General features: G+C 32.8%; 2 protein-coding genes across 2 annotated transcripts; one reads left to right on the top strand and one right to left on the bottom strand.

Moving 5' to 3' along the window:
- Positions 1 to 45,881: 45,881 nt before the first annotated feature.
- LOC127733339 (zonadhesin-like) lies at positions 45,882 to 52,468 on the bottom strand. The gene is made up of 4 exons (XM_052242708.1): positions 52,435 to 52,468; positions 50,753 to 51,115; positions 50,401 to 50,695; positions 45,882 to 46,176 (listed from the first exon to the last, which is right to left on the bottom strand). The coding sequence occupies exons 1-4, from the start codon at positions 52,466 to 52,468 to the stop codon at positions 45,882 to 45,884; spliced, it is 987 nt and encodes a 328-aa protein (XP_052098668.1).
- A 1,165-nt stretch (positions 52,469 to 53,633) lies between these two features.
- LOC127733790 (collagen alpha-1(I) chain-like) lies at positions 53,634 to 92,507 on the top strand. Its single transcript, XM_052243109.1, has 13 exons — positions 53,634 to 54,189; positions 78,440 to 78,497; positions 78,977 to 79,081; positions 82,746 to 82,826; positions 84,628 to 84,708; positions 85,012 to 85,188; positions 86,876 to 86,947; positions 87,400 to 87,426; positions 88,237 to 88,326; positions 89,095 to 89,163; positions 89,420 to 89,449; positions 89,933 to 90,018; positions 91,774 to 92,507. Exons 1-13 carry the CDS (start codon positions 53,959 to 53,961, stop codon positions 91,792 to 91,794), a joined length of 1,128 nt encoding a protein of 375 aa, XP_052099069.1. The 5' UTR covers positions 53,634 to 53,958; the 3' UTR covers positions 91,795 to 92,507.
- The last annotated feature ends 51,672 nt before the right edge of the window (positions 92,508 to 144,179 follow it).

The raw sequence follows: 144,179 nt of genomic DNA, 5'->3' as shown, positions 1-144,179 counted from the left end.
ATAGTATGAAGTCCAAAGGTAGAGAGAATGGGTGTGGGTAGATGATTTAAGGTATATGAGATGAAAGCATTCATTGAAATGTGGATTAGTGAGTGACAGAACATCATTAATATATCTGAAAGTGATATTAAAGAACTTTGAAATGTTCTTTTTTATATCTTTGATAATGCTCTGTATGACTTCTGCTTCCTGTTTACAAGTCGGCTAGTAGTGGTGCACAACTAGTACACACAAAGCCTGTGCAACCGTAACCCCCAATTGTGTTCAAGTGCTTAAATAAAGCTGTTATTAAGAAATATTATCTTAAGTGATTAAAACCATAATTAAACTGAAGGTCTTTCAAGTAATATTTCAAATTGACGAGCTTTTTCATCAAATTAATGTATCCTACTGTACAGACTTAGGTACTAATAGTCAACCTCTTCAAACAAAAAAACAAAAAACCTCTCATATTTGACGCTTTCTATTGATAAAAATATAAATATCAAAATGCCGTTTGACAGCGAAGAGGTTAGAAGCATAATAAACGTTTTTTAATGACTACCAATATCTAAATCAAAGTCTGATAGATTTTGATAATATTGTACAACGATACTAGTGAAGTACCTATTCCACCCCTTTCATCAGTTGTTGAAAATTATTTGAGCAAGAATCCCAGAAATTAATACCAGTCTTTTAAAAGAGAAAAGTTGTTAAATTATATAAGAATTGGTAAAAAAAAAAAAAAAAAAAATGAATTTATTACACGGAAAACATGAACGAAGATGATAGTACGAAATATTTATGTGTCTGTATAAAGAACAGATAAGCGTTTAAGGTCACTTTGTCAACGTATATATGTTCTTCCTTATAGAGTTCCTCTGGATCCTTTGTTATAAATGGTGCTTTAATATCTGTTTCAGTTAGAACAAATATTCTATACATTTATTCTGTTAGGAACGAATACTGCAATATTTCTTCTAGTGGAAATAATATTTCATAATATTTCTTCCATTTGAAATTGATATTATAAAGGACATTTGTTGTCCAAGGGAATTTTTTTGTGAGATTTTCTGCGTAAATTAATATCAAAATAGATATAATATTGTGATAAATGTGTTATACTGTATATTGGTTTAATGGTGCCCTCGGGTATAAGTATGAATTGCCATAAAAAGTTATAACAAAATATACAATTTATCCGAAGCTGTTTGGTCAACTTTACTGCCGAAAAGAATTTATTTTGAAAAATTATTTAATGAATATAACGAGGAGGGTATATTAAATTGTGATTAAAATATCATGTAAAACTCGATGTCCACGCCTGGTAAGGAAAATAAAAAAATCAGTATAACAAAGCAAGTCGATATTAACGTAGACGGTCATCAAGAGGTAAGGCCTCTTAAGTTCACAGTAGGGTCATTTTTAAGTCGAAAGGCAAAAAATAAAGAAAAGTGACAAAATAAAATGCGAAAAAAAGTATGAATTTCAAAGTATGTGCAACAGAACTTGCTAAAGACAAATGAGTGTTGGCCCAAAGTCTAGATAATGGAGGAGGAGAGTCATTCAGATGTATGGTTGCTCATTTATATATATATATATATATATATATGATATATGTTGGTAGAGAGAATGGGTGTGGGTAGATGATTTAAGGTATATGAGATGTAAGCACTCATTGAAATGTGGATTAGTGAGTGATAGAACATCATTAATATATCTGAAAGTGATATTAAAGAACTTTGAATGTTCTTTTTTATGTCTTTGAGAATGCTATGTGTGAATTCTGCTTCCTGTTTACAAGTTGGCCAGTAGTGATGCACAACTAGTACACACAAAGCCTGTGCAACCGTAACCCCCAATTGTGTCTAAGTGATTAAATAAAGTTGTTATTAAGAAATATTATCTTAAGTGATTAAAACCATAATTAAACTGAAGGTCTTTCAAGTAATATTTCAAATTGACGAGCTTTTTCATCAAATTAATGTATCCTACTGTACAGACTTAGGTACTAATAGTCAACCTCTTCAAACAAAAAACAAAAATCTCTCATATTTGACGCTTTCTATTGATAAAAATATAAATATCAAAATGCCGTTTGACAGCGAAGAGGTTAGAAGCATAATAAACGTTTTTTAATGACTACCAATATCTAAATCAAAGTCTGATAGATTTTGATAATATTGTACAACGATACTAGTGAAGTACCTATTTCATCAGTTGTTGAAAATTAATTGAGCAAGAATCCCAGAAATTAATACCAGTCTTTTAAAAGAGAAAAGTTGTTAAATTATATAAGAATTGGTAAACAAACAAAAAACAAAAAATGAATTTATTGCACGGAAAACATGAACGAAGATGATAGTACAAAATATTTATGTGTCTGTATAAAGAACAGATAAGCGCTTAAGGTCACTTTGTCAACGTATATATGTTCTTCCTTATAGAGTTCCTCTGGATCCTTTGTTATAAATGGTGCTTTAATATCAGTTTCAGTTAGAACAAATATTCCATACATTTATTCTGTTAGGAACGAACACTGCAATATTTCTTCTAGTGGAAATAATATTTCATAATATTTCTTCCATTTGAAATTGATATTATAAAGGACATTTGTTGTCCAAGGGAATTTTTTTGTGAGATTTTCTGCGTTAATTAATATCAAAACAGATATAATATTGTGATAAATGTGTTATACTGGATATTGGTTTAATGGTGCCCTCGGGTATAAGTATGAATTGCCATAAAAAGTTATAACAAAATATACAATTTATCCGAAGCTGTTTGGTCAACTTTACTGCCGAAAAGAATTTATTTTGAAAATTATTTAATGAATATAACGAGGAGGGTATATTAAATTGTGATTAAAATATCATGTAAAACTCGATGTCCACGCCTGGTAAGGAAAATAAAAAAATCAGTATAACAAAGCAAGTCGATATTAACGTAGGCGGTTATCAAGAGGTAAGGCCTCTTTAGTTCACAGTAGGGTCATTTTTAAGTCGAAAGGCAAAAAATAATGAAAAGTGACGAAATAACATGCGATAAAAAGTATGAATTTCAAAGTATGTGCAACAGAACTTGCTAAAGACAAATGAGTGTTGGCCCAAAGTCTAGATAATGGAGGAGGAGAGTCATTCAGATGTATGGTTGCTCATTTATATATATATATATATATATGATATATGTTGGTAGAGAGAATGGGTGTGGGTAGATGATTAAAGGTATATGAGATGTTAGCACTCATTGAAATGTGGATAAGTGAGTGACAGAACATCATTAATATATCTGAAAGTGATATTAAAGAACTTTGAAATGTTCTTTTTTATGTTTTTGAGAATGCTATGTGTGAATTCTGCTTCCTGTTTACAAGTTGGCCAGTAGTGGTGCACAACTAGAACACACAAAGCCTGTGCAACCGTAACCCCCAATTGTGTCTAAGTGATTAAATAAAGTTGTTATTAAGAAATATTATCTTAAGTGATTAAAACCATAATTAAACTAAAGGTCTTTCAAGTAATAATTTAAATTGACGAACTTTTTCATGAAATTAATGTATCCTACTGTACACACTTAGGTACTAATAGTCAACCTCTTCAAACATAAAAACCTCTCATATTTGACGCTTTCTATTGATAAAAATATAAATATCAAAATGCTGTTTGACAGCGAAGAGGTGAGGAGCATAATAAACGTTTTTTAAGGACTACCAATATCTAAATCAAAATCTGATAGATTTTGATAATATTGTACAACGATACTAGTGAAGTACCTATTGCACTCCTTTCATCAGTTGTGGAAAATTATTATTTATTCTATTAGGAACGAATACTGCAATATTTCTTCTAGTGGAAATAATATTTCATAATATTTCTTCCATTTGAAATTGATATTATAAAGGACATTTGTTGTCCAAGGGAATTTTTTTGTGAGATTTTCTGCGTTAATTAATATCAAAATAGATATAATATTGTGATAAATGTGTTATACTGGATATTGGTTTAATGCTGCCCTCGGGTATAAGTATGAATTGCCATAAAAAGTTATAACAAAATATACAATTTATCCGAAGCTGTTTGGTCAACTTTACTGCCGAAAAGAATTTATTTTGAAAATTATTTAATGAATATAACGAGGAGGGTATATTAAATTGTGATTAAAATATCATGTAAAACTCGATGTCCACGCCTGGTAAGGAAAATAAAAAAATCAGTATAACAAAGCAAGTCGATATTAACGTAGACGGTCATCAAGAGGTAAGGCCTCTTTAGTTCACAGTAGGGTCATTTTTAAGTCGAAAGGCAAAAAATAAAGAAAAGAGACGAAATAAAATGCGATAAAAAGTACGAGTTTCAAAGTATGTGCAACAGAACTTGCTAAAGACAAATGAGTGTTGGCCCAAAGTCTAGATAATGGAGGAGGAGAGTCATTCAGATGTATGGTTGCTCATTTATATATGTATATATATATATATTGGTCTTTTGGAAATTGTTGTTTGTGCTGTATTTAGACCCCTCTACCAAGAAATTTGTTTTACATGCACACGTATAAAAATTGCGATTTTTATCCAACGCAATCATAGGTTTGAACGTTGTTTTCAATTTAGACTTTTATATATTTTTTCGTTTGGGCTTGTATTATATTTTCCTTCGGGTTTATATGATCCGTTCATCCTATTTCGACTCTTTAAAATGCAAGAGTCTATCCTAAATTGAGGTAAATTATATGGCCTTCCAAATACCGTTTCGATTCCTAACATCACTGAAGAGACATTAATTGTCGAAATCCGGATATGGTGTACAAATTTTTGCACCTCATGTTTGCGGTATACCATCTTTTCCGCAAGTTTATTGTTTTCTGTTTGGTAATAATTTAATAATAAGATCTGTTTTGTTACATCTTGTGATCCGTTTATTTGGCAATCGCCAATGGCAGTCAGCAGGGTTTAAGAACATCAGTTGTTCGACCTGCTAGTCAAATGCGTTTTGTTAAAATATACTTTTTCACTCATTTGGTCTTTTTGGAAATTGTTGTCTGTGCTGTATTTAGACCCCTCTACCAAGACATTTGTTTTACATGCACACGTATAAAAATTGCGGTTTTTATCCAACGCAATCATAGGTTTGAACGTTGTTTTCAATTTAGACTTTTATATATATATATATATATATATATATGATATATGTTAGCGCAAATAAATTGTGTTATTTTTAGCAAATCTGATCGAGTCAAATTTGTGAATTTATTGGGGCAAACGTAGAACGATAATTTTGTTTTCTTTAATTGCGCTTTTGATATATTTTTATAAACAAAAAGCTATATGATTAGCGAAAAAGAATGATAGCCAAATCTCATCGTTTGCTCCCTTCGGTACCATAAACATTTATTGTCGCTTTTTTATTTTGTTATATATGTTTTAAAGTGCTTTGTGCCTTCTTACTATTTTCTTCATAATACAAATGTAGTAATTATTTTATATCATCCTTTAATTTTTGAACTTTTTCCCTCAACCAAAGTCATTTCATTTAAAATCTAGTCGAATGCTACTGTTCTTACACAATTCAGGCCCTCTATGTATTCCCCCCTCGTTTTTATAGATAGTCCATCTAATAATAACTTGTCCAAATGAATAATGTTTCACAAATTGGACACAGAAATCTCATATGTTACAAAAAGAAAATTTAATTAAGAGACTTCATGTGTGCACAGATATTGAATTATCACGTGCAAATCAGTTATTTAAAAATCTATGATGAATATGAAGACAAATGGAACAAATTATGTTGCAACAAGATAGTTAATACTTGGAATATTGATCGTCTTCAATGTTCTTGTTTGAAAAATAAACTACTAGTAATTTGATTCAGCGCCAATGTTATAGAATTGTTAGCATAATCTGATCTCCTGGCTGATAGTTCCACTGCATAAGAGGTTTTAACTAGCGCAATGAACAAATCTGTCCTTACAGTCCTGCCCGATGTATTTTTGTTTTCCGAAGGAAAATAAATACTTTTAAATGCTAAAAATCGTTTTTTACAATTTGGATTTAGAACTCCAAAATACTAAAACATCAAGCAAAATATACATTATTTTTTTATCTGTAAAACATGACAAGAAATCGCATAAACGTGTCCTTCATCTTAACAAGTGCCCTCTATCCTCAAATTCTTTTTGAAACACATAATGACCGATACAAAAATAACCTACTGAATTTATAAGGCAAATGGCAAACTAGTTAATATTTGATTAAAACACATAGGGTATTATGATGATTGTTGTCGAATAGCAACTTCTGATATGGCCTTGGTTTTAGATAGAAGACAAATAACAATTTCCCAATTGATTTTACAGAGGTCAAATTTTTTTTTAAAACTCATAGCGATACTTAATGACAAATAACATACTTTATCAAGCATCAATCATTTTACAACGGAAGCATCAGGCACGATGTCATTCCACGAGAATTTTAAAAACAGAGTGCAAGTTGATAATTGAATATTAAGGTTCAGTGAACATAATGGAAAGCAAATATGACTACTATACATGTTGGTTTCATATACCTGATCGAAAAGTCATTATTGTGTTGCCTGACAGTGTCCAGCTGGTACGGATCACTTCTGTCGTCGCCCGAAAGATTCCCTGAAATAACACATTGAAAACGGCATCACAGAATTTAATCAACTTTTACACATTCTTTTACAGGAAATGGTCATGTACACCTGGTATTTTATTTTTTGCTGGAGTGATTTTTTGGGTTTTCATATTTCAAAACAATGACAGCCTTTTCTACTTATCTTAGTTTCTTAATCAGCAACTCCTTGAAAATGGCTTGATCGAATTCAACCAAACCTGCACAGATCCTTCTGAAGGACATAAGATGAACACCTGCTATATCAATTTATGATCTGTGAGTTTTGTAGTTTATTCCATACCAAAAACATAGACTCTCCCATATCTGCTTATTTTTTTCGAAGACAATAAGCTCAACCTATTTAATATAAACAACATACAAGAAAATTAATTTATAAATGTGCCCCAAAAAGCTAAATATAAAAAAGATTATATAATGATTTAATCATGTTTCAAAGTGTTAATTAGCAAATCAAAATTAAAGGCATATGATCCTTTAAATTTTAGAAAAAAGATGAACATATTGTTTAAAATGAAAATCTCTTATGTTATCTAAATCTATAGGAAATTCAATGCTATAGAATTATTGTCTTTCCGTACTGTATTTTGACGACAGGCTTTCGTGATCATGACCCCTCTCATTAGAAATTCTTCAATCAAGTGCGAAGGGAAAAACCATGTTGGAAGAAAATTAAAGTTGTTAGTAAAACGTGAAAGGAAGGCACAATAAACCGATTCTGAAAGAAAGTTTAAATGCACCATATCATTCATGATCTGTAAAGACAAACTGTTAAGACAAAATTCAATCCGCAAATAGGAACGTGTGGTAAATAATAATAATAATAAAAACATCACCAACAACAACAACAAAGAAACATCGCTCTATTATCAAAATAAACTCATACATATTATACACGTGCTTACCTTTCTGTGTTTATTATTTATCAGAGTCACGATCGATTATACCTGATCATAAATGAATTTGTATTAAATGATAAAAACGTGAAAGGAATACTTAGTTTAGAAAATATGCATATATTGGTTCAAAATTTTCTTGAACATTAAAATCACCAAAAACTCGTTTCATATAAGTAATCTATAATAATCCAAACTTTTACGTTCTCCCTATTTTGTTTCAAAGTGATTATTGATAACAGACAGCAGCATAGCGTCAAATAATTCGGTAAATTAAACATTAAATTGTTGCTAAAATGTGTTGCCATGTATAGATATGGTATTATGTAATGTGTGCTCGACTTTGGTGCTAAGTTGAACTGATATAATTAAAATAATGTGTAGTGTAGGAGATTTAAAAATTGTATTTTTAATGGCAAAGTGGACATTTTATCTCACCTGCTTTCCCTGGACAGGAGTTAAGATGCAACACAGTGACTACTGGTCTACTAAGGGAATCATGACAGGTTACTTGAAATGCATTATATTGATGTGTTAAAAAAAATTGTAGAAACCACAAAGAGCTTTCCATTAAATAATTTAGACTAGTAACTATGCGTGGTATGTTAGCTGCAGTCATTATCCAAAATATTCAACAGACAATAATTTGGAGTATCAAAATAATAGTAATAATAATGCTAATAATGAATTAATAATCAAACATTATATGAATAACACATAGCTGAGAAGGTGATAGAGCAGATTGTTACCCCGAGAAACAATTGTCAACTGAGGCGAATCCTAGGTTGATAATGGTTTTCAAAGGGTAAAAATCTGCTCTCACCCTCACAGCTATGTGCTATTTAATTTATTAAACTGAATGTTCTGTTATTTTTATCTAGAAAAATATTGCAATATCATGATATACTTTCATAATTACTAACTGACATTGATATTTCTGTAAGATAATAGAAATATAAATATTGTCTCATGTAAACATCTACCCGACATTTTTTTTAAAAATTGATACATATTACATATGAAATTGGGAAAATACCACAAGAAAACAGAAATAATTTTCAACAATTCTATAACAGAGAAAATATAAAGGTCACATACATTTTGTGTATATGAAACAGTTTTAACTGTGTCAGAATAAAATTCAACATAGAATGAAATTTAACTGTTTAGTTGGTAAAATACAATTCAATTTTATAAATCACTTGTGAATGTTGAAATTGACACTGTTAGTAATATTCTGACATAAATCAATTGTGTGAGTGTTTCAACATGGCTGGACATTCTGCATGGACAGCTGAAAATTTGAAGATACAGCTAGTAGAGGTGAATTTTCCTTGTCTAACTCATCAGATACACAAACATTTTGCGGCGCAACCGGGTTGATATCCATACGAATTTCTTCAAAAGTGTTTTCTAATGAAAATAAAAGCTTATATTTCAGCTGAACTGAGCCCAAATAATGGCTGTGCTTCAGATCTAGTCTCAGTTTTATTGTGATCACCTTTAAGCTGAAGTTCATGATCATTTTTGTCACTTTGGAGTATATTGTTTAAGCTATCCGACATCTCGCGTTGCTTATTTTCACTTAGTCTTTAGAATAACTTCGAATAGAGGCTTCACTCTTATGTCCACTAGCTCGCATAATGTGCCTAGCTTCTATGCCTGCTTAATCCATTGCAGTTATTGATGTTGCACGGAGAGATTGGTTTGTGTACCTCTTAGAAAGTTTTGCTTTCTCAGAAATTTCAGGCATCATTCCAGCTAAAGTGTTTTTCCTTACAGAGGCTTATCAGTACCATGTTGTGTCACTAATATCATACGAAAACTTTGTCCGCTGCCATAACTCGTCGAGCAGGGTGAAGTTTTTCAAGATACAATTTGAATGAAAACACAGGACGCAGATGATAACCCACTCTGGCGTAAATTCTTGCTCCACCGGTATCATCAGGGGTAGGTTCATCGCGATGATTTTTATCAAACTCGTCTAGTTGTTGATACACATACTCTCGTGCACCAGAATCTGTTTTAATAGCAAGTGCTTTTTGTCATAGATCTCACGTTTTTTATTTAATGAATGGCTATTATTTATTTTGAATTTATTGAACCATAAAATTAATTTTAAGCGGATTATGTAAAATGTGAAGAGTCAAAAACTAATTTTATGGTTCAATAAATTCAAAATAAATAATAGCCATTCATTATAAATAGATTTCTATCAAAAATAAGGCTCAAAGATCTTTTTATATTATTTATATTAACAATAACAACGTACACAAATGTTGGCGTATGAATAAACAACGTCAGAGTGGGCGTGTCGCCATAAAAATTGACAACATTGAAAATAAAGGTAATACTTTTAACCAATCAGAAGACAGTAAATACACCACATTTATTTATTTCTACATACATTAAACATTCAGTCAAACCATACCTTTTTCTGTAAACCAAAAGGTGTGATTGTATAAATCACATCTTTTGAACCGGCGAATTGAACATCATTTGAAATGCCTATAGAACAATGTTCTTTCAAATAGTTGGATATGCCGTATCTATAATTTATGATGGTAGACTTTTTCAAGTGATTTCCGTCAGCTTCCCACAATGAAGCAAAAACAGTTTCAGGTTTTCATTTAAGTTTTTTTTGCAAAAGTTTCCAAATTCATGCATTGTCTTGGACGAGAAAACCACGAACACTCTTTACACTGCGTGCTATACATTGTTTTTGTTGACTTTCAGTCTTTTAACTCGAGTAAATCATATATATCATCCTCTGAAACATTAGGAAACATGTCGCCTGTTTTGTTTTTTTTGGCTAAAATCGGTGTAATTTAGGAACTTATGGAGATTTGCTTTACTTCGTTACTTTCAAGCGCACATATGATTGCTATAAAATTTGGTTCCTTATTGAAGAAACCAGTTGAGTCTCTGCACGAGAGGGTGACAAAACATTATCTACCGCTGAGCCATTGGATAGAGTAAATTGTCTCCCTCGTATTAACCAATCAAAATCTGGCATTTTGACGTAAAGTATAATAATATATTTTATTCTATGGAAAGCTAATTTATGACAAATTACCAAATTCTTATTACACATGGTCCAAAAGACGTTATAAATATATGAATGAAAAATGTAATAACAAAAATACCGAACTCCAAGGTAAATTCAAAAAGTAGGAAGTCCATGAAAACTGACAAAATCATATGTTAGACTGTATAAACCAACGGAACGAATGATGAAAGAAGATAAAGGGTATAAATTAATGAGACCGCAACCCAAGAACACAAATAAACAAATGCACTAACCATAGTAGTTACACCGTATGTTTTAAACTTGAATTAACTTCTATAAATACTTAAACGACTATCAAAAGTTTAGAGACGACGTCAGATAGTCAGCCATTACGCTTGATTTCAATCATTATCTTTTCGTCAAAGTATTTCTATAACGCGGCTTCAAAAGTGTGATAAATGATAAAATTAATATATTTATATAGGTAGGGTTGCATGGTGAGCCTAGAGTACAGAGATGTCAAGCGGGCACAATGAACTAGTCAGTTCAAGGATGCAAGAAATCAGGTTGTCTATAAAACGGACAAATGACGTCAAAATCAGCGTATAGTAAAAGAATGTTTCTGGTAATGGAAATGATATGAATTAAACATATTAAACGAGGAGAACAAAACTATCCTCATGGTCTCTTTAGTATGATTGAATTAAGTCGTGGTCTTTATTAATCCCTACCGTGTATTGTGTACATAAAATTAGTATATATTTATTGTACTTCCTATACGAAGGCCGAAACTGATAAAATCACTATTGATCATACGACGAAACTTTGATCTGAGTTATCTAATAGTCTTAGACAAGACCAATCAACCCAAGGTTGCGGTTTTTAATTGTAACAATATTAATTTAATAAAAAAGCACTCCTGCATGTCTAAGTCAGATGTTCAAAGATGAAATTGTTTTGAATATTGATCTGACTACCATGATTCCGAGATAGGCCCTCCAAGGGTTTGGATTGCATGCTTTGTGTCGAATTACACCGTAACGATAAAAAAGTACAAAGTAACACAAATATGAAACATGAAGCTTAATGGCTTTATCGGGACAGAACTTGCGCCATCATATTTATTTCCAATAATTTTATTGCTTACAGAAATTTATAAAAAAATCATATTATCTGTAGGTTTATACTATGTGATAAGGTTTACGCAATTCTTTTTACCAGTAAATTTAGAAAATCGGATCTGACTGTCACTTATTGGCCTCTTGGGTGTATTATCAATTTGACATAGTCGGAACGCTTGTCTTACTTCGTACTTTATATAGTAATATTTATTATGTACAGTCTTAACATATCATGAAACTAATATATAATTCTTTTTGTGAAAATTGTTACATTTATATTATCAAACGTACATAACTTTCTAAAGTATTCAGGCTTTTCATAACGTTTAAGGAATATTTCTTTATAGATGAAGTAACTGTAGTTCTTTTCCCCTGGAAATTTTATTTTTCAATTAAAAAATTTTTTTTTTATTAATAAAAAAATAAGAAGATGTGATATGATTGCCAATGAGACAAATATCCACCAGAGCTTAAATGAGGTAGATGAAAGCAATTATAGGTCACTATACCGGTTCAACAATGAGAAAATACCATACTGTATAGCAAAATATTAAAGCTATAAAAGACACCAAAATGACAAATATAAAACTGTTGAAACGAGTATACATGTAGTTACCAATTGCTTGATTTATGTACAAAACAATAAACAAAAACAAATATGAAAGACAGTGACCAACGACAACCACTTAATTATAGGCTCCTTGGATCAGGCACATACAGAATGCGGCGCGGTAAAAAATGAAAACAACGAGTTATAAATTTCGTGCGTCCGAAGCGCTTTTCTGGATTTACCTTCAGCAGAAACGCTCACAGTCGTATATTTGAAATCCAAGGATGTATAAGAACCGGAACAGTTGAAGAGCTATATGACAAAAAAGGACCTAAAAATAGCCAAATCCATATAAGGTCAACTTTGCCTGAGGGAGTTGAAACCTTAGTTTCTTTAAAATTTCAAAATTTATAAACGTACAATTTTAGAAAGGTTTGTTATGAATCATTTCAGTACCGAAGTTCTGACTACTGAGCTGATGATACCCTCGGGGACTGATAGTCCACCAGCAGAGGCATCGACCCAGTGCTGTATTAGCGAGCGCTCAACCCTCCTTAGCCATGGACAGTGGTGTAAAACATGACATCATGACAACAAAGTATAAAAATCAGTTGAAAAGGGCTTGACCAATCAAATCGACACGAAGCACTAAAAAAAATAAACACAAAGTACCTAAGAGTACTCACAGTTACTGAAAGCTACTTCAAAGCCAATAATAACTAATAACAAAATCATGTATACCGACAACATATAAACAAAAGGAGATATGGGAAATACGTCAATGAGACAGCCAACCATCAAACAAATGACATCTACAGGACAACCTACCGACTTCAATACAAGTCGTATATACAATATGTCAAGGTCTACATCGTCCCGAGTCTATAGATATAAATCTACAGGACAACCTACCGACTTCAATACAAGTTGTATATACAATATGTCAAGGTCTACATTGTCCCGAGTCTATAGAGATAAATCTACAGGACAACCTACCGACTTCAATACAAATTGTAAAAAGTTTATACAAATTCAATACAAGTTGTATATACAATATGTCAAAGTCTACATCGTCCCGAGTCTATAGAGACAAATCTACAGGACAACCTACCGACTTCAATACAAATTGTAAAAAGTTTATACAAATTAAATACAAGTTGTATATACAATATGCTAAGGTCTACATCGTCCCGAGTCTATAGAGATAAATCTACAGGACAACCTACCGACTTCAATACAAGTTGTATATACAATATGTCAAGGTCTACATCGTCCCGAGTCTATAGAGATAAATCTACAGGACAACCTACCGACTTCAATACAAGTTGTATATACAATATGTCAAGGTCTACATCGTCCCGAGTCTATAGAGATAAATCTAGAGGACAACCTACCGACTTCAATACAAGTTGTATATACAATATGTCAAAGTCTACATCGTCCCGAGTCTATAGAGATAAATCTACAGGACAACCTACCGACTTCAATACAAGTCGTATATACAATATGTCAAGGTCTACATTGTCCCGAGTCTATAGAGATAAATCTACAGGACAACCTACCGACTTCAATACAAATTGTAAAAAGTTTATACAAATTCAATACAAGTTGTATATACAATATGTCAAAGTCTACATCGTCCCGAGTCGATAGAGATAAATCTACAGGACAACCTACCGACTTCAATACAAGTTGTATATACAATATGCTAAGGTCTACATCGTCTCGAGTCTAAAGAGATAAATCTACAGGACAACCTACCGACTTCAATACAAGTTGTATATACAATATGTCAAGGTCTACATCGTCCCGAGTCTATAGAGATAAATCTACAGGACAACCTACCGACTTCAATACAAGTTGTATATACAATATGTCAAAGTCTACATCGTCCCGAGTCTATAGAGATAAATCTACAGGACAACCTACCGACTTCAATACAAGTTGTATATACAATATGCTAAGGTCTACATCGTCCCGAGTCTATAGAGATAAATCTACAGGACAACCTACCGACTTCAATACAAGTTGTATATACAATATGCTAAGGTCTACATCGTCTCGAGTCTTTAGAGATAAATCTACAGGACAACCTACCGACTTCAATACAAGTTGTATATACAATATGCAAAGGTCTACATCGTCCCGAGTCTTTAGAGATAAGAATAAATTAAACAGAAACTAGTAATGATCTACGATCAACACCAAATTATCTGTATAATAAAAGGAAAGAAGAAAACACCTAAGATATAACAGTCGACAATCTCTGACGAGGTTCAATATTTGGAAGACTTGACATAACAATATGTGAAGGATTTTTTTAAAATTCATTTTATATCTCAACTCTCCTTCTTTAAATCTCGATTAGTAGACAAACAATTATTAAAAATTAGTACAGCCAGGACAAATTATATATCTCGTATATAATGGTATAATAGATAAATAATTAAAAACAAATGATGATATTGAAATTCTTTTCCCCGTGAATAATCATATTCATCTTAGATTTTTTTTTTTATAATATTTGATAATATTTACGCATCTGAATATATCCTTGCAACACACATACATGATAATTTTATATTTAAAGGAGTGATTCTATTTTTCTTGACAAATTTCCACCCAAAAGTGCTGAACCTGTTGAAATGTAGGCCCTAACGTCTAGCTTAGATCTAATATCTATGGTGTCTTGCTATACTATTTCACCACAAGTCATATTACTCAACTATCTAGAATAACATTTTCCTTTCATATGAGGCAGTTCAAATTGATCCTTTAATCCTTGAGATTCATGGTATGCTTTTATCATATTGCACTACTGCTAACCTACTAGGTTATTTTAACAAAAAATATTGGGTTATACATACATATTTGTTTAATAACATCTTAAATGATCTCTAACTTAACGTTCACAATATAAGCAAAGCGTCGTTTCAACGGAGAGTTTAGTTCATTTTTTTAATACTTTTTGAGTTTTTCAAATTTTGTAATACCTATAAATCAATGGTTTATATTTGAACTGCATTTTATCCCCATAATGTGCCGCCGACCAACGGATTAAGCTGTGTAGTTTCGGTCCTTGTTATACGCCCTTCGACGACTGACGTATTTTATGGTTTATCAACCCTGAAAAACATTTTGGACATCAGCCGCAACTATGTCATCCTTTGACTGAAACGAAATGACCCATTCATGAGGGTGATAATCCAAAACAAAGGTACCAGAAATATCGTAACTAGTCATAACTCAGAAATTCGTAGTCGGAGAGACATAAAGTCTCCACCAACCTGTGAACTTGATAGTGTCAAGGTCATTATTACCCTTCCCCATGAAATTGCTATGTTAATATACTTGAAATTGAACGAGAAATAGAAAAGGGAAATAGCGAAAACTGTTTGGAACATCAAGCCGCAACTTCGTTATATTTTGACGGAAAAGGTACGACCAAGATTATCCCCGTCTAAGGTTCCAGAAATGACGTAAGTAGCAATACTTCTGAAGCGATTAGTCTTTGGGACCTTGTATCGTCATCATTGGATTCATTAACATGTGAATTCAAAAAAGGTCAAAATCATAGGTCAAAGTCACATATTTCAAACTGGACATACACTTTTCCTCAGATAAGTACTTATTAACCATATACTTTGAAATTGTAGAGGACATATGCGATTAATTTTATCCAATATTCGACCAAACAGTAATTTTTTGGTTTATTTATCACTTTCGGTGGACAAAGTGCATAGGAACCCTATATTTTGGGATTCAGTGGGGGCATACGATATCACATGGTGCATTTTTTTTTTTCAACCAAACAGGATACTTCGTATCTTCTTTTTTTTTAAGTACATAGAAAACAAATATGTTTTGAGATCAGGAAGGTATAATATATGCTTTTACAAAACACTAGAGAGGCCTCATATTTTTGATCTGAACAAATTAATTCCTTAACACGTTTGTTTCGCGGCATATCAGTTAGAATGTATACAGTATCATTTATTATTTTGTTAGGCTTTTGGAAATATTGATCAAAGAAAATAAGATTAAAAGAGTGTAAAAAACCTAGACAAGTATTGCGATGTAGCACAACAACACATAGATGTTATGCGTTTGTTTAGAAATATACAATAAAAACTACTCATATATCATATTAAATATCAGGGAAAAAAAGCAATACACAGTAGTAGAACTGCTTGATAAGGTCAACAAATTTGTCATTTTGGCTTGTAATTCTTAATTTCAATGCAGTTTTGAAAAATGACAACAAAGTTATTTGGCAAAATTCGAAATGTCACATCTTACCCTACAACATATCTCAAATCCCCATATATTACAATGCACTGGGAAAGTATATCGACTCCCCTTAAATGTTTCATCGCACGTTAAATATAAACTACTATTAAATAATTGCTGTCGTCTCTACGATAGCTTAACTAAATATTAGGTGAGTAATATCATAGATGTGATGCTTTTGTATTGACTAATAATATAACACGTGTTAGAACATAAACAAAATTTACCGACATGTAAAAACGTTGTCTGCAAAACCTTCTGAGCGTGTTAATATATTATAATGAAGAGTACGTACAGCTTTTCATTTTAACCTGTATGTTTTCAGTTTATACAATGTAATGTAAGAAGTATTATTGACTTTTTTTGCCAGGAAAGAGTTTAAATAAAGCTATCTTCTAATGGCACGAAGTTAACCTACCCCTTTTAGAAAAATTGATGATGCTCTTCGCTTCTAATGATAATGTTTTCTTATTACATTGGTAATTTTACTTCATTCAAGTTGAAAATTGTTATGTGTAATTATGTTTGATATCTTTCGAAATTAAATTCTATCAAGAATTATCAAATGGATAATAGTTATAATGTTGATTCATAATAAATACAATTAAACCAATATCCGAAAAATCGTATTCAATCTAGAAAAAACAGTTTATTTATTCTTTTTAAGCTCAAATTTAATAAGATATAGACAAATATCGGCAAGGCATTTTTTTCTTAAAGACACTTGGTCATTGATTAAAACTTTCCATTTGAACCACTGTGCAACTAATTGTTAAATTACTTCAAAATTTGTTAATTCATGAACTCTTGTATGAGATTGTCTTTTCTTCGTGTAATTTCTCAGATAGTTAGTGACAGAAAGGCATGGTCAGGCTAATAAACTGCATTAACGTGGAAATTGTTCCATTACTGACAATGTCATTGCTGCATGATACAAGTGGACTTCTCTCATTCCTGTCCAAACGTATTTAGTAAAATAATAATTGTCTTGTCTCTAAATTACAGAGTACGTTTGCTTCAAAGAAAAAACTTAGGAAGAGAACATTTGCCTGTTATATTGATTTCTGAAGTCAGTGGTGACTTATTTTTATTTTCAGTAATATAAAAGTAATTACTTTATTTTGAAATGGGGGAAAATTTAAAGACATACACCATGTATAAATCTAAATAACTTGACAACGTTTCCTTGATAATATTCAAAATTGTCTGCGTTAAGCAATGGTGTTTTCAAGCTGATTCATTTTAAGGACAAACTAATTTTAACTTTTACTGTTTTATTTTCAATATTTACTAGAAGAGGCTACAGAAACCGATCATAAACAGTATGGCATGTACTCTTTTAAGATAAAGAGATCTTTACAATTTTGCCCTTTAGAGTTGTTCTATTATTACGATTCTTGCTATTAACTTAATATGTAGCCCATCGGATAAATGGGCTCTAAAATGTAAAGGTGCACTGCGGTATATATGATCTTATACTTAAATACTTATAAAAGAGATACCAAAGGAACATTCAAACCAATAAACGAAATCCCCTATAACATTTCTTAGATTTTTGGTATTGAGATTGAACAATGTAAGCGACCTTTACAAAACAATATGACAAGCAATCTGCTTGATTGGAAGTTATTACTAACTAATAAAAATAAATGTTGAAAAAATATTAATCCTAATGCCTTTTCGTGAATAACAAAAAATATGGTTGCCAAATTTGTAATTGTTCCTTTCAGATATTTATGAAATAGTCTTGCTGTCTTGACTTATGATTTGTAGAGACTATGCAATCATGTATTAATTTGAGAAAAAAAAATGAAATTTTAAATTTCGTCTACCTGAGTTATCATTTCTATGAAACCAGCTATTGAAAATGGTCTGTTTCTTTTTTATCGATTTACGAGATTTTAACATCGGTAAAATACGTTCACCTTAATTTGTGGAATATGGATTGTAGTTATACATCATTGGCTTTCAAATTTTGGGGTTTGAGCGTTCCAGATGAAAGTAAACCCAGAAGATACCTTCCGACGTACCAATATTATATAGTGTTATTTTCATTTGGTGTCTTCTCTCCGTAGAACTGACAAACAATGTTTGGTATCCTATCAGTACTGCAGTATTATATTTAGTCAACTGTTAACCTTGAAGGGAAAACGTATAATTAAGACATATGTTATCGCCATAAATAACGCTTGGCTCGATAACCTTTTGTCCAATTATGGACGAACTATATTTATGTATGACTAGTTCACTTCTGCATGCTTTATGAAAATGATCTTTGATTTACACTTTGACGTCCTTCAAATGTGATTAGACAACAAACTACGGTAACTATATAATATCGACTCATTTTGTGTATCTATATCGTACAAAAATCGGATGGATACCAACCTCATGAGGTAAAGATTTTCTTTGGAAATACAAAGTGACCAAGAAAAAAAAACTAAAATAAAATCAGATTGACGATTATAATTTGTGGAATCTATTACAACAGAAGCCTGTTTTCTTTATTAGTGCAGACATAACAATAAACTATATAGTGATTGCAACGCTCTGTGTACGTTATATAACCCTTGCATCAACCCCTTGAAGGACCCGTAGGTGACATTTTGCAAAGCCAATTTCTGCCAATATCTAAAATGCCGACTTTTCCAGTTGCCATCCACATTTCCAATTCTTCATCCCAAACGAATTATGCCTACATAACCTTTCAGTTGTATCAATTGTTAAATTGTTCTTGTCTTAAGCATGCGTGAAATTTTTAAAGTTAATTAAGGAAGTAAGTCAAACTTTATTATTCCTCATATCGAATATTGACAAACATTTGAACATAAGCTCTGGTGAGCTTTTCGACGAATATAAAAAACATATACAATAACAAATAAAATAAAGCACGCACCATGCATATATATTATACATATTCAATATAAAGTTAAATCCAAACTATCCTTCTGTCTGTCGATACTTTTATTTTGGCATTGCTTAAGTCATGTCATCTTTGACTGTCCATGGCGTTAAAACACTAAATCCCTAGGATGTGTTTTAGTTGATTTTAGTCTCTGATGCATGATTTTTTACTATTAATTGTTTTTGGTTTTAACTAGCTTTCAGTAACTGCGAGTACTTTCAAATCGTACTTTCGTGTTAATTTGACCTGTTACACAATTTGTAATGATGGAGAGTGTCTCATTGGCACTCATACCACATCTTCTTATTTCTATGTAAATATTAAACAGCACAACTTCTAATATTAAAAGTATTTATGAGGACTACACTTAAACAGACTATAAAGAAAATAATAATTTATAAAACAAACTAGAATCTGGTAAGTAAATGATATAAAGAAAAACTATCTTAAATTTATTGTAATTACTAAAAAGTAAAAGTAAAATTGCAATGAAAGGTATTTATGAAAATAAAATGCAAACAGAACGAAATCAGTCAGAACTACCCCCGGACTGAAAAAGTCTTTTTAAATGTGTAAGCTGTTTAAGTCCCAAAGTGGTATGATAAACTATTCAATTAATGGTATTTTATAGGATTCTATTGTATCTTATTAAAAATATTTAATGTGTTTGATATAAAGCAAAGGAGTAGGCCCGGTAAGACCCCTTTTTGGCCCCAAAATATAGCATTTTTACAAATTTGTTAAAAATACAAACTTTTAGCTATTTATTGGAAAGTAGAATACTTTTGCTACATAAATATGGGCGGATTTTTGACAACACAATGGACGTGCATCCGGTACTGGCATCATTATTTCATGCAAAATAACTGAAATCTTGGCAATTGTAGGATTTGTGCTAATTTTTAGACGATTTTAGTCTAAAATGGAAGTGGCAGCACTTGTGTTCAGTCTTAATATTTATATATATGTTGTATTTGGTGATAAAACATAAAATATATAAAGGTTGAGACTGAACACGAATGAAACCACTTACATTTTAGATAAAAAAAAACATCTGAAAAATGACATTTTATGGCACATTTGATAGTTTTTTTTATAATTAAGGTTTAATTTGAGCGTCTTTAATGACCAAACCAGTTAAAATCTTTTACATTAACTAATTGAATCGACTAAAGAAGACAATCAAGTGTTTAAAAAATGTTAAAATTTTTCATCTAACGTACTTCAAATTTTAGGCTAAAATTAGCCCTTACCGGACCTCTTCCTTTTAAAAACGTAAAGAAGCCAAACTATTAAAAATTTTGAAAGTCTCAAGTACCATTGTCCTGATGCGTCTCACTTGTAGAGTTTGAACCTTTGCGTTCTCAAGAAGATGATAACTAGTCGTCATAAACGAATCTTAATGCTCGTTTTTGTATTTTGTCTAGAGTTTGATATTTTTTTCTTTATAAAAATGCCATGCCAAAGGACAAACACTAAAATTACTCAAAATGAAGGTATGGAAAATTGTAAGTCAGTTTAATCTATCAGTCCCCGAGGGTATCATCAGCTCAGTAGTCAGTACTTCGGTACTGACATGATTTATAACAAACTTTTCTAAAATTGTCCGTTTATAAATTTTGAAATTATAAAGAAACTAGGGTTTCAACTCCCTCAGGCAAAGTTGACCTTAGATGGATTTGGCTATTTGTTTTAGGTATTTTTGTCATATAGCTCAACTGTTTCGGTACTTATACATCCCTCGGATATCAAATGTTTGGCTTTAAGCGTTCCTGATGAAGGTAAATCCAGAAAAGCGCTTCGGACGCATGAAATTATTAAACGTGTTGTTTTCAATTTTTTAATCTTGTTAAATAACCGATGATGGCCTCTCCATTTGATTCCCTAGTCAACGCTCGAAAGTTAATGGCGGTTGGGTCCCTGGAAATTTTGGTATTCGGCCCATCCAGAAGAAAGTGAATATCAAATACGTAAGCACACTCCTCATTTATACAAGTGGTTCACTTGACTCCAACCGTTTCGCTCTTTTATTCGGGATAGGAGGTTCATTCCCTATTGTTCTTTTCCGTACTTCTATTCTTCTATCGGACTCTATAGGCCTACACGTTTCTGTCTTTTGTTCCACTTCGTTGGTTTCCCGATCTGAATTAATATATGCCTCCACGCTCTATTCCTCCCTCATGGCAAACACTCGAGAAATCAGCCAGTACGTTTAAGAGTATTCAAGTGATTATTAAAAGTGGTCCATGTTTGATCTAAATTCCAAACCTAAGCACATACTAAGTATATGTTTGCAGTTATTCATTCAGCATGTACTGGCATAACAGAACCTGGTACCTCCAATGAATAAGAACACAAGGTAACACCATCGGGAGAAGAGTATACTTTTCTGGTTTATTCCATCCGAGTGCATTCCTTCCAGTCGGATCCGTGCTTTTAACAGGATCTCGTGCCTTCTTGGTATCAGTCTAGCAATGTTGTTATTTGCCCTACTCACCAGCTCTGTTATTGAACTCCGTCAAGGCTCGGGATCGATATAGGTTATTCTGATGACTCTCGTCTGCAAATAGTCTTTCACACGATGAAAATTCGTCCGCACACACACACACTTCCGCCGGTTCTGCCCTAGTCTATCCTCGTCATGTCTTATAGTACGAGTAATCTACCAAGTAACATTAAACTTTCTGCTGAACGGAATATCCGATGTTATGGTGGAAAGAATACCATCGCCGCTAGAATCTATATCTCTTCGAAACAGGGGCTTCGGTGGCTGAGTGGTAAAAGTGTAACTACTGTACCTCGAGCTTGTCAACACTGAGGTTTTGAGTTCAAGTCCCCCACATGACAGGTGCGTTGGACCACAATCTTTATTGACTAGGAATGTTAGTTTTTCTATCAAAGGTCGTTGGTTCTCTCAGGGCACTCTGGCTCCCTCAACCAATCAAAACGGATGTAAAAAAATAGCTAACAAGACTGAATGTGACGTTAGACACTTATCAACCAACCAATCAATAACGTCGATAAAGTGTAAAGCCATACAAACTGTCATTAAACGAGATGTCCAATTTTGTTTCTGCTATGATTAAAAGGTCTATACTATTCTATCAGTAAATATTTCCTCAATTTACTCAAATTTATAAAGTCTCCTGTGTGTAGTTTTCGTACATTGCTCAACTTAATAAAAAGTAAAACAACAAAAATACCGAACTCCAAGGAAAATTCAAAACGAAAAGTCCCTTAACAATTGGCAAAATCAAAAGCTCAAACACATCAAACGAATGGGAAACAACTGTCATATTCCTGACTTGGTACAGGCATTTCCTTATGTAGAAAATGGTGGATTAAACCTTGTTTTAAAGCTAGCTAAACCTCTCACTTGTATGACAGTCTCATAAAATTCCATTATATTGACAACAATGTGTGAACAAAATAAACAGACATAATAGGTAAAAATGTCAAAAATAGGGGTACAGCATTCAACATTGTGTTATAATCTCAATCAGTTTAAACAAACAAATATGTCAACAAAGAAAAACAAAATGGCATATTTATTTATAATGGCGTACGTTTGACTTTTCAAGACTAGAATCAAGAAGTAAATTGTGGTAAGGTACATGATCTACAGTACCAACTATCTAATGTTTGCGACAATCTGTTGCATTCTACTACGGGTAAGTCAATACATTTGATATGAAACCATTGTAAACATTCATCACATAATATTTAAAATATGCATCTCTGATTTTTTTTTAGCTTTGCCCCAAACGCCACATGAAAAGGTTTAAAAAATGTGTCCACTCAATATTAAAATCGTAAACATAAGATAAGATTAAATATGCGTTACTTGTCTTTTTGATTTTTTAAGATTTGTATGGCCAAACGTGTATAGAATTACTAGCCACTGGCGTATTTTTCTGAACTGCAGATTGTCAAGTTATAAGTCGGTTAGCAATTTAGTGACCGATCCATTTTCTCTAGAATTGTAATCCATGTAATAAACAACGTTGGATCCTTTCTAGTTGGTTTATGTTCTTTGTATTGTTGGAATCCCATACTATTGCTCCATATTCCAATGTGAATCTTACTGATGCAATGTAAGCAGTTTTCTTGTAGTCTTTTGGGAAGAATTGTAAATTACAAAATTACAACAAAATACGGCACCAAATTAGTCGGGAGCCTTTTCACAATCCTTGTTTTTAGTTTTATTAATGTTTTTTTAACAGGTGATATAAAACTAAACTAACAGAATCTTCCTTGAAACCAAGTTAGTTATGAAACATTTATAGTCGACTCTGGAAAACAAGTAAATCTAGATGATTCCGATATGGATTCAATGTACCCTCGATACAATCTTAAAAAAACAATGGGGTTGAGGTTTTGTTCCCAGTTGTTGAGGTTTTGTATAAATACTAACAATTTGTTTTGTAAAAAGGAATATTAATCTTACACGTTTTGACGACTTTGAAATTACCAATATAGTAACCACATCAGTCAAGAGCAATTCAAAACTTGAAACAACACAATCTAAAACTGAAAAAAAGAACTTCTTCGTTAAGACCGTGATTCATTGGAAGCAGATGGAAGACGATATAATGTGCGCAAAGTCGGCCGAGAGCTTCAAAACAGCTCTCATACACCGTCAATAGGTGATTTCTTTCCCATCAAGTAAAAGCCATAATTGGTATCTTCGACGTAACGATACAGATGCAGAACTGGGTGCTAAGCAAAAAAAAAAAACAATTTATCAGCCAATCACAATGATAATCAGAATTGTGATATTAAAATTGCGAATTGCTGTTCCTCATAAACGTGTTGAAGTATTTAAGAGCATGTATCTGTTCAATCCCAATAAGATAAAAAAAAAAGATGCCCTGGATAAGACATCGCTATTATACGCTCGGATTGACAATGGTGTGAACTTTACCATTCAAGTAAAGAAAATTGACAATATGAAACTTAAATCATTATTTAATTAAGAAAAGGATCTAGTTTGGATGAACAATAATTATTCATTGGAATGCCGACATTTTTGTTGAAGTACAGAATTAAACCAATGTGTTTTCGAACTACTTGTCCAGAATTTTGAGTAGCTTTGCAATGGACTGCACGTATTGTACATGCTAGCAGTTTCTTTTTCGTAAAGGACTTTGTCTTTGGGCAACTTTTATAACAATATTACTTGATAAACACATTTTAATCTGGTGCGCATGTTGACAGATTGAGGAATAGCAGTGTTGTATATATAACGTCTAGTAATAAATTGTTCATGCATATACATATAAAAAAGAAAAGGGAAATAACCTATTAGCTAATAAATTAAATATGTAGGATACGATAAGCGGTCCGACAGAATTCGAAGCCGACAAATTTTGAATATTACACGAGGGCATTGAAAAAAGGTATCGTATGGACCGTTTTAATTGTTGCAAGAGTACTTTAGCAAGAATTAAACGTGGCACTCTCAAAACATACGGCGTTGGATTCAACGTTTCCATTTCTCAACGTTTTGTTGATAATTGATCAATTCGACGGCCACAGCAGTCAGAAGAGCTAGAAGTCAGAATAGTTTTACTGTCGTTAACAACTGACAAGTTTGCATACAATATGCAGAGCTCTACATCGCCGCGAGCCTATTATATTTTATGCTTGCTACATATGCAACTTGAATTATTTTACAAAAACAAAATCCATCAACTTTAGATCATCAAAACTACATTTACTTGTATACTTAATACATGCAGTTAGAATTGGATAAATAGTTCGGTGTGGCTTTTTTCAGTAGCATATATTGTTTTCATATTATCAGTAAATAGTTTATGTATTGATCAAGAAACATTTTGAACAGCTATTAAAGATATACCTAATGTGTGATTACTGTTACTACGTCATGTAGCGCCTAATTAAGCGTATATGTTCTTTGATTATCCTCTCCATTAATAGCAAATTTAATGTATAAAAACATTAATTTTACACTGGCTCACCTTAATCACACTAGTTATTTATATGAATTAATAACTTTCGCATACAGTCTGCAATTCGCTCCCAATAATTTATAGATGGGTATTGATATTTTAAGTATAAAATATGATATTACTTTTACTAATTAACAATAAAATATGTACAGTTCGCAAAGTTTGAAAACGTATATATAAGAATGTTTAAACTAAACAGTAAATTGATCAATATAATCTTCAAGAATAACTTTTTTTAAAAAAGCACAGATAACTTATGCATCTTTTAGATATATAATGTGTAAAGTCAAATTTGGAAGATGTATTAAAGTCATCAAATAAACAAGAATAGAAAATGATGTACTACTGGCACTACACAAAAACCTAACGCGGAATATATCATAAAAAGTTCCCATCGTAAGGAACATGTGCATCAAGTTTCAAGTTGACGTAACAACAACTTAATAGTAAACTACATCAAACAAAAACTTTAACCTGATACGGGACTGAGACACAGACTAGAAAACATACTAGTTTCCATTCTCTCGAAGGCCGTGCATAAACAAACAACTTTAATTAGAAACACCAAAACCGTCGACGATAGGATTTTGAAGATACTTTCCTAAGATGATTTCAATTTATCTATTTCATACTTGTAACAACTAACTCATTATTTGCTGAAATTTGTACTATTTTATATCAAATAAAATTTTTATAACTTTGTACTTTTGAAAAGTATTTTGCATTTCTAGTGTAAAAATTATTTTAAATTATGACATCTCCAATCTTGGATTGTCGTCATGGAGAATCGCCAATTCTCCATGACGAAAAATAAAGCTGAAAATGTTGTGATACCTATTCTTGCATGTTGTATTTTCTTAAAATACTTATTTGAGCTTTTTCAAGTACTACATTATAGTTCAATAAAACATCAGTCTGACATCCGAATAGGGACTGGAAATATTACAAAAAGGTATATTCCATGGTTAAATTCAGGTGTTATGTTACCAGTATTTGAACCGTTTACCATATAAGGGGGTAGGGAAATCAAAGGGGCTGCGGAAAACCAAACTTTATTTTAAATCTCAACACTGTGATAACAATAAGCCTTCCCCAATAGATGAATCGAAAAGTCCCACAATACAGCTTTCCGATCATATAATATCCATTATTAACTCCTGAAACACCTTCAATATTCATCTCTTCAAGCTTTACATGGAATGTGACTGTCTTTTTACATCCCACATAGTAAAACAAAACAACGGAAGTCTATTTAACATGCTGTCTTACTGCTTCATCACGTTTGTCATAAATTCAAGTTGGAATGAAAAGATTTTATCAGCATTTATGAAAGTTTTAATATTGTAATATTAGAAATCATTTGCTGCATAACCATGTTAATGTACTTCTTTTCCAATTTGCTGCATCCAAAGGGTTTATGGTTCTTTACCTTGTAAGTCTAGATATGATTGCCACATCACGTCTTATCAATTGGAATTGGTGCCAAGAAGATAACATCCGCATTTCCTTTGAAGTAATGATTATGGTCTCACAGTTCTATTGTCATTCACATAATTGTTAAGCCTCACGTTAGTGAACCCTTGCATCATCTTTCTTATGGTCCGTAGGTGACCTGTTGCGAGGTAAATCTGTCCCTATTTAACATACCCTCATTTTGCAGTGACAGTTCTTATTTCCTGCTCTTTATCCCAATCGTCCTAATCTGCAGAACCCTCCTATAGTTAAATAAAATTGGGAATGGAAATGGGGAATATGTCAAAGAGACAGCAACCCGACCAAAGAGCAGACAACAGCCGAAGGCCACCAATGGTTCTAGTTTATTTGTTCTCGTCCTTCTTTTCCGTGCATTTTTTGCCACTAGACATAATTTAAGCATCAACCAATCAATACTAGGTACCAGTTTGTATTGGAAGATAACAAAAACTAATACTTGCGAAAGGAACACCCTCTGCTTGTGGTTCTCATATTGAATATAGAAGGCAAAGGAGTAGAAAATAGCTGTATATTGATTTTTATTTAATCTAAAACTTGCTGAACGGTTATTCTATTATTATTAGATTTGTATACCTGATCAACGGGATGCATAAAGATAAAATATGCAACAATCGTAATTTCAAACATACCTGCTAATATACATGTAAATAAAACTACTTAGTAAACTGCAGAGCACTTTTGGATTTTCGATAGGGAGATTTAGCAACAATGATTATACAAATTTGTATCACATTAAATTGTTTTGTTTGTTTATAAATATTATATTTATGATGAAGTCATATGTTTAAAACCTTACAGAAACATGCAAATAATCGCCAGAGATTAAGGCTTGCTTAGGAGAAAGAACCAAGCTGAGTCAAAACAACCTGTCCATGAATATGAAGTACATGATGATATTGATAGAAGGTGTGCTGCTGCACAAACAACCTAAACAACCTGTCCATGAATATGAAGTACATGATGATATTAATAGAAGGTGTGCTGCTGCACAAACAACCTAAACAAAACAGTCAATACTACGATTATAATTAACTAATATCTAAAAGTGAATTCAGTAAACAACGATGAATTATGGACTGAAACCTTAACAAAATTAACCAAAATAAAAACTGCTTCTAAAGCACTCTATATTATCACAAGGCTTGTATCGTATCACAAAATCACATTAAGACTTAGACCGAGATCGATTGGTTTCTTTGGTTGCAATTCATGGAAAAATATACCACATGATTAAGTATTATCTTGTAACACCTCTCCGTAAACCGAATGAAGACTATTGGGTTTGAGAAACTGGAAACTGCGACACCCAATGGTTGCAATGACAACATTGATGGTAAAGGTATTCTAACTAGTCCTTCCTGTAGCTCGGTATATTTTGATCATTTTTTCAACTCTGCTCCTCAACATAGACACCACCATGGTCATCGGCAATAAACATTACCTACTCATTGTCGGTGTTCATTCTCATGTCGTCTGATTGTTGGTTAATTCAGTATTGGCAGTAACATAACTTTATACAAGATTTTATAGAAGCAGGATATACAACTAAAGTCATGTGCTTAAATTACTTTATTTCCAACAGTTTAGACAACAGAACTGAGCTGGTGCCAAAAATAAAGAAGCTATGCGTGATAATATGAAGTATGAAGATTCCATTCTATCTAACAGTCATTGCTGGTATATAACTAGTTGAACTGAACATCTTGATATAATAAAATACAAAACTATACGTAGTGTCTTTGTATTTGCGATGTTATTGGTATTATAAGAATATCAGAGATATAATAACTCATGTCTTATAACTAATTCAGACTTAAGGATACAAGGAAAACTTTAACAGATTGCAAAATATTTCTAATTATTTGAATTGTATAACGCAATGATTTATCTGGTCTTGACATGTATAAGTGTGTTTCATCAGCTTTAGTAAGGAAACAGATACATAATAAATACCTCGAAATAACTACTTAAATAGTACCACTGAAATGAAGACGATGAGATAACATTTGTCATTGTATGATTTGCAATCTCATTACATGTAAGAGATTGTCATATCAGACAGTAGTTTTAAAGGAAGAGTGTTTTTTTCATCATACAATGTGAACTTAAAGAATGTTGACGAGGTCTTTTATCTTTGTTTTGTAACTTTATTTATCGGTTAATTCCATGTAAAGCTTGAGGTGATGAAATTAGGTGTTTCAGGAGTTGATAAACTGAGTTTTGATGCCAATCGTTATGTATCCTTTATATGGCAAGAATATTCCTCCAGCACATTCAGTTTCTAGGATGTATTCAAAGTCTAAAATGGTATAGACTGACAGATATTTGTTGTAGTATGACTCGCTTAAAGTTAAAGATGTCGATCACGTTTCTAGTAAAGTTGGTATTTCCTTCCAATGGCATGTAAGATAATCTCTGACACTGTTGGTTGGAGTGGCATGTAAGATAATCTCTGACACTGTTGGTTGGAGTGGCATGTAAGATAATCTCTGACACTGTTGGTTGAGCCTATCTGTAGATGTCCTTGTTGGCCGCAACGAAACAATATACCTCCTTATCTTCACTTCTTGTTGCTGCATATTGTGGATGTGGTGATGGTTCTGTTGACACTGTTGATAAGTGTATTGTGGATGTGGTGATGGCTTCTGTTGACACTGCTGATAAGTATATTGTGAATGTGGTGATGGCTTCTGTTGACACTGTTGATAAGTGTATTGTGGATGTGGTGATGGTTCTGTTGACACTGCTGATAAGTGTATTGTGGATGTGGTGATGGTTCTGTTGACACTGCTGATAAGTGTATTGTGGATGTGGTGATGGCTTCTGTTGACACTGTTGATAAGTGTATTGTGGATGTGGTGATGGCTTCTGTTGACACTGTTGATAAGTGTATTGTGGATGTGGTGATGGCTTCTGTTGAAACTGTTGATAAGTGTATTGTGGATGTGGTGATGGTTCTGGTGACACTGCTGATAAGTGTATTGTGGATGTGGTGATGGTTCTGTTGACACTGCTGATAAGTGTATTGTGGATGTGGTGATGGTTCTGTTGACACTGTTGATAAGTGTATTGTGGATGTGGTGATGGCTTCTGTTGACACTGTTGATAAGTGTATTGTGGATGTGGTGATGGCTTCTGTTGACACTGTTGATAAGTGTATTGTGGATGTGGTATGGCTTCTGTTGACACTGCTGATAAGTGTTTTGTGGATGTGGTTCTGTTGACACTGCTGATAAGTGTATTGTGGATGTGGTGATGGTTCTGTTGACACTGTTGATAAGTGTATTGTGGATGTGGTGATGGCTTCTGTTGACACTGTTGATAAGTGTATTGTGGATGTGGTGATGGCTTCTGTTGACACTGCTGATAAGTGTATTGTGGATGTGGTGATGGTTTCTGTTGACACTGCTGATAAGTGTATTGTGGATGTGTTGATGGCTTCTGTTGACACTGCTGATAAGTGTATTGTGGATGTGGTGATGGCTTCTGTTGACACTGCTGATAAGTGTATTGTGGATGTGGTGATGGCTTCTGTTGACACTGCTGATAAGTGTATTGTGGATTGGTTCTGTTGACACTGCTGATAAGTGTATTGTGGATGTGGTGATGGTTCTGTTGACACTGTTGATAAGTGTATTGTGGATGTGGTGATGGCTTCTGTTGACACTGCTGATAAGTGTATTGTGGATGTGATGATGGCTTCTGTTGACACTGTTGATAAGTGTATTGTGGATGTGGTGATGGCTTCTGTTGACACTGCTGATAAGTGTATTGTGGATGTGGTGATGGTTTCTGTTGACACTGCTGATAAGTGTATTGTGGATGTGGTGATGGTTCTGTTGACACTGCTGATAAGTGTATTGTGGATGTGTTGATGGCTTCTGTTGACACTGCTGATAAGTGTATTGTGGATGTGATTATGGCTTCTGTTGACACTGTTGATAAGTGTATTGTGGATGTGGTGATGGCTTCTGTTGACACTATTGATAAGTGTATTGTGGATGTGGTGATGGTTCTGTTGACACTGCTGATAAGTGTATTGTGGATGTGGTGATGGTTCTGTTGACACTGCTGATAAGTGTATTGTGGATGTGGTGATGGTTCTGTTGACACTGTTGATAAGTGTATTGTGGATGTGGTGATGGCTTCTGTTGACACTGCTGATAAGTGTATTGTGGATGTGGTGATGGCTTCTGTTGACACTGCTGATAAGTGTATTGTGGATGTGGTGATGGTTCTGTTGACACTGCTGATAAGTGTATTGTGGATGTGGTGATGGTTCTGTTGACACTGTTGATAAGTGTATTGTGGATGTGGTGATGGCTTCTGTTGACACTGTTGATAAGTGTATTGTGGATGTGGTGATGGCTTCTGTTGACACTGTTGATAAGTGTATTGTGGATGTGGTATGGCTTCTGTTGACACTGCTGATAAGTGTATTGTGGATGTGGTTCTGTTGACACTGCTGATAAGTGTATTGTGGATGTGGTGATGGTTCTGTTGACACTGTTGATAAGTGTATTGTGGATGTGGTGATGGCTTCTGTTGACACTGTTGATAAGTGTATTGTGGATGTGGTGATGGCTTCTGTTGACACTGCTGATAAGTGTATTGTGGATGTGGTGATGGTTTCTGTTGACACTGCTGATAAGTGTATTGTGGATGTGGTGATGGTTCTGTTGACACTGCTGATAAGTGTATTGTGGATGTGTTGATGGCTTCTGTTGACACTGCTGATAAGTGTATTGTGGATGTGGTGATGGCTTCTGTTGACACTGCTGATAAGTGTATTGTGGATGTGGTGATGGCTTCTGTTGACACTGCTGATAAGTGTATTGTGGATTGGTTCTGTTGACACTGCTGATAAGTGTATTGTGGATGTGGTGATGGTTCTGTTGACACTGTTGATAAGTGTATTGTGGATGTGGTGATGGCTTCTGTTGACACTGCTGATAAGTGTATTGTGGATGTGGTGATGGTTTCTGTTGACACTGCTGATAAGTGTATTGTGGATGTGGTGATGGTTCTGTTGACACTGCTGATAAGTGTATTGTGGATGTGTTGATGGCTTCTGTTGACACTGCTGATAAGTGTATTGTGGATGTGATGATGGCTTCTGTTGACACTGTTGATAAGTGTATTGTGGATGTGGTGATGGCTTCTGTTGACACTGTTGATAAGTGTATTTGGATGATTGTGGTGATGGCGTCTGTTGACACTGTTGATAAGTGTATTTGGATGTGGTATGGCTTCTGTTGTAATCCAGAGCTAGATTGCTGTTGGAATGGTCTCTGTTGACAATTTTGTTTAGGTGGTCTTTCGTTCCATCTCACTCTTCCTCCTCTATTTCTTCAGTACTATGTACCGTGGTTGTACTTGTCATCAAGTGATTTTACATGAGACGTTAACTGTTGTATCACACCCTTAAGCTCTTCATATTCTGGTGTAGAAGCAGTGTTATGTTTGGGTGGCTTGTCTGACTTGTTTGTCTGCTGGTGTAGAAGCAGTGTTATGTTTGGGTGGCTTGTCTGACTTGTTTGTCTGCTGGTGTAGAAGCAGTGTTATGTTTGGGTGGCTTGTCTGACTTGTTTGTCTGCTGGTGTAGAAGCAGTGTTATGTTTGGGTTGTCTGACTTGTTTGATAGATGACCCTTCTCGATTTTTTAAAGCGACTCTCACTTTTTGAAGAAAACTGGGACATATAGTAGCTACTTCATATTTTGGTTTTACCTTTTTCCAGAGTTGTATAATGACAATAAGTATTCTAAAAGCAACTAGCTTTCTTCTATTCCCAGGTCTTTAGATAAGTTTGAATTAAGTCCATGATAATTTATTATATATTACTATTTGTTTTTAGAATACTAATTATTTTTCTATGATTTATAGGACCTGTTAAAGTTTACGTGCAGTTCAAGTTCAGAATGAAAAAAAAAATGGTATGTGGGTTATACGTCAAGGAGTCAAAACAAACAACACACCTAGATGTCAACATACGGTCTCAACAAACAACACACCTAGATGTCAACATACGGTCTCATCAAACAACACACCTAGATGTCAGCATACGGTCTCAACAAATATCACACCTAGATGTCAACATACGGTCTCAACAACAGAAAATGTCCCAAATCGCTAAGTCACTCCTAACTGCGACGACTATTCTAATAAAACAACATCATATTCGATTTTAGTGGTTTATAACTATATAATTTAATTTTGGCTGTAACACGTCTTCTGATTGGCTGAAAGTGTTTTGTCTATCAGCTCATAGACATAATTTTGTCATGTGACCGCGACGTCATCAACGTTTTTATCAAGATTTACTCCTTTTTAGAATTAAATTATAAGAAATGACTTTAATATTTTTCCTGTCTATTCGAAATAACATAAAAAATGTGGTGCACACTTTTAAATAACCCGCTACGCGGGTTATTCAGTGTGCACCATATTTTTTATGTTATTTCATCATAGACAGAAAAAATATTACAGTCATTCCTTAAATAAATTGCTAATTGATGTTCCCTTTTAAGTTTTATGATCTGACCATATATTTTTTACAAATACTTGGTGGGTTAATTTCCACTCTTGTATACTTTACCATATTATTATTGTACAGTTCGTCAAATTTTTATTTGAAGTCTGACTGCTTAGTTGTGGCAGTTTTGATGTTCATTAACTTATCGCTTTTCGTAGCAATTTTCTTTGATTCTTTGGGATAACTGAATTATGTAGCTGTAAAGTAACGGAAATTAAATATACAATTATTATAAAAATATTACCCACTTTCCAATTGTTGAATTTAATTGATAAAATGACTATTCACATCTATACAAATTATTTTTACTAATTGAAGTAAAAGAGACAATCTCTGGAAGAGCAAAGGAAGCTAGCAAATTTTAATGTATTTAAAGTCATATCTTTTCATTACATGACAGGAAAGCTAGCATCATTACCATGACTACATGGTAGTTCACTAAGAACGGTTGTTTTGTTCATTTCTTGTAACACGAAATATACGGAAAAGTTTATCCGTTGTTACCAACATTTCATTTCCTATTCCATAATTAAAAATATTGAAAACAGATTGATTGAACATAATCATAATTATGTAAATTGCGATTCACAAATACAATATTCGTGTACTTGATACAATAAAAGCCCAATACCTATTTCTTTTGTTAGACTATTAGTATTATTCATGTTTCACAAGTAACACGTGATTTCACGCTGGAAAATGACCAAACCGTATTTGACAAGTTGTTGACCGTCGTGAGGGTATTCAGGGTAGGAATTCAGTTTAGCCGACCTTAGATAAAAAAGAACTCTTAAAAAGACATGTAAGTTTCGGTAAATAAAATTATCGAAAGGTTGTTGGTATTCCTTTGAGCACCAATTGCGCACCTTTAATAACAGACTTGTTTGTGCATTTTTATGCATCGCAGTTTGTGGCAAAACTCAATAACAATGTATCTAAATTCCAGTTAATAGAAAATTTAACAGCACTTAACGTTACCTTGGTGAGCTTTTAAGGATTCTCATGGGAATGAAAACGTATATATATATATACCATAAAGTCAATAAAACAAACCAAATCCCCTGTAATAGCAGATTTATTCCGGTATTTTTTTATGAATCAGAGTTTATGACAAGACTCAGTAAAGATCTGATTGAATTCTATTTACTAGAACAAATTAATAAAACTTACCGTTACCTTGTGATGTTTTTTGCTTTAATTAATAAAAAAATCTACAGTTATTCTGCGGAAATCTATCCAAATGAAGCTGGTTATAAATCAATCTAATATAAACAGCAATAACAGTCCACTTCTAAATTCTGAATATCAAAGTTTCACACGGGAAACTCCTCACAAGAAATTACGACAAGAGAGGCGAGTTTTAGTTCCCTTATCTTAAATTTCCTTTTTTTGACGGTAATGTTCCTTTGGCGGTGTGTATATTTCCCAACTTGTTTGATATGCCCATGTCTGTAGTCACATTTTATATTTCAATGGACGTTATCTATGTTAAACTGGTAACTTATTAAGCCATGGATGTCGTTACCAATAATTACTTAAAGCCTAACTAAAGGTTTTCATTGATGCAACGATTTGGTTTGGAGGTTTGGCTGTACCCGTAGAAATCTTATACAAAACGGAATCATATCACATTATAATTTTTACGGTGATGATGTTTATAGAGCTCGTAAATGCACATACGATCTGCTATTCGTTAATGTTTTTGTTATAAATTTAGACGTCAGTTTTCCCGTTTCACATTATTCATTTCGGGGCCTTTTATAGCTGATTATTTAGTATGGGTTTTTTTTTCTCATTACTGAGGACCGTACGGTGACCTACAATTGCTCATATCTTCGTCATTTGAACTCTGGAGGATAGATGTCTCATTTGCAATCATACAAAATCTCCTTATTTTGTTATTAATTCATTTCTAGTAGGTTGAAATGGCTTGAAACTAGCTTTCAATAACTGCGAGTCTAGTATCATCGGTTATGTGTGTCTTTTGTCTTTTTGTTAATTATTTGATCTGATGAGTCAAAATATTTTCAACACTGTCTCGCGGTAGAGGAATGTTGAGCGTTCACAAATGTGTTCAGCCCCGCCACATTCGTCGTGTGTCTGTCCAAGTATAGAGCCTGTAATTCAGTTTTTGGCGTTAGTTGTTGTCTGTCATAATTGTTTTGAACATAAATCAGGTCGTTGGTTTTCTTCTTTTGAATTGTGTTTTTTTTATTTTGTCGATGCCTTTTATAGGTTCCTATAGGGTATTGGGTTTTTTGCTCAATGTTGAAGGTCTTATTGTGACCTCTGCAGTTGTTTACATTCACGTTCTATGGTCTTTGTTCCTAATTGTCTCCTTATCTTTAAAACTTAGATTAGACCAGAACACCAAGTAAATCGTTTCCTTTGGTATGTGGTTATTTCGTCGCATATTTTGGACAAATTTGCTCATGTTATAGCCCCCCTTACACCCCTTTTCCACATACTATTTTTCTAAATAATCCTGCGAAACTTCTATGTTTTAATTCTGTAGACCTACTTCTACTGACTATCATACCTACGACAGACGTACAGAACAGTCATGTCAAAGAAAATAGCGAACCAATTAATAGATGTAAGTGCAACGGGGTAATTGATTAAACCAATGCAAGAAGTAACTAAAGATTGATTCCCGTTTATTTTATTTGTCCTAGTTGAGCAAATCTGAATCCATTGTAATAAAACCCAACTAAATTATATTGTTAATTGCATCTAAAAGCAATAAATCACAGCTTAAGCAGGGTTAAATTGTGGAGACTGCTGATTCTGTGCAATTAATTCAAGTAAAATAATATGCGCATGTTATCCTTTAAATACACAAGTAATTAGTGTCAGAATTTATTACAAATATTTTGATATCAATACAACACAAATTATATAATTTTTCAGGTAAAAACATGGACTTGCATTCATGCTTTATAATTCTTGCGGTTTTTTTTTGTGTCAGCTTGAGCGACAATTTGGATAATACAATTATTACAGTGACTGATTATGTCTTTTCTATACAAATCAGGATTAACAACATAAATCAAAAATGAAACGTTAATATACTCTAAGTAGGCCAAAACAGTAGAACTATTGAAGAGTTGTTAAATGAGGTTTGCTTATAGTCACTGGAACGTTTTACCGTCCAGTAATTAGATCCATCTTGAGGGGACATCGGTTTTACTTTGCGGGATATATAAATACGAAGTCACGTCCGATCGAAATAATTTATGTTTCCTGAATCTGATTATTTATCATCACTCACTATAACTTTATTGTTTAGAGGGAGTCAAAGGTGATGTTTTGCAAGGCAAAGTTCACGTCCACACTTTTCAGGTTCATTTCATTTTGTATGTTTCGGTGTTAAGTGTGGCGTCCATTTCGCAGAACTAGTATACATTATATGTTTATTTGCCAGCTGAAGCCCGCCTCCGGGTGCGGGATTTTCTCGCTGCGTTGAAGACCTATTGGTGGCTTAGGGCTGTTTTTGGTCGTGCTGTTGTATCTTGGACACATTCTCCGTTTTCACTCTGGATTCTATTGTTTATCCACTTGGCACTTTAAGCGCTCCTGATGAAGGTAAATCCAGAAAATCGCTTTGGACACACGAAATTTATCAAGGGTTAGTTTCATGGTAGACATGCATGGACGTTAGTTAACAAGGAATCAATCAATCAACGAATCTTATATTTCTGTGTGCAATAATGTAATTCTGATTCTTGAAATTCTTGAACAAGTTGCAACTTGCAAAAGTCTAAGGTAGACCTTCTATATAATATCTTACTCTATGCCAATGTTAAAATTATCTTTGCCAAGAGAATACCACTTGCACAGTAGCCAGTGTTTTGGTAATTATCACTTCTGCTCAGTTGATTCGACATTATTTCCACAATGACAGAAACAAGAATCAATCAAATAACATCTTCATAGATCACTTTTCAATATACTGCATTTATATTGCAATCGATTATGTGTAGTATTAACGGTTTAAACTATATTAATAAGATGACGGAGGTTTCGATTAAATATTAAACTTGATTTCATCCTATATTTAAACCAATTACGATTTAATGGTTTTTTGACACAGAAAGGTAAATGATCCCTTATACAGATTGTATACAGATTAAAAGTCTTCTAAAAGACGTTAATATGAATAACAGTATATTTTAGGTAGATATAAATAAAAGACACAATTGGCATGAGGAATGACACAAGTTGTTTGTAAGACTATTTCCATTACTTCCTTCGTTGACAGTCCATATTAATGTAAACTCATTTGTTAATATAAACATTAGTATATTGGTAGCTAAGCATCACAAAAAAGAATAAAAGTTTACACCTTCGCCAGTTTTTTAATAATACTTGCTAACCGTATATGACTGTGAGCAAGTGCATCATCTGTACCAGATGTTTACCCATGTCAATTCAAATGGTGTCATTCCATGTTCAGTTAATACCCATGTCAACTCACATGGTCTCATTCCATGTTCAGTTAATACCCATGTCAACTCACATGGTCTCATTCCATGTTCAGTTAATACCCATGTCAACTCACATGGTCTCATTCCATGTTCAGTTAATACCCATGTCAACTCACATGGTCTCATTCCATGTTCATTTAATACCCATGTCAACTCACATGGTCTCATTCCATGTTCAGTTAATACCCATGTCAACTCACATGGTCTCATTCCATGTTCAGTTAAAGTGTTGTTTTGTGATGCATCCACCTATCCACATGTTCATATACCTGTCAAATTCAGAACCTCGTCAGTGATTGTTTTAAGACATATTTTAATGTTTTTTGTCATTTATGGAATTCAGTGTTTATGGCAGATCTTTGATAATCTCTATTAATTATTATTTTGACTCAAATCATTTAGAGGAACTTAACTTATTGTAAAAATAGTTGTCGGTTGCTGTAAACCGTGTTTGAACCTTTACATGTCTTTTGATTCCTGTGTCGTTAGGTTGATGTTAACCGTGTTTGGATCTTTATATGTCTTTTGGTTTTCGTGTTGTTAGGTTGCTGTAGCATTCAATAATAACTATATCTCTTCGCTCATATTTGTTGTATGTTCATCAACAATGAAACTTTGCACTTTACTTACAAGCACAATGTCCCTCTAATGAAGTTGTTGCCTTACTTCGCTCTGGTAAAGTGTCTTATATTTTTTTATATTTTTATGGACGGAACTTTTTCACTTAATCATGTACTGTTTATGACCCAAGATTAAAACTTGAAAAAATTTCTAGATATTACCATAAAAAAAATAGACTACAGTAATTTCAAACTCGAGTGAGTGTGAATATTAAGGAAATTTCAGATTTGATGTAATCTACTGAAACTGGGAATAGGACTTTTTTTGATTTTCCTGTCTATTGGATTGATACTATCTGTACATGTTAATAATCAAATGGATTTTAGTCTCATCGCTGTCCGAAGTAATTTGTGGAAGTAATGTGTTTATTCACAACTTATCTTCAGAACCTTACAACAAATGTTTCCGTTAATTTGAACGATGAATAACATGGTGTAAAATATACAATTGAATTGTCTGAGCGCCGTTTTGAAATCGACAAGTTTATATATGGAATAACTTTCTATTCGACGAGTTACATATATTTCATTATAAACAATGACGTTAAATTCTCTAAATTATACGGACATGTTTTTTCTCATCGCTGATGATTAAACTAAATGAAAATGTCGATAGTCTTTTGCTGTCTATAAATACTTGATATTTGTATTAAAGTCATTACTTTTTTCATTATCGAAACATTCAAATACATCCAGTCGTTTATAAACATGAATTAAATGTCTCCCCTTAGCCTGTATCACTCTACTCAGCACTTCATAAATTGTATATCGCGGCTTTGTGACGTAAAATACATTGTATCGCTCTTCCCTTCGCCTACTTTGTAGTAAACCCAATAATCTTCCCTTCGCCTAATGTGTAGTAAACCCGATAATCTTCCCTTCGCCTAATGTGTAGTAAACCCGATAATCTTCCCTTCGCCTAATGTGTAGTAAACCCGATAATATTAATAACTTTAACCCGGGTTTGTTATTCGTTGTTGTTTGTCTTTGCGATTCTGTTTTACGGAGGAGGTGGGTGTTAGTGGTGCTACATGTGGTCTGTTGTACGGTGCGGATTTTTTGACGATTTCTATATTCCCTTTTTATGTATTGTCATCGATGTCATAATTTTGAACCGACGTTGATTAGTTTGATACGAAATTACCAAGTCCTCCTTCGGTTTACATATGAAACAAACGAAAACTATCTTGTTTCCACCATGGAAAACACACAAATATATTACGGTAAAACGATATCAGAACAATTGTCAAATATCATATGCTCTACACAATATGAAGCTTTGTGACGAGTAGCTGGTCGTTTGCAGTATAAATATGCAGAGGACATGAAAGTCGGAACATATGTATTCTAACATTTGCAGTTGTGATGACTAGGGTCTTGAATAACAAGGAACGGTCAGAATCCCTTGAATTAATTGCACATAATGGTAATTTCAATATTTACTCAAATGAGCAGTATCATATATAGCTTAGTGTGTGCGCTGTCAGTTTCAAACAACAATTGTCGGAATTCTTCAACATTGAACTAAAAAGCAAGATTGCCCAATGTTGTAATTTTCAAATTTTCGACACATTTTGAATATTTATCCCAAAATTGAAGAAAAGAAAGAAGTTTCATACCAAAACTAATAATTATTTTGGGTAAGGCTCTTTTATGCCTTTCAGATAAAAATGTATTCATTTTTTGTGTGTGTCTATCGATAAGAAATTTTAGAAAAAAAAACATGTGAGATTTTGTGTCAGCTTTTTTCTTTATTCTTTTTATATTTGAAATTGTTTAAAAATCTTCTTTGAAAATATATCTTTTAGACTCTTATATTCATATTCTATTTGACTAAAGGTCATCAACTTTCGGGTTTGGGCATTGTTATTGAAACAAATGAAGGTAAAAATTGTCCATACTTCTACAAGCATTATCAACAACAATATATACTGGCAAGCGACAGCATAGTACTGGAGAAATAAGAATAAATGTTATTATTTATTTAGGATGTCAGCATGACCATCATCGTCTCCTATGAATAACTTCTATAGAATTTGATTGTTAAAAGCAAATACACCTTTATGCAAGGCAAATTTCAAACATATAATAGATACTGATATCTGACATTCTAATGACTTGTGAACATCTGTAGAATATTATATACTTTAACAATACATTTGGAATTTAGAATTCAATAGAACTAAAACAAAATTGTGTCGTCATACCTACTTTTTTTTTGGTTTGCAATTGCGCCAATAAAAATGTACGATTTGTTCTGAAAGACTTATAATAATGTATGATCCAAATTACAACATTAACTTTCGAATTTGCAATCGTAACTACTTGGCCTACAATAACGTTATTTCACATGGAGCACGTGACAAATAAGTGAACTGATAGAGCCATGATAATATTTTATTATATTTTCCATGCGTTGCCATTTGTTAATTGATTTAAGAAAACTTTTCCTTAACATTTGTTAAATGATTTGTTGTATCAAGTTACCTTCCAGTGCACGTTTGTTTACATTCTTTCATCACGGTTTTCCCCTAGCACTTGCGCTGTGTGGTGAACGAAGTCATACGAGAGGTCTCGTAGTTAAGGTTACTGCATACGGGAAAATATCGGCGAATTAGTGAAAGGGAAGACAATAATTCAATAGCAGTATATTTATGAAGAATTTGATAATATAGAGGATTTTCTTTTACAAGAAAGTGTACATACACTTGTTTTAGAGTAAAACTTATGCATTCAAGTATATAAAACATATTGAACTTTTTAAAAGTATTATTCTAGCAAATATCGATTTGATTAAATCACTTTATTATTTTTTCTCCAAATAAACATAAAACTTTGATCAATACGTAAAATGGGGAAAAACATCTGCAACTGGTTCCCGGACTTGACTAAACAAGACTTTCAGGGAATTTTCAGTATCTATTTGTGTATAAGAAAAGTTTTGCTTGAAGTTTTTTTGTTATTGCTTTTAGCGATCTTAGCTATATTATGACGGACTGTAAATATTTCAAAATCCAGGTGTAAAAGCGTTGTCCGAAGCAAATTTGGTATATGGCGCTAAACTAAAAATGTGCACACGATCAACATTTAAATATACAAAAAGAAGCATTCAATTCTTATAATTACATGTTTATGCAATAATCATGAAATTACAACTTATATCAAGCATTTTGTGTGATTTCCTATGTTTTGCTGTGACGTTGTCATGGAAAGCACGCATAGATATGAATGTTGTATTTTATTGTTTGTGTTTTCCTATGTATTGCTGTGACATTGTCATGGAAAGCACGCATAGATTTGAATGTTGTATTTTATTGTTTGTGTTTTCCTATGTATTGCTGTGACGTTGTCATGGAAAGCACGCATAGATATGAATGTTGTATTTTATTGTTTGTGTTTTCCTATGTATTGCTATGAATGTTGTATTTTATTGTTTGTGTTTTCCTATGTATTGCTATGAATGTTATATTTTATTGTTTGTGTTTTCCTATGTATTGCTATGAATGTTGTATTTTATTGTTTGTGTTTTCCTATGTATTGCTATGAATGTTGTATTTTATTGTGTGTGTTTTCCTATGTATTGCTATGAATGTTGTATTTTATTGTTTGTGTTTTCCTATGCATTGCTATGAATGTTGTATTTTATTGTTTGTGTTTTCCTATGTATTGCTGTGACGTTGTCATGGAAAGCACGCATAGATATGAATGTTGTATTTTATTGTTTGTGTTTTCCTATGTATTGCTATGAATGTTGTATTTTATTGTTTGTGTTTTCCTATGTATTGCTGTGACGTTGTCATGGAAAGCACGCGTAGATATGAATGTTGTATTTTATTGGAAAAGTTTCATGTCTGCCAATCAAAATTACGGATTCTTATGAACCATACATGTTATTTCGGGGCCATTTATAGCTGACTGTGCGGTATGGGCTTTGCTCATTCTTGAAGTCCGTACGGAGGCCTATAGGTGTTAATTTCTGTGTCATTTGGTCTCTTGTGGAGAGTTGTCTCATTGGCAATCATACCAAATCTTCTTTTTATATGTTATGTTATTATTTATTTATAACAAAGGGGTCGATAAAACACCTTGGACATTTAATGTTTGGCGATCATTTGGGGTTATGATTGTTGTTTATGTACAAACTGGTAAGAACTGTCTCTGGTAACTTTTTATGTTTCAATGAATGAAGTCTTTGTATATCTGTTAATTATTATGTCAGGGATTTCCAAAAAATACTTTTAAACTTTTATTGAATTCTTTTATATATACAAGGTTTTGTTTTGTAAGTTTGGCTGTGCATATAGAATTTTTATTACACATCATTATTTTTACGGTGGTGTTGTCTATAGAGGCAGTAAATTTAGATACGATCCATGTAAAAAAAAATGAGAAAAGAATAACGGTTGTCAATTTAATACCGTAGTAAGATCTTTGAATATTGTTTATATCGGTACTAACATTGATTTTGCCATTGATACATTTAAACTTATTGACTAAAAATATATTGCTATTCAATTATGAAAACGTATTGTCCTATACTGTCGATAATATGACTATATATTAGCATTGCAAATGGTCATGCTCTCCTTGGACTGTAATTGACGTCTTTAACTAAATCCATTGGATGTGTACTGATTGGTATTTTAGTCTGGGAAATATGATTTATTAATAAGTTGTAATTGGCTTTGAACTAGCTTTCAGTAACTCTTAGATTGGTGCTTTGAGTATTTTGTCTTTATCTTTATTTTTTTTTTGTGCTTGGTGCCATTCTGATGAGTCAAACAAATTAAATCTAATTTTATCTAATGTTGTGCTACATGTACCTTACTAGGTTAGGGGGTTAAGCGCTCATAAACAAGTTTAACCCACGTTCTTGTTATGCCTATTCCAAGCCTGTTATTCAGTTGTTATCGTTGGGTGGCTGTCCGTTGTTTTTTCGTTTATTGTTTTGTCATAAATCAGACAATTTGTTTTCTTGTTTGAATTGTTTAGCATTTTATCATGTCTGGGACCTTATATAGCGGACTATATGTTATGGGTTTTGCTCATCGTTGAAGGCCGTACGGTGACCTATATGAAATGAATTAAACACTTTATAGGTTTTGTTCGGCCGGAGCGCTTTTGTGGATTCGCCTTTATCAGGAACGCTCAAATCTAAACATATGAAAGCCAGGGATGTATAAATACGTACAAACGTTATGAGCTACATGACCAAAAAGGACTTAATTAGAATAACTAAATTCATCCAAGGTCAACTTTGGATTGATTGATTGATTTTTGGTGTTTTAACGCCACTTTTAAGCACCGCTTTTGGGCTATTTCGTGGCGGCCAGTTTTTATTGGTGGAGGAAGCCGGAGCGCCCGGAGAAAACCACCGACCTTCGATAGGAAAACTGACAATCCTAGTCAATTAAGATTGGAGTCGAGTGCACCCGCACGAGCGGGGTTCGAACTCACAACCTCAGTGTTGACTGGCTAGTGATTACAGTAGTAACTACTTAGACCACTCGGCCACCGAGGCCCCTCAACTTTGGAACATTAGTTTCCTAACTATAGGTGCTAACATCTACGCGATTTGGACTTTGGTTGATAGTTATCTGATTGGTAAGTATTCCACATCTAATTATTTTTATGTTAGTTTCTTTTTTTGATTTTGTAAAAAAGTACACACATTTTCTTGTGAGCTATAGGCTGAAAGTATCATTTTACAATTTTGTGCCATACGATGTAGCCTACCCCGAGAAAACATAGTTCGCATTACTAATATTCAGACCATAAGATAAGTCAGTTTCACACTGCTTGTACAGATAACTATATATGCAATATGAAATCGTATTTCATGAAATATCTAGGATTTCAGAAGTAAAGAGTACAATTTTCATCATACGTTGCATTTAATTTAATTAACAGATGGAGGTTTTCATCACCTACATTAAATAATTTGATGAAAACATTTCAGTTAAACTTTAATTCCCCAAGATCTGTATTTCCTTATTAAAACATTTTAGAGGTTTCCCTCAAACACTGACCTAGCTATTTTATCTTAGTAATTCAATTTTATAGAAATATTGTTGCTCCATCAACGCTTTGATAATTTGTGAAACTCTAAGGAATTTAATGTAATTAAAAACAAATATTACAAAAGCTATTTGTTAGATTTTGTGCAGCTTTTATTTTTTGTTGTCCATCAACTTTTACCATTTCCGCCATTCTAAGCTAAATTAAATATAACGAAGTGAAATGTAAATATAAGTGGTTTGAAATAAAATTTTTAGCATTATTTTTTTACTATCTAAAAAAATCGTTCAGTTTACCAAAGCTTTTAATGATATATCTAGTTTAATGGGTTTCGTGATTTATTGTATATCACTAAGTTGAACATGTAATATTTTACAAACAAAATTAAAAACCTTTAATAAATATCTGTAATAAAAACCCTTAAAACAATTCTGTATAATTTGCTGATTCACTATTCAGAAAGTTGAGATGATCATGACATTTTTGAATCTTTGGTTATTGATGAAAAATTCATGCCCGTTTTATTGAAGATGTATATCCATAATACAGGAAAACCAGCACTGTATAAATGAATTGTAGCGTAATAATTGAAGACCTGCTATAGAACAACTCACGGAAGCTTTCTATACTCGGATTACCTGAAAATCTAAAAATCATTAAAGGCTCTGTCTTAAATCACCATCTTTAATAAGCATGAATCGATATGTAACCAAATGTTCAATATTTTCGTAATAATTTTTAGTTTTATGACTTGTGAACTAATAAGAATTGTACATATATAGGCTAGACTGACAAACTGGATTGAATATCTTATATGATAATGGCATCGTAAATAAAAGTTCAACCGAAATTGGGATGCTACTGTTTAGATATGTCACGAAGATTATTTACTCGATATATTGACAGAATTATTTAACAACGTATATGTAAGAACACAAGAGCCCAATAATCTAACGACAAAATTAACCAACAGAGACCCAGAGAGCGTTTAACAGTCTTTAGCAATGGACAGACGTCTGTACAATATGTCAACCTCTCAATCGACTAAGTCTATAAAATTGTGAATACATTAAGCAGAAACAATCAAAGATCTGCCATCAACACCCAAGTTCATAAAAAAGAAAAACATTAAGGTGTGACATAAAACAACCACTGACGAGGTTCTGAACTTTGGTCAGATCTATAAATATGTGATGGGGTTAAGCTAAGATTTGAATATACATGTATTAACTTTCCAACATTTAGTCTAGATCGGCTGACTAAAAAAACCTACATGTAGGACAAAACAAACAAAATCAGGAATAACACTAAACTCTTCAAGAATAACACTAAACACTACAGGAATAACAATTAACTCTACAGGAATAAAACACTTAACTCTACAGGAATAACACTTAACACTACAAGAATAACACTTAACTCTACAGGAATTACACTTAATTCAACAGGAATAGCACTTAACTCTACAGGTATAACACTTAACTTTACGGGAATATCACTTACTTCTACAGGAATAGCACTTAATTCAACAGGAATAACAATTAACTCTACAGGAATAATACTTAACCCTACAAGAATAACACTTAACTCTACAGGAATAACACTTAACTCTACAGGAATAACACTTAATTCAACAGGAAAACACTTAACTCTGAAATAATAGTATAACAGAAAAACAACCAAACAAAATCCATCGAGTAACGATCAACACTAAAATTATAAAATAACAGAAGAACATCCATACAAACTCCAACGAGTAACGCTCAACTCTAAAATTATAAAATAACAGAAGAACAACAAAACAAAATCCAACGAGTAACGATCAACTCTAAAATTATAAAATAACAGAAGAACAACCAAACAAAATCCAACGATTAACGATCAACTCTAAAATTATAAAATATCAGAAGAACAACCAAACAAAATCCAACGAGTAACGATCAACTCTAAAATTATAAAATAACAGAAGAACAACCAAACAAAATCCATCGAGTAACGATCAACTCTAAAATTATAAAATAACAGAAGAACAACCAAACAAAATCCATCGAGCATCGATCAACTCTAAAATTATAAAATAACAGAAGAAAAACCAAACAAAATCCAACGAGTAACGATCAACTCTGAAATTATAAAATAACAGAAGAACAACCAAACAAAATCCATCGAGTAACGATCAACTCTAAAATTATAAAATAACAGAAGAACAACCAAACAAAATCCATCGAGTAACGTCAACACTAAAATTATAAAACAACAGAAGAACAACCAAACAAAATCCATCGAGTAATCTAAAATTATAAAATAACAGAAGAACAACCAAACAAAATCCATCGAGTAACGATCAACTCTAAATATATAATATAACAGAAGAACAACCAAACAAAATCCATCGAGTAACGATCAACACTAAAATTATAAAATAACAGAAGAACAACCAAACATAATCCATCGAGTAACGATCAACTCTAAAATTATAATATAACAAAAGAACAACCAAACAAAATCCATCAAGTAACGATCAACACTAAAATTATAGTATAACAGAAGAACATCCAAACAAAATCCATCGAGTAACGATCAACTCTAAAATTATAGTATAGCAGAAGAACATCAAAACATAATCCATCGAGTAACGATCAACTCTAAAATTATAAAATAACAGAAGAACAACCAAACAAAATCCATCGAGTAACGATCAACACTAAAATTATAAAATAACAAAAGAACAACCAAACAAAATCCATCGAGTAACAATCAACTCTAAAATTATAAAATAACAGAAGAACAACCAAACAAAATCCATCGAGTAACGATCAACTCTATATTATAAAATAACAGAAGAACAACCAAACAAAATCCATCGAGAAACGATCAACTCTAAAATTATAATAAAACAGAAGAACATCCAAACAAAATCCATCGAGTAACGATCAACTCTAAAATTATAAAATAACAGAAGAACATCCAAACCAAATCCATCGAGTAACGATCAACCCTAAAATTATAAAATAACCATCGAGTAACGATCAACTCTAAATTTATAATATAACAGAAGAACAACCAAACAAAATCCATCGAGTAACGATCAACTCTAAAATTATAAAATAACAGAAGAACATCCAAACAAAATCCAACGAGTAACGATCAACTCTAAAATTATAAAATAACAGAAGAACAACCAAACAAAATCCATCGAGTAACGATCAACTCTAAAATTATAGTATAACAGAAGAACATCAAAACATAATCCAACGAGTAACGATCAACACTAAAATTATAATATAACAGAAGAACGACCAAACAAAATCCATCGAGTAACGATCAACTCTAAAATTCTAATATAACAGAAGAACATCCAAACAAAATCCTTCGAGTAACGATCAACTCTAAAATTATAGTATAACAGAAGAACATCCAAACAAAATTCATCGAGTAACGATCAACTCTAAAATTATAATATAACAGAAGAACAACCAAACAAAATCCATCGAGTAACGATCAACTCTAAAATTATAAAATAACACAAGAACAACCAAACAAATTCCAACGAGTAACGATCAACTCTAAAATTATAAAATAACAGAAGAACAACCAAACAAAATCCAACGAGTAACGATCAACTCTAAAATTATAAAATAACAGAAGAACAACCAAACAAAATCCATCGAGTAACGATCAACTCTAAAATTATAAAATAACAGAAGAACAACCAAACAAAATCCATCGAGTAACGATCAACTCTAAATATATAAAATAACAGAAGAACAACCAAACAAACTCCAACGAGTAACGATCAACTCTAAAATTATAAAATAACAGAAGAACAACCAAACAAAATCCAACGAGTAACGATCAACTCTAAAATTATAAAATAACAGAAGAACAACCAAACAAAATCCATCGAGTAACGATCAACTCTAAATCTATAATATAACAGAAGAACAACCAAACAAAATCCATCGAGTAACGATCAACACTAAAATTATAAAATAACAGAAGAACAACCAAACAAAATCCAACGAGTAACGCTCAACTCTAAAATTATAATATAACAGAAGAACAACCAAACAAAATCAAACGAGTAACGATCAACACTAAAATTATAGTATAACAGAAGAACAACCAAACAAAATCCATCGATTAACGATCAACCCTAAAATTATAGTACAACAGAAGAACATCAAAACATAATCCATCGAGTAACGATCAACTCTAAAATTATAAAATAACAAAAGAACAACCAAACAAAATCCAACGAGTAACGATCAACTCTAAAATTATAAAATAACAGAAGAACAACCAAACAAAATCCAACGAGTAACGATCAACTCTTAAATTATAAAACAACAGAAGAACAACCAAACAAAATCCAACGAGTAACGATCAACTCTAAAATTATAAAATAACAGAAGAACAACCAAACAAAATCAAACGAGTAACGATCAACACTTAAATTATAGTATAACAGAAGAACATCCAAACAAAATCCATCGAGTAACGATCAACTCTAAAATTATAGTATAGCAGAAGAACATCAAAACATAATCCAACGAGTAACGATCAACACTAAAATTATAGTATAGCAGAAGAACATCCAAACAAAATCTAACGAGTAACGATCAACTCATAAATTATAGTATAATAGAGGAACAACCAAACAAAGTCCAACGAGTAACGATCAACTCTAAAATTATAATATAACAGAGGAACAACCATAAAAAGTCCAACGAGTAACGATCAACTCTAAAATTATAGTATAACAGAAGAACATCAAAACATAATCCAACGAGTAACGATCAACACTAAAATTATAATATAACAGAAGAACGACCAAACAAAATCCATCGAGTAACGATCAACTCTAAAATTCTAATATAACAGAAGAACATCCAAACAAAATCCTTCGAGTAACGATCAACTCTAAAATTATAGTATAACAGAAGAACATCCAAACAAAATTCATCGAGTAACGATCAACTCTAAAATTATAAAATAACAGAAGAACATCCAAACAAAATCCATCGAGTAACGAGCAACCCTAAAATTATAAAATAACAGAAGAACAATCAAACAAAATCCATCCAATAACGATCAACTCTAAAATTATAAAATAACAGAAGAACATCCAAACAAAATCCATCGAGTAACGATCAACCCTAAAATTATAAAATAACAGAAGAACAACCAAACAAAGTCCATCGAGTAACGATCAACTCTAAAATTATAAAATAACAGAAGAACAACCAAACAAAATCCATCGAGTAACGATCAACTCTAAAATTATAAAATAACAGAAGAACAACCAAACAAAATCCATCGAGTAACGATCAACTCTAAAATTATAAAATAACAGAACAACAAACAAACAAAAGCCATCGAGTAACGATCAACACTAAAATTAAAAAATAACAGAAGAACAACCAAACAAAATCCATCGAGTAACGATCAACTCTAGAATAATAAAATGACAGAAGAACAACCAAACAAAATCCATCGAGTAACGATTAACTCTAAAATAATAAAATAACAGAAGAACAACCAAACAAAATCCATCGAGTAACGATCAATACTAAAATTATAATATAACAGAAGAACAACCAAACAAAATCCATCGAGTAACGATCAACTCTAAAATAATAATATAACAGAAGAACAACCAAACAAAATCCATCGAGTAACGATCAACTCTAAAATAATAGTATAACAGAAGAACGATCAAGCAATATCAGTACAGGAATATCACTTAACTCTGACTCAAAAGTATAACAAATAACAACCAAACAAAAACAGTACAGGAATAACACTTAATTCTACAGGAATAACACTTGATTCTACAGGAATAAGACTTTACTTTACAGGAATATCACTTTACTCTACAAGAATAACACTTGATTCTACAGGTATAACACTTAATTCTACAGGTATAACAATTGATTCTACGGGTGTAACACTTGATTCTACAGGTATAACACTTGATTCTACAGGAATAACACTTAATTCTACAAGTATAACACTTGATTCTACAGGTATAACACTTGATTCTACAGGTATAACACTTGATTCTACATGTATAACACTTAATTCTACAGGTATAACACTTGATTCTACATGTATAACACTTAATTTTACAGGTATAACACTTGATTCTACAGGAATAGCACTTGATTCTACAGGAATAAGACTTTACTTTACAGGAATATCACTTTACTCTACAAGAATAACACTGGATTCTACAGGAATAACACTTGATTCTACAGGTATAACACTTAATTCTACAGGTATAACAATTGATTCTACGGGTGTAACACTTGATTCTACAGGTATAACACTTGATTCTACAGGAATAACACTTAATTCTACAAGTATAACACTTGATTCTACAGGTATAACACTTGATTCTACAGATATAACACTTGATTCTACAGGAATAACACTTAATTCTACAGGAATAACACTTGATTCTACAGGTATAACACTTGATTCTACAGGAATAGCACTTAACTCTACAGGAATAGCACTTAACTCTACAGGAATAACACTTAATTCTACAAGAATAACACTTAACTCTATCGGAATAACACTTAACTCTAAAATAATAGTATAGCAGATAACAAAACCATAAAAATATAATACATGAACATATATGGAAACTAAAAACTAATAAGATGACAGCATATGTTTACATATAGATGAATTATTGAAGAAGAAAAATAGACAAAAGATTCCAAAACGAGAATCAGAACTCAGTAGTCAAAGAGAGACCGACAAAATCATGGCAAATACGTAAATGACGAAAACACCATCAACAGTCTACAACACACTTAATCTTCATAAAATCTTAAAACTGATATCAGGTGCTCCGTAAGAGTAACCATGTGATGTTCAACATGTAGCATCTGCCGTGTTGCTCATGGTACGTACACATTCGGTGTACGGAAGTTTACCGTTTCATATTTGTCTAAAGTTAATTTGTATATATTTTATGTATATTCGGAACAAGTGAAAAAAAAGTATCAAATATAAGGATATTAAAATTTGATGGATTGACTGAAGGATGGACAGTTTTGATTGTTACTCGATACCAATTGCTTGGTTGGTTGGATATGATAATCGTTATCTGAAACTTACCCAAATAGGATATGTTTACATTGCGGAAAAATAAATCTACCTTTACACACTCAAAACCATTCAATATAAACGCTACTAGACCCTTTCGACCATATTTCCACCAATTTAGATAGGCATGTAATAATTCTCCATTTCCGTACTTAAATGCTAATATATTTAAGTATAACAGTTCAGGTAACATCCTAATAATTTTGTAATACATTTCTATCGACTGACTACCGCAATCACGATATTTTGTCGTACGGTCAGTTGAGAAAATCCGAAAATATCAAATTTTCTGCGTTCTGCATTATCTTCTATGATAAATTATGAGCATACTGGTATAAATGTTGAGCATACTGGTATAAGTGTTGAGCATACTGGTATAAGTGTTACGTTTTAGGAATAAATCGGTTAATCAGAACTATGAATGAGAGCCTACGAAAATTATTTCTTGTCAGCAAGTTGGTAAACACAAATTAGACCTGATGTGTCTTTTTGGGCGAGGATTGTTCTCTAGAGAATAGAATAAAAACGATAACACAGTGAACGCGAGTTGAGTTCATATGTCAATAATTTGGAACAACCTTCATCAGATATACTTGAGCCATCCTTGTAAAAAGAAATGAGAGCACCAAATCCAAAACAAAGAAGTGCATATACAGAATAGCCATTTTTAGAAAAACATAATCAACACAAAAGTCAAACACTGCAAAACGTCATTTTAACTATAACGCTAAAAAAATTAAAAACAACACTTTATTAATTGCATGAGTCCAAAGTTCTTTTCTGGATTTACCTTCATCAGGAATGCTCAAAGCTAAATTATTCATTTAGATTTGCACGCCTGTCTAAAGCATGATATTTCTGTGTACTACAAATTGTACGGTGGTGTATTTTGTAACACAAATTTTCTGTGTTTTTGTTTTGACTGTCACCTTACGTTTAACTGCAGAGCTGTTTACAAGTACGCGATAAAAATGGTGGGTAGCAGTTTCTTTTGGAAAGCCCTTGTATACATTCAACTTTGAAGAGTTCACGGTTATATTCTTTTGCTAGAATTTATTTTTAGTAATTTTTATTATTGTTGCATCAATACTCATCGATACTTCAAAGGATTTTTCGCAGATCGATATGTTTTTTTCCAATTCATAAAGGATAAGAATTCCTTTTAGGCTTATAAAATTCTTAAAAATTAAAGGTAGAAATGAACCACTGTAAGGTTATAAACTTCATAAGGACACAGCGAAACAATATAAAGTTATTATATTAATGGTATAACATGTTCCCATGAAGAATAGAGATAGGAAATACCATAACCTTAAATGTGTTATGAACGAATCGAAAGTCCAAAATCATTTACAGAACTGGAAAACTCAACATATAAACTGATGGAAAATGGCCGTCATATTATTTATGATGTGCAGAGAGCCTTGTTTGGTACAGACACTTAACTTTTAAGTGACAAATATTTCTCATGTCTTTTTATTTGAATATTTCTGTACTAAATTATTTGATCTATTCTCCTAAAGTGATTATACACAACCTTTTCATAAAACAAATTTTCCACACCTTTCAGATTAATATTAGTCAAAAATTGGGATAATTGGTCTACAAAATGAATTAGCAACATGATTCCTGTTAAACACACCATAACATAGATTGTTTGAATTAATTGATAAATGAAATTTTTAACCTATATCATTGATTGATAAATTAATCATTTAATAACGCCAAATAAAGTCTAAGGAAAAGCGTTTCTCCATTTCCCTAACAGAAAGTAATCACTGTTACAAAGATTACATTCTCACTGGAATAGAATCGAAACTAGGATCGAAAAAATACTACTTTTTTACTATAAATTGACATATCCGACAACTTGCTGACAGAATACATTGGAAACGTTACGCCTAATTACTACGTATGAACGATCTCATTGGTCTAGAGTGTGCTTGGCTGAACAAGATTTTCAATTATATTCCATTTATTACACACAAAAGTCCCCGTAGAAGTCAATATCTCCAATGAAGAACAAATATAGGAAAGATTCCGTTTCTCACGCTATTTACCTCGATTCCATAAAATCTTTAGCTCCGGTGTATGCTTGTGATCGATAGACCTAATAATGTTATCACCACGTGTTTTAGGAATTACTTTTTTATATTTTCTTACTAAAGCGGCAGTTATTTGTCTGGATCGTAGTTGAATATAGTCGTAGCTTTTATAAAATATTAAAAGTTCTGGATCTACTGATAACTCTTTATTTGTGGGAAGTAATTTATTTAACACAGCTTTTATATGTAAACATATAGTGCTTCAGAAAATGGAGGTATCAAAATCGGAGCATAATCTAAAATTACATTTAAAAATAATTTATACATTTTTAGTTATAAATATAAGTTTATGTACTTTTTGTTTATATTTGTTGTTTAGCAGACAGACAGAAATTAGCGAACATAGTGAAATAAAAACAGTTTCTGATGGAAAATATAATATCACTGCTGAACTTTTACAACGAGAAAAACGTGGTACGCATAGTTCTTTTCCAAAATTGGTAAGTGTTTTTGTTAATTTTTGAAGGAAAACAAACATTAATTTAAATGTCTTTATTATTTAAATGGGTCTCCAATGCTCTTCAATTTCGTACTTTATTTTGCCTTTTCAATGTTTTTTATTCCAGCGCCACTGATGAGTCTTTTGTAGACGAAACGCGCGTCTGGCATACAAAATTGTAATCCTGGTGTCTATGATGAGTTTATAAAAAGCGATAATGTTTCATTTGTCATCTTAATGACAATTGTTTTTACATTGTCAATAATAAATATGGTAATATTCATATGTGTGTTTTTCATGTAAATTATTGGATACGCACGAGGAATGAAAGAATACTTAACAATGAATGGAAACTTTCACCTTTTTCAATTATTCAGGAATGTAGCTAGTCACTTAGGGTATACATTTTAACTTAAGATTAATATTTCATATGTTAAGTACTTTTCTCTATTTATTGATAAAAAACCTTTAGATTTTCAAAAGTTGCTTGTATTACACAGTGTATTAATGTTGAAGGTAAAGTCGATGGGTAAAATAAAATTGGAAAGATTCTTATAGTATCTGTTATATGATTGATCAAGTCTATCATATATAAGCAACGTGGGCATCCATCACAATAGTTTGTGGTTGTATCTTGTCTGTTTTAGTTGGGAAAACATTCAGCGCCTATATTCATGTATTTCTATTTTATTCCTTTCCTTATTCAGTTATCGTCTCAATATTGCATGTATCTTATGCAAATGGGGTTAAGACGGACTGAAGTATTGTAAGTTTACTTATTTAACTCGCACAATAGCCAGATGTGTCGAAAAAAAATATAATATGCAACTAATAAGCTAAGAGGTCATTTCATATTATATAAATAACAAATAGCTGAGAGGGTGATAGAGCAGATTGGTACCCGAGAAAACATTGTCAACCGCGGCGAATCCAAGGTTGACAATGTCGTTTCGAGGGGTAACAATCTGCTCTATCACCCTCTCAGCTATGTGTTATTCAATTTATTATACTGAATGTCCTATCATTATTGTCTTTTACAGATGAATTTTATTCAAAAGTATTTTCTATGACGTCACATACATAACAACGTAACGGGGATAAGAAGTGAAGCAAGATGTTTTATTTTTTTATTTTGACAGTCAAATGATAGAATCTGAGCCAAAACGTAGAACTTAAGCATTGTCTTTAATAACTTGATGTAATTTCTATTCATTGTCCTTTAAATTATCGATTTTTGATTGGTCTGGACGAGAGGGTGACATTCAAAAAAATTGTCACCCGCTCAGCCATGTGATAGAGTAAATTAACACCCTCGTATTAGCCAATCAAAATATGGCATTTTTACGTGAAGTATAATAAATGTAAATTGTCATTCAACCACCTTATGAAACAAGTAATGATGTTCTGTACTAATTTCTGTAATTTCTTTATATCATAAAACTTAAATCCAGTCAACTTTTATTATTAACAGTCGCACCATTAAAGGTAACAAGGGTATGATACGTGTTTGACACTTATATAATGTAGTCAATACTTCAAAACGTGAACATTGTATAACGACTGTTTTATATCTCTTGCTTTCCTGACATAACAACAATAAATACACAGAAGTGTATTCAAACCGAGAGAAACAAAACTCTGAGAAAAGAAATTCAGTGAACTGTTATATTTGTAAAGCCTATTTGTACTCTTCAAGAAGCATGTAATCTTGAATAGTGCTTTTTAAATAAGTGAAGAAGATTGACATTTAATACACATACATGTACTCTTGTTACCAAGTATATTATTAGTTACAGTGACCTTATACGATATATATGGAATTTACTGACCCCATATATATCGTATTAGGTCACTAGCACATAATAACTTGATGTAATTTCTATTCATTGTCCTTTAAATTATCGATTTTTGATTGGTCTGGACGAGAGGGTGACATTCAAAAAAATTGTCACCCGCTCAGCCATGTGATAGAGTAAATTAACACCCTCGTATTAGCCAATCAAAATATGGCATTTTTACGTGAAGTATAATAAATGTAAATTGTCATTCAACCACCTTATGAAACAAGTAATGATGTTCTGTACTAATTTCTGTAATTTCTTTATATCATAAAACTTAAATCCAGTCAACTTTTATTATTAACAGTCGCTCCATTAAAGGTAACAAGGGTATGATACGTGTTTGACACTTATATAATGTAGTCAATACTTGAAAACGTGAACATTGTATAACGACTGTTTTATATCTCTTGCTTTCCTGACATAACAACAATAAATACATAGAAGTGTATTCAAACCGAGAGAAACAAAACTCTGAGAAAAGAAATTCAGTGAACTGTTATATTTGTAAAGCCTATTTGTACTCTTCAAGAAGCATGTAATCTTGAATAGTGCTTTTTAAATAAGTGAAGAAGATTGAAATTTAATACACATGCATGTACTCTTGTTACCAAGTATATTATTAGTTACAGTGACCTTATACGATATATATGGAATTTACTGACCCCATATATATCGTATTAGGTCACTAGCACACAGTGTAACAAATTTATCTTGCCGACTATCTTCACATTTGGTATTTAGACTATAGCGACCTATCAAAGTGATTAAGTCTTCAATACTTAGTATTAAGAACCTACTTCCATTTGTCTATACAAAAAACAAATGCCAACAATAACAACTTGTTAGTTTTAAATTTGTTTTATGAATTTATTTCAATCGTTCATTATCAATTTCTTCGTCTGTTTAAACCTTTCAGATTTCTTTTTTGTTTTGAAAGGGAAGTAACTCCTTTCTAACCCCATATGGTAACTAACCCCATATTTTTTAGGACAACCTATATCAAATATATGTAGGCACCATGTGTAGTCCTTTAACCAATCATATCCCCAGAAATCTATAGGAGGTAAGATAATTTATGATATATAGCAAACACTCCTTTACATAATGGAAACAGAATCACGTGACTTGGAACTTAATTACACTAACAACCTCATTTACTTTTACTGCCTTGCTTAGGACCGTTGTTGAGTTATGACATCGCGTGTTAACATGAAGCTTAATTTGTAATGCAGTCTTTAATTTAAGTACTGTCGTCTTTGATACAGTTTTAGTCAGCGTATAAACTCTTCAATACCATCAAATTAAGTGAATCTGTCAGATATTTTTTTTTCCATTCAATTTTAATTTTTGTAATATGATGGAAATTCCATTGTTGGTGTCAAAGCAAAGTAAATCATAGGAACAGATATTTAATTTCGTGTTCTTTGTTTTTCTATTGATTAATAATCATCAACTAAATAGTCGGTTTCTTGTCGTCATTTTATTGTTGCAAAATGCTCTCTGGCAAACATGTGAAAACAGATATACATTAACAAACTGATATGGATACATTTTTTTAACTTCAAGACTGTCCTTTTATACCTCTTAAAATAAAATAAGAATAAAAACCAATCACATTTATAGTGTGACTTCGACGACCCCACAATTTGACTTGGTAGAACAATTCTATATAACCTGACAAAAACGACACATAATTGAAATAAGCAAAATTGGAAGTCATTTTTCTAGAAATAGAAATAAATGATGAACTCTTTCAACGAACACAATCGGTCTTTGGAACTCGTTCAACGAGCACAATCAGTCTTTGTCCCGACAACAGACGCCATATAACGATTATTTTTTCACGCAACATTGTTCGGTAATTACTTTGTACTGGTTGTGTCGTATCAAGAAGATTTGTTTATTACTACATTATACATAGGCAAATCTAAACGTGTTAATCCATTAGATATACATATGCTGCTAGTCTTTGGTTGCCTATTTTCCTTCAAAATGTATTTAGTCTTAGATGCATGATTTTTTTATTAGTTGTTAATGGCTTTGAACTAGCTATCAGAAACTGCGAGTACTCTCAGATCTGTACTTAGTGTCTTTTTGTTGTTTGGATGTACAAGTACCCGGTCACGTCCACTTGTATTTGTAGTATTTGTATTTTTATCCATCTGATGAGTTAAGCCTCTTTCAACTGATTTTTATAGTTCGTTCTTATGTTGTACTGTTATACCACTGTCCCAGGTTAGGGGGAGGGTTGGGATCCCGCTAACATGTTTAACTCCGCCACATTCTGTGTGTATGTGCCTGTCCCAAGTCAGGAGCCTGTAATTCAGTGGTTGTCGTTTGTTTATGTGTTACATATTTGTTTTTTCGTTCATTTTTTGTACATAAATTAGGCCGTTAGTTTTCTCGTTTGATATGTTTTACATTATTATTTCGGGGCCTTTTATAGCTGACTGTGCGGTATGGGCTTTGCTCATTGTTGAAGGCCGTACGGTGACCTATAGTTGTTTATTTCTGTGTCATTTGGTCTATTGTGGAGAGTTGTCTCATTGGCAATCATACCACCCACATCTTCTTTTTTATATTAACTGAAAAGTTTAAAGCGGTGACAAATCAAGTTGTAATTCCAACAATGACTGTTGTAACAGAAACGAACCATATCACATCTTATTTTCAAATACAATTATATAAACATTTGTGTTGATGTGTTGCTGTCTCAATGACGTAAGACAAACGTATCCTTGCAAGCATTAGAAGTATGAATAGTTTACCAGGGAGAGTTATTTGAATTGATGTCAAGATTTGTTTTACTAAAACGTGGAAATATCATTCATTTTAAATAGTTCCCCTGTTTTATATTTCATTTGATTGATTACAATGTCCATTTGTAAACACTAAATGCATATTTAAGACAAAAACGAGAATGAATCAACTAATTGATTGATTATGCAATCAGTTTATCGGGACAGAGTAAGAAACTAAGAGTTCCGATGCAAACTTTTTCAGCATCCCTCAAGTTGTTACAAGTATCTATAAGGTGGTAGAGAACGTCATTCTCCTAACTCACACTTCTACGCAACCTTCTTTGGAATTGTTTAAAGCTTTAAACGAGGAACCATATGACAAGCAAGACTTTAACATACCATATATTGACCCGGACGATATTAAACGTCTGAATTAAAGTATAAATAGGAACATTTCAAAAGTAAAATCACAAAAATACTGAACTCCGAGGAAAATTCAAAAAGGAAAGTCCCCAATCAAATGGCAAAATAAAAAAAAACAAACACATCAAACGAATGGATAACAACTGTCATATTCCTGACTTGGTACAGACATTTTCTTATGTAGAAAATGGTGGATTGAACCTGGTTTTATAGCTAGCTAAACCTCTCACTTGTATGACAGTCGCATCAAATTCCATTATATTGACAACGATGCGTGAACAAAACAAACAGACACAATAGGTAAAAATGTCAAAAATAGGGGTACAGCAGTCAACATTGTGTTATCATCTTAATCACTATAAAAACAAACAAATGTAACGAAGAAGCACAAAAAGGCAAACATCAAATTTAAAATCCTCATTTCAAAAGACGAAATTAAAAAATGAATTAAAAAATTAAAAAACAATAAATCCCTAGGGGAGGATTTAATTGTAAATTAATATATTAAGTCAACAGGAAATATATTCATAGCCATTTACAAGCAACTATTTAATATTATTTTCGTAACAGGCGTTGTACCGGATAGTTGGCTTATTGGAAATATTAAACCGATTTTCAAAAACAAAGGTGACAAAATGGACCCAAAAATTTATAGACCAATAACAATTCTGAGTTGCCTTGGGAAACTCTTTACTGCAATTTTGAGTGAGCGGTTAACTAAGTTTTCAGACGACTTTCTTATCTTGAATGAGAATCAATGTGGATTTCGTAAGGGCTATTCAACAACTGATAATTTATTCATAATTTTCAACTTTTTTGAAACTCTAAAAAACAAGAGGAAAAAAATGTTTTGCGCATTTATTGATTTTGAAAAAAGCTTTCGACAAAGTTTGGCGGGATGGACTATGGTATAAGTTGCTAGTGAATAATATGAATGGTAATATGTATAATATAATTGTAAATACTGTGTAATGGTACAAAGTCCTGTATTTCTAATAATGATTTTAAGTCAGAATTTATCCCTTGTAGTAACGGTGTACGTCAAGGGGAAAATATGTCCCCTTTTCTTTTTGTTTTATTTATGAACGACCTTGAGTCATATTTATCAAACTGTAACTTAAATGGACTGAAAACGATTTCTAACGAAACTGAACTCAAACTTACTAGAAATACATATTTAAAATTATTTGTAATTTTATATGCTGATGATACTGAGCTTATGGCAGAATCACCTGCAGATCTCCAAAAGCAAGTTCAAGATTATTGTTCTATATGGAAACTGAAAGTTAATGCTGATAAAAGTAAAATCATGGTTTTTTTTTTTTATAGAGGAACACTTCCAAGGAATCTTAGTTTTAACTTAAACGGAATAGAACTAGAAATAGTGAACAGTTTTGATTATTTAGGGACAGAATTAGACAGGAGTGGGAACTTTAAGAGAGCGAACCAGTCCATAGCCAACAAAGCTACTAAGGCTTTCTATGAGGTTCTAAAATTAGGCAGAAACCACGGCCTTACAATCAAAACACAGCTTGAATTATTTGATCAAATGATAAAACCTAATAGGCTATTTTACTGGGGTTTCAGCAATAACGAAATAATCAAAAAGTCAACTTAAAATTTTGTAAATTGCTGCTACATTTAAAATCTTCTACACCTTCGTATATGATATATGGTGGACTTGGAAGATATCCTCTAGAAATTGACATTAAAAATAGAATGATATCATTCTGGGCTAAACTTCTCTCTGGAAAAGAGTCAAAATTGTAAAAAATTGTTTATAACTTATGTTTTTAATTGTCATATGTGAACGGAGGTCGGTTTTTATGGTTAGATCACATAAAAAATATTCAAATGAATGTGGCTTAACATATATTTGGAACACACAAACTTTTATGAATTTGAATTGGCTGCGTCTGACAGTTAGTAGAAACCTTAAAGATCAATTTGAATTGGCACTTGTCGTTAGAAGAATCACCCAAAGCTGTAAATTACAGAGTATTTAAAGATAATTGTTGTTCGGAAGTTTATTTAGATATTTTAGTTAACAAAATGGTGTAGAATTTTGCAGAATTAGAACAACAAATCATAAATTACCTATTGAAGCTGGTAGATGGTATAACACCAACAGACAAAACAGAAACTGTAATCTGTGTAGAAAAAATGAAATCGGGGATGAATTTCACTTTATCTTGGAATGTTCATTTTTTGAACAGGAGAGACAAATTAACATATAAAAATATAGTTACACCATATCAAATATCTTACAGTATAAATTATTGATGTCATCAAAAAAGAAAGCAAAGCTTATTAAACTTTGCAAATTTATCAAAATCATAAATAAATCTGTGTACTCCAGGCTTAATCTAGTGTGAATCCACCCCTATAATGGATGATAAAATGTATTGTACTAATTGTATTTTATTATATATTGTATATATTGTACATATGTATTTCTCTATACCTTGTCAAAATGATGGTTTATTGAGAATAAAGATATATAAGGGAACTATTTTATTTGACACATTGGTATTGGTATAAAACTAGGGAAATGTCAGATTAAAGCAGTCCCTTTGCCATTAATGTTACCAGTGCTGTTGCTAATGACAAATCCAATTCGATGAAGTATCAAGAACGAGGAAAAGAGGTTGAAATTATGGTAACGACATTTGGAAAACATCTGTGATAATCTGATACAGTTGTAGTCATCTCTCAATTATTTGTCTTAAAGTGTATGTCACAATTATTCCCTAGTTGATATTTTTTTCGATTTGCGGTAGTTTTTAAATGTTAAGTATGTTAAACTTTATGGAATGATAAAAAAAGCCAATTCTAGTAAAAATAAAATGGTGTGTAGATAGCTGTACACTGTATGACTGTGTGTATTGCACATACACGTTGAATTACTAGAACATAAATCAGACAATATTTTAGAGAAATATTACCACCTACTTTACAGGACTTTTTTTTCTTAGTATTGCCGTTTTCAGCTCACTGGTCGAGATAAAAAGGCAGCGAATTGATCTAAAAAATTACTTTAATTCAGCAAAATATTCAAATATTCATGTGCCAGTCTGAACTTAAGGCGACAGTAGTATACCGATGTTCAGATCTCAAGGGTTGGTTAGAGTATGTTTGTGGCTGGGCAGGAAGTATACATATGCAGCATCGTCCGGTCGCAATGGGGACGTTAAATCCGATGCCTCGTAAAATGAGAGTACCACGCTCCTTGCACGGCAAGAACCCATGCAAAAACTCTTTGAGGGGTCTGTTGATGGCCACTTGCAAACAAAAGTTTTGACCTAATCAACATACCCTTATCTTAAAATGGCAAAACAAATTCCTGTCCTTCATCCGGGTATACACAATTATAATCTATTGTTTTATTAATAATGTGTTCCCATTCTTAATATGTATGAATTATTTGTTACCGGACGTAAAACTAGAAGCCGTAAATCCAAAATTTAATCCGTAAAAATTGTTTTACATTTTGGGACGTTCTATAGCTAACTATACAGTATGGATGTTGCTCATTTTTGAAGGCCATACTGTAACCTATATTTGCATACATCTACGTCATTTGGTCAGGTGGATAGTTGTCTCCTTGGAAATCATACCACATGTTCTGTTTTTTATATTGAGCGACATAATTCACATTGTATTTCCAACACCGAAATGAAGTTTTCTACTTTCAGTAAACGTTACCTAATACGTTTTGACAGTCGAAGCTTATTTCTGAAATTGCAAAAAGTAAACTGTCGAATTAAAATCTTTAAACAGATTGTGACAACAAGTCAAACTGTATACGAGAGTATAAAGCTAAGTAAATGCAACAAAGCAAAGTTGGAGGTTATGCGCAATTAAAAATGGCCGCCACATTATTATGTACCAACGCAGGCTACCTGGACCATATGTTGTTGTTGTAACAACGTTTTTCTATACGTTTGAAATATTTATTCTTTTCGCTAATTTGCAGAGATGAAATGAGAAAAGAAGAAAACTAAAGCCTTTCATGATATTTCTTAGATTTAATATGTATACCGGCATTGGTTTATATTGCTCTTTGTACGAGTTTCTCGTAGGCTATTTGTAATTATCTTTATATTGTATTAATATGTCGGTGTTAGAAGATATCACTCTCTTGTGCCGTAGTCAATCGTCATCCTGGAATGACATTTCTTCTGAAACTGAAGACTAATATTGTAAAGAAACGGAAATTGTGTTAGAACATCTAGTGCCAATATCAGGAAATCATAAATTATTTACTATGCATTATGGCAAATAGAAAATTAATTTGGATCTCTTTTTGCTATCGATTATACATAAAATATCCTACATATCACTGAATTTTTAAATAGAAAATTGTTCCTTTTATTTGTTCTATTATCTTCAATATCTAAATTTATAAGGTTGTGGGGCATTCAGTTGACGATTCATTAATATTGCTGGTTTGAATGTTTGCACCATTAAATGCATACTTTGAAAAAAATTGCAATTTTAGAGGAAATAAAAGAAAAACTTGCATGATATATACATTTGATGAAATACTGCCAATTAAAACATTACATTTTTTTGTTGAAATAATAGAAACATAAATGAAATGATAAAGAATTTGTAATTATCGATTTTGCTAAAATATTTAAACAATTTCTCGTATGGTGCTATGCAACGTCAGGCAAAGTTGTAAAGTTTTATTTTCCACTTGCTACTACTTAAAGTTTGTCGCATTTGTGTGATTAATCGCCAACCAGCTATCAAATAATTGAACTCATGAGAATAAAATAAGCTTTCAACAATATCGATATTTACACCGAAGAACAGTAAGGTCGAAAGCCTTGCTGATCATCATCCGCTAGATTGCAATAAAATACTTGGATATGATTGCGACAAAAATACATCTGTACTACATATTAGTACTGTAGAACATTGTATTTCTTATTTCTTACAAGTACTCTTATATGACAATTCTTTCGTCAATCTAAATAGTCTCCCTTTAATGAACAAACACACAATTTAAACGCAAGACAGTGTTCGATTGTTAATTGGCACTACATTTGCAGAAATTTGGGAAGTTAATATGCTTTACACATTCAGGTCTTATGACAGGAACCTCTCACCCCAAAAATTTTTTTAGGCTTTTCATAAAGGTTTTTTATTCTTAATTTAAATCAGTCACAAATCAGTGGCAAACACAAAATATTTTTGAAACCTAACAAAATAAAAGTTGTGTTTATAAACGAATAACCTATAATAGTTCATAGGTTATCCTGGTTATGATGAACTGGTCATCCATAAAATGCGCATATTTAATCTCCATTCTTGGGTTCATCTAAAACTCCTCGTGTTGTCTTTTATAAAATATTGTACATAACATATTTGTATAGAATAATTAAGAAAATTGGACGTAAGTAAACATAAATTGGAATTATTGAGGTTTGGCGTCCCTAAAAACTTCCTGGTTCAATTTACCTATTAGAAACGTGGAAGTCAGAGTTATGGCAGTAGTCTTCACAAATTTTAGCGTCAAGCTAATCTTCAATACCTTTCTATACCTAAAAAAGAGAGGCGAAAGATACCAAGGGACATTCAAACCAACAATCGAAAATAAACTGACAACGTCATGGCAAAAACAAAAGGGAAAGACCAAAAGACAAAAAACAGTATACAAAACACTGACAAAGAAAACTAAAGACTGAGCAACACAAACCCCATCAAAAAACGGGGTTGAAAGAGGTTAATCAGAGACATGTGTCGTGATTTTATACTTAATTATTACTACCACTAGTTCAGTACATCTGGTATTAAATATTTTTCTGCTACGTAAGCACCACTTATGTTTTTTTTAGAATAAAAGTGTTCGCCTAACTCAGTAAAATGTGCCCGGATAATGTTAACATGTCCTCCTACTCTCTGTTACATAACTTCAATATATTCTTGATTTAAACTTTCATCTATCGAAATGAAATAAAGAAAAATATGATACCAATTTTCATATGCGCGAAACGGGTTTCTAAAATAAACTTTAGATTACCTTTAAGACTATAAAAACCAAACTGACCGAAACAGAACAACCAAACTCGGTCAACTTTTGTCTTAAGCAGTTGCTACCTTAATTTATATACAACTAGATAATTATGAGACAAAAAGAATCAGAATAAAACAAAGGGTAATCAAAAGTCGAAGAAAAACCGATAGATAGATATATAAATCTTTTGTACTGACAAATATTTTCTGTTTACCATTCTGCCTTGGATGACAATGAAAAAGAATATTCAAGACTTCCAAGTCTAAACCCGCTGATTGCACATGTGCAAATTCCCCATTTCTATATAATACGACTGGCCACGTTATGATTGGTGACTTTAACGTTGTCGACAACACTTCTCTACGAACGTTGTTAACAAAATCGTTAAATTTGACACACAATTTTAAAATACTTATGGAATTAGTCGAGTTTATGCCATGACAATGATCAAAACACGAAAAAGAAGACGTAGATACTTTTGGTATTAAGGCTATCAGGTCGTTGATATAAATCAGGATAAAAAGCTCTAATACCACTCGAATTACATCTATCTTCAAAGACCAGAATAAAAGCAGTTGTCCTTCCGCAATGATAAATATGTTCTTGTATCCGCAGACAAAGCCCCAAAAAATATCGTTTTTGCTTGTAAAAGCACATTATGGTAAATGCTTGATAAGTTTGACAATTCATTTGGAAACCCAACATATACTCCTGCGACGCTTAAAAAAAGAGAAATCATGATCATTCATAGATCGTTTTTATGTTCCTTTGGAATTTCAACCAGATATGAAACATTTGATCTTCCTTCACTCTACTGGATACACAAGTTATCTAGGTGTCCTTTCAGTCCTTACAAACCACGTGATATCGCTTCGACTGCCAAATGCTTTACGAACGAAATCCCTTTTTTGTAAACTATTTAAATCAAACTATTGAAGCCGAGTTACTGTGAGACTTCCTACTCTAGGGGTGGTGTGAATCAGATGCTGATACCAAAATAGATTTTCTCGTTTGAATTGTTTTACACTTGTCATTTCGGGGCCTTTTATAGCTGACTATGCGATATGGTGTTTGCTCATTGTTGAAGGCCTATATTTGTTAATTTTTGTGTCATTTGGTCTCTTGGGGAGAGTTGTCTCATTGGCAATCATACCACGTCTTCTTTTCATATCAAAAGATCTGTTAGAGTACTTACAATCAAAGTAGCTCTCTTTGTTGACTGCATCTATCCCAATGAACCGTTATATTCACGTTATGTTTCACCATAATGGACAATCAATTTGATTATCTTGACATTGGCAGTTGGCTTTATTACACACGAAATAAACATATATTTGAAAAATCTTCATACAACCGTCCTGCTATCAAAACAGTCAAAGAAATCTACGCACAAAAGCCAGTGAATGTCTGCATTTGCCAATGGCAATTATAAACAATAACATTCACACTAAAATTTAACGCACTTTAAAAAATGTTTCTCTTGCGTTGTCTAAGTTCCTGCCATTATTAAAATGTTTGTTTGCAAAACCAAAATCGGCATAGAATAATCAGAAAATAGTAAACACTAGGATGCAATGATTAGATTCACACAAATACATTGGTGGCTGACTAAGTTGCTAAATGTAACAGCATCAAGGTCACACACACACGCGTGTCTGGTCTTCGCAAATGTAATTTTTCTAAACGATTAAAGATAACAGGTATTTTGTAAATGAAAAGGACCGTAATTTTATTTCTTTTTTATTGAAATTACGTCAAAGTATTATATTTCAGTGATTGTACAACATGAATGATAAGCTGACTGTCAGTACTGTCGAACGACTTACTGAAGGTCAATGGGGTTCTAAAGATGCATATTATGTCATTATAACGATTTTTTAAAAAGAAAAATCTAATAGTTTCATTAATGTTTCTAGATTACTTTAGATTGCAATATATAAAGATACATTTTGCATGTTTGATGATATTGATTCGCTTGTCGGTGTGCCTTAATCTTCGTTTTTATCGGTAATGCCTGTGACATTTGTGTAGGTTTTTTATGGTTTCTTTAAAACTTTATGGGAAAGGAAATTTACTGTCACGCTATAGCTCTAATGCAACATTACAAAGGAAAACAAACATTACATTCTGTTCAAGTTTCAATCAAATTTAACAGAATTGGTGAAATATTCAATGATGCAAAGTGTCGCCATTCAAATACCATTCTTACATTAAGAGGTAAATAAAGAGAGCGCATAAGTTTAAATTACTGAACCAAGATTATCCTCTTTAACAACTGTATCATGCTCAAATACCTGATATCTTTATGTGGTTACTGTTTTAATATGAATAAACTCGAAGTTACTGAAGATATATCTCATTTGATTAACGGTATGACATTCTGAAAATGCATATTATACAATTATAGCCTTTTGATTAGGTCAATACATGTTTGTATCGACCCTTTGAAATGATGTTGACTGAGGACGTAGTTTATATCTATCTTTTTATTTGAATATAATCGTTTTTGTTTCGATAAATATTTATTTTAACTTAATATTAAAACTTGTTTGCTTAAATCTTTTCCATGTATTTTTAAATTTGTTAAAAGTTATCTTGCGTCATGATACAATTCAATTCAAAGTTTTATATAAAGTTGATATTTAATAAACTACATAAACACAAGCTCTAGTGAGCTTTTTAAATCGACCGAATAACAAAACATATATACATATACAAAAGTCATGAAAACAACTAAATTTCAAACATACAGTGCATAGTAAGATAACATATATAACATATTAAAGTTAAAAGCATGGTTTCAATCATATTTTTGGAAACATGCATGCAATAGAATGTATATCTTAAAACATAGCATAAGTAAGAATACTGAGCACAGCAGATAATAGCAACTAAAAAAGCTAAACAAATCAAACAGTCAAACAAAATAAAAGAAATATAAAGAATTTGATGCGACTGTCATACAAGTGAGAGGTTTAGCTAGCTACAAAACCAGGTTCAATCCACCATTTTCTACATAAGAAAATGCCTGTACCAAGTCAGGAATATGACAGTTGTTATCCATTCATTGGATGTGTTTGGTTTTTTGATTTTGCCATTTGATTGGGGACTTTCCTTTTTGAATTTTCCTCGGAGTTCAGTATTTTTGTGATTTTACTTTTTATATGCATGCACTGCACTGACATGAGCTGTTATTTGGATCCCATGTTTGTATCAGTATTTGAAAAGGTAAAAAGATGTTTCCATTCGACAATGGTTAGGCAGCTCATTTCAGATTTGTGCAACATTATAGCGAAACGATCTCAAACCATGATATCTGGTAGTTCTGGCTCTCGGGAGTACTGCTGTTTCCTTTGATCTAAATTTAGACTTCTGAATTTTATTATCAATTAAATCATGAAGATATCTTGGACTTTTTTATGAATCGTTTTAGATAAGGCAATTTTGACTTTTCTAGCCGTTTTTCGTATGAACTAACATAATCTTCATAGATGAATCTAAGAAATCTTTCTTGATATTTTTTTTCATCTTAACATTTTTTTTTGCTACAGTAGTGCCAAATTACTGGACAATATTTAGAATTCGAAAGAATGAATGAATAGTATGCTGTTAACCTGCCTAGCCTGTTTAAATATTTACTCACTCGTTTTAGAATATTTAATTGTTTTGATGGCATTACATTTATCGAAAACCAGTTTAAAAGATTTAAACTATCAGTTTCTAACTTTTTTAACAAACTTATCTATATCATAATCACTTTATGATACAGTGTCATCGTCAGCATAATTATAAATGGGGCTATTTTGTAAAAGTGAAATATGTCATTTATGAAGACATTGAAAAGAACTGGATCAAGAATTGACCCTTGTGGTAAACATTTTTTCATCCGATCACATTCACGGTAAGAACTTCCAATTTTAATATGTTTTCGGTTTTATAAATAACTTTGTAATAATTTTATAGAATTTTTTGACACACCATATGCTTCCAATTTTAGTAAAAGTAAATCGTGCGGGAAACAATAAAAAACTGTTATTAGATAGATCCATCAGAATTGCAGCAATAAATTTGCTGTCTTCGGAAAATGCCTGTACCATGTCAGGATTACTGACAGTTGTTTTCCATTCGTTCCGTTGGTTGATAACATCGAACGTTTGATTTTGTCAGTTTTTATAAACTTATCCTTTTTAAATTTCTTTTCCAGAGTTTGGTATTTTTGTTATACTTTTTTGGTACGTTCAACAAGTATGTTTTGATAACGCAAATAGGTTGACATTACATTTCCTTTAAATTCACTAACGAAAGAATTTATAATGCGTTTACATTTTATAAAATTTTATGACAGATGCATACTAGAACATGAAAAAAAAATATTCATGGCTGATATGCATAGAACCACTTAAGTTAAAGAGAGGCGAAGGATACCAAAGGGACATTCAAACTCAAGATGTCCAATCGTAGTACTAATTTATCGTAGAACATGTAGAAAAATCCGTCCGTTCGGAACAAATCTTGACTTAAGTAGTTTTATGCATATCAGCCCAGGTCTCTTAACACAAATTTGGAATTGCTGTCCCATTTGGTGAAAGAGTATCCATTTTACATCTAAACATAAATTGAACATATACAACGAAAGAGATTGTAAACAAGCTAAAAAAAAGGGTCATAACGTTGTGTTGAATTGTTTAAATTTAATGATGGGTTCGGTTGAAGATATTTTATTTGGGTGTTATGACGTGTTGTGTTTTACACACTTTTGTTGTTTTATTCTCGTATTGAAAACTCAATTATTAGGTTTTGCTTTTAAAGCTTCATTCGACTAAATTAGGATACAAACGCTTTAATTAAATCGTGAAGAAAGCTGTGTACAGTATTCAGTCAAACCTGACATTTCTACAATCGGCACTTCCTTAGAACCAGAACAACACTCTCACGTCATTACATCCTTGTAAGCCTTCATTACGTGATAAAGAAACGTTTAAATTATTGTATTAGTTTTCTATATTGATTTCTTAATCAGTCTGCCAAGATCACTGTAACCTTACTTTATATCCCTGTTTCTGACTTTTGTGAGGGTTTTATGGTACCGGCAATAAACAGAAAGAGAAAATGTTTATCTGCCTTGTAATGTTAAAGATAACTTATATTTTCCTTCACATTTTATAGTTTGAGTACTTTACGCTTATGTTCTGTCGCCGAACTTGTGGGTTATCTTAATATGAGGATTCTAAAGAACTTTAAATCACTAAATAAATACTAATAATTAATTTATAATCACATGATATTATATTTTTCTGTCTTTACATGTTGCCTGTTTACATTAAAACATCACGATATTATGGTATTATCAGATGTGTATAATAGATGTGGGGTATTTGTTAATGAGACATCAACCTTAGGACACATACAAGCCAAAGACATATTAGATCTTATTCCTTCTTATTCCACAATCAGCAATCAGCAAAAAATAAACAATCTCGCTTTCAAATTTGTGTATTAAGCCGAATCCATTAAAGTCTTATTATCTTACGTGCTATTGTTCAGCTACTATTCCTTAAGGATTTGGACTATATACGTCTAGCTTAATGTAAACTGATAAATTGATGAAAATTAATCAATTCCTTTGTTTTAAGTAGCTTTATTTTTTCAAGGTTTACCATTAGGAAATTTAAAGTACATTCCGTGAAGTTCATACAAACATTCAAAGAATTAGCGGCCATTTATTTAAGAATCGACGAATACAAATTTGAATTTATAATTAAAGAACATATATTATTACAGCGATATACATTTATGGACTGCATGGTTAGGTTTTTTACTTTGAGTTAAATACTTATTATGGAAGAAATCCATCGCCAAATATCATTTCATTGTTGTGGAAATACTATATACATGTAATGATAATACTATGTACACGTTGCTAATTCTGCTTGTTATCAACTTTATCAATCATCTTTTTCATGGCCTTAACTGTCTGCGATAAATATTTGGTTTTTCCATTCTAATGGTCAATTTTTCTAAATTTTAGACGCATTATACAGAAAGTATTTCTTTCGTATAATTATATAATTGACATATTAAGTAAGGTTTGAAATGAGTCAATTAACGTTTTGAGTAACTAATTGTCCATAAAGCAAATTTACCATACTTCAAAGTTAAACCGATAAATAAGTCTCGTTTTACCATTTTTAACATATTCATAAATCAAACTGAGTTAGAACAAAAAAGAAAAATTAACGCTGCAGGAGATATTTAAGATTTAAATACCAAATTAAACAATTTTAGATGCATTTGTAATCGATCTACCATGCATTACAAAACAATATTGCTTAAAGTTAAAAATTGAGTTGGTGGAGGAATCATTGAAAAAATAATCTGCTATTAATTTTTTTAGGTTTAGCCCTGACTATATTCTTTTAGTCATTCTTCCCTGATTCTACCGCTTGAAAAAGTTTGTTTAAATAGATAAATATAGCGTGTCTTAACTTTTCATAATTTGCCCTAATAATAATGTGATTTATTTATAGTTTTTCTGTATCGTTATTGTATAGTGGTAAAGAGTCCATATGAGTGCAGTTCCAGCTAGTTGTAACCATGCTACATATCTGTTTTAAAAATGGCCGTTTTCGATATTTTTTAACATCTGGTTTCAATTGCGTAACGAAAAAAAAAAGATTTTGTTGGACCCATAGAAAATACAGCTGTTAAAAAAAGTCAGTTTTCATCTGCATTTTTTATTGTTTCTAGAAGGATAAATATAGCTAGTGTTAGTGTTAATTATATAACGATCAATCTTTGGCAAACATTTTCACTGAGACTGAAAATTAAAAAAAGACAAAATTCAACGATGTTGTAAAAAGTCCAATGGAAAATATTTTGTCCAAATTCAGTTCGAGACCAAATTAAGAATAAATCCAATAGGTTCTGGTACATAAATGTTGGTCAACTCTGTTGAATGGGGAATAAAACTGACACTGGAAGAAGGTATATTAGAAAGGGACAGAAACTATGCTTTGCAACATGCCAATTTCTACAATTTCTTCAAACAGTAATCACCCAAGGCATTGGATTGAACGTCCCCATTCTGATCAGAGGTGGCTGTGTATTTATACAGTACAGAAAGCCATATGTAACCCCTCTCTTAAAGGTGTTACTGTACGATATCTTCCAAAGAGGTATTTTCCAAACTGGATTTCTGACAAAATAGTTTTTTGCCGATATAAGAAAGCTCGGTGAAAATATAGACCAATAGGTTTCACTTCAATATTTTCCAATGTCCATTTTAGACTATTTCAATTAGATTGAGTGTGACCTTTCATATTTATTTCAATAATTCCGTACCTATTTCTGTGTGTTATTTTTATTTTATCGTCGTAAGTCGCGTTCAGGGACGACTTAAATCTAAAGCATAAACACTAAGATCTACACAGCACCTAAGGTAGACTTTTTTTCAGGGATTTCCAACCTTGTTTCAGCAACAATTACATATTTATATACTAAAATTTGCATGTTAAGTATGGGCAATAATAGAATAATACAGCTTCGTATTATTTATACTTCATGGTTGATTGATCGATTGATTTATTGTTGCTAGCTTAGTGGTCCAGTCAATCATTAAAAAATCACTTTTTTGATGAGGGAGTCCAATGTGAACTTTTAAATAAGCCCTTTCTTGCTACCTGTATCTTCATATGGACTTGAAGTTGTCGTAATTTGCCATGTTTTTCTGGGCAAGCAATTACTATCGAAACTTCTATGAGAATAAGTTTATCGTCAATGGCATACATCGTGAACAGGTGGAAAAAAATCCAAAGACCCTGTTTCGGTTAAAAACAAACAGGATACGGAAAATAAAGGGTTTTCCCCAAGTTGAAACATTTTTTAAAACCATTGCCCTTTTTTTCTTAAATAGCATTTTTTTCAGAAACTGGTGAACTCTTGTCTTAATATTGTAAGTGCATACATTCATATGAAATGAAAACATCATTTGTCTTGAAAAGTCTTTTTCAAACAAAGAAATCGATACAGCTAGAAGACACAACACCATATAATTTGTAAAACTTGGATAAAATTAGATTGCATCTTAATCGACAACAAATAATTTTCTGATTTTATTTCTCTAGTTTTACTGATTCAATAAACACGATTTTCTTCCACTTGTTTGACATCAATAAAGCTACGTTACATTTGTTCCGAATACAATTCCTAAACTCATGTTTTTTTAGGGAATAAACTTCTGTATTTAAGTTATCAAATAAAATATTTGAAGTAATTTGGTCAGTATTTCTGTTGAAAGCCAAGCCTTGTCACTGATGTGTTACGTATATATCTTTGGAGGTGTGACTCTAGAATGTACTGTTACAGAGACAGGCAAAGCATTAATTAAGATAGCTTGTTTTAGGAAATTCAATTTCCAGGAAGAAAGGAAATGTTTTATTGAATTTTCATTGATAATTAACTGTTTGTGGAAGTCTGAAAAGTAGTCATAATGATGATAAATGTTGCAAGCCTTCAATTGTAGCTATAACTTACAAAAGAATATAATTGCCCCGTTTTGTGCTAAAATAAAATATCCATCATTTTTTAGCCGTTTTCTCTGATACCCTGCCACCAGGATCTATCATAATCAACATAATCATTTTGTCATTAATTTAATGAAGAATGGGTGTAAAAATATCGATTAATATTTAATAGGGATCTAAAAAGAAATTGTCCGGCCTTCAAATGATTAACTAGACCACAGTAGAATAAGTCTCGCGAGAAATTTAATTAACCGTTAGTTATTGGAAACTTTATGTAACTGAGTTAACGTGTCAATTTTGTAGCGACGTAATTATAGAATATTCGTCATATATGTTACACGTAAATTATTTACGGAGAGAAAAATAATCTTGCTTTTATCCACCTAATTGACGGTACAGAGTCAATACCAAATACCAAAGTAGCACCACATTATCTCACATGACGATGCATAGACTTACCTTCTTTGAATAAAGTCGGGATTGTATTTTGTAATCAAGTTAATGTAGTTTTGATAGAATAAAAGGCTCTACACTGAGATAATGGACTTCATTTATTAAAATTACACTCAATAATGAAGGTTCTTTTTTTTCTATAATGTTACCTATTCTTCATTCGTGACATTGGAATGGACACTAATGGTCAGCAATACTTTAAACCACTTTGTTGCCGTAAAGAATTTCGGACAACCATTCATCACATCTTCCTTCGATGCAGCTCTGCAGAAACACAATTTTATTGTTTTGGTTATTAGCTTTTGGTAGGTGAGGTGTTTGTGTGTGTGGGGTTTTTTTTATCTGGTTTTTTTTTGTTATCTTGATTTGTTTTTAACGAGGATGATGTGTTGGTATAATTTGACTCATGTTTTACTAAATTTTGGTTAATTGAGTTCCTGATGACGTCCAATCTTCAACGCAATACATATTTATATACAGAATATGTGATCTATGATTTGTCGTTTTCAGTAAGTTTATATTTTAAGCAATACTTTCAGTTGAATGTAGTTCTTCATTACTAGTTTTTAATACAGTGGATTTGTCTCATAGATTATTGCAGGAATTCGTGTAGTTAGCAATGTTACAACTATTATAGTTATCATATAAGAGGAATGTTGTCAAAATATTAAAATCAATACTAAAATGTACATGGTATATCTCTGACGTTCTGACCTAATAATCAATGTGTTTCCTTCTTCGCATTTCTTTCGTCCTGATTTTAAGTAATTTTTTTTCATTGTTATTATTTCTTTATCATATTTTCCCTTCGTAATTCTGCGGACCTGACCTGGTAGAACTTTTTTTTTTATTTCATTCGATAGTCCTGGCCTGTTATAATGTCTTCTTCTTCGTCATTCTATATAGAACATTGGTTGTTCGACCTGCTAGTCAAATGCGTTTTGTTAAAATATACCTTTTCACCTTTTTTGGTCTTTTGGAAAATGTTGTTTGTGCTGTATTTAGACCCCTCTACCAAGATAAAACGTTTGCATGCACACGTATAAAAATTGCGGTTTTTATCCAACGCAATCATAGGTTTGAACGTTGTTTTCAATTTAGACTTGTTTATATTTTTTCGTTTGGGCTTGTATAATATTTGCCTTCGGGTTTATATGATCCGTTCATCCTATTTTTACTCTTCAAAATTCAAGAGTCTATCCTAAATTGAGGTAAATTATATGGCCTTCCAAATACCGTTTCGATTCCTAACATCACTGAAGAGACATTAATTGTCGAAATCCGGATATGGTGTACTAATTTTTGCACCTTTTGTTTGCAGTAAACCATCTTGTCCGCAACTTTATTGTTTTCTGTTTGGTATTAAATTAATAGTTAAGATCCATTTTGTTACATCTGGTGATCCGTTTATTTGGCAATCGCCAATGGCAGTCAGCACCAAACCTAACCATACTGTAGGTAATTGCCAGCCTTGTGGGGATAAGCGCTGCAAATGTTGCAACCAATTGCAGCATTCATCAACATTTCACAGTAAGACCACAGAAAAGACATACAAGATCTTCTGCAATGTCAACTGCAAAAGCTCAAACGTGATTTACGTTCTTGAGTGTCCTATATGTGGTATCCAATATGTTGGTGAATCTATGCAGCCATTTCACAATATTGTAATATATCCTTTCATGACACCGATTTGTGTACAGATGTTTTTTTTAATAACATTACTTCTGAAAAATGCATACATCTTATATATTAAATTTATTTTCAATTTACTTTTTGGAATTATTTTTCATGATTGATTGATTTTTGTTTGCTTGACGTTCAGTAGAAGTATTTTTTGCCTATTCGCGACAAAATCAACTCAACTATAACTCTAATACCGGTAGACTCTGCAAAGTGGGTTGACCAGAGTGAAGGGTGGGACATTTGGACTGCCACTGAGGGTATGCTGGATAGAAGCAGAAATTTTGCCTTGTAACAGTAAATCTATGGACCCATCAAAGAGTTATTGCAAGGGTTCTGTAGCATGCAGAGATCATGACACTCTCCATCTGCCAATCATCGACTTTACCATTCCACGTATAACTGGACTTGATTGTGTCATTATGCATTCCGCTGAGCCAAACATTGGGTTTACTGACGGAGAATAGTCCAGGTGACTATAGCCAACCTTTAAGTCCTTGTACGTTTTTCATGTTCAAATTGGATTTTGAGAAAAGATGTACATATTAAGTTCGTACGTTAAAACTTTATGTGTCCTTTTATTTTTATCGTCATTTGGTTGCTGTCTCATAAGCGTTATGTACAGAATATCCATTACCCTATATTCATATGGTTAACAGAAGAAAACAAATTCATAAAGGTTGTGAGTGCATCAATATATAAAACATAGATACATTTATATTAAAAGAGCTGACAGATAGTCAACAGTCAGTTAAACTCTACTAGAAAGATCAGACTGCATTTGACGGACTTCTTTTAATAAGTAAGATCACTTAGTTTTGAATGAAGCTCAAAGGTAGGAAAATAGATTTCAATCACGATTTCAAGAAGCTTCCTAGAAGCTTACAATGTAATACAAGTATTAAAATGAATAGCTGTTCCACTTAATTAACTGGCAGTAATGAACCATTCTAAAATTTTGTAATGAAAATGATGTCCTTGGGATTTCATGAAATGGAATACTAATCACGGACACAGAAACAATTAAATATGACAATAGAAGAAACAAACGGTGCATAACGTGTAGATGGACCAATTTAATAATATATAAATAAAAATGACATCGAAGGTTCATAAACTTCAAACAAATATCGCTACAAACTATTAAAAAGGCTATTTATCGTTATAAAACAGATAATTAATGAAAACTCTGTTATTCATTTATTGCATTTAAAATAACATATTGAGCAATGTTGTAAGAGTATAGTGTTTTAAACATGCTTTAATGTGCATACCTTCGTGATTAAAATGTCAGAAATTCAAACTAGATGGCGGTCTGAATAATTAATTAACAAATTGTCGACTATTGGTCCGACATAGGTGAATGCTTGTCTAATTAGCAATCATACACATACCACATTTTTATATAATTGATGAATTTGACAAATGCTGTAGCTTTATTATTCATTTTTAAACATACAAGTTCACTATTAAAAGGAATAATCGCTTCAAATCAATAATCATGATGGAAATGCAAATTTAGAAAACTGGTCCCATAAACTTAAGATTCATTTTATAACACAGGCCGCTAGCATCCATGAATTTGATTTGTTTAAATCTGGCATTAAAACGAGATCTCTATTAGATTGATTGATTGGTGTTTTCTTAACATCCAGTGGCAAATATTTCATCCACGTTCAGGACTATGATATCTTTTAGAAGCAAGCAGACAACGGTCTAAAAATTCAGCCCTACGATTCATCGGTTTTAGCGTTTTATGTAGCGGTACCTGTATCAGCACTCTATTTCCAAAATAGTGTATTTATTAACAAAAACTACAGGAACCGTATACTACCATGAATGCTATATTAGATGAATGTTAAACAAATGATCAAATGATCAAATATGCATGCCATGCTCATTGCTAAACTCCACATTATAGCTTGTTTCCATTTTAGTCCATAAATGTAGGAGTTATTTGTTCAATTTGGATTAAGTGATTATTTATCCTACTGGCAAACTATAGTATTTGAAATTTCATAATTCATGATTTGTTTTCTGTCATTTTTAATATTACCCATGAGTGTGATTCAGTGCTGTCTTTCTTTGAAACGAACCCAAAGGGTTAACTGGGGCTCATCAGTCAAGCAGTAAATTCCGTGCTGAGGGAGGCGTTCGATTAGCTGTGAGGGATATATAAATACGTAGTGACGCCCGACTATAGAGACATACTGATAAGTCAATATAACGACAAAAGCACATTTGATCTGCGTCTATACACACTGCTGCTTGTATTTGTTTGATTCCTTACGACGTTTAAAAATGCAATTAAAGTTTATTAACTGGTAGGAAATTAATATAGTGAGTTTCTCATTCCGAGAGATGTTCCACAGAAAATTGAACTTGATAGAACATAAATATGACAAAAAATGGGAACTCCTCGAGTCTTACTTTCAGAATATGAAATTCAACCATACAGTTGGTATGTCATCAGATAATCATTTTCAAAGTTATTTTTAAACATGATGTAAAACGAATGTATACTCTAATTCTTGAATTATCTTGAACGTACTTGTTACCATTTCAGAGTTATGGCTTTTTACAACAATGTGCAGCCTTGTCAAATACATGCAAAAAACAAACAGGTATGTACAGAACAAACTAGTATTCTATTTATATTTTGTATGAAAAGTAATTTCATTTATAAGAAGAATGTGGCAAATGAGTTCATACTGTAAGTTTCTTTTTACAACAGTAAATACAAAGTAAGGATTATTATCGCTTTTTATGTATAGGTCAACATGTCATGTTAGGTCAATCGTGTTTATACTTTGAATACGACCACAGTTTTCTCTTTTTATTCATTATTTACACTTAATTTTTCATACTAATAAGTAATATTTAAGAAGTATTACAAGTGAAGTAATATGTGATCCTTAAAGTACTTTAGAAGACCAAGTAAATCACAAATTTAGATTTTCTTCAAAAATGACTGCAGTGGTATTAACTAACCTAATCTCCATTAAAGGAAAACAAATTGACTTTATTCTCAGGAGTAATACAGCGAATAAACAGTCTAGATTCCGCATACTTAGCTAAAATTAATTGACTTTTTATCTTGAAGCAACCTATAATCAACAAGATAATTACTATGCAAGATCAAAAAGAATTGTAGATCAGACAGGACCTCCAGGCCCACCAGGTCCACCGGGACCAGAAGGACAACAAGGTCAGTGAATACTTTAGAAATGTTGTTACTCAGTTGTATGCAAGTATTTTTTATGAATGTTGCTGTGAATATTAAGCTGAGTTCCGTTATAAGCAGTGACAAATTACACATGAGTTTTTATTACCAAGCTATGTTGGGTTTTTTTCAACAATTTCATGAAACTTATTGTTTTCTGTAACTTTTTCAATTAAACCACCTTTGAATTTGTGCTGAGATTTCTTTTGACTTTGTAATGAGTCCAGATTTCATACAAGATTTGTCTGAGCTGACTTGCAGAGGATCATGAAATTCACGGGTTCCCATATTTTCAGCCTTCTTATTAGAAATTGAGCTGACTTTTTAATGCTTTTGTGTTCCAAATCATATATATATTCCCCGAATTAGATTCCAGAATCTTTTGATAGTGTTGCATTTTGGGGAATCAAATGGTTGCAGATACATAAAATTTCACTTGCCTTTCTGGTTTTGTTTTTCTTTTTTGTTTGTTTTGTGTGTGGTTTTTTCTTAACTAAAATCAAACACGCACAAGATCATGTTTTTCTCTGACTGTTAATGACGCCTTTATACTAAATCCATTGGATATTGGATGTGTTCTGATTGCTAATTTATTCTAAGATACATGGTTTTTTTTATTAGTTGTTATTGGCTTTGAACTAACAGCGAGTACTGTCAGATCTGTAGTTGGTGTATTTTTGTGGTAAGGGATGTATAAATTCCCTGCAACGTGCGGTCTGTGTTTTTTTTTTAGATGTTTTTTTCTGCTTTTTTCGATCTGGTGAGCTAAGCCCTTTTCAACTGATTTTTTATAGTTTGTTCTAATGTTGTACTGTGACACCACTGTCCCAGATTAGGGGGAAGGTTTGGTGCCAGCAAACATGTTTAACCCCGCCACATCCAATATGTGCCTGAACAAAGTCAGGAGCCTTCAAACGAGAGTTTCAAACATGTTGTATTAAATGCAGAAATGCAATAACAGCCAAATCAACATTATTTTGAGATCTTGTCAATAATATTTTGACATGAGCCACCGCCTTACCGAAAGATATTTGCTACAAATTGTTTTACTTACAACGATGTAAGTATAACTTTGGGGTAAAGATGTGACTTAACTGTAAAAAGGTTAATATAAAAATAAGGAGATGTGGTATGATTGCAAATGATCATTCGGGTCATACATGTACATCCCTGCATGATTATGACCCTCCCATTCCCTGTGTAGGTGCCTGATCCCAAACTTTTTATATGTTACTTCAAAAAGGCATTAAAAGCATTTAGTCGGTTTTTTAAAGTCGATATAATACATAGATATTAGGTTAAAACGTTCAAGATCCTCTGGTTGCTGATTGGTTCCATAAAGGGAGATGTACTGCAATTTGAAAAATCAGATTTACCTAAAAAGAATAATAAACTATTTTTTGAGGAAAGCGGTTTCTCATTAGTATCGTTAGATATATAGTACCGAAGATATGATACATTACTACAAAAAAAATCCTCGGTCAGCTTGGAAACAAAACAAGCTTTGTATGCATTTTTCAAAGGTCATAGTTATGAATGCTGCAAAAATTGAAGAATGTTCAGTAGTTGTCGTTTGTTGATGTGGTTCATAAGTGTTTCTCGTTTTTTATATAGATTAGACCGTTGGTTTTCCCGTTTGAATGGTTTTACACTAGTCATTTTTGGGGCTCTTTATAGCTTGCTGTTCGGTGTGAGCCAAGGCTCCGTGTTGAAGACCGTACTTTGACCTATAATGGTTTACTTTTTTATAAATTGTGACTTGGTTTTAGAGTTGTCTCATTGGCACTCATACCACATCTTCTTATATCTACTTATCAGTTATTCAGACTCCATGAAACCTTTAGTTTATGTTACATATTTCACTGAAGCATAATTGAATCACTGAAGATCTAATATACAGTATTTAGATAGTCATTAAACTAAATTATGACCTGGTATAAGGTTTAGTGGCTACCGTATAAACACTGGGTATAAGGTTTAGTGGCTACCTTATAAACACTGTGTATAAGGTTTAGTGGCTACCGTATAAACACTGGGTATAAGGTTTAGTGGCTACCGTATAAACACTGGGTATAAGGTTTAGTGGCTACCGTATAAACACTGGGTATAAGGTTTAGTGGCTACCTTATAAACACTGGGTATAAGGATTAGTGGCTACCTTATAAACACTGTGTATAAGGTTTAGTGGCTACCGTATAAACACTGGGTATAAGGTTTAGTGGCTACCGTATAAACACTGGGTATAAGGTTTAGTGGCTACCGTATAAACACTGGGTATAAGGTTTAGTGGCTACCTTATAAACACTGGGTATAAGGTTTAGTGGCTACCGTATAAACACTGGGTATAAGGTTTAGTGGCTACCTTATAAACACTGGGTATAAGGTTTAGTGGCTACCGTATAAACACTGGGTATAAGGTTTAGTGGCTACCGTATAAACACTGGGTATAAGGTTTAGTGGCTACCTTATAAACACTGTGTATAAGGTTTAGTGGCTACCGTATAAACACTGGGTATAAGGTTTAGTGGCTACCTTATAAACACTGGGTATAAGGTTTAGTGGCTACCGTATAAACACTGCGTATAAGGTTTAGTGGCTACCGTATAAACACTGGGTATAAGGTTTAGTGGCTACCTTATAAACGCTGGGTATAAGGTTTAGTGGCTACCGTATAAACGCTAGGTATAAGGTTTAGTGGCTACCGTATAAACGCTGGGTATAAGGTTTAGTGGCTACCTTATAAACACTGGGTATAAGGTTTAGTGGCTACCTTATAAACACTGGGTATAAGGTTTAGTGGCTACCGTATAAACACTGGGTATAAGGTTTAGTGGCTACCGTATAAACACTGGGTATAAGGTTTAGTGGCTACCGTATAAACACTGGGTATAAGGTTTAGTGGCTACCTTATAAACACTGGGTATAAGGTTTAGTGGCTACCTTATAAACACTGTGTATAAGGTTTAGTGGCTACCGTATAAACACTGGGTATAAGGTTTAGTGGCTACCTTATAAACACTGGGTATAAGGTTTAGTGGCTACCGTATAAACACTGGGTATAAGGTTTAGTGGCTACCGTATAAACGCTGGGTATAAGGTTTAGTGGCTACCGTATAAACACTGGGTATAAGGTTTAGTGGCTACCTTATAAACACTGGGTATAAGGTTTAGTGGCTACCGTATAAACACTGGGTATAAGGTTTAGTGGCTACCTTATAAACACTGGGTATAAGGTTTAGTGGCTACCGTATAAACACTGGGTATAAGGTTTAGTGGCTACCGTATAAACACTGGGTATAAGGTTTAGTGGCTACCGTATAAACACTGGGTATAAGGTTTAGTGGCTACCGTATAAACACTGGATCCTTGTTGGTGTATACTGTTTTTTGTTTTACATATTTTTCTTTCATTCTTTTTACGTCAATACCACTGATATCGGGTCTGTTAGTGAGACAACAACCTAACAAAACCAACCAAAGTGTTCCAGTCTAATGCATGATTCTGTTTGACAAATGTTTTGACAAAATTCAGATGTAAGGTAGAATTTGAATGCAGGTAACTAACGTGCACGCACTATGGATCCAGTGAGATATATGATAATTTGTTTGCCAGCTTACAATTAAAACTTGTTATGCCTATATGTTTACAGGTGAAAAAGGATCAAAAGGTGACACAGGTCCTAGAGGACATCAAGGATTACTCGGGTTTCCTGGATATAAAGGAGACAGAGGCGAGTCTATTTTGACATAATTATAAATTCTGGTTTGATTTATATATTCTTCTTTCTTTTGTTTTTGTTTTGTTGAACAGTTGTTGTCTGGCAAAGTATCAGGAATATACGAACCAGAAATGATCCTATTCGACGGTGTTCTGTTGCCAACCGCTTGTATTTGTTTCGGTAGTAAAGTAACACCAAGAAGTGTTTTTATTTTTATTGAAACTAAAGGTATAAAGTCAGTTATAGATATTTTTTGACAATATATATGGATTTGTAGAATCTAACCTAAACCAACGACCTCTAAAGTTGAATAGCAGTTTGTTCTTTCAGCCAAACCAGCTTTTTGTTATTTGACCTAGTATACCGTGAATAAAAGGAGATGTTGTACACGTCAATGAGAAAGCAACCCAATGAAACAAATCAAAGTACTGAAGTACTGAACATCGGATGACCGCAAGTTCTGTTGGATGGGCTCAGAAAAAATCAAAGTACTGAAGTACTGAACATCGGATGACACCAAGTTCAGGTGGATGGGCTCAGACAAAATCAAAGTACTGAAGTGCTGAACATCGGATGACACCAAGTTCTGGTGGATGGGCTCAGAAAAAAAATCATATCTCTATACCTGAAAGTTAGGTTAAGGTACATAGATATATTTTTTTTGAGACAAGTTCCTGTGTGGATGATGAATAAATGACAAGGAATTTAACCTCACCGTAATAATTATTGTATTGTAGTGATATAATCATTTGTTATCAGTATAATCTGGTTTGTTGTTATATATTATATTAATATTTGTATAACAGTTATATATATATCAGATCGTCACTCGAGATATTCTCCCGCATGCGTTAATACAAATTTTCGGTATTCATGATTTGTTACTGGTATATATATTTCTCACAACAAAACATTTTCATATCATTTATCTATGTTCTTAAAATTATATTTTCATGAGTATTCATTGAAAAAATGAATTTGTAACAAGCGATAAGGAAAGTTATTTTTCACTCGATAATATCCGCGTATTTATACGAAATACGTTCGGTTATCAGTCAAAAGCGCAAGGAAAAGGTCACATCCGATGTAATAGCCATAAAGAGATTAACATTAGGTCTTCAACATATATAGACAAATGTTTATACAATACTAGTATGTCAACCTCTATGAATCAACTCAAGTATAGAAAAGTGAACCTGAAGACAGTTTCCTCGAAAAGTCCACACGAACTTGCTTTTAATTAAAGTAATCAGTTATGAGATATTTTATTACCTACACTATAAAGAATCAGTTGGGGGATATTTTATTACCTGCACTATAATGAATCAGTTGGGGGATATTTTATTACCTGCACTATAATGACTGTATCGAGTTTGTGGAATAATGAGTTTATACGTGTACAGTGTTGCCTCAGCCTACAGCAGTAAATTCATTGATAAATGACGTGTTAACACATTGTTATTGTCTTAAATGATCAAACGATAACTACCAAGAAAATATATCACATCCTTTCTTTATTTTCGCCAATATACGTAACAAATAGACACGCTAATAAGACATTTATTTTTCTTCTAAGTCATATGATATTCGTGCTTAAAGAGAACAACTTCGAATTTTTAATTCATTTACATGTATGCACAGGTGCTGATAAAACTGAATAAAGGTTGCACAAGAACCTTTGACATTAAAATATTCCACTGTACATATATTTTCCACGTTCATATTAAACGTAAAATATAAGACTTCGTTTGCTTTTAAGATGATTTGAAATGACAATAAACATATACATTCTAAGGTAGGCTTTATATTGTAGGTTTGAAAGGTGATCATGGTAAGAAAGGGGAGATAGGACCAGTCGGTCCAGGTGGTCTGAGAGGAGCCAGTGGACCACCAGGTATGTAAATAAATTGATTTCTTAAATTATTCAATACATATACTGTAAAAGTTCCCCCGAATAGAATACATATTTTTTCAAACAAACTGGAACACACGAGGCTACAAAGATGTAGAATAAATGTTAAGTATTCCAAACAGCGTATTCTTTCTTATCTCAACTTACATACTTTACCAAAACTGCAGTGATATATTTGCGATATAGCAAAACATTTGATAAAATAATAATGTGCCTTAGTATAAAACGTTGTTAGTAAACTCTAAGTTTTGATATCCTAACGGACAATATTTATTTTAACAAAAGGCGCCCCTGGACCAGCAGGAATCGAAGGTCCTCCTGGAAAAAGAGGACGAAAAGGAATTAATGGATTACCTGGGCCACAAGGACCACCAGGTTTAAGGGGAACACAGGGTTATACAGGTCCTAAAGGTGAAAAGGGAGAAACTGGTGGACATGGTTTCTCAGGTGGAAACTGTACTTGTAAGTAAAACTATTAGATATTGACACTGGTTCTGATGAGCTACAACTCCTCTGGAATTACAAACTGACATTAAGCTATGTGATATGCAATTTGCTTTTACAATAATTAATTCCTATATATATTTAGAATCAGTTTTTTTTTTCTTCAATAATTGTAATGAAGAATGGCATAATCTGGGACCCGTATTTGACTCCGTTTTTTACTGTTTTGTGCATCCGGAACTAACTTCGTGTACCTCAACTAAGATATGACTAAAATAATATCAAAACAGCAGCGCATCACTACGTTTCTTAATGAAACAAAATTGCAGCAAAAACCTACACAACATATATGAAACAACAACGTAAATAAAACGATAAATTAATGAGAATTGAGTTCCTGACAAACGAAATATGGAAATTAAGCTTAAAACTACGAAAATAGCTTACTTACCTCTTCTAACATTGATAACTACTACATATACTTAATTAGTTAAGAGTACCAAGTTTGAAAATAAATATGATTATACAATTTATGCTCGCGATTTATTGGATATCTTCATAGAGTTTATAAACAACAACTACACTTATATAACCTCGATGTAACCAGATGACTCAGGGTAACGTGTCACAGGGACTGTAATCACTTAGTTTATCAATTTGCCAAAATTGGAGCCTGTTAAAGTATTTACCGCAAGTGATACGAACACTCGCACATATCTATTTTTTTTTATCACGCCCCTATTCTTTACCATTTTTACTAACTGAAAGCGACTGTGGGTGTCTATGGTAAGGCAGTACACAGACTGTATAGGTAGCATACAACAACATATTTGTTCAGTTCGTTTGCTAATATTATAGTACAATAATGCAGTATAAAAGTATGAGTAAATTAAATCAAACTGAAAATGTTTATTCTGATGTAAATAGATGTAGTTATAAACAAGGTTAAAATGACATTTGTACAAGAAAAGAATACAAACAAAAGCTTCCTAATAAGTCAACACTTCAATTAACTTTCTATAAAGCTTTCCATGGCATCTAATTACGTATCATTGCAGATCTTTTTATCATCAGTGCGTCTGTTTAATTTATGTTCTTTAATTTAATTTGTTATCGATTAAAACCACATGTTTTTTTACATTATAGTGAGCTTTTAACGTAAATAATTTCTCGGTTGATAATTTTTTTTCACAAATCACCAATGAATTCAATTAAAGGAAAGCCTTTTCCAGGACTGAAACCATAATGTATTTTTTACAGAAAGCTCATATAAAGAAACGTTAACATACTTTCAACGTACATGTATGCCTTTCACAGAAATACCAAATCTTATAATTAACAACGAGGCATAATACTATTTATACACATTGTATCGAAAATAAAGAAAAACACCTTTAAAAAAAATCCTTTTTGTTCAGTTAGTTTTAATTAGATTATGATTCCTGTAATTCATTGCATGAAAATTTTCAAAAAGTTGTCACATACACGTTTTTCATCATTTGAATTACTGGAGTTGCTGATAAAACGTCAAAGAGACCGAAACCCAGCAACACACCTAACAAAAAAAATAAAGGGCAACCCATAATCTGCATCTTACAATTAAATTCTTTTTTTTTTTTTTGAAAAGAAAAAAAAATCGTTGTCGTTGGTCGGATTTGATTAAAATGAGAAAAAAAAATCAGCTGAATTGATCATTTAACTTTAGGCGGTAGAGGGCAGAAGGGAGAAAAAGGACCACGAGGACAATTAGGATATACAGGATTTAAAGGCGATAAAGGTATATAGTTATAATATGAAATATTCTATACTGTCAAGATAAAAGGATAGGTCCATTTTGTTGTCTTAGAAATGTTTAACTGAATCATTCAAACATTCTTCAATTATGATACCAGCTTGGTATTAAACACATATTTATAATAGTATAAATTCAATGCAATATCACATTTCGATTTCCTTCCTTTGTATAATAAATGCTGTTGGAAAGATTGGTAGATGCAATTTTTCAGGTTACAAACCCCAAAAGTTATACTCAAGCATTGAAAAACTATTGTATACAGAATAAATCAAATAAATGTGTAGATCTATTAGATAGACAACAGAAACTACACGCGAAAACAAGATCTCAATAGACCACGCAAACAGCAAAAAAAACTGCTGATATATTTAATAACATATATCCTCTGCTACTATATCCTTTGTCCAGTGATACCTGAGTGACTTTTGTTTCAGGTGATGCTGGATTGAAAGGGGAACCAGGTGAGTTTTAGTTTTACAAACACAAAAAAAGTCAAAAAATCACGTGACGCTTTATACACGGTTACATTTGAATAGCCTTAACCAAAAACTGAACATGATTTTACTTAAAGTGATGAATTGTTGTACATGTATTAAGAAAACTGAATCCAAAATGTTTCTTGTTTCACTATAACAAGTTTTGTCACAACATCTGTTATTAATCCGTGTACTTTATGGTATCTTCTGTCCAATTTTCAACATGTTACCCTAACACTAACCCTATCTGCACGTAATACTTAAGCATGATACATTATATGCTAAAAATGTGTTATAGCATATGCTACATTATCTGCTAGCAATGTTAGCAATGTTTAAGAATGTTAGGTTTCTGCTAGTGATGTTCTAAAATGTTACAGTATTTGCTGTCAATGTTTGAACATGTTTTAGTGGTTACTGTCAGTGTTTCAAATGATACAGAATCTGTTCCAGCATTTATATAAATGTGTTACACTTTACAATAATAAGTATGAACTTAAGAAACAACATATATATATATATATATATATATCGAAATGAATTTTAAAATAAGACTTTGATAAATGCTATTTTTATATTTAATACAAGATTTTTGAAACATTCATAACTATATGCTGTTAGGTTACACAAAAACTCGGAAAGCCAAATACACATCCGATATTTACAATATGACAACCAAAGACGTCCACATAACGGTACCTGTGGGCAATGCTTTAACACATTACTGTATCTGCTGCAGAATCTACAATTAATTATTAGATAAAGTGTATATTTTGTGCTAACTCGTTTTAACAGGAAATGGATACGTGGGTTATACTGGTACAAATGGTCTTATAGGACCGAGAGGTTATAAAGGTGACAAGGGAGACAAAGGCGACTCAGTAGGTCAGTGCATGAAATTTTCAGATATTTATGAAACGTTTTGAACATTATTTGAATTCTCAATAGTTTAAATGAACGGACATGGTAACCAACTTGTTATTTAGCGGTGCTCAACTTTTCTCCAATATATATTAGTACTTACAAAGCAGTTACATTCTTGATTTCTTTAGTTCAACAGTAGATCGCTACTTTAGAGCAGCGTGTTGGTTGTATACAGACAAACAGCCAATATTCAGTGTGAAGTGAATTTTTAATTTCAGACCATACACTCTTTCTATCAATGGAATATTGATAATCAAAATTTATGATATCTGAGAAACTGACTCAATTGCAAAAATATGATGCTGGCGAATATGATGCTTTATGAAAATGAGGTCAAGATCAGATGAACCCTGTCCGATGGACATTTACACCACATGATCCTCATATTCACCGAATTACGGATGGTACAATTAAAGTTCCATTTGAAAAAATATGTACAAAGTTATACGCAGTATCTGATTTAATTGACATTTGCCAACCAAGAGTTAGCCTTTATTATCTGATATTTTTTTCAGATGATTTGAACTTCTCACTCTTACGGTTCAGCTGCTGGTGGGGATATGTGAAATGGGTAGATCCCCAAATCATTATTTATTAATTAATTTTATAATAGAGTAACTGATATAATGTATAATTTAAAGAAACCAAAGAATTTCTCAATCGGTGATTACATCAGAGAGATAAAACACATCTGTAAAAGGTGATAAATTACATTCCTTATTATTTCAGTTATTTCCTCCGAAGATAATGGAAGTTTAGTAAGAAACAGGAAATTTCTCCCAGAGGCAAACACTGGCGGTAAGCAACTGAATTATAGCTTTTATTTGCTGAATCGTTTCTTTTCCATGAAGGCAGTTAAAATATATGATAGCAAGGAAAGTACACGTGTACTACAAACTGCTGTGTGAATTATTCTATAATGAACGATATTGATTAAGCCATAAGTTTTTATAAAACATCTCGAATTATTTATTTTTGTAGTAACACTTCTAAAATTTGTTATGAAAAATCGTGATATTGAGCATCTATTAAAAATTTCTTTATAATATTTCAGATAGAAAAGTTCCATTATCGCAGTACAAAGGTAAGAAAATGGTAAAAAGGTAATTAAACGTCCCCTCCCCTGAAAAAAAAACCAAACAAACCAACAACAACAAAAAAATGAATAAAAAGACTTTAAATAGCTTTTCTACGAAAACAAGAATTAAGTATCATTTTTTTTCCGAACAAACATAATATTAGTTGTCGCATTGCCATAGGACATGCTATTTTATAGACATCTATATCATTTGTAAATTTTGTATTTTTTCAAAAAAAATATATGTTTGCTACTTTCTTACTCTTTCTTGATTTATAAATACCGTCACGTTACATATGTGTATTTGGCTTTCCATCGTCATGAGTGTAGGTGACGGAATAATTATCAAGAATGCTCCTAACATGCAATACATTACTTATCTGCAATTCTGCGACTTCTTCTTTTTTGAGATGCATGTTTTTAAATTTTGAGTACTGTTATTTAAATGCCACAATTTGTATATACATTAAAGACTTATTTTTTTGATAGATGCAACAAACAAAAGTAAAGGCAAAGGTTTAGCATCACATGCTATTGGATCTATTTCCTTAATAGCTTTTGTACAAGTTTTACTTGTAAGTCAGTTATTCGTTTATTTTGTATGATCTAACCCACATTAGCATATGGACTGTATTTACACAATCAAATTTGTATTTGTATGCTTTAGTTATATGGTCAAACTGTACTTGTATATTTCAACCGTATGGTTAAAAGACAGTTTAGACCACGTGATTGTACACACCATAAGCGTGTTAAAATTTGATATAGTTCTAGTAGTACCCAATATATATATGCAAATATGGGTATTTCATGATATAAATATAGAATTTGATAAAACAAAACGAATGTAGGATAGCTGATTGTATATATAAAAAAAGAAGATGTGGTATGATTGCTAATGAGACACAATAGACCAAATGACACAGAAATTAACAACTATAGGTCACCGTACGGCCTTCAACAATGAGCAAAGCCCATACCGCATAGTCAGCTATAAAAGGCCCCGAAATAACAAATGTAAAACAATTCAAACGAGAAAACTAATTTATGTACAAAATAATGAACGAAAAACAAATATGTAACCCAGCAACACATGCATCTAAGACAAAATTATCAATCAGTACACATCCAACATCCAATGGATTTAGTATAAAGACGTCATAAACAGTCGGAGAAAAAACATGGCCTGTGCAATGCCAAGATACAGGTATCGACAGATTGTAGAGCCATGAATGTGCATATGTATATAACAATAATATTTAGTTTGCTTTTAATTTACTGATAACAAAATCAATATTAATACCAATAAAAACAATATTCAAAGATGAGACACTTGCAAAAAAAAAAAGTCAGGATGACAATTTAGGTAAAAAAAAGTCAGGATAAACTTTAAAAAAAAGGCAGGACCGAATAGAGTGAAAAATAAAAAGGCAGGACAGAGATTACAACTAAAAAAAAAGGCAGGACAAAATTTTTCATCCTAGCCCCCCCCCCCCCCCCCCCCCCCCCCTCTCCATAAAAATCAAATGGTAGCTCCCTAATATGCTCCAAAAAAAAACTAGGCAGTACGAATGCGGTCGGACCTTTCACGTATGTACATGTACAGCTATTGTCTGAACATGCAAATTTATGCAAGATAACGTCAAATTCTGGGAAATGATCACACAGTTTGAGAACATTTTATTGATCTTATGCAATGGAAAAATTGAATATTTTTAAGTATGAAAATAAGGAGATGTGGTATGATGGTTTTCGGATGTTATACATATTGCTGGCTCAAATTCATTCATGGTGAAATAATTGCTTGATAGCTAATTGCTTAACGTCCAGTGGCAAATAGTTCATGCATATTCAAAACGAGAACAAAATAACAATTAATACAAAAGGTAGGTCCTGCAATAAAGGATCGCCCGGGAAATTTCGAATGCCACTGGAAATTGAAGGTATATTGGATAGGGACATAAATTTAATCTTTCAACAGGCCACATACGGACCCGTCGGAAGAGTTTTTGTCAGGGTTCTGAAAATGTAGAGAGTGTGGCATTTCTATGCCCAAGTCAACCCTTGGGGTTCCTTGTTGAGATAAAAAAAAAGGTGCTGTAACCTTTGGTCATTCCAACACTTCAGCTTAAGGTTAAATGGTAGGTTACGGGCCGTACGGTCATTTCACAAACAGTTTCGCTTCGGTCCATAAACTATCATATGACCCTCAGTGTTGTGAATTGTTGAATATCAACAAACATATAGACGTTATTTCAAATTATATACATTTGAAACAGTTGTTTATTTCTTAACAGCAAATATTTGATATTAATATGTATGAATTTCAGTTATTCATTGGATATAGATGACAGAGCTTGTATTGAATAGTATTATGGACAGAAAAGATAACATATTGAGATTTAAAGTATTGATTACATAAACATATCGGAAAAAAATATTCGACACATTTTATATTAGAAAATAGAGCCGTATTGCTTAAACCAGAGACATGAAATATCATCTCATGAATGAATAAAAAGGATTGTAATAACTTTACGTTAGAGACATATTGATACTTTTAGGATAATCTAACAGACACATTTTCTGATATATCAAATAGTTATGCCGTTGTCTGAATAATAAAACTGTCTGCTGCTGCTAATATTGAAAACGTAGAAAAGATATAAAAGGAACGTCGCCAGGAACAAATTATCATTACGGGAAGGGATTCCAAAGCGAGCTTTATTGTTTCTGGTTTGTCTGTTCATTCAAATTATTTTTTAATGCCAGGATCTTTATATTGTGACTATGTTTATAAATACCATTGAACGATATAATATAGTAAAAAACTGTACACCCTTAAGACCATATCGGGACTAACCAAAAAAGTTAGATAAACAAACAGTTTACAAGACCGAAGTATTCGGCATTGCAGTTAACGACTTTGTTTGAAAAGAGCGTGAAAGATTTGTGATATAAATGCATTTATTTTATAAATTGTATATAGAGATTATAGTTTGAGCTTTTTGTTTAATTTCATTTTTAGAAAATTGTTTGAATAAAGCCAATAAATTAAAATGAATCTTGTTTGTTGAATGACTGCTTATAATCAAATGGAAAATACGTCAGGCATTTTTGGGGCGAGAACAAATTAAAAGAAAAGTACATACATCAATTACGTATATGTTTTAAAGAAAGAGTATAAAGATACCAAAAGGGATATTAAAACAGATAAGTCGAAAACGAACTGACAATGCCATAACAAAAACGAACAACAACCAAAAGACAAACAACAATACACAGAACACAACATAGAACATTTAAGACTGAGCAACACGAAGCTCACCATAAAACGGGGCTCCGGAAGTATGAATGCTTATGTAAAAGTGTAATTTAGGTAGGGGATGAAAATATGCTTGCAATAAGTCGCCTACGAGCCCCTAGAATGTTATTGCAAGATGAGAATTACGTGTAGAGCATGACACTACCCTTACATCGTATTTAACAATTTCAACCCGTACGGATACATCTGTGTATTTATACATCTCGCACGATAAATGTCAATCCGTCCGGATATATCTATGTATTTATACATCTCGCACGATAAATGTCAATCCGTCCGGATATATCTGTGTATTTATACATCTCGCACGATAAATGTCAAGATTGGCAAATAATAAACCAAATGCGTTGTTCTTCAAGGAGCTTTTCTGTTTTTCTTTTCACCAGGATCGTTATCAAAAAGGTTAAAGTTTGGACGTATATAGTTGTAAAGAAGCAAGAGAGCAATTAAATTATAGAAATAACATTCAAAGAAAAATGCCTAGAAGTAGAATGTAAAAATCTGCCGGACGAGTTGGAATCCTAGTTATTTGTATGAATTCAACAGTTTTTCACCTGGGAACTTACCAAAACACTCATCTAAGAATCCACGCTTACAATGTTATACTCTAGACGCGCGTTTTGTCTTCAAAAGACTCATCAGTGACCGTCGATTAAAAATAGAATTGTCAATGACGAAATAAAGTACGAAGTTGAAGAGCATTGAGGATAAACAATTCCGAAATGTTTTGCCAAAAACAGCTAAGGCAAATGATTTGACAGCGAAAAGTGCGTATTTGATACATTATCAACAGCTAGTCCAGTGTATTTTTATAGCTCCTTCTCTTGAAAAAAGCCCATATTTTGTACCAATCGATTCAAATTCTGTGTTAGGGACGATATCAAAAGTTCAATGTAGGATAAAAAACTTAATTCACATAGTTTTTTCACTGACCCCCCCCCTTTTTGATGTCGTCCCTTAAGTCGATTCATATCTAAGTATGGAAGGCAGTGTTACTTTTAACTTTTAAAAGGTTTGGTAAATAAGTGTGCACAGTTGAGTGGGTATTTTTCACATTTTCTGGTCGATGAATTGATATCTTTTAGATCGACTCACCACCAGCTAAAGAAGAGAAGTGGTTATATCATCAAGTAATAATAATACAACATAACGTAATATCAAGAGTACCACATAAGACAGCTGTGGCGTTCCATAGTTGTATATTGACTTCTGTATTTGTTCAGGTATTTTATAGAAAAGCCTTTCAATTCGTGTTCATCTGAATACAAATGATGTGCTTTTCAATGTTTTTATTGGTTTGATCACAATTGATATTAAAAATCAGTTGATCAGTCTTAATCAGTGATAAGGCATCAAAAGTGGATTAACGACTAAGCAAGCAACTAACAGTCAATCAATCAATATAGCGTGTCGGAAGTCTCTATTCTAACTTTAAAACACTACAAGATTGACAACCCGACGGTATATGTTAATTCTCGAACATGACAGAAAGTAAATCTTTGAAATGAATACAGAGAAATTTAAAAGATATATCACTTACAATACATAAAGCATGGAAAAGCAACACGAACCCAGACTCAATCTAGGAGGAAAATAGGTGTTCTGAAAGAGAAAACAGTAATTCTGCTCCACTAGTTGAATAGGTCAGTTAGCTCATGGAAAGTGCATATACAATGATAAATATAATAGAAATAAGAAGATGTGGTATGAGTGCCAATGAGACAACTCTCCATCCAAGTCACAATGTGTAAAAAGTAACAATTATAGGTCAAAGTACGGCCTTCAACACGGAGCCTTGGCTCACACCGAACAACAAGCTATAAAGGGTCCCAAAATGACTAGTGTAAAGCAATTCAAACAGGAAAACCAACGGTCTAATCTATATAAAAGAACAAGAAACACTTAAGAACCACATCAACAGACGACAACCACTGAAACAGGTTCCTGACTTAGGACAGGTGCAAACAAATGCAGCGGATTTAAACGTTTTAACTGGCGCCAACCTTCATCCTAACCTGAAATAGTAGTGTTACAACTATTGTCCATTGATATAAAATAAACGCGGAAAAGATGACAAAATTGTTTCTACAGCATATAATCATGTACAGTCATCTGTGACACAGATATCCGTTTTACTCTGTAATCGATGGCACCCGTAAAACCTTGAATGATATGACTTCAACCTAAACAATAAGATATGTTGATAAAAGATGAACTATCATTATTCTTGTTCATACTTTGGTGGTGGTGTGGTTTAAGTAGTTTATCTATTATCAAGAGAAAAAAAGTAGTTTATTTACAGTTATAACTTTTCTGTCAACAATGAGGTTGAACCCCGCTAGTGGCAAGGTGTGTTCGACCCTTATCTTAATTGACTAGGATTGGAGTTTTCCTGTCGAACGTTGGTGGTTCTCTCCGAGTATTCCGGCTTCCTCCACTGATAAAAACTGGCCGCCATGAAATAGCCAAGAGTGTTGAAAGTGGCGTTAAACATCACAAATCAATCATTCATACCGTCAGATTATGTACTTCGCGTTTGCCTACGATAATTTGTGATACGATATTATTTAATACCACGCGTGTTTGTTGTCTGTAATATCTATTAGTGTTAAGTGCTTTTCTGCCATTACAAGCAGTTTTACTCTTTGTTAGACCTTTTGTTATTCTTGTAATCAAGAAAAAAGTAGGGTACTCAATAACCCTGACATACGTTAGTGTGTCTGTCCCAATTAAAGTTGGGTACTCAATAACCCCGACATACGTTAGTGTGTCTGTCCCAATGTAAGTAGGGTACTCAATAACCCCGACATACGTTAGTGTGTCTGTCCCAATGTAAGTAGGGTACTCAATAACCCCGACATACGTTAGTGTGTCTGTCCCAATTAAAGTAGGGTACTCAATAACCCCGACATACGTTAGTGTGTCTGTCCCAATATAAGTAGGGTACTCAATAACCCCGACATACGTTAGTGTGTCTGTCCCAATTAAAGTAGGGTACTCAATAACCCCGACATACGTTAGTGTGTCTGTCCAAAATTAAAGTAGGGTACTCAATAACCCCGATATACGTTAGTGTGTCTGTCCCAATTAAAGTAGGGTATTCAATATCCCCGACATACGTTAGTGTGTCTGTCCCAATTAAAGTAGGGTACTCAATAACCCCGACATACGTTAGTGTGTCTGTCCCAATTAAAGTAGGGTATTCAATATCCCCGACATACGTTAGTGTGTCTGTCCCAATTAAAGTAGGGTACTCAATAACCCCGACATACGTTAGTGTGTCTATCCCAATTAAAGTAGGGTATTCAATAACCCCGACATACGTTAGTGTGTCTGTCCCAATGTAAGTAGGGTATACAATAACCCCGACATACGTTAGTGTGTCTGTCCCAATTAAAGTAGGGTATTCAATAACCCCGACATAAGTTAGTGTGTCTGTCCCAATGTAAGTAGGGTATACAATAACCCCGACATACGTTAGTGTGTCTGTCCCAATGTAACTAGGGTACTCAATAACCCAGACATACGTTAGTGTGTCTGTCCCAATGTAACTAGGGTATTCAATAACCCAGACATACGTTAGTGTGTCTGTCCCAATGTAACTAGGGTACTCAATAACCCCGACATACGTTACTGTGTTCGTCCCAATTAAAGTAGGGTATACAATAACCCCGACATACGTTAGTGTGTCTGTCACAAGGTAAGTAGGGTACTCAATAACCCCGACATACGTTAGTGTGTCTGTCCCAATGTAACTAGGGTACTCAATAACCCCGACATACGTTAGTGTGTCTGTCCCAATTAAAGTAGGGTATACAATAACCCCGACATACGTTAGTGTGTCTGTCACAATGTAAGTAGGGTACTCAATAACCCCGACATACGTTAGTGTGTCTGTCCCGATGTAAGAACCTCATATGTGTTGTCTTTTGGGTTATGATGATGTTTATATTCTTTATTTTGTCTCTGTTAAATCTATTCATAGTATGTCCATCAGGCATATTGTATAGATACGTGTACTTATATGTATATTTTGTTTAAGACTGTATAGTATATTGACCTGTAGACGACTTATCTGGTTTTACGGTGTTGTTGGGTTGCTTTCTTTTGGACACACCCAACATATCATTTGATTTTGACCTGTATTTATTTATTCAACTATACAGGTATGCTATTATATAATAAAACTTTGGTTTCGTGATGTAGGCCTCGCTAGAAATCTCCAATCAGTAAAACATTTTCCAAAGATCACCTTAGTAGACTGTAAATCGGAGTTGCTTGTTGCCAGTAATCAATAATTACCATAAATGAAGACATTTCCACTTCAATATATCAGATAAATTCACACTGATACGTAAAATTAATCGTAAACTTATCGAATATCAGGAAACCTTTGGATAACAAAAATCTATTTTCTTAACCTAGGAGCTATTGTTCATCAATCAAACTTGAACCTTCTTTAAGTAAAAACATTTGAAAAATTCACTTGATGCGACTTCATTTGACTCCTTGTAGCGATTCATTTATTGATTGAATAAAAACTAAAGACATTAGAAAAGGCAATATATTACCAAATAAGCCTAGACTGTAATAGTTCCACTTTTACATCAGTTGTAATCAAACCAATAAAGGTATTAAAAGACACATCAATTGTAATCAAAAGAATATAGGCTTTAAGGAAATGCTGATGAAAAGAAGATGAGATTCCACAAATCTCAACTTAAGTGAAAAATTTCATTAATTTGTCTCAGAACACGATTGAACAAATTAAAGTGTCTGTTTAAAATTCAGAAAAAGACGGTGACGATTGTCTCCCATCTATACTCATTCGTTTTGTATTCGATCCGTTATTAGAGTGGTACTTTTGTATTCGATCCGTTATTAGAGTGGTACTTTTGTATTCGATCCGTTATTAGAGTGGTACTTTTGTATTCGATCCGTTATTAGAGTGGTACTTTTGTATTCGATCCGTTATTAGTGTGGTACTTTTGTATTCGATCCGTTATTAGTGTGGTACTTTTGTATTCGATCCGTTATTAGTGTGGTACTTTTGTATTCGATCCGTTATTAGTGTGGTACTTTTGTATTCGATCCGTTATTAGAGTGGTACTTTTGTATTCGATCCGTTATTAGAGTGGTACTTTTGTATATGTATTTAGTAAATAAATTCAAGAACTGCATTATTTGTTGTTTTCTTTTGTCATAGTCTCTGGTAACCATAACAACTATCTTGGTAGACGGCATACGTGAAATATATAATGAAGTCATCATTTCGAGAGAAAAAACAATTCATTTTATACGATCTATTAGCGTTTGATTCGAATGCAGTTCACTAAATATACATCACAAAGTCAGCAAAGAATTATATGTAGGGACAACATAATTTAAATGTATTTCACTTTAATTTGACAATCTCCTAATTATTATATTTTTTTAATCAATACAGGTAATACAAGTATAAGCATTTCAAGCTTTTCTTTTTTTTTCTCTCTATTTTCATTAAAACTAACTTTTTATTATAATGATAGTAGAAACTCACTTCGCCATGTCAGGGGCAGAATACTATAAGATAATAAGGAGATGTGATATAATTGCCAACGACACAACTATCCATAGACCAAAAGGACAAAGATGTGGACAATTTACATATCTCCGTACGCCCTTCAACAATTAGCAAAACACATACCGTACAGTTAGCTATAAAAATTCCCGGTATGGCAAAATGAGAAACAAATCAAAAGAGAAAACCAACGCCCTGATTTATACTAAAATAATTACCGAAAAACAAAAATGACAGACATCAACCAACGAACAACTGAATTACAAACTGACAGACAGCAACCAACACCAATCACTGAATTACAGACTGACAGACAGTAACCAACACCAATCACTGAATTACAGACTGACAGACAGCAACCAACACCAATCACTGAATTACAGACTGACAGACAGCAACCAACACCAATCACTGAATTACAGACTGACAGACAGCAACCAACACCAATCACTAAATTACAGACTGATAGACAGCAACCAATACCAATCACTGAATTACAGACTGACAGACAGCAACCAACACCAATCACTAAATTACAGACTGACAGACAGTAACCAACACCAATCACTCAATTACAGACTGACAGACAGCAACCAACACCAATCACTAAATAACAGACTGACAGACAGTAACCAACACCAATCACTGAATTACAAAATGACAGACAGCAACCAACACCAATCACTGAATTACAAAATGACAGACAGCAACCAACACCAATCACTGAATTACAGACTAAAAGACAGCAACCAACACCAATCACTGAATTACAGACTGACAGACAGCAACCAACACCATTCACTGAATTACAAACCAACAGACATCAACCAACACCAATCACTGAATTACAAAATGACAGACAGCAACCAACACCATTCACTGAATTACAGGTTCCTGGCTTGGGACAGGCACATACAAATTATGGCAGGGTTTCACATGATAGTGACAGTGGTATAATATTACAACATTAGTTTACAAACAGAAAGAAAGGGCTTGACCCATTAGATCGGTACGTAGCACAAAAATAAACAACAAAAAGACAAAAGAAACAAAGCAACGATTAAAGAGTATTTGCAGTTATTGAATGCTACTAACATTACAAGTTTATTATGTTGTTTGGGACTTTGTCTGCGGCAACAACAACATATTGTCACACAGGTAAGACAGGCGCCCAACTGCTTTTTTAGTAGCAGATCGATGTCGCACGAGTATTCATAGACCAGTGAAATTATTTTTTTAATTCTTATTGTTTTAATAACATCACAACTAAACCCACTAAGAAAGAGTATCGTGAGTTTCATTTTCACGTATTGCTCTTTGGCCAGGATCAAACCTGAAACACTTTAAACTAAGAAGTTGCTGATCCTCACGCGCAGGAACAAAGAACAAGAAATAACGAAACGGATAAGGGTGGCATATCCTCTTGTAGATTGGTACCTTGTGAGGAAGTACGTCAAAACAATTGTCTGGGATGTCTCATATAGCTCAAGCAAGGTGTATTCATACGACATACTATGATTGTCCTGGATATGCATGTTGTGCTTGCCGCACTGACATCGTTCAAACAATCGATCTTGTTTTGTTGTGCAATTTGAAAATGTTCCTACGCAAAACATACACATTGCAAAGAATATGATAGCATGCAATTATTAGTATGACAAATCTACAGATATACTGCAAAAAGACATGTAAATGGAACTGTATCTCCCTACTTCATTAAAATCCATACCTCATGTCAATTTTGAAACTCTGTGCAATGGTTTGCGTAACTAATAAATCATAATTACTCATTACCGATAATCTGTCATGTCATATACAGAAAATGCAGATTATTATAAAAAAATACATTCAGCCTATATTCTTATTTTCTTTTTACATCGGAAATAATCTGGCAACTTTATTGCAGTAGTTAAGAGTTTGTAAGAAGGAAGCTATTCCCTGAAATTGTGACTGATGTTATATATTTTCGTCATTCAGTAGAGAAACTGTGAAAATTGTCCGTACATAATACTGAAGATATGTTCGAACGTGATTTGAATATAAACATGACAATCAAAAATGAAATCTGCGACAATTTTCGGAAATAATTGACTTCGTTTTTCAATTAACATGTCCATTTCAGTGGTCCTTTTCCTGTTTTATCGAATTGCCTTCGTATGCCACTCTGGTTCTCTGCATGCAACTTTGCGAAAATGGCAGGTGCGAGATATAGCTTAGCAACCAGTGCTGATGAAAGGGTCAGAAACACGTATCGAGCGCACGGTATCATTGTATCATTGTTTTGTTTAATATTTTACCAAGCCACTGATATTCAACAATATCTATAAAATTTACTAAAAGTTTACTAAAATGCTGAAAAAAACTGTTAATTGTGTTTATCGTGTTTCTTTGAGTCCTGTTTGTAAACTGTAATCGTAAAAACGTAACTCCTGGTCAAATTTGATATCATTGGATGTCAATAAATCAACGAAACAGACTTCAGTTAGCACAGCATAAATTATTAAGCCACACAATAAAAATTACTAGCTATAAATATTGTTACACTTGACATCCATCGGAATATGGCGAGAATATCATTTTTATTAGTCACTTTTTCATCTAAAAAAATAGTTAGCAAAATACCTTTATATATTGTGTAGCAGTTTATACCTACCGAGGCTTTGAATCAGAAGCAACAGATTTTTAATTGTTAAGATGACGGTTACTACCGACGATTTTACAAGTAAAACAAAAAAAATACCTCTAGATGTTTTTTTGTGTTTATGGGTTGCCGTCTCACTGACGTATAATTCTCATCTTGTTAATTCTTTTCCATCATTTTTCATTTTAATTAATAGTTTCTTATCGGCATGATATTTTTCCAGTTTATGGTTAATGAAGAGAATATTAGTAACATCATATCATATTTCATTCTTCCTTTGACAATTCATTAAGATTACATAATATCGTCCAATGACACTCTGACTTCTAGTGTATGACAAGAATAAGAATGTGGTGTTTTAAGAGGGAAATCTTGACAAGTTCATACAGCGTTCTTGATATCTTGTCAATTTGTCAATATGACAAATAATATTGGATGTCAAAAGATGACAAGATCCTTTTTATCCCAGTGAGATTTTATGCAATCTATCATTTACCCAACATAATTACTGTCGTTTTGAATAAAGCGCGGAGAGCTCCTACAAGTTATAAAGGTTTAATGCACGTGAAAGGCAACCTATGATGAAGTTTTCTGTTTTATTTTCTGTAAATATAATCGGATGATCTATGCCATGTCGCTATTATAGCTTTTCATTCATATTTATCTCTAATCAATACAAGGAATACAAAAAACCAAATAGACAATAGTACTGTTTCCAAACAAGTTCTATTCTATAACAAATTAAATACAGTGTTGCATTGATCAGTTATCTAAATTGCATTGAGATTCGTCAAAGTCAAACTTTGAGATGATATAAATTTTTGCTTCATCTGAACTGTATACTATTTTTGTAACATGAGGGAAAATCTTGCCTCCTAAATTCAGTGACAAGAGTGTTGAAATAGACAAAAGTATTCCTTTTCGAATTTAGGATAGACTTTCTCAGGAAACAAGATAATTTCTATTCGAGTTGTAAACTTCTTTCGTTAGTAATAAAATATGCTGTACTTTATTTGCAAGTGGTGTATTCTAACTGCTTGTCATAAAATCCATTTGGATATCCCTTAACTTTTGTGAAAATTCTCATATTTCACAAATTTATGTCTACTTTGTTTTCTTATGCCACATTTTTTTAAAGTTGTCTCCGCTTTGTATGGTCTCAAAGATTTTCACATTTGTCCTTGAGCATGAATCCCTTTTTTTTTGCTGTATAGTCTTTATTATTTTGACTTATCTGATGGGGCTCTTATCAATACGATGTTACAATAACAGAAGTTTATATATGCTGACAATTAAACCTTATGGAAAATAACGAAAACATATATAAACAAATAAAAAATGGAAAAGAAAAAATGGATCCTTGCCACCAAACGACTATAGATTTTCAATGTTATGTGCGCCTTCAGTTATTGTCTGATAAATGATCTTTAGACAAACTGTATATACAAAATATATCTATGTACCTTAACCTAACTTTCAGGTATAGAGATATGATTTTTTTCTGAGACACGTGCTTGTGACCATCCACCAGAAATTGCGGTCCGATGTTCAGTATTTCAGTACTTTGATTGGTAATATAGCTCGTCACGTGTTTACGTCTGTTATACATCCGGGGCTTTCAAATGTTTTGGTTTGAGCGTTCATGATGAAGGTAAATCGAGAAAAGCGCATCGCGCGTGAAGTGTTTATTTTTATTTCATGATAGCAACTGGAAGATGACTTAATAAGTTCGGGTCAAACTTAGCAACGCTTGTTCAAACATTACGTCATAGGTGATAAGTCCGGATCAACATATATTTACCGTTACTGTCACGGAATAGAAGTTCCTTCATAATATAAGTTCCAAATGGAAACAATATTCTGGAATATTATTTCCACTGGAATAAATATTACAGTAAATGTTCCTGACGGAATAAATGGTATAGAATATTTGTTCCAACAGGAACAGATATTATGACATTGTTTATAACAAAGTTTCCAGTGGAAACTTCTGTTAGGCGGAACAAATATACGTTGACATTACAAGGCCGTGATAGGCAATTTTATGAAGAAATGAGCAGAGAGATACAGAAAGAGGTTAGACCGATAATGATATTTTTTGACGTAATGGAATACCGGTATATGTATTACAAATGACCAAGAATATATCCAATTTGTCGTAGCAATAATGTTGTTATCATTTCCTCATCAGTGATGACATCACCGAATAAAACTCATCAGAATTTTACTTTTTGGTGAGCATCATGATTTAGTTTTCAGTGTAATGGATAGTTGTCTGTTTGTCTTTCTAAGCTTTTTGATGTCCTCTTGGTATCTTACTTTTTTGTCATAAAATTTAATGTTATATAGAATAGTAGTGCTTGTGCATATTGGGCTCTTTAATTGTCTCATGTTTTATTTGGATAAGTGTTCATTTGTCTATCCGGCATCCAGTTATTCGGTACTGATATGATCAAAATAATAAGTTTTGGATGGTTTTGACTGTTCTGTGTTAGCCCTTTTGTTTTAATCGCTCAATCCTTTTATTTGTTTGTTTGCTTTTATTGTTTTGTGTTAGCCCTTTTGTTTGAATATCTCAAATATTTTATTTGTTTGTTTGTTTTTACTGTTTTGAATATTTGATCTGGAGCGAAACTAAGGGAGCTTATACCAAAACCACGTGTCGTGCTTATCGACGTGTCATACGAAAATCAGTAAAAACGGGTTGTATAACCGCTGGTTCGGTACTACTGCATGTTGACTATCAGTCATTGTTAGTACCATTCGCCCTTGCATTAATACTGCCATTATTCAAACGATATATTTATATGCAAATTTTCAGTTTAATTGATGTAAGGTTCATTCATAAACTCATGTCCCTTGAACTCATGTCCCATAAACTCATGTCCCTTGAACAGAAATCAGCATCATATTTGTAAGAGATTTTCCCCTTTCGGTATCTGCATACTGTTTGAAAGTAACAATTGGGTGGTCAGGAGAAAACTTGCAACACTGAAACTTACTACTCATCACCCATGTGCTCAACGAGTCATAAAATGTCTTAAAGGTGGTTAATACAGAAATACACTAAGTATGTAACATGGTGGTTAATACAGAAATACACTACGTATGTAACATGGTGGTTAATACAGAAATACACTACGTATGTAACATGGTGGTTAATACAGAAATACACTAAGTATGTAACATGGTGGTTAATACAGAAATACACTACGTATGGAACATGATGGTTGATACAGAAATACACTACGTATGTAACATGGTGGTTAATACAGAATTACTCACGTATGTAACATGGTGGTTAATACAGAAATACACTACGTATGTGACATGATGGTTAATACAGAAATACAGAACGTATGTAACATGGTGGTTAATACAGAAATACACTACGTATGTAACATGGTGGTTCATACAGAAATACACTACGTATGTAATGTGGTGGTTAATACAGAAATACACTACGTATGTAACATGGTGGTTCATACAGAAATACACTACGTATGTAATGTGGTGGTTAATACAGAAATACACTACGTACGTAACATGGTGGTTAATACAGAAATACACTACGTATGTAACATGGTGGTTAATACAGAAATACACTACGTATGTAACATGGTGGTTAATACAGAAATACACTACGTATGTAACATGGTGGTTCATACAGAAATACACTACGTATGTAATGTGGTGGTTAATACAGAAATATACTACGTACGTAACATGGTGGTTAATACAGAAATACACTACGTATGGAACATGATGGTTAATACAGAAATACACTACGTATGTAACATGGTGGTTAATACAGAAATACCACTGTACGTAACCAACATGGTGGTTAATACAGAAATACACTACGTACGTAACATGGTGATTAATATCGAAATACCACTGTACGTAACCAGCATGGTGGTAAATACAGAAGGGCAAGTATACGTATGGAGCGTGGAGGTTAATGCAGAGAATCGCTACTAAGGCAACATTGCGTTGATTTATAATAATTGACAATAAAGAAAACATGCATACATAATATGATCAGCTTAAAGTAAAATACTTTGGAATAACATGTTTAAAATGATAACATAACATATTTTTAAATTATTCCTTTTTACACCAAGACACATGACCATTTTCCAAAAACAACCAATTATTAAAACATGTAACAAATAAACAAAATTGTGAACGAAACATATATTAATATCCTGACAACATGCATGTGCGACTTTTGATGAAAATCAAAGAGGATGTTTAAAATGTTGATCAAAAGTAAACTGTATTTGACTTACATGGACAATTTCTAAAGAGCTTTAGATTTTACAAGATGTTAGAATGATGCCTTTTCTATAATGCAATTAGTCAATACAACATATCAAAGATCTTTGATGCTTAATTTATTGCTACAAGCTATTGCATTTGTTACATTGCTTATAACAGCTAAAGCTAAAAAGGAAATTTAGTGCTGATAATCACGAAATATCGAACGGTTAAAATAAACGCTGAGAAGACAAAAAGGTGTGTGAAATAGGTTAACCTGTAATGCATTGAAGTATCAGCTAAGACAGAGCCAAAGGGTTTTAAAAGGTCATTAAGAATGGACAAAAACAATGCATGTTTGTTATCCAAAGTTGCACGTTATTAAGTTCTTAGTAAGAATGCAGTATGACAACAACAAAAAAATAAAAGGAAAAAATAGCATTAGCGGATGCAAAGGGAGATGGTAAAAGAGAGGAGAAAGATACCAGAGAGACATTCAAACTCACATGTCGAAAATAACCTGACTATGCCATGGCTAAAAAAGAAAAAAGACTAACAGACAAACAATAGTACACAAAACACAACAAAGAAAACTAAAGACTTATTAACACGAACCCCACCAAAAACTGGGGGGTGGTCTCGGGTGCTCCGGAAGGGTAAGCAAATCCTGCTCCACATTCGGCAAGATTTTCTGAACCATATACATTTGATTTGTAAGCGAATATTTTTCGTTGGATAGTTTACGTTTTCTATTAATTATATTTTATGATAAATTGGAGTTCAAACTTGTGTATCATCACTCAGATTGTTGACTATTATGTAAAAAAAAAAATACTGTATCGTATTAAGTAAATTGAAATGAACTTTTGAAACAATAATTGGTTGACAGATTGTTGATCAAATAATGTACGTTAGATAGCATTATATATATTGTTAATAGTAATTAATAATCGTATTAATGTGATATATATCCCTAGAGAACCAGGATTACGACATGCTCCTTCTGTCTGACGGTGCAGACAATGGTGTAAATAACTCATTGTTAATTATTTATTTCCTGTTGCCATGTAGACATATTAAGCAAATGTATTTGACTTTTGAATTACCAATGGTCAAATTTTGTATAAGCTTACCGAAAGGAATGATTCATATACCAATGGTCAAATTATGTATAAGCTTACCGAAAGGAATGATTCATATACCAATGGTCAAATTATGTATAAGCTTACCGAAAGGAATGATTCATATACAAGGCATATTCATGTATTATTTTTAATTTTAGTTTCTTGTGTACAATTTGGAGTTTAGTATGGCGTTCATTATCACTGAACTAGTATATATATTTATTTAGGGGCCAGCTGAAGGACGCCTCCGGGTGCGGGAATTTCTCGCTGCATTGAAGACCTGTTGGTGACCTTCTGCTGTTGTCTGTTCTATGGTCGGGTTGTTGTCTCTTTGACACATTCCCCATTTCCATTCTCAATTTTATATTCATGTTCAACACCACAGATATGAAAAAAATGTATTTATCCTCAAAAACACATTTTCCAATTTAATTCCTAAATAGAAAAAAGAAGGTCGACCTTTTCATCCTTCTATAAACACATAGTTTTTAATCTAGACACATATTTACTCTCATATGAAGAATCAAATTAAAAACAAAAAGCTTTAAGCAATAGGAAATCGTCAAAAAATGACTAAGACTATTTGTTTTTTCGACTGTATGGAATAAAGGCGATGTAGGGTATTCTTCAATGAGACAACAATCAATCTACACAAATAACAAAAAAAACTTTAAGCATTTGTTCCTCGTCAAAAACTACTACATGTAAATGATAGACAAACTGTAAGTTTTTAAATAAGTTTACCTGTACTTTATGTATACTCTAGAAATCTAAGTCCGTTTAATTGATTTCATTTTGTGGATTATTGTGTAAATACAATTTTGTATATTCTCAATTGATTTTTGTTTTAAAGATTCCCAGTTCACCGTATGCAAATAAAAAGGTTTTGGATAGAAGTGAGTGATTCTCTATTATATGTGTAAAATAGTAAACAATAACAGCTCATCGTGTTCTTTACATATGCGATACAAAATCACTCATTTCTACCCAACATATGTTTAATCCCATTAGGGGAACTCGGAATCGTTATCTCCTATAAAAATTACACAATTACAATTATTATATGTTGTTACTTAAATCAAGTGAATGAACGATCCTAATACAGGTACATAAGCGCTATTGTTTATTCAAACTTTGTTCAATGATAATAATAAATCTTTGTCACAACGTTTGACCCCCTTTGAAATAACAACATCGCCATTTTAGGCAGTATTTTCAGAAGTAATTACAAAGGAATTAATCAAAATATCATGAGATCCGAAGGACATGGGCATAGGAAGGCAGCGATTATTTTTTTTCAATTTGAACTGACATGTTTTCTGGCTTTGGAAAGGTACAAATAAAAGAAGGAGGTTTGATAAGTTTAAGAACTGTGACAAAACCCTTATACAAAGGCTTATTGAACTTGTACATACAAACAGGGGTAGAGTAAATTCGTATATAATTGTTTAGTTACCAAGGGTTTGTAATGAAAAAGTTCTTGTGAATAGTGGTCTCACTTGCAATCATACCATATCTCTTTATTGTTATACTCCATTTCTTTTCAAATATCGTCCTGAATATGAATGAAATATGTGGCACTGGACATTAAGCAAACAACAATTAATCTTCACAAATATGAAAATAAACCAACCCGAATGAAAATTAAACATAATTTTCTTCAATTTTAAGGCAAATATAAGCTGTATATTATATATTTAGAAGTAGTAAATACAAAAAGAATTACGTTTTATACCGCTTAAATATCGTATTTTAGGTTAGACAAATTGTTTCAGTGTAAAGAAATGCATAATAGATTTAACAAAGAATTTGCTAATGAACATGTAGTTATAACTTGGATTTTGTCTCATAAAAACGTATGTGACGTCGTTGTTTCCCTATAAAGTTTCAAGTAAGTCTTAATTTGACTCTTTTTTCCATTTCTTAAAAATGAAATCTCTCTTAAACCATATAGACAGTTAAATGGGCATGAGCTGTCAAATTCTTGTTCACCGATTTGACTCAAATTCTCATATTTAATTTATAACATACTAAAATGTATATTCAAATTACAATAAGTCTGAAATAAACAATTTACAAAGCATGGAGTCGATAATATATATCCGCATTTCGTGTGTATTTTAGTCTAGACGTCATCTAATTAACCATCGAGATGACCTCCAAAGACTGCCGATAGTCATTTAACCCGAAATAAACATAAACATAAAACATAAACATAAATATAAATAGATAGCGACCACGTGCAATTGGATTTTTTTTAGGTATGTTTGATTTCATGTTATATGTTGAAATAATAAGTTGATCATTGTTTTTACCTGTATAAGAATGATTTTTTTTTGTGGTAAGAATCAGTCAACAAAATGGTTCACCTTTGTTTCACTTTCAATGTTGACATTCTTTTCTTGTTAATGGCTGAACACGCCTAATACATGCGTAACCCATCTCTAGCTAAGGGGTTAAATTGAAGGTCACATGGATACGGATTTAATGAAGTCAAATTATTTACTTGCAAGTGAATAATTCATCAGCGATGTTTCTTAGCTTATTTTGACAAAATTGAACTAAACTGGCGGCTTAAAGCAAATTATTATTTCACAATTTCTCTTTCATTAATTATTGAACAAAAAAAAATCATACTGTAATTTTTGTTATATCTCGTATCTAATGCCCCTTTAAGAGAAGAAATAATTGATTATAATAATCACATATAACAAAGAGAATGCGTGAAATTCTAAGTCTGAACGCATGTAAAAGTCCATAACATAACCACATTTTGTCTAATCCAAGTTAGGCTATCTGTACCTTGTGTTTTTCGTTGCAATTAAGTTTGTTTGTACGTCTATTTTTTTCAGAGGAGTCGAGTGTTATTGGTTGATGTGTGTTGTACTATTTTTTCAGAGGAGTCGAGTGTTATTGGTTGATGTGAGTTGTACTATTTTTTCAGAGGAGTCGAGTGTTATTGGTTGATGTGTGTTGTACTATTTTTTCAGAGGAGTCGAGTGTTATTGGTTGATGTGAGTTGTACTATTTTTTCAGAGGAGTCGAGTGTTATTGGTTGATGTGTGTTGTACTATTTTTTCAGAGGAGTCGAGTGTTATTGGTTGATGTGAGTTGTACTATTTTTTCAGAGGAGTCGAGTGTTATTGGTTGATGTGTGTTGTACTATTTTTTCAGAGGAGTCGAGTGTTATTGGTGGATGTGAGTTGTACTATTTTTTTCAGAGGAGTCGAGTGTTATTGGTTGATGTGAGTTGTACTATTTTTTCAGAGGAGTCGAGTGTTATTGGTTGATGTGAGTTGTACTATTTTTTCAGAGGAGTCGAGTGTTGTTGGTTGATGTGAGTTGTACTATTTTTAAGTTATGTCTGTTATCCCTTGTATGAATTACTGATTACCACTCCAACATTTTATTTCGTTAAAGTATTTAAAACTCATTACACTGTTAGCTGCAGTAAAAGACAATTTGTCGTAAAAGAAAACCATGAAGAAAACGGACCAGCTTTAAAAAGTCTTACAAGGAAGCAAAATCCACATACAAGTTGACGATATTCCTTTCAAACAGTGAAGGTGTTGCTCGAAGCAAAGGAATAAAATGTCCTTAAACATGAATCACACTGTCATGTCTCTGTTTTTCTCACTTCGATAAACTTAAATTATTTAGAACCTATAACAGAATCATCACATTAAATGAGTTATAAATCAAGTCAGAATCGAATCACGAATGATTAAATTATGTATGTTTCAAGAGTAATTAGGCAAAATGGCGTAATATGTTATATCTTTCTTGGCTACAAAAAAAAAAACCTTATCAGTTTTGGTTACAACAAGCGATTATACGTTATGCAACCTTACAAGGAACTTGTTTTCATTAGAAGCTATTAAGTTGCATATCTCATTTAAGACAAGGGTAATCATATAAGTTGGTAAAAGTCTCTCTAAGGGCATCCAAGGACAATTCTCATTTAGATGGATTCAAAATGTCGCCCGGAAACATGATAAACGATTATTCTCTATGAAATTTCCACCCATGTGACAAATTTTAAGCAATATTTGACATGTTTCGAGCATGCTAGCGGCGCAGAACAATAATGAGTGTCGGAGACTAAGTGAAATTGAGATAAATGTTAAAAGGTTTTAGAAGTAAATTTAAAATCAGATCGTTGCAATGTAACTTCATTATGCTTAACATTGCTTTAAACTGACCGAAATTCCTTTATTTATCAGTATATCTTTTGTGGCCAATAAAGTTAGGGCATAAGCTTTTATCACCATTTTTTGAAATTTGAAGGAAGCTACCTTCCAAAATTGACGATTTGGGTGATAACAAAAAATGTGAAATGTCCCAAGAAACCTACTTTAATGCAACTTTTTGTTTAGTGTATACTTTCCGTTCAATATTCTAGTAGTTTTCATCTAATCTTGTGTAACCGAATATAACTTTTCCATATTGTGACAATAACAAAGACAAACTACTAGTAAGATTTAAGTAAAAATATGGAGCTTTTTGTAGGGTTTACCAGTATAATCACAAATGCATATAAGGTTTTATTGTAGGTTGTGTGATAAGACTGTCTGGTCATTAAAAATGTATCAATCAAAATTTTACTGATGTCTTAAACATGTCTTAGGTAAACAGAACCATATATCAAGTCTTTCTAATTAAGTTTCTTGCTACAGAGCACTTAAAACATGGCTAGGCTGGTCGTGTGATAATATAATTGCAGTACAGTGATATTAATGATTTAACAACAATCTAGTCTCAGGGAATGGTTCGATCATATTAAATCCGATATATAATATATACATTCTGTCCATTAAAAAGTTATGAATTAATATTTAACATTGACAACACAGTTAATTTCAGAAAATAAAATACTGACATTTTTCAATGTATAACATAAGAAGATGTGGTATGATTGCCAATGAGACAACTCTCCACCAGAGACCAAATGACGTAGAAGTTAACAACTATAGATCGCTTTCAACAATAGGCTAAACCCATATCACATAGTACGCTATAAAAAAAACCAAAACGACAAATGTAAAACATCTCAAACGAGAAAACTAAAAGCCTGATTTATATACTATAAAACAATAAACTAAAAGTAAATATGATATACAACAACAAACGACCACTGAATTACAGGCTCATGACCTGGGACAGGCACATACAGAATGTAACGGGGTTAACCATGTTTGATCCCCATAACTTGGGACAGTGATGTAACACTACAAAATAAGAACAAACTGTAAAAATCAGTTGAAAAGGGCTTAACTAGTTGATACAAAGCATAGAAAAACCCCAACGAAAGACACAAAGTACAGATCTTAGAGTACTCGCAGTTACTAAAAGCTAGTACAAAGCCAATAACAACTAATACAAAATCATGTGTCTAAGACTTTAATATCAATCAGTATACGCCCAGCATCCAATGGATTTAGTGTAAAGACGTCATTAACAGTAAGAGGAAAACATGACCTTGTGTAATGCCAAAATAAAGGAGAATCGTTAATGTACAATTATATATAACAAATATATTTAGTTTGCTTTTAATTTACTGATAACAAAATCATTATAAATACCAATAAAAACAATATCCAAAGATCGAATTACAGTGTTGAATTGGTAACCTTTCAACATAAGTGTATTTAATTGATCGGTAAGGTTACCCGAATCGTATCTAAATTTACGGGCTCGGTAAGCAAGATCGCCTAAAAAAAATAGGATGTGCTATCCCGTTTGAAACAAGTCTTCTTGACCTACATGTAGCCTTATTCAAAATGATAGTTTTTCGACTTGTGAGTTTAAATGTCCCTTTGGTATCCTCCGCCTCTATTTTAGAACTAGAAAACTAATCGACAAAATAAGAGAAAAACATTTATTGACCCCATAAACTGTCCTAATCATAAACTAAAACATTGTTGACGCCGCCGCCTTAAACATCACGCCTTCGTCTCGCTTTTTCCACTTTGTCTAGGCGAGACAAAAATGAGCCCATTTGGATTAATTTGATTTGAATGTTTAAAAAACCACTAAACTGTATGTGAGAAAAAAAGAAGATTTAAACCAAATTACCAGGAATATGTTATTTGGCAATCCACCATTCCTAATATTCTAATTTAACCATAAATTTCTCCGTTAATTATAATAATATTGCTCCAATTATCCTGAAATGATTTTGTGAATGTCGATGAGTGAGTAACAACGAGTTTATTTTCAATGAATAACGACAATTCCACTAATTATATCATGTGCTTTAAGTTGACGTAAAAGACAATCAAGATTTCGCATCGACATAAACAATTAGAAATCTCAACCACCTATCTCTATCGATCGAGAAACAAAAGTCTTATCAAAATTTTGTAATTGCCACATGGTATTATTTAACAAATTTTGTCTGTCCCTTCTTTTTAATTTTAATTACTATTATTTTCGAGTCAGCAACTCAAAGTGCCTACTGACGTGTTTATCGTCTAGTTGTCATGCATACTAGTATTTAATTCCAGCTCTTTATATAAAAATAAGAAGATGTGGTATGATTGTCAATGAGTCAACTCTTCAGAAGAGTCCAAATGACGTAGAAGTTAACAACTATACAAATCGATACAAAGCTCTAAAAACCTAATTATGCCATCACATGAACGCTGATTGAATTTCTCAGGCTCCGAAAGCAACTTCGATCCATTCGTGAGGGCATCTTAAAACATTGTATGACCGCCCGTTGATTTTTTCTTAGGCTCAGGTAGTTTTTTTGTGAGCGGTGGAAAAATCTTTGGCATTACAAAAAAATTGCCGAAAGACCTTGCGAAGGTTCATCTTCGTGTTGAATTCGTATTTCATTTTTGCCTTTCGCAAGGCCATCATAAGGGAATCTTATCAACTCGTGTCATCTTCGTCTTTACTTCGTGTTATCATCGGTGCCATCGAGCATTTTCCGCCTTCACGAAGACAATACAAAGGAAACATGAAGCTTTTCGATTGCATTATGAAGCCATCGCAATGCCGTCGTGTAGCCATTTTTTCACAGTACGATGGCATCGAGATGGGACCAAAGTTTCCGGTAAGACAGCCGAATTTGAGTACCTGAGCGGTTCACGTGTGTCATGGTAACGTGGACATAAAACGGCTAGCCTCAGATCATCTTCCTCAGTCAGTCCTAAGCAACTCTAGATCTACAGAGCAGAGGCTGTGTAACTCCCAAAGTTTTAATCACAATTCAGTTCCTGCAGAATGGCATACTTTTACTTCGAATTTGTCAAAAACGGTCATCTCAGTACCAGAATCTATGCCAACGAGACGATTTTAATTTTGAAATTATAAATTCCCCCACCTTAGTAGCAATATACCAACTCCCCCTGCTTATGGAATATACATTTCCAAAATCATTTGGTAGTCAAGAGCTTGAAGCTGCTACTCAGACTTTATAAAACGTCACCAGTGTCTGAGCAGATAGTTGATGAACCAGGGCTATGTTAAAGAACGACTCGTCCTTTTTCTAAAACAGTTTATCGGAAGATACCAAGACCTTGTTGATAGATAGTCCGTATCAACTTCATGATGGTCTTGAATTATATATTCTAGGTACCGACGTTGTTAATCATCTTAATTACGTGTTATAGTGTTGTTTTTATTTGTCTTATTTTGAACCTTTACTGTTTAGTCCATTTTTGGTAATATCCTTTTGGGGTAGCTCGGTATTTATACATCCCGCGATTGTTTTATTGTGCTACGATCAGTTTTGGTATTCTTGTCTTTCATTTGTGCTTACTTGTTTTGTCTATAGAGTGTCTATATGCCATTTCTTTTTCTTTATTGACATAGTTATTTGTTTTTATAGTGATTAAGATTATAACACATTGTTGACTGCTGTACCCTAATTTTGTACATTTTTACCTATTATGTCTGTTTGTTTTACTCACACATTGTTGTTAATAAATTTGAATTCTTTGCGACTGTCATACAAGTGAGAGGTTTAGCTACATATAAAACCAGATTTAATCCATCATTTTCTACACAAGGAAATGTGGATACCAAGGCCGGAATATGACAGTTGTTTTCCATTCGTTTGATTTGTTTGAGCTTTTGATTTTGTCATTTGATAAGGGATTTTCTGTTTTGAATTTTCCTATTTTGTTATTTTACTTTTTTTTGTGATGAGACAACCAAGAAAAAGAAGTAAGCAGCGTTGTTTGTTTTGATGCACTTCAGAGATGATGAGCAACTCTTAAAGGACCATCACCTCCCATTCAGGTAGAAATTGTCTTATTTAACTTTGTCATTTCTTGCCATTTGCCTTTTCTAGTATTCGACAAGGTACTTATCTTGTTTTTGCTTTTTATTTTCCAGGGCAGAGGCGAACCAAGGCGAAGAAGGAAACCGAGGTCTATGTTGGTCAGGAAATGTCTGTCCGACAAAAGAAGAGAACGCTATGGCCATCATAGCACTCTACTGAAGGAGCTGAAGACAGCGGAGTAGAAGGCCTTCTACAACTACACAAGACAGTCCAGATGCCTCTACGAGGAGGTCCCCCGAAGGGTGGAAGGTTGAATAGAGAAGAAAGACAGAAATCTCTCCCTCCTGGTCTCAAGCCGTCCATCAAACTATGACACATTGTCTGCGGTGACAATTATACAAGCCTGGCCTACAACTTCAATGTTGCTTCAAACACCATCTTCTTTATCATTAATGTAGTCTGCGATGCAACCAAGTCCGAATTTACTACTGTGGTGATCCAGTGTCGTACTAAAACTGAAGAGTGGCCCGCCATTGATGAGCAATTTGAGAAGAGATGGCAATTTCAACACTGCTGTGGTGCTCTGAATGGCAAGAATGTAGCGGTCACATGTCCTTGGAATACTGGCTCTGTGTACATAAAATTGAGAACGGAAATGGGGAATGTGTAAAAGAGACAACAACCCGACAAAAGAGCAGAAAACTACATACTCTCTGGAACCAGGCGTGTAGTGGAGAATGTATTTGGTATTCTGGCACACAAGTTCAGAGTTTTTATGGGGACCATGAATCAGAGATCAGAGACATGAGAAAAATCATCACAACTTGTGTGATCCTTCACATTAAACTTATCATAGATACCAGGATTATAATTTTGTACGTCAGATGCGCGTTTCGTCTACAAATGACCCAACAGTGCCGCACAAATCGAAATAGTTAAAAAGGACAAATAAAGTACGTAGTTGAAGAGCATTGAAGACCCAAAATTCCGAAAGGTTTTGCCAAATACATCTAAGGTCACTGTTTCTAGGGAAGGACATCCTTAGTATTTCGAAAAATTCAAAGTTTTGTAAACAGTTAATCTATAATTATGACAATATCAATGATTATTCATGTCAACACAGAAGTGCTGACTACTGGGCTGGTCAATCAGACTGAGATGTCCACACACCCAAAACAACCTGATGGACTTGGAGGACCAGAATCAGAATGTCGATCATCATAGGGACATAAGGAAATGATAAAGAACCCCGGTACTTCTATATGTTTACCATGAAAGGGCAAGGAACACTGGAATAAATAATACAACACAGTTATTTTAAGAAGATTAAAAGTTGACATTTTCAATGTAGCTTTATTTAAAATGATAGTTTAGAACCAAAAACCTGATCGACAAAATAATTGATTTAAGAAACAGACCAATATTTACATCATAAACTGGCCTTATCACAAACTAAATCATTGTTGACGCCGCCGCCTGAAACATCACAACCAAGAATTCGATGAGGAGAGTCAAAAGTAAGTTCAGCTGAATTAATTTCATTTTTATGTTTAAAAAAATACACAAAAATGCACGTGAGAAAGAAAGATTTCGACCAAACTACCAGGAAATTATTTGAAGAGATTTTTGAAGTAATTTGCAATCTCACAGTTCTAAAAGAGAGGCGGGGATACCAAAGGGACAATCAAACTTACAAGTCGAAAATAAACTGACAACGCCATGACTAAAAAGGAAAAAAAAACAAAAAAACAACAGTACACAAAACACAACATAGAAAACCAAAGACTGAGCAATACGAACCCCATCAAAAACTTGGGGTGATCTCAGGTGCTCCGGAATGAAAAGCAGATCCTGCTTCACCTGTGGCACCCGTCGTGTTTCTTATGTTAGTACAAACCCGGTGATTAAGTCTAATTCGGTAGGTCACATTCGGGGAAAAGGGGACGGGATTGTGTAGTTACGACAATTGGAACATATCCGTTGTCATCTGTGAAACGGATATTCCATAACGGTCAACCAACTCGTGATGGCGTCCGTAAAATTTGCGAAGGGACGATTTCAACTTCACCACTTGGAACTGTTGGTTAGATAGCTTCTTTGTGAGCAGCAACCCTCTAAGAAGGAAATAATGATAGGAAATACAAGCCCTGGAATATCGTATCAACTGGGAGATATATACTCCGTATGCAGGTGCTGCTGGAATGTTGCTACATAGAAATGGGAAATTCACAATTGGAAAGCTGAAATCATCTCTTTTATCGTAAAGTTTTGTTTTCAACCGACCATCATTGTCAATTTCTAGATGTAAGTCAAGATATGAGGCCGACTTAACTGTACCTTTTGTATCCTTTATCTCAAGTTCGATGGGATAGATGCGTTCAACACAGTCACCAAATTTTTAATTATTTAGTGAGAGAACATCATCTATACAGCGGAAAGTGAAGTTAGAGGATACTGTTAACTTCTTTTCTTTCTTCCTAAAAAGTTCCTGTATGAGGTCAGCTTCATATGAATAAAGGTACAAGTCTGCAAGAAGAGGAGCACAGTAGATTCCCATGGGAATGCCGATTGGTTTTTTTAAAAACTCGTCCTCAAAACGTGACATATATGTTGTCAATCAAGAAATCAAGCATCTTAACAGTGTGAGTCTAAGAGAACTTTTTTGTTTAAATCAGAGTGATTTTTTTACAAAGTACGATTTATCCCTCCCTAAGACAAGAAACTTGTATCTACGTAGGCAATACTTTTTTATGAAACAAAGCAGGACCAACCCTTTCAATTTGTCTTTTAGTTTGGAATGGGGAATACTTGTGTAAAGTGTAGAAAAGTCAAATGTTTTGAAACTATTGCAAGAGGAAAGAGTCTTAGATTGTAGTACTCTAATAGATCTTTGGAATTTTTTAGTATCCACATCTGATTCACGCCGCCTCTAGAATAGGTAGTTTCACAATAACTTTGAAGCCCGGCTTTGATTGCTGATAGAATTGGTGTTTAGAAAGAGGTTTCGTGGAGCACTTGGAAGACACTATATTCTAATATTCTCCATTATTTTGCTCCAATTATCCTGAAATGATTTTGTGAATGTCGATGAGTGAGTAACAATGAGTTTATTTTCAATGAATAACGACGATTCCACTAATTATGTTTATGTGATTTAAGATTTAAGATTTCGCATCGACATAAATAATTCGAAATCTAAACCACTATCTCTATCGATCGAGAAACAAAAGTCTTATCAAAATTTTGTAATTGCTACATGGTATTATTTTACAATACTTTTCATTTTTATTATTATTCTTCTCGAGTTAGCAATTTAAAGTGACTACTTAGGTGTTAATCCTCTAGTTGACATGCATACTAGTATTTAATTCCAGCTCTTACTTATTCAGTAGGCTTTGGCCTATCACTATACCGATTGCTCAAATATTTTACCAGTTATCAGTTTATGAAGATGAATTCAAACTGCAATTTGGTCAACTATTTGAGCCATTGGTATTGTGATAGGCTAAAGCCTTCAGGATAAGCACAGTAATATAAACATAAGAAGATGTGGTATGATTGCAAATGAGACAACTCTCCACCAGATACAAAATGACGTAGAAGTTAACAACTATAGGACACCGTGCGGCCTTCGACAATGAGCTAAACCTAAACCGCGAAGTAAGCTATAGAAAAACCCGAAAGCTAACGGCTTCATTTATGTACAAAACAATAATGAAAAACAAATATGATATACAGCAACAAACGACAACCACTGAATTATAGGCTCATGACTTGGGACAGGCATATACAGAATGTGGCGGGGTTAAACATATTTGCTGGCGCCAAACCCTCCCCTAACCTGGAACAGTAGTGTAACCGTGCAGCATAAGAACTAAAAAAAAACAGTTGAAAAGGGCTTAATTCGTGAGATCGGTACGAAGCACCAAAAAAACTATAACAAAAAAAAAACAAAAACACAAAGTGAAATCTGAGGGTACTCCGACGCATTTACTGAAAGCTAGTTCAAAGCAAACAACAACTAATAAAATAAAATCATGTATCTAAGACTAAAAGAGTTCAGTTCCCGACATATCGTTGTCGATACAAAATGTGGGGGTGGGGTCTAAATTAAAATTTATAGATTTTTTTTTAATAATTTGCCAAACATTCCAGTATAAAAGTTTCATTATCTGAGTTATTTCCCCTTATATGGCAAAGTTGAAAAAAATTGAATGAAACAAAAAATATTCTGTATTTGTAGTAACTGTCGCAAAAATATGATAAAACACATAATTTTCTTCATTCAGATGGAGAGTCTAACAAATTAATCACATTCTTCTTTCAAAATTTTCACATTTCATTAAAGATCTAGACCGATTAATTTCTACTATTTTACAATCCAAGATGGCGGAAGACACTAGAGCAACCTTAAAAGTCAACCAACCAGGACATTTTTTCGTTGCTTTAAGTTATTTCAATATATTCCTTTATTTCACTTTACACCTGCTGATTCCCTATTCCAATATCTGTAGTCACTAAAAGGATTTCACAATATTCTTATTATTGATTTATGGATGGAAACATTCGTTTGCTTTCTTATAAAACTTATTTTTTGCTCGTCATTGTATTTTCCAATGAGCTCCTCAAACCACATGAGATTTCCAAAATATCCATTTGACTTGAATCCAAAATGAATACATTGACCGAAGAGTAAACCGATTTATTTCATTTTCTCTGTAGAAAATAAATTTACTCAGACCTTTAAACTTTAGAATATTTCCCACTAAATCTTAATTGATATTACACTTTTTAACGACCCATGATGAAAAAAAAATACAGAAATAAATAAAAAAATAACCTAATAATTCTCTATCGAATCCAAGAATATTTACCATCAAATCAAAGGACAATACCCGATCAGATGATCAAAGTGAGTAAACAGATTCAGTTGTGATTTATTTATTTGCACCAATGACGTCAACATTAAAGTATGGACTTGGTTTTGTTAATCACTTTTCTCTATAGAGAAAAATTAAAAATAATTTATAATTAGCAATAAGTGAAATAAGGTTCATGAATTAGAATGACTGACATCAGAAGGCTCTTTGTATTTTGTAAAAATTCACATGTCTAAAAGGAGTCTGTTTTTGTTTGTTTTCTTTTTGTTTTGTTTTTTTTTTTCTTCATCAAACCGCCAGAATTTTTATATTTGAGATGATATGGCTATTCGGAGAATTAATTAAAAATATGGAGTAAAATGTATACCGAATTTCAAGGTATAATTCTAAAAAAAATCAACGTTCATATATACTAAATTATAAATGTTGTGCGTCAGAAGCACTTTTCTGGGTGAAATCAAACGTGAGAATATATCCATTCGTGTCTTAAAGAACATGAAACACCTTATACGAGTTTGAAATGTTCGATCAGATGATTTATTCTACCTTGATGGCATCATAAATGTTACATACTAATATGTACATGGTATTGTCAGTTAAACGACTTTTTATCACGAAAGCATAATCTTATAGTGTATGCTCATTTTTTATTCATTTCGTTCCAGTAAAAAACCTAGTTTCCTTTAATCCAAGAGATTGGCTCATTTCTTATTTATCTCGTTTCATTAGAAAGACCTAGTTTTCTTTCATTCAAGAGATCGGCTCATTTTTGTATTCATATCGTTCTAGTTAAAATACCTTTAGTTTCCTTTAATTCAAGAAATCAATAATATATCTTGCTTTCTTTTAAAATCAATAACTATTATACTAAAGTGCAAAACCTACCATGGTTCATTACTTGAGAAGCTCGGGAAAGTGTAGACAGAGGTATTCTAAAATTTGATGAGTTTTTCAATATCGCCAGTTAAAGAGATATAGATGTGCGTGGCGAAATAACAACCATCATGACAGATTTCAATGTTTTGAAATTAATATAAATCAAATGATCCCTTCACAGTCTATGAACCTTTAGAACTGTAAAGCGGTATACTTTTGAAATTGTGGCTGGAAACAACTATGTTTAAATTGTTTTATAATATTTTGATAACACAGAAGTTATTCGCCAGTAAAATTAAATTATTTGAATATGGGTGTAAAAATTATATTAAACTTATTTTCAATTTCTATAGTATAAAAAGAATAGCATGTAAAATCACAAAAATTGAGGTACAAGATTTTACTGGAATTACTAATTAAAAGTCAATACAATTAACAACTTCACATATTTAATTAACAACTTCACATATTTATATGACTACTCTGCATGCATAAATGTTACACGGCACTGAAAATTATAATTTGTTTAGTCATATTGCCATGCTTATATTATGTTACGAATTCAAATTTGTTTGTAAAAAGCTTTTGTTCTTTCCAATTATTGTTGAAATAAAAGCAACAATTTCTGTATTGTCACGTCTGAAATTCACATTTGCATTTTCTGTTTGTTTTGGTTTTATTAGTGATCAAAGAAACCTCTTCATGTCATTATTTGCTTTAAGCAATAGTTATGTTACTGTATTAATGGCTTTGTTATAAACACGTTAGTACCAATAATAGAATATAACATCAATCGAACAGTTGTAATTGTTTCATGTTGAATTAATTAAAAAAATACATAAAGTACACTATCCATGCCATATTCTATTCTCAGAGGAAACATTTTCCAAGTGAACAAATAATGAATTACAAAGCAACCAACGAATCTATAAGAAATTCCAACGCGATTGTCTCTGTCAGTTCTAAACTTGTTTCTCTAGTGGACTTGTTAGCTTTGTTTTTCTAGTAGATGACAATACATAGTCTCGTTTCTTTGTTTTTCTTTTAGATGTCAATACATAGTCTCGTTTGCTTTGTTTTTCTAGTAGATGGCAAAACATAGTCTTGTTTACCTTGTTTCTCTAATAGAAAGTAAAATCACAAAAATACTGAACTCCGAGGGAAATTCAAAAGGGAAAGTCCCCAATCAAATGGCAAAATCAAAAAAACAAGCACATCAGACGAATGGTTAACAACTGTCATATTCCTGACTTGGTACTAGCATTTTCATATGTAGAAAATGTTGGATTGAACCTGGTTTTATAGCTAGCTAAACCTCTCACTTGTATTTGTCGCATCAAATTCAGAAGTCAATGAACAGTCTTGTTTGGTTTTTTTTTATTCTAAAAGATGTCAATATACATAGTCTTGTTGCTTTGTAATTTGTTTCCCCGGCAATTCAAGAAAAACGTTCGGTTTTTTTTGTTATTCATTTTCCTTATCTATTGCACAGTAGACTTGATGAGTTACATAATGGTTCTGTGGTAGCATCGAGTTACATTATGTTTCTGTGGTACCATCATACTTCAAATCATATGATAAACATCCATATATACAAAGACGTCTATCAATTCGTCATCAAATGATCGCAGTTGCATTTGTCGATCAGGTATAAGTAGTATAGAGGTGGTTTTTAGTTAGCATTTGCGGGGATTCAGTGTGGGAGATTCGTAACGGCATCCCATTGTAACGTCATATACCAGGACGTCATCGGGGATCAGAAAGGAGTACTGCGCATGTGCGACCAGAAGTCAAGTGAGCGGAAAGGTGTACTGTGCATGTCACTTGACCAGATGTGTGTAATTGAAATCACCATCATGGAGGGGATGACTACCCATGCGTGAACGAAAGTCATCGATTTCCCGCCATTTTTGTTAAAAAAAGTTGACTTTCTGCCCTTTTTCGTTCGTACCTCTTGGGTGGGTAGGTTAGGTGTATGGGTCTCCGGTTTTTACCTTAAGTTTCAATGATACAATGTCTTGCAAACAAAGGATGAAAAGTGGATTGAAGCTGTACCATGAATTGACCAATCAAATCGTTGGAAATTACACCAATGAGAACGATCGTTACGGAAATTGTTGATCTCAGTTGCTCCGGATGTGTTAGTAGATCCTGATCCACTAATACCATCCGTCGTGTTTATCATGGTAAGTTCCCATTCGGTGATGTCAAGCAAACAAAGGTATACAGCGAAGGATATTCTCCGGGACTAATTTTCCACCATCAGATGGCATTAGCCGTATTTGCATGGCACACATTTTTGGAATGTTTGGTTTCCATGCTCTTCAACCTCGTTTTTTAGTTGGCAACTGTTTTGATTCGAGTACCACTGAATATCTCTTGTAGACTAAACATGCGGTATTCGTTCCAAATTATAAGCATTGTATCTTTGGTGAGGTTTTACAACCACTGGGCCAATGCCACTGCTTGTGGACATTTCGTCCCACTGCTTGTGGGCATTTCGTCCCACTGCTTGTGGGCATTTCGTCCCCGGGGAATAACAATTTCAGTAGTCAGAACTCCTGTGTTGATATGAAACATAACCCATACGTTTATAAAATTTTAAATTATTCGAAACACTTAGGTTTTTCAAGCCATGGATTATATTTCCTAAGCCGTATTTAGGACAACTTTTTGACCTTAGATAGATATTACCATTTTTATGTCATTTTTTTGTCATATAGCTCTTCAACTGTTGTAGTTCTTATACATCCTTGGCTTTCCTGATGAAGGTAAATCCAGAAAAGCGCTTTGGACGCATGAAATTGATAACGTGTTGTTTTCATTTTTTAGGAATTCTAGTAAGTTTCCAATACTCTTCAACTTCAAATTTGATTTTTTTTCATACATCTGTGTTGATTCGAGTGACACTGATTTGTCTTGACGCGTCTGACGTACCCATTCATAAGTCTGGTATCTTTGGTGAGTTTTTTCGTGTATTTAAACAAACACGTCATGTATATTAATTCACTATGAAAAAAAGATAAAACTGAAATCTAATCTTCTTTCAAATAAATTTTTCAACAACATTCCTATCTTTTCTTTGTTATTTCGTCCATTTTTTGTCCACAACATACAGTAAATGCTTGAATTTTTTTCTCAATAGTTAATAGATACGTTATGTGCTATATCTACTACCCCCCCCCCCCCCCCAACCCCCCAAAAAAAACCCAGCTACTACCAACTCAATGATTTGTAGACGACTGCTTTTCTCTGTGAACTATATTCCTTTATACAGTTCTACAGCAACGGATTTCTCCAAGAACAATAAACACTAATACCATATTTAACAATAAATACTTTTTTAGAACCAGCAACTTGTCCTTTGGAAAGTTACTTCCATAGGAAAAGAGCAAATACCAATATCAAGTTTTCTAGGAACTGATATTTGAAACAGAAACCATGCATAACATAACTAATTTTGTATTCTTTTCAAATGGTTTTTTGGGATGTATATATACACATCCACGTTTATTTTCTATTTAAAATTGTTTTATCTATACATAACATCATACATATTTATAATAAGGTTAAATCCTAACTATCCTACTGCCTGTCGTTACTTTTATTTTGGCATTGCACAAGTCATGTCTTCTTTGACTGTCCATGGCGTTACAACACTAAATCCCTGCCTGGGATGTGTTTTAATTGATTTTAGTCTCTGATGCATGATTTTTTATTATTAATTGTTTTTGGCTTTTAACTAGCTTTCAGTAACTGCGAGTACTCTCAAATCGTACTTTCGTGTTAATTTGACCTGTTGACACAATTTGTAATGCATTTCTGTTATTCAGTGGTTACTTATTTTGTGTTATATTGAAACGCTGCCTCCCTGGTGCTAGAGTCGGCCACCAGAGAACACAGGGTCAGAAAAAGAGAGTAAAAGGATCTATAAAGTGTAAGGTTCGACGTCCACTGTTTACCGTCGGATCAAAACACGTTACAGAAAGGGAAATCGTATACTTGTAGTTATATATGTAGGACTCTGAACCGCGATGGTACTCCGAACCGCGATGGCCACGCTGAAGTGCGATGGTCCACGCTGAAGTGCGTTGGTTAACACGCTGAAGTGCGATGGTGACATTGTGACGCTAACTTGTTGTTAGATACGCTGAAGTGCGTTGGTGGGTACGCTGAAGTGCGATGGTCTAACTCTGACGTTATGTATACTAGCTAAATGCGATGGTATGAAGTTAAAACCCCATTTAATATGGCAGTGTAGTGGTTAGTGTGCTAGCCTCGCATTTGGGAGATAGGGTTTTATTCCTGGTCAGGTCAAATCAAAGACTTTAATTTTTAATTCGCTAACTATTCGCTTAGCACACAACAGTATGGAGTCAAAAAATAGACTGGATTGCTCAGATTAAGTATAATGGATTCGAGTTGGAGGACATGTTTTTATATTGAGTGTTCAAGTGCGATAAAAAAAAACGGTTCAGTGCGGTGGTCTATAGTTCTAATTAAGCAGGATAATTTAATTTCATCAAATATACTTGTAACTTGTTCTTGTCATGTCATAGCTAAGGAATTGCCCACAACTCTCATTCATCTATTTATCTGATATCATAACAGTTTTTAAGAAATAAAAACCACCAAATACATTTATGCTTGACTCATAGTGAGACGTGACGCTTGTTCTGTCAAGACCTTGAGAATTATCTGCTTCTCCGTTGAGCAGCAGAAATTGAGAAGTACACCAAGTTGGGACCATTCGGGTTTATTTTGGCCTAACCCATTGCAGAAGATTAATACTGTAAACACAATCAAATTACTAAGATTGCATGTTTTCTTACAAAGCAGTATTCATCTCAAAAATAAATCTAAATTATCGCTACTTGATATAACGAAAACATTGCTAATAATTAATTTTATTTTATTATTATGTTGTCCACACAAAATCATCATCACAGTGATTTATACTTGAAGAGAAGTCAAAATTAATATTAAGATTAAGACATTTTATTTGTCGTACAAAACGTTTGCGGCATACATTATATATGCTTCCGAAAACTGGTTAGCCCATCTGCAGACCAAGGTAATTTTTTAGCCGCCTTGTTCGTTATGGTTTGCTGTCTGACTTACTAGTAGTTTTGCATATTTTTGTAACCTCCACCTCTAATGCTCAAAACTGTTCGGGACTTGAATCATTCGTTTCATTTTGTTTCCTTTCCTTTGTACGCATGAAACCTTCATCTACAAATCTTATTCTCCTGCCTGTGAATCCATTTAGTTTAATTACGTTGTATTTGAAAACGTCACAATATCCAAACGTCGTGCAAAACCATCGCACTTCAGCGAAAGGACCATTGCACTTCGGCGTAGACCATCGCACTTCAGCGTGACCATCGCACTTCAGCGTCCCCATCGCACCTCCGAGTCCTACATATATATATTCTCAGTTGTTAAATAAAATATCTGAATAAAATAAAGTTTCATATTTTATTAATATAAAAAAATAATCCACGAAGAGAATGGGTCTTGCAGGCTCTGTCACTGGTCTGTTCGGGTCCCCGGTAATGGTTGGTCTTACAGTATACAAACAAACTTTTGATAATAACCAGCTAATAATATATAATTCAACAGTTAAGTAACCCGGTGGTCCCTTATTTGGACTCTTTAAGGATATTATCACCATTTCACAGTATTCAACATCGACTTATCATCATAAAACATCTAGATAGAAAGCAAATATTTAATATAGAAAGCAACAATTTTACCCCCGTCACTAACAACCTTACTTAGGACTGTCATTAACCACCTTAGCACCGTCCTCCACAACTTTATTTATTACTATCACTAACAACATTAGCACCCTCACCGGCAATTTTATTTAGTCTCGTCATTCATAAAATAATTCCTATCGCTAACAAACTTAATCACTGTCAATGGCAATATTAATTAACACCACCACCCACAACCTTAGCACCGTAACCCACAACTTTAGCACTGTCACCGGCAACCTGATTTAGCACCGTCACCCACAACCTTAGCACCGTCACCGACAACCTTAATTTGCACCGTCTATATAACTACATTATAATTAGCACCGTCACCGGCAACCGCATTTAGCACCGTCACCGGCAACCCGATTTAGCACCGGCACCGACAACCTTTAATAAAAAACAAAGTTAACTTTCAACGCTTGGATGTGATTATCAGACACATTTTAGCTTCTATTCAAATTTGATACTTTCCAACTTTGCCAACCCAACAATCCGTCGGTTCTGTTGTTGCTTTTGTTTTTATACTTTCGACTGACCAATGGCAGAGCTTGTTACATATTGTTTATCAATCGGCAACCATGGATCACACAAGGGAAATTCCCGTAATGTTGATATTGTTTGTAAACATGGATTTATCTTCATCAATAAAGATGGGTTTTGACTTTAAATACATTAGTAGATCATTAGAAGAGTTTTATTTGAGTTTATATTCTAATAAGGTAACTACCGCGACAATATGGAATCAGTACGTGAAATAAAACTTCTTAACAAACTAACATACACTAATCTGTCGTATCATTGAAACAACAGCCAAAATAACAAATTACAAGTCTGACATTACTTGCAACATTAGACATATCACTAACATCTATCGTTTATCTTCAATAATTTCAAGAAACTATACAGACATAGGTTTACTATAAAAAGGGGGGGAACCGGCATTACAATATCTCGTCTTACTATTTTTAATATGTACCACCTTTGATAAGTATTTAGTACGACGAACAAAATTTCACTTCTGTACTCGTACTATGAATAAAAAAAATATTTTGTAAAAAATGTTTCTGTACTCCTAACATCAAAATTATTATATTCAAATTTACCTGTGTACGTTACTGTATTTAACGCCATTTTGTCCTAGGTTAAAGTTGTCTTTTTGGCATTGAAACATCTTTTGTATTTATATATATCATATATGTCATGCGTATTCGTTCAGTGTATATTTACTTGTTTTTGTGTGTATTGTCTTTTTGATCGAGTTAAGCCATTTCAATTGATAATCTATTGTGTGTCTTTTTATGTTGTAAATGTTATACCACTGTTTCAGGTTAAGGTGAAGGTTAGCACCTGTTAAAACGTTTAAACCTGCTGCATTTTTATGCACCTGTCCTGAGTCAGGAGCCTGTTGTTCAGTGGTTGTCGTTAGTTTGTGTGGTTCATAAGTGTTTCTCGTTTCTCGTTTCTCGTTTTTTTATATAGATTAGACCGTTGGATTTCCTGTTTGAATTGGTTTACACTAGTCTATTTGGGGCCCTTTATAACTTGCTGTTCGGTTTGAGCCAAGGCTCCGTGTTGAAGGCCATACTTTGACCTATAATTGTTTACTTTTTACATATTGTGACTTGGATGGATATTTGTCTCATTGGCACTCATACCACATCTTCTTATTTATATTAGTTTTTTTCTAAGAACTAATGACTACTTATATTAAGGACTTTGGAAACCTCTAAGGGCATACCTAATTTCATTATGTGCTACAGAAACTGCCATCTCAAATAGCATAAATTTTTACCTAACTACATTATGTTCTACAGGAAAATAAAATCACTAAGAGCATACATAGCTTCATTATGTTCTATAGAAAATGGTATCTCAAAGAGCATGCATAACTACATTACCTTCTACAGAAAATTATATATCAAAGAGTATACATAGCTTCCTTGTGTTCTACAGAAAATTATATCTCAAAGAGCATACATCACGTTCTACAGAAAATAAGATATTCAATCTAAAAGAGCACACCTTACTACATTTTATTCTGCAGAAACTGTTTTTGTTTCAGTAAGGAGCGTATACCTACGCCCTATACCATGTCTTACAAAACTACGTCGTACGAAGCATCATATTCTAAAGAATTATATTTTCCTATGGATCATTAGATACATCTCTTATGCTCTATAGAAACTGTTTTCTCTACGATTAAGTAAATAACTTTATTGATAGACATCATCTTTCAAGAGAGTTATGAAATTATTTATAAACTTTTGCATTATTTACTAATGTTTCAAACATCGCAAAACAAGAAGTTGATCTGCTATTCTTATATTGTTATAACTGAATGATGTTACACCAAAATGGATATAATCTTTAAGAATTGTATTAGAAAGCCTGGTATATTTCCCATGTGCAGAATGAACTTTATTTATTACCAAAGTGCTCTAGATTTTAATTGCGGAAGTGATCGCTAAATTGACAAGTTGCCGCCAGATATCACCAAAGTAATTTCCAGACAAATTAACTTTGTGTAAAACATTGTTTAATACAAAGGATCTATCTGACTTGTTTTTGAAACTACTTTGTTATAATATTGTATAAATAAATAATAAATGAATTGATATTGAAACAATACTAGAACACTTGATTATGCATGTTTATTTGGTCAAACTTGTATACATCATAAAACAGCATTCCTATGATGACATGGATTACGTCAATAAAACGTACTGATTATCGAATTACATTCTCCAAGAACGAGCATTGCGACAGATTGGGTAAAACAAAAGACTAAGTGATTAGCAGGAAATGATCCAATTGTACGTAACCACTCTTAATGACCACCTTCGACGACAAGCATTTTACCAGCAATTATATTAACCACAGTAAAGATGATGTATGGATCACATATATCTCACAAACAGTCGTATTGAGCGCAGTGACGATGACACCCTCGATCAAAAACAATTTACCAGCAGTGGTATTGGTCACAGTGAAGTAACACCCTCAATCACAAATATTTTACTATCAGGTGTGATTACCATAGCTGTATTCGACAAAACCTTTCGAAATTTTGGGTCCTCAGTGCTCTTCAACTTCGTACTTTATTTGGCTTTTTAACTTTTTCTTATTCGAGCGTCACTAATGAGTCACTGAAGAGTCTTTTGAAAACGAAACGCGCGTCTGGCGTTAAACATTATAAGCCTTTTATCATTGATGAGTATCGATACACCCTCAATGACAGACATTAAACCTCCGGTGGTAGTGACTATTCGAAGATGATACATCAAGACGAATGTTTGTTTACCAGCAACGATATTAAAAACACCATGAATATGACACACTGGACGACAAATATTTAACAGATGCAGTATCGATCACAGTGAAGATGACATCCGCGAAGATAAACATTTTACCATCAGTAGTATTATTCAATGTGAAGATGGCAGCTTCGACCACAAACAGTTTAGCAGAAGTGGTATAAATCACAGTGACGACAACATTTTACCATCCAGTTGTATCCATCCAGTTGTATTTAATCAAAGAAGAAAGGTTTATTGCGTTAGACAAAGAAGAAAGGTTTATTGCGTTAGACAAAGAAGAAAGGTTTATTGCGTTAGACAAAGAAGAAAGGTTTATTGCGTTAGACAAAGAAGAAAGGTTTATTGCGTTAGACAAAGAAGAAAGGTTTATTGCGTTAGACGATAATTTTTTGACAAACAGAAAACACATTATTTTATATTCATTTCATCTATAAGGCGTAGGAAGGTTTGAGTTTAAAAACAAAACATACAAAAAAAAACAAAAAAAAATCTGTGTAACTTAATTATACTGGTAACTAAATATCATGCAATCAAAACAAAGACGACATAAGCGAAATTTTAAAACAGGCAATTCATTTAGAAAACCGTTTATTCAAAGTAATTGTCCGAGATGTCATTTCAAACTTTCACACTCGACCATGTTTTTTTGTCAAAGAATTTCCTAAGTTAAACCTAAATTCTGTTTCACCTTTAATCAAAATTGAAACAAAATGGTTTTACAAACTCTAAAAGTATTATTTTACTAAACATGTCCGTCAGTTATGCAGTATGCTGCTCCATTTATTAAAAAGTCAAGGTTATAGAGAAGAATGGGCTCAACAACTGCATGATTACGTCTTGTACTTTTATTATTCTTGTGATGTATAATGTACTCTGTTGTTTTGTTAATTTCATGTATGCCATCAACCGCATTTGGGTATAACAGTGCATAAAATTAAAAAATAATAATAATGTTGTTAACTTGTGAAAAGTTTTACTCTAACAGAATGTCATCAAAACTAATCTTGATGTCATGCTCTAACAAACAAACAAACATATTTCTTTATTACGCGCACTCCAATAATTTAAACATTTTTCGCTGTGAACATAGTTCCGAAACGTATGCCAAGGTATTGTTACGATTGATGGTTATTTAGAATTTGAAAAGTCAAACACGTCATTTTATAACCGTTCCTTTATAATTTGCAGTAATTGATCTTGAAAATGTAATTTAATTCAACAGCATAAAATACAAAGGATATAAGTTATTTCCCGACTGATCATAGATGTAATGGTCTAAGTAATTAGTACTGCTATGAACCGACATTACACTGAAATCAAAGTACATTTATGAACTTTTTATGTATGTACAGTTCTTGTTTTGAACTAGACAGAGGTTAGGAATGCTTGATTGACGTCACATTCACAGTATAAACAGAATATAAACTGCTTCTATTTCCTTATTAGGAAGTCTAAGACGCATTTAAGTATCTCTGCACCTAAAATCACGGGTAATTTGATTCTTGGATAAATAGCCTACAAATAATTGTTGTTAAATGTTTTGACTGCAAAATTATTTCAAAAGCTACCTTTAGCTTCAAATTCAATCCTTGTTTATAGCAAATAAAAATTATATGGCATATTCTGTAAATATTCTATAAAGGGAAATTACAAACTTCCACGATTTGCAGTGTGTTTCTTGGTAATTTTTTGAGTTTTTGTCGATGAACAGGCAGAAACACGGCATCAGTTATTTTGTGATGTGTACCAAAAGGTTTTGCAAACATCAAAACCCCGCGATATTTGTAGGCATCCCTTCTATGAATCATTTTTTTTATCATTGCAAGATAGTTGTATGGGCGGATGCATGTACTGAATTGTTGTTTCGATAAATCAAGGGGGCAACTTATGCATTAACTATTGATAATAAATCAATGTTAGTACCGATTTTCAAAGAAATAATTTTGAAAATGATAAATTGATAACCTTTAAAAGGACCGATACGTTTACATGCACAAAACGTATATTAATTTACCAGCTCTATAAACAAAATCACCATAACATAGGATGCACTATCCCGTTTGCAATAAGACTTTGTTACAGCTAAAATTTCAAGTTAAGCTATCACATCATTATATGTATCTATATAAGAACCTATTTGTTTCGATATAAGTCCTTAGTAAATTTCTTAGGTAATGTATGCTTATCTCTTACTATACCACTTATACATATAAATATATTTTACTAATACCCCTTAACAAAATTTTTGATTTGCCCCATAAACTTAAAAGACCAGATTATAAACGTAAAGTCTTCATCTTTGGTAAACAACGGTTCTATAAAATATACCTTGTAAACATATCTGAAGAAGATATTCGTCGAGTTGAGATGGTTCAGGGAAGGGCTGTCAGATACGTTGAAAGCAGATACCACAACACCTCATCTGTCACATACATGTTATCGAAATTTAAATGGACATCATTTGAAAGAACGCTGAAAAAAATCAAGACTAGTATTTATTAACAAAATCACAAATGGACTAGTCCACATATATGCGTCTGAAAGACTACTCACTCCAACTCGATTTAGTCAAATTATGCACAGTAGTTCCTTCCAAATACCAATTTATTATAATTAAGCGTATGCGCACACCGTTGTTTGTCCAAAAGTGGCAGAATAATTAGATATTATGTCGGCCACCACATGGCAGAAGCAGAAACAGTATTCAACTAGTTGGCTGCAGTAAAGCTGCAACACTGCCACATGAACACAATTTATTATTGCCAAAATTAGACATCTCTGATACAACGAAAAACATTTTGGGCATACGGGTCTTAGACCAGATTTCCATCTTACACAAATATCTACTGTTGACAGATGCACCCTTGATTATTATTATGTAAATTAATAGCCTTTCTTTCAATAAGTATTAAGTAAGGCTTGATATACGATGCTAATATTTTGGCAATAGCTATACCATATAGTAGAAAAATAAATGTGTGTGTGAGAGAGAAGAGTTTTCATACCAACTTGTGGTATCTTACAGATTACATAATTTGGAAAGTTTAATCAATTTAACTCTCGTGCTGAATTACATAACTTTGCAATAACAATTCGTGATAATAAAATTAGTAATCCACATCAAACTACAAATTTTGCTTACTAAGTATTTGTTAATTTGCAGTTAATTACATTGCCTGAACACAGGTGTTTTTAACGCAAAGGGTTAGGTTTTGTGTGCAGTAAATTTACTAGTTAAGAAAAATCTATAACCGTTTCGTGCGTATAAAGCACATTTTAAGTGCTTTATCACTTTCATCATTTTACATCGGTCCCTGTTTTATGGACTGTTATGACACAGCTTTTAATTTTTATGGAGTAAAAAGGTAACTAAAGTTTAACTCAACCGCATAATTTTAAAATCACTTTGAATTTTTTTCAAAATTTACAAAGAGAGTCAAAAGTGATGAGACATACAACTACCCGTAAATGAATTAGACATATGGTAAAACGTAGAATTATCAATCAAGCTGAAACATTGCATCAACATTTGATCAGCATTGAAAGATCAAATTCTAAGGAATTTGAGTGTTCATGGTCTATTCACAACAATGTTTCTCATGAAAAAGATTAATAAATTTAACAAATCTAAGCAACATATTCAAGTACGTATACATCTTTGGCGTTCATTGTTAGGGGTATGAACGTGTATGGTGAAGGTTAATTCAGAAAAGGTCTGTGGAAGCACCATGAAGACTTATTTTTTTTTTTAAGTTCTCTATCGCACCAACTGCTAATAAGCTATGAAAAGAGTTAACATAGACTATCAATAATGATTTAAAAAAAAAAGTTAAACAAAAACCATCTAATGGAAGTCAAACCAAATACAAATAAGTTTATATTGGTTAACGATGTCTCCGAAGCTAAATTTTACAAAACCATGCCTAAGAATTCAAAATTGATTAAAAAAAATCTTCAACAGCAAAAGTTAGCACTGGATAGTATTTTGGTTTTAAAGATCAATATAAAACTGTTGAGGAAGCTTTTAGATACATTTGTATTATCCAGATTATGCAATATTCAAGTTCCGGCACGTCTCATCGGTTTCCCATGTTTATACTTTAAGTAAAACACTTGCAGGGGAAATTGACCATGCCTCTTTTTAAAATCGTTTTCATAATGAGCAACTGCGTAAAAACAGCAGTTTTAGGAGTCTCTCTAAACTTATAGGCAGAATGATTGTCTGGATGCAATTAGTATTCTATTTAAATGGCATTCATATCAGTTTGACAATGATAAACTTAATCAAGCTGCAGGAAAGATCGTGCTTGATCCAGAACTTTCCGACCTCCTCCAAGATACTTGCATTATAATGAAAACAGATAGTCAATTTAAAATTGAATTCAACCATATGATACCATGCGAAAACTAATGATTTTATTGAGATTAAAGAAAAAGATTGGAAACAATTGCGGTTTTCATTTATTTAGATAACTGTTTACTTCATACATTAATAATTGTGCGATTGCTAGACCTTCATGGAATAATAATATATCCAAATATCATAAGTACATATATACAATTGGCAACATAGGAAATCTGTCAAAGACCTATACTTTTGTGAAAGTATTTTAGAATTGCACTTCGGTTTTATGGTTGTACAACGCTAAACGGCTGTGGAGGTTTAATTTAAACGCATTTAAACTGGATAACATGTAAACTTGCGGACTTACATTTAAGCATCATTAATCAAATTTGAGACGTTTGTCTAAAATGCTGATGTAAAACGCTTATACATTTTATTTGATATATTTACATTGCCGGCTTCGTAAAAAAAGTTGGGGATATAATAACCCGCTGGACATTCAGTATTCAGCTGAGGTTATTTGGTGTTGTAGTCCTGTAAAGTGAAATTTCTATTATCAGTATAAAGGACAAGTTACAGGTGCGTCGAAATGATTAGATGTGAAAAAGAAGAAGGAGTCAAACAGAAAACGTTTCAAACTTCATTAAAAAAAAAATACGAACAAATATACAGAATTTCGAGTGAATTTAAGTAAAATCAAATCCTATTAAATAACCGTCTACTAAGTAATTGCCCTAATATTTAACACCAATGAAAAATATTGTAGATCTTAATTTGCCTGTTTATCAATTTTCAACACAACTGTTTCCAAGACCCTAATAGTATCTGAAATTCAAAATTCCTAAAGACATGACTTAAAGCAACAAACAGTTGATTCATAGTATCGGTGTACACCTTGCTGGTGATCATTTTTGCTGTTTCAAACTTCTGTCTATCTATTATAGTTTTCAAAATAAGCAAATTAAACGCTAAAATTGGTCAAAAATTGTCATTCAAAGGGAACAACTTCTTTTTACACATCACTGGCTTTCAAATGTTTAGGTTTTAAGCGTTCCTGGTGAATGTATATCCAGAACGTCGGACGCATGGAATTTATAAAGTGTTATTTTCATCCATTACTAACAATAGATGAAAACATTAACACTCGTTTTATTATCTGCTTGTGTTGTTAGTATGTCTATAGGTCTAAATGGTCTCCTAAATAGTTAATATCAGGATGAGCAGTGTATATTTGTGTGGTTCTTTTGTCTGTCCAAGCACTACTACTCTACCACTTGCAAATTCAACGATCCCATCCACCACACACATATTTTACCATTACGGATACTGGTTATGCTGTCAGGAACTGTAAATAGTGGTGTGTTGTTACTGTCATGCTCATATTGCTTTGTGTGATTTCCTTCCTGATCAATGACAACCACTACATGTCTTCCTTTACCAAGAAACTCTATTTCTGATGCTCCTATTATAGCTTTCTGATTCCTTGTAACATGTAAGTGACTTTAGTAGTGCTACATTGTATATAGTATTTGACCTTTGTCCTGTTCTTTCAATGGCCATCCTCATTATTGTTTCCCCTAAAACGGATCTGCGAAGATTGCCTATTGAAGTAATTGCCAAGTCATACAGAGGCACATTGAATTATGAAATGACCTGAATATTGTCTTTTAATGGTTTCATAAGTAGTGCTACTTTTTTCAACATCACCTGAAACGTCTGCTATCATTGCGACAGAAAACAACATGTGTTTAAAACCTGTTGTAAAAGGTCTAACAGATTTAAATTCATGTTTTATTGTTTCTATTTTTACTCCTATTGCTACAAATCTAGATTTATGTGAATCAGGTTTTTCCTCTTTCAAGCAGGCTGACCTGGTTTCGGTATGTTTTTGAATTTCAATCACCTTGTGTATTTCTCTAAATTTGTAATCTTCATTGTCCACATTATCATGTCCGCGATGGACTTTAGAAATGCACGTGCCACAGTTAAATTCTGTACAATCCTTACATTAAAAGCATCAGTCGTGTGTGATATGTTCTCGACACTTCAACAGCATCAGTCGTGTGTGATATGTTCTCGACACTTCAACAGCATCAGTCGTGTGTGATATGTTCTCGACACTTCAACAGCATCAGTCGTGTGTGATATGTTCTCGACACTTCAACAGCATCAGTTGTGTGTGATATGTTCTCGACACTTCAACAGCATCAGTCGTGTGATATGTTCTCGACACTTCAACTCTTTTAAACTTACATGTCTTACCTTATCACACTACTTCATTCTTTAATATGAATGATTTTATGACTGATGGCATTTTGAAACTTAGGGTGGACCACATCTTTACATCTAGTACACATTAGTGATGAGCAATGCAAATATTTTCATTTGATTGTGTTCCCTTCATCACACAACGCACATCCCATAGGAATCTGGGTCGATACGATACAGGTACAGGGGAGATAACTATGACATATCGAGAAAAGGTGCATGTTTTCTACTTTTTCTACTGATTTTAATCATAAGCTTGAAAAAGAGTACATGGGGCCCCTCTTTTTGAAAATGATATTTGGCTTGATTATATATGAAGATTATTTGTACCAATTTCCATGAATAAATCACTGCTGTTTTTTTTTTTAAATTGGATAAATATACAGCAAAAAATGCCGTTTTTTTCTAAAATCATGAAAATGACACCATTGAAGCTAGCAAATACCTGGGAGTAACAATCAGCGATAATGTAACCTGGGACAGACTTATTGACAATATAGTGGGTAAAGGAAACAAAACACTAGGCTTCATAAGACGTAACCTAAAAGATTGCACTAAATCGGTTAAAGCAGTAGCATATTCAACAATAGTACCGGACCTTCAGTTGAATATGCTTGCACGGTATGGGACCCTACAAAACGAGCTTAAATAAAAGCAATCGAACAAGTACAGAAAAGAGCAGCCAGATTTGTAAACAACAACTACACAGACCGCACACCTGGCTGTGTAACAAAAATGGCAACATCTTTAAAATGGGAAAGCCTTGAAGACCGCAGGAAACAAAATAGGCTATACATGCTGTTCAAAATCAACATGATCTAACAGACATAGATCGGCACCAATATCTGACGCCAAACGATAGCTGGACCAGAGGTAAAAACCACTTCTACCAAGAAAGGGCTACAACAGACGCCTTCGGCCAATCATTTTTTCCAAGGACAATCAGAGACTGGATCCAACTGCCAACATCAGCGACATCAGCTGACACAGTTGAAGGATTCAGAGAGCATGCCCTGAAGAGCTGCTCTGAAGGCATGCTCTGCTAAAATTTAGACAGTAACATCATGTACATAATTTTAATCCGACACTGCGTATAGCAAATATTGAATTCGGTTCCTTACCTGGAAGAAGAAGAACGGTATCGTACATGTATGGCCTTAATTATGTTGTGACATTGAGTAAGCCATTGTGACGGTAAAATAAATGTGATATGTTTTCAAATACATTGAACTTTGAACAAAAACAAATTTTACAGTCACATGAAGGGGTTATCTTTTTACAACACTGATTATCCCTAAGGAAAGTGGGGTAAAGTTTCATGCATGTAATGTTTTGGGTACATCTGTTGATCCTCAATTATATATTCTAAATAAGACGAAATATTTGTTTAACAGACAATGAAACTGGGAAATGCCGGCTGAAAGGTTACTTGAAACATTGAAATGGCTGTGTCAGGTCCACATTCGTACAACTTCTATGATTATGGAATTCCAATCAGCGAAGAATATTCACATGACAATCGTCTTTGTTTATACTTCCGGTTAAGATTTCCGGATGAGTCGGATGTTATTGTGGTGCGTTGTACTGTCCACCATTTATGGTGTATCTTGTTATCGTTCACATCGTTAATAACATTTTTTTATATGTATATTGAATACACGAATGTCTAGCTTAGTTTCTTATTTCTGTATAAACAAACATATGTCTCCACTGTCATTTTCAAGCTCAACTAACTATGTGTGCTCATTAAAATCAAAAGTTCTATACATAACCCAGAAAAGTCCATGCAGAAAACGATTTCCTCTCGCAAATGCGCATCTTTATTTATGAATAAGCTTCCAGATAGAGCAAGCAAATATGAGCTTAGTATTCAAATAATATCAATTCTACAATGTAGGAAAGAAGAGCAAAATTGGTAAAAAAAAATTAAAGAATAGAGAAAAATTGGTAAAAAATTAGAGAATAGATAATAATGGGGTCCTAAAAGATAAAGAATAGATAAACATTATATAGAAATAAATAGTCCCCCATCCAAACCCTCCCACTTGTGATCCTGTTAGGAAATGTAAGTAATGGGTTGTTAGTATTGTCATGTTCATACTAACATGATTTGATGGATACATTGTCATTGTCAACTAGAATTGTAAATCATAAATATTGCAATATTAACCAAGTATGTAGTTTAATTTCTATTTTTTACTCCTGTTGATTCACATATACTTTGTTGTTTCCTACCTTTACCTTTAACGTGTAGTACTCACGTTTATAATCCGAGAAGAAGCTATCCCCATACCGCTATTTGTTAAGAAAACGATTTGGTCATAAAAGAAATACGGTTTTTGGAGTGAAGCATGATAAATGAAGGATATTCAAATACATAATGGTGTAAATGTGAATTTATATTTACAGAATCCTATTTCAATACCTATACCTAGTTGTGGGTTGCGCGGAGGAGAAAAGGAATTTGTGATCGATCTGTCACCACAGTATTTCTAGTAAAGTGGCTTAAATCATGTATATATGTTGGAAATTTCTTTTTAAATCATGTTCGCCTAACTACTCCTTATTGCTTGCTCTTTCGTGTGGGATTGCTGACTGATGTCAAAACATAGGACACTTTTAACCATTTTGACAACTTTTATATGTCCTTTATTGACTATTTTTTTCATTTAAATGACTTTATCTATTGTCAATTTCCACACCATTAGATAAATGTTTATTAGATAGTCACTGGCTGATGGTTCAAAAAGAAAAAAAAACTATCAATTTCCCATTGCTACAGTTAAAAGCAAAGAACGATGTATAAGTGAAAGATTTGAAAATATTGTTTGTGTTTGTAAAAAATCTAATAGGATGATTTTTACTCCTTCGTGGACCAATGTTATTTCAAAACGTGGTGTTTATATACTATTTGGAACTATATTTTGAAACTGTTGGTTATTTACCAAAAAAATGCACCTGCTTCGCAGTTTTTGCTCCTCTATTCAAAATTATTTTTATCCTCCATAGATTAGAAAACCATAATTTCTTTAGATGCTTCAACTTTATTTGTTCATATATTATAAATTGGGAAATCCAGCGACATTATATCATTTAAAAAGTTTTCATTAAAATTGTCCACTCATACATCAATTACATCTCTTAAGCGATATAATTGAGTTAAATATCAATGGCTATTTTTATAAACAAAATTAGAAAGATAAAGCAGATTTATCGTACTATGGGACGGATTTCCTTATTAATGATTTAGAAGATACCAATAAGCAATAATGAAACAAACGTCGAAGATAGGCAGACAGAACGTCGAAGATAGGCAGACAGAACCAGGTCCAAAAGTAAAAAAGACGAAACGACAAGGGCTACCAACAAACTACCACACAAAAAAATTACAACCAATCCAAAAACATTTCAGTGTTACACGAGAAACTCTACACAATAGTTTACGACAAAAGGGACGATTTTCCTTTCCCTATTGTTAATTTTCCTTTTTAGACGGTGATGTTCCTTTGGCACCATCTTACGGTGTTTATATACGTATCTCAACTCGTTCGCTATGCCCATGTCTGTAGTGACGTTTTGGATTTCAATGAGCGTAATCTATGTATTACTGGTAAATTATTAAGTCAGGGATTTCGTTACAACAAATTTCTTAAAAAAAACTTTACTAAATTCTTCCATAGATACAAAGTTTTGGTTTGCAAGTTTGGCTGTACTTGTAGAAAACTTAATTCAAACAGAATAGTACATCCTAATTTTTACGATGATGTTGTTTACCGAGCCCGGAAATCTAGATACGATCCGTGTAAACTTATAAACCCTTTAAATAAATCTATTCTAAAAGGTTACCAATTCAATACTGTAATTAGATCTTTGAATATTGTTTTTATTGGTATAAATATTGATTTTGTTATCAGTAAATTAAAACCATATTAAATATTTTTCTTATACACATATGCACTTTCACGGTACTACAATCTGTCGATACCTATATTTTAGCATTGCAAAGGTCGTGTTTTTCTCTGACTGTTAATGACGTCTTTACACAAATGTATTGGATGTTGGATGTGTACTGATTGATATTTTAGTCTTGGCGCTCACAAACATGTTTAACTCCGCCTCATTCTGTATGTGCCTGTCCCAAGTCAGGAGCCTGTAGTTCAGTGGTTGTCGTAGGTTCATGTCTGTCATATTTGTTTTTCGTAAAATATTTTGTTATAGATTAGGCGGTTAGTTTTCTCAATTGAATAGTTTCATATTTTTCATGTCGGGGCCTTTTATAGCCGACTATACGGTATGGATCTTCTCATTGTTGAAGGCCGTACGGTTGCCTGTAATTGCTTACACTTTGGTGGATAGTTGTCTTATTCGCATTAATACCACATCTCCTTATTTTTATAGTGAACTCCGAAAGTTACAGTTCTACTCAAATAGTTGCAACTTCATGTTTCGTATGACAAGTAAAAATCCTATGTTGTCAAAGGAACATATAATGGAAATCCTGTTTTGTCAAAGGAACATATAATGAAAATCCTGTGTTGTCAAAGGAACATATAATTAAAAACCTTTGTTGTCAAAGGAACATATAATGGAAATCCTGTGTTGTCATAGGAACATATAATGGAAATCATCAGGGACCCAGATATTCCATAACAGTTCTACAAATAATAGCGACCTTCAATCTTTCGAAGAGTTATTCAAATTAACCATCAACAAGCCTTGATTCAATAGATTCTGTGATTGTAAGCAGCAGCCATTTATCATATAAATCCTGATAGGACACAAACATTGTCATTGTTGACTCAACTCTGTTTTGGTCTGATCATATCAATTACGTAATAAAAATATATATAATTCATTGGGGTTACTGAGGAGAAAGAAGAAATACTTTAACTATAATGCAAGAATTTTATTTTTAGCAATGCTTACATTCATCTACATTGGGTTACTGTTATTCAGTATAGGAAAATTGTAGCAACTTTTTAATTGTCAGTTTACTAAAATTGCAAAAAGGGCAGCTAGAATTGATATAAACAAACACGATACTAGAAAACCATCTATTAAACTATTTAGGGAATCTTGAAGTATTCCCGTTACTAAGAAAGTACTATACCACAAGTCATTACTAATATACAAATCAAAACAGGAAATGGTACCGAAATATATATCAAATCTAATTGTGCCTACAAATAGCAAAAAAATCATCCAATACTCGACTTTAATCGTAAGACTAATATTTATTGTTCCTAAGAAATACAGAATTTTCTATTTGCAGTTCTTCATTCTAATAATGTATGTTTTAAAAGTCTTATTTTATTAGTGAGCGTCATGGCAACCAACAAGTTAGATCTTGGCATAATTTTCAGTGCACTTTTTGGAATTATGAATAATAAAGGTTGATATCGAGTTAATGTATATGTTAATAAAATTGAGAATGGAAATGGGGAATGTGTCAAAGAGACAACAACCCGACCATAGAACAGACGACAGCAGAAGGTCACCAACAGGTCTTCAATGCAGCGAGAAATTCCCGCACCCGGAGGCGTCCTTCAGCTGGCCCCTAAACAAATATATATACTAGTTCAGTGATAATGAACGCCATACTAAACTCCAAATTGTACACAAGAAACTAAAATTAAAATTAATACAAGACTAACAAAGGCTAGAGGCTCCTGACTTGGGACAGGCGCAAAAATGCGGCGGGGTTAAACATGTTTATGAGATCTCAACCCTCCCCCTATACCTCTAGCCAATGTAGAAAAGTAAACGCATAACAATACGCACATTAAAATTCAGTTCAAGAGAAGTCCGAGTCTGATGTCAGAAGATGTAACCAAAGAAAATAAACAAAATGACAATAATACATAAATAACAACAGACTACTAGCAGTTAACTGACATGTTAACTCGGCCATTCACTCACAAACTTATCATAAAGAGTTTACCGAGATTACGCTTAAAAAACCTTCATAAAACCGTTATTTCTATAATATCATTCCAATATGCTTGACGACTTCTGTTGCAGTTTACTTTACTTTGTCTTGTTTTCTTTCGCTCTCAAATAAATGCACGTATTCCTCTTCAACGATCAGTGGATATGTAAATATTTCGTGTCTGCTTGGAGATTGAAATTCAATAATAAAATTTGTACAAATAGTCTTTGGTTCAATTGCGCAAATCAGTGCCACTTTGACAGCTATTCAATCTTTGTTTATCCATTTATTGTTGAAATAATTATCATGCTGCTCGTTCAATACTGTTTTAGTAAATTGCTATGTTTCCTGCAGATTTGAAATAACACCTATTTATTTTTTATGAATTGTATATAATTAAAGCCGAAAATCATAGAATTAACCTTTTATTCCTCAAACAGACAAGTTATTGCATTTCTTTGTGGAATATAAACTGTTTCCGTTCTATATGACTTCACGTCGGTCAATATCGATGTCTTCTGCTTTTTTTGTCATAGAAACTCGAGTTAATAATAAATCTTCACATTGTTATTTTCTAGTATATATAACACCTGTAGGGCAGAGGTAACGTAGAAAGCTTAACGATACGTCATCATAAAAGAACAAAGTACTGCGAACTATGGTTTTACATGTTATATTTATAAATATGTGCAATTGTTAATCGATTCTACAAGACATTACTGGATGTAATCTGTGTATTTCTGGATTCTTAAAAAGATTTTTACAAAAAAAAGGATAATAAAAATTACCACAAATATTTGACAGTACAACAAGCCACGCCAACAAACGACTTGGTACAGGCATAAAATGTGACGGGATTAAACAAGTTGGACCTCAAACCCTCCTCCCTTTGCCGATCTAGACCATGTGTCGTAAAAGTAAAACAAACACAATAAAAAACCTAGAGCTGAGTACAGCTACCATCAGGATGACCAATAATTTGAACAATTATTACCATATATGCAGTATTAGTATTGAGAAAAACTTGTTTAGAGGAAGAATGTTGTTCAACTTGATCAGATTTACTTTTAAAAATAGACTGCATTATAATATATAGTCATAGAGTACGTTTAAACTTGTAGGTTTATGTAAACTATTAGTATAGTATCGAGGTTGTTCACAATCAGATTAAAAGCTCTTCCCTGAAAATGAATATTAATGTCGGAAGCAAAGAAATAAAAACTCAACCTTCCCCGTGTTAAACGGAAACGTTAGTCTTTCATGCTTTCTATCAGACGGTTTATGATTTACATTAAAACAAAGGCTTGGGTCTGTGTTTCAGCTTCAGACGTATTTAGTGATTCTGAAATATGTCATTTAGTGCACTCTGTGGTGTTGCACCTATATTACCTATGCATAACTAAGAATTACTGTCGTACATTTGCTTAAAATTTAAAAAGAAAATGCGAACGGCTTTTACATTCTTAATTCATAAATATTAACCACAGATTATTCTATAATATCTTTAATGTCAACATTCTAAGGCTAATGGTTTTTTTCTTATTCTTAGTTCGAAATTATTTTTTCAACTTTCATATCACAGAAAAAAATAACAACAACAACATATAACGACTAAAGCTCGGTCGCTTTACTGTGTAACATCTCTTTACTTTTGATTTTATTTAACTGATAATTTCAGCTTTCAACGACCTCTAAAGAGGAAAGTGTTCGTTTTTGCTATATATCATTAGACACAAGTCAATTAATTGGTCATAATGACATGCGTGAACTGTCATGAACTGAACAATTATACGGAATAAGAACATTACATGGAAGTCGCATTCTTTTATCAAGGTTTTTACAAAATTTCTGTAACTTAAAATTGGTTTTCTATATTATGATTTACCTTTGAAACTCTTTGATGAAAATTTGTGAATGGCTGTTAATTGATGCAGATTTTGATGAGTTACAGTCAATAAGTACATACATGTCAAGAAGTAGTTAGAAGACAATACATAACGTTTTCTAATTCTGTTTTTTTTTTTTATTTGTTTAATTCTTTCATTGATTAAACTAGAAACGTGAGAAACAAATTCAAGGTATCGTTATTGCACTTAGATCTGTCTATTGTGCTGGTGAGATGATGTTTCTTAAGTGCATTATATGCACATTTCCAATGTTTATTTTTCGTCGAAAATGGATATCAAAAAACGAAAGTATGAAACTTCGATCAGCAT

This window comes from Mytilus californianus, unplaced genomic scaffold (genome assembly GCF_021869535.1).
Source record: "Mytilus californianus isolate M0D057914Y unplaced genomic scaffold, xbMytCali1.0.p SCAF_3, whole genome shotgun sequence".
Lineage (NCBI taxonomy): Eukaryota > Metazoa > Mollusca > Bivalvia > Mytilida > Mytilidae > Mytilus > Mytilus californianus.
This window is presented reverse-complemented; position numbering and strand designations above follow the sequence as displayed.

Bases quoted from the DNA above. Each gene is read 5' to 3' on its own strand.
- LOC127733790 (XM_052243109.1), top strand. From the start codon at position 53,959: ATGGAGGTATCAAAATCGGAGCATAATCTAAAATTACATTTAAAAATA. The intron at 86,948-87,399 runs GTATATAGTTAT...CTTTTGTTTCAG, and splicing joins AGGATTTAAAGGCGATAAAG to GTGATGCTGGATTGAAAGGG. The intron at 89,164-89,419 runs GTAAGCAACTGA...ATAATATTTCAG, and splicing joins CCCAGAGGCAAACACTGGCG to ATAGAAAAGTTCCATTATCG.
- LOC127733339 (XM_052242708.1), bottom strand. From the start codon at position 52,468: ATGAATAATTTAGCTTTGAGCATTCCTGATGAAG. The intron at 51,116-52,434 runs GTAAATCCAGAA...CTATTATTTTAG, and splicing joins TTTGAGCATTCCTGATGAAG to AGTTAAGTGTTATTCCGATA. The intron at 50,696-50,752 runs GTGTTATTCTTG...TTATTCCTGTAG, and splicing joins TGTTATTCCTGTAGAATCCA to AATCAAGTGCTATTCCTGTA.